This window comes from Asterias rubens, chromosome 8 (genome assembly GCF_902459465.1).
Source record: "Asterias rubens chromosome 8, eAstRub1.3, whole genome shotgun sequence".
Classification (NCBI taxonomy): Eukaryota; Metazoa; Echinodermata; class Asteroidea; order Forcipulatida; family Asteriidae; genus Asterias; species Asterias rubens.
This window is the reverse complement of record NC_047069.1, coordinates 12,708,750-12,836,516: the sequence shown is the minus strand read 5'-3', so window position 1 is coordinate 12,836,516 and position 127,767 is coordinate 12,708,750. Positions and strand designations below refer to the sequence as shown.

The window sequence follows — 127,767 nt, the reverse complement described above, 5'->3', positions numbered from 1 at the left end:
ATTACCAATAGTGTCCACTGCCTTTAAAGACAAACTACCACGCATTTGAAATTCTTAGAATGATACCTTGATAAAAATGTTGAAATTTTCTAATCTGTTGAACGCTAAGCAAATTTTGTGCTTACATTAGCTTTCTGAAGCATATTGTTTAAGCAAAATTGTATTTGATTAACGATCAAGAAGATTTAAGTGCATTATTCCATATCTCATCTTGGCTCATTTTCATGGATCTGTTTTAAGCACAAAAAGTAGCTATGCCCATCCAAGTTCGTTACTATTTTTGTACAAAAAGAAGAAGAAACAGTTTTAGGAATAGGTAATCACCAATAAACTTCATTTACCAGTTGCCTCAAAATTGTTGGTAAACTGATTTACAAATTCAACTAATTTACAAATTCAACTAGTTTCAATTCAATCAACGTTTATTTTCGTATTGTTGACAAATTAAGTACACAGTACGTTTATTGAAGTCAAAGCCAGTCAAAAACTGGTAAAGAATTTTTTGTGTGTGAAAATGAAATGGAAATAATGTAATGGATACGGAGCAAACCAATATGGGGCATTAACAGCTGCCAGAAAGGCTAGTTTTGAAATGTCTGACAAAGACAAGTCCAGCAGAATGTTCTGATGGTCCACTGCAGGCGATGCCTAGGGGAACATTCTATCATGTCTAGAACATTCCTGAATTGTCAGACGCTCTCTGACTGCCATGGAAAACCTCAGAACAATAACTACATTTTTATACGTTTTGGGGTTTGATTTTTTGGTTTGCAGTAATGAGGCATGTCTGGAAAACATTTTATCCTAATACTTAGTACTTTCTTTGAGTTCTGTGAAAAACAAATCACAAACATATTACCCGGGTGACATCCATAAATTGTTGCAGTACCAGCTGCCGATACATAGGCTTCAAACTGCCTCTAGCTACCGGGCAATCTCGGTGGTCTATAGTTGGTATGACACTGCTCTAGAATCGCAAGGTTTCAATCCCACCCTAGTAATATGCCTGTGGATTATATTTTAACAGATTAGGGAAAGTACTGAGTATACAGTGCTAGGCCGGTTTATAGTCGGTCGCGCGATGGAAATGTTGACGTGCGACACAGTTTATAGTTAACGCTAAGGCCAAACACCGTGTCTTTTTTTATCGCTCGACCAATGCGTGACCGACTTTAAACCGGCCTTTACACACAGTGGTTTATGGGTAAATGAATATTCTGTATCCCTGATGCAAATTTAACATCTATTATAACATTGTATTTTTTATACAGTTAATTTCACACTAATTGCCCTTTATGGTGTTTATTTTAAATTGCACTGATACATAAAGCAACCCTTCTACATGTACATATAATTTCCTTCAGAAGAAATAAGATTTCCGATTGCATTCACAAAGGCTTTTTTAAACGTTTAACAATTCAAGTACTGATTATGATTTCGTTTTTCAAATTTGTTACATTCTTCTTAAATATTTTTTTACAATTATGAATTACTTAGTTGTGTGTATTTCCCTTGAGTACTTGTAGTTTTAATGTTAAGTTTTGTAAAGATATGTGAAATATGATTAAATTGACAGGTAATTTTAAATAATGCTTGGTGTTGGGAATTTGGAATGTGATTGGGGTGTGTTCGCCTGAAATTAAGAATCATATTGTTAAGTACAACTGATGGTTTAGCTAAATACATGTAGACATGATACATGTACATGTACTATGTCATCAAGGTGCTAGACTAGGCCCCTGTCTTTATCCGTAAGGATAAAGACAGGTACCTGCTACTCGGATCCAATGATTCCATTGGATAAAATGATACCATTGGATCAATGCAGTGACTAAAAGCTACCGTAGCTGGGTTTGTTTTGATTGGTCTGAGGTCACCTCCGACAACCAATCATAACATAGATATGGAAAGCTGACTTTCGGTCGTCTGGATGTGTTCATGTGTGTGGTATAATGTTTACAGTACATGTACTGTGGATACATGTGGATGTACTTGCATGTTATGTTGGTGTAGAATTTGACTGCAGATCTCAATGTGAAATGAATGTAGGTTAGAGGTGAATGTACACGCCGATTAAGAGGCCGGTCTCTGGCGTTATTCACGAGCCTCGAAGTGTGACGTCAGTAGTTCAGGCTATCAAGGTGCCTGCTTATAGATTAAATAACAGAACAGTCTCCAAGACCCATGGCGGCGCTGTTGCCAATTCTTCTGATGGACACAACCTACCAGTCACCACATGCGCAGCGCACAGGATGGGCCAATGTGTATTTTTTTTTTTCACCTCCAGCCTGCCAAGTGTAGACTACACAAATGACGTCAATAGGATTTGAAACTTTGCATGGTGCAAGTATAAACTAAGAGAGGTTTGTGGTAACACTATGGGGATACACCAAATGTATCTCTTGATAAGTTGTGTTGGTTCTGCAAAGAACCGGTGTTAAACGAATCAACATTTCGGACAGTATATGCTCTGACCGTCTTCTGACAAATGATGTCACATGCTTCGTCTATTGTGGTAAAGGACAGGAAAGCCAACAACAACCAAAAGAGGAATCCAACATGTTAAACTGGAACACTGTTTTTATTTAGAGGGACACAGTTACAAAATAAATGTTTGTCTTAATTTAGATGCATTGCTACTCTAAGCATAATGTGGGATCTTGAACGATGACGAACGGGAGGGGTTGGATCTAAAGTTAATCGCAATAAGAAGAAGAAAATAGTAATAAATAACAGATAATGAACTGTGACATATTTTTAAAATTTGATCAACTAAACAAAATACAACGTTAACAAAAATAAATTAACCCTTTTTTTTTGTCAGACCATTCAATAAATTAGGGCACACAGGGCAATTTACAGGCAACCAGTTCCAGGCAATCTCAAACATTTGAATGTTCATATATTTTTCATGGTAAGATATTGTTAAAGGAAAGGTAAATGTTTGGTAAACAATTTTTGTTTACTTAAAAATTGACTTGGTACCGAGCATTGGAGAGCTTTTGATAGTATAAAACATTGTGGGAAACAACTCCCTCTGAAGAAACGTAGTTTTTGAGAAAGAGGTAATTTCGAACTTAAATATTAAAAGACTTCTAGCTAGAAGTCTTTTATTTCTATCTGAAAGCACACAAATTCGTCCAACAAGGGTGTTTTTTTCTTTCAACATTTTCTCGCAATTTCAATGACCAATTGAGCCCAAATTTTTACAGGCTTGTTATTTTATGCTTATGATGGGATACACCAATTGAGAACACTGGTCTTTGACAATTTCCCAATCGTGTACAGTGCCTTTAAAAAAATAGTGGTCCTGTTGGCAAGCACTGCAATTGGTTGCCTCCAAGTTGCCTACAAAAGTTGCCTCATGTGACAAAGCCCTAAGGTAATATATGCCAGCCAGAAATATGATATAAATAAAAGACTTGCTTATAGACCCGTTGCATATATATTACACGAAAAGCTTAAATAGCGCCCTCGCCGAGGTCAAAGAAAGACCCATCACTGGCTGAGGGTAGCGTGTCGCACAAATACACGCATATTTCTATTGTTTGACAACAATGATGGCCTTTGCAAAGGGTTTACATTTATTAACGAAACGCACAATATGGACAATTCATACAAACATACAACAACGTATCATTTAATAAAACATAAAAACGGTACAGAATATTTTTTGTTTTGGAGTATAAATAGAAAGTTTTGAATAGATGCGTATTCTTTTAACCTTTAGATATTCCCCTCGTATGATCTAATCCGTCATTCAATCCTCCTTTTTTTGGTCATTACTGTTTAACACAATCCTAACGCTTCAAGCTTCAAGCGTCTACAAAAAATGGACAGCAAAAAAAAAAAAAGGACAGCATAACAAAAAAAACACTCAAAATCTATCTGTCAAGGAAGTTGTTTTCTACAAGCCCGTACGTGGGTACACCAGGGGTGGACTTCATAAAGCTGCTTATCTGTAAGCAAATTTGTTTGCCTAGTTGCAGGATAAATTTGCTTAAACAGGACTTGCAGGATCTTCAGTTCAAGCCACAAGGATTTTAAAGGCAATAATTCTACACTCCAAAATGTTTTTGGATTTATTCTAGTTCCTTTGAGAGAGCATAGCCTAATAAAAACAAACGGTTTGACAAATTTTGCATGCAATATTCCATTAGTCTAACAAATACAACTTTATATTAATTTTTTGTTGGAAGCTTCTTTAAAAATGGAGGATTTCTTAAAGGCAGTTGACACTATTGGTAATTACTCAAAATAATTATTAGCATAAAACCTCACTTGGTAACGAGTATTGGGGAGAGGTTGATAGTATAAAACATTGTGAGAAGTGACTTAGTTTTCGAGAAAGAAGTAATTTTCCACGAATTTGATTTCGAGACCTCAAGTTTAGAATTTGAGGTCACGAAATCAACCATCTAAAAGCACACAACTTCACAACTTCGTGTGACAAGGGTGTTTTTTTTCGTTCATAGTTATCTCGCAACTCCGACGACCAATTGAGCTCAAATTTTCACAGGTTTGTTATTGTATGCATATGTTGGTATACATTAAGTGAGAAGACTGGCCTTTGACAATTACCAATAGTGTCCAGTGTCTTTAAACACAAATTCAACAAATGTGAAGCCAACAGGATTAATATTGCAACATCAACACATACCGGAATTTTTTGTTTCAGAATTCTTTCTTATATACATGTATTAGACAGAATATACAAGTAAGAATTATGACTCTTAAACAATCATTGGTTCATTGTCTACGACTATGAATTGCACAATACAAGAAATTGTGATTCAGTAACTAGGTGACAACACTTATTCTCGTTTTGGTGGAATCAGCAGTTAGCTTGATAGGATTCGACCTGTAGTCTAACCACTGGACCACGGTTGCAGTGTGGTCGGGTGCCGTTTATCTTAGCAGTATAATCAGGTTGTAAATTAGGTTTCTGGTCAGGTGTTTGCCCAAACACGCCCCCTGCTCCCAATTTCACCAAACTCTTCCTAACTTAGGATTAATCTTAGGACTTGGGACGACTTCAGTTACGTAACCATGTCAGCTCTCGATTTCACAAAGGGTTAGGACTCGTCTTATCTCGAGTTAGGACGAGTAACTCTTCCTAACTTAGGATTAATCTTAAGGTCTTCATGCTATAGTGCAGGGATGGGACTCGTCCTAAGTCCTAAGTTTAGTCTTAAGTTAGGAAGAGTTTTGTGAAATTGACGGCAGGACACATTGAACTCATCCTAAGTTGCATGTAGGACGAGTTACTCTTCCTAACTCGAGATAGGATTAATCCTAGCATTTTGTGAAATCGGCTGCAGGTCATTCTTAGCATAGGGGGCAGAATATACATGTATCACTACCCTCGGAGGACAACAGTTTGCATTTTGAGTTATGGCTTTGGTTTCTGTTGAGCGAGGTAGAATATCTGGGTTTACACATGACATGAGTGAGGCCTGAGACGTCAAATAGAAAACTGCCTCCTGAGATAATTTGATCTACCAAGGCAGTAAGAATATGATAAATATACCTCAAACTCTATGATTAACAATGGAATCTTTTCATATTTACAGATAATTTGAAAAATATTGATTTTGAATTCAGTACAACAGGTTCAAATACACAACTTTAAAACAGTATATATACACACGCCAATGAGGAATTTGTTCAAAATTTGTATTAACAAGCAACTTCATTCTTTAATATTGACAGTGAACTAAACTAACGTTGCTTTGCGCATGCTGAACAAAAAAAAAAAACATGCGATAATGGTCAACAATTATCTCTACTACAAACTCAGGTTGTTTTGTGTTGTACACAAACAACACAAACGTTGGCTTAATTACGCACATATTTTCAAACTGGAATGCCAAATTTTCCATGAATGTTGGACTACGGTCACCTTGGGTCTGGGTAATTTTTGTAAGACACAAAACAAAAATATACACAGATTTACTATAAACTTACTTGGTTTAAAGACAATGATGGTAGAAAGCTTCCCTCAAAATATTACTAGCTGAGATGCTGTAGTTTTTGAGAAATGACAATTTTCTTCTCAGTGAGACGAAAATTAGTTTAGCATAGTATACGTGTACGTCAGATTTACGCGAATCTCCTGAAAACATTGTTCTGTGATTTTCACGCTTTTCTCAAAAACTTGATGACTACAGCTGAAACTTCTACGTGAAAATATTACAAACATCTTCATTCACAGTGAGTAGGGATTCATGTCATTCCCAAAAAACCTGATCTACAAAAGGTATCACAACCCTTTTAAAAGTTTTTTTCACCGGATTGTTTGTAGTAGTGTTCATTATAATATGTTTATAAATCATAACTAGTACCCTTGTTTATGTGTGGTGTGTTGCCAGTTTAGCTTCAATAAAAGACTCGGCTAGAATTGAAATGTCAGGTCTTTAACTATTTTTACATAATGTTTACAAGAATAAACCCTTCATAATTATTAGCATTGAACTGTTTTTAAGTTTAAAAAACAAACACAATTTTTTTGTTTACACCTAAAGCATTTTCCATATATAATCTTAAAAGAAAATGCTAACCCCAAAACGGAAGAAAGCATTTTGCCTAGATTAAAGGCTAGACGCAGTTGGTAATTACCTAAAATATATACCAGCATAAAAAACTCACTTGGCAACAAGCAACGGAGAGCTGTTGATAGCATAAAACATGTTGGGACGACTCGCTCTGAAGTAAAATAGTTTTTGCGAAAGATGTCATTTCTCATTAAAATACTTGAACATGTCAGGCATCTGAAAGGGTGTTTCTTCTTTCATACTGGGACACACGAAAAGCCTTGAAATTAGTTTTAATCCTTAATCCTACTTACTCTACATACCATTAAAAAAAAAAGATGTTGTTGAACTCAAGGAGATGTTTATCTTTGTAATTCGCCGTCAACTCCTAAATTGATCTGTGCACCTAAAAGAGAGAAAGATACAACAATAGTAGATGAGGTTAGAAACAAGCATCAAGAAAATGTTTGTGAACCATTGTAAGTAAAACTTATAGTAAAACTACTTGACAGTTATTAATAACAATAACAAGGTCGGACCTGTATGTCTGACTCTGCTATACATACATTAAATTACTTTAGTTTTATGCACAATTTGAGTACATTCACTACTGAGAAAGCTACATTAGAATGAAGTTTTTAAAAAGTAAATTAAAGATAGAATCATGCTGAAGCCCCATCATTTGCAATCGCTTTGTTTTTTCCCCGCTAATTTCTGTAATTAACTGTACATTACATAAAAAAAAGAAAAAGGTTTGATTATATGTAAATTGTTATATATATAAATAAATATGAAGAAGGTCCAGTTTGGATCGAAAGCTGAGGCCATCTACCCTACTCATTATATAAATAAATATATAAATGTAAGTCTATAAGTACACAACAAGAATAAATACTTCAGAAATCACAAACAAAATAAAACAATATACACAAAAAATTGCACAAAATGATAAAAGAACAGTTTCAACACAACATAAAAACAGTAAAATCACAACAAAAGGAGTACGGGTAATGCAAAAATGATATCTTCATTCTCTATAGATCCAAATTCAACACCTTATAAAATATAAAAGTGAACATGAAACAAATTACAAGATAAACATTTCCACACAAGGTTTAAATAGTACACCACAACAACACAACAAGCATCATTTAAAAGAGCGGGATTGGATCTCTCCAGGGATGGTAAAACAAAAAAAGGTTGCTACTAATTTATGCAATCTCTTTAAAATTGGAGTTGAGTGATCCAAAATGCCTATGCCTACAGAGTGCTAAATGGCTCTGTTAAAAAAAGTGTTTGTGATTACAGATTGCACCAAGAAAAGAAAGACAAAGAAAATCGACATATATAAAAATAATAACAAATTTTGCATCAGACAATGCAGTCACCAGTGGTTGTATTTGTCTAAACAATTCAGCAACATGCTGTACCTTCATCTGGATCCATATGCAGAGCAACATGATCCCCGCCTCCAGCTGCACCACCCGTAGCCATGGTAGAGTACGATGGGCTGGTCTTAATGCTATCTCTTATACCTTTCTTACCTAAACCAGGCGGGGAAAAATAAAATAAAAATAGCAATAGCAATAAAACTTTGAGATATACATGTAGCAATTTCCCAGTAAATTGAGGGCTGCTCTTTCCCATTCTGAAAATCTCAACGTCAACTGATGAATGGTTTGAAAGATACACTCTGTTTGCCTGTAAAGCTCAAGCTTGTGATTCTAATATACAAAAACGCAGCATCTCACGCCTACTTTTGTTGGAAAAGCTGGAAATAAAGTAAGCGCTGAACTTCTGACTTACATGTACACCACTTGAGAAAATTAATCAATCAAGGCTTTCTAAATAAAAAACCTAACATTACTATCTTATAATGTAAAATTAAAAAAACCAGTTGATCAAATTTAAAACCAATTTATCACAAAATGGTACATCTTAAGACGCTCAATTTTACCGATAACATAGCCTTGCTCAAGGCAGTCGCATTATTCGCTCCGAAAAGACGCCGCTGTAAACCCACCCGTATACCCTGTGCGTGGTGCGTGTAATCACACCGCATGACCCACCCATATACACACTGTCACATCGTACGACTACTGTGCACACAAGTCGTCCGCACTCGTACCACTAACCGCATGCGGAGGCCGTCAGGCCGACAGCCTTGTCGGGTCTGTAACTTACGGGTTTAATGTGTTGTATTGAAAAATTTCCACTTGTGGAAAAAATTGGGGGGGCTCTTGGATATGCTAGTATGCAGCCTATGAATATGTATATCTTTCGTCAGACCTATCAGACAACACACGATGTGAGGCAAATGAATTATTCATTTTGACGTCCAATCACGCACGCCTATCATGCTCGCTGAGCGTCCGTGGTGGTGGTGTGTGATGTAGACATGTCTCGTCTTTCGCGGGCATTATGGTAATGAGCTGACCGTGGGAACTCTTCGCTTATTATAGTAATGAGGTCAGTGGCTTCAACACAGACCCTACAAGGCTGTCGGCCTGACGGCCGCTGCATGCGGATAGTGTACGGGGGCATCATGTCGTGCTATGTTACGCACAGTGAAAACGGGTGGGTTTTTATACAGCGGCGATCTTTTTTCGGAGTGAATAATTCGACTGCCTTGAGCAAGGCTACCGATAACAGGGCTGCAGTGTTGGAGTTTCACTGAATTGGACAGCGCCATCATCATTTACCATATACCAGATACACGATAAATAGCGTGGTCTTACCTGCTCCCTTGTCTTCAGTTTCTGGGCCGCTGCCGATGTCACTCTCAACATCTCCATCTAGAAGACGATCTGAATCTTGGTCCCTGGCTTGGATGGGATACGTCACCCCATCACCATTGCTGTAAAAAAACAACATCAGCAAGAAAACGTCTGATTAAAGTTCTGCTCTACAGGGTAGGTTATCAAGAGTTCATAAAATATTTGAAGGTACTGAAGTTCTTAGAAATGGATGCATGCGTCGTAAAACGAAAAGTTTGATCCTAGATTGCAATTGACCCTCCCATTAAACAATTACAGTTAAGTATCTTGCTCTAGTGCCATGACCTGAACCAGAAACCCACAATCTGACGTTTTGACCAAACCTTAACACGAGTCTGGTAACTAGACCAAGACACATAACATGATACTATTAATTATTAATTATTTAGAAAGAGGCATAAACATTACAAAGCACTGTACAATTAAAAATCAACAAGTTCTTAAAAAATACAGACAACAAGCAGTCAACATATAATGATACATGTATGTAGTCAAAAAGTGTACACTGCTCTCAGGAACAAGGTAATTTACAGGCAACCAGGTCTAGACCATAAAATCTTCAAGAAGAAAAGAAATTCTGGTTTCAATTTTTCTATTATCTAGAAGAGCAGTGATAGAAAACACGTGTTTTTGTGTTACCACCATGTTCCTTTTGCTTGAGGTGTACATTAGTAATTGGTTGCCTCGAAATTGCCTGTAAAAATTGCCTTGTGCACCAAAGAAAAAGGATATATATTTGGTTTGCGGTAACACCATGTGTGTATCTACAATGCTAGGAAGATTTTTTTCTTTAGAGAACTGTCTTGCTTTTTATTCTACTACCACTGAGTAGATATTTGGGATTTTAAGAGACTTCTCAGTTCTAAAAAGAACTGTCCTGCTTTTAAACTCCTACCTGGGCAAAAGGTAGAAAATTGACTGCAACTACTACTTTAGCCTCTAGTGGACCGTTATTAACTTCACTACTGCGGAGTCAACGGTCTCAACGCTTCGACTAGCTTGCTCTAGTCATCGTCAGGAGACTTAAGAAAAAGGACCCAAGAATCATCCCATTCTGCCAATACAATTGTAACCGAAACCTACCTGGTGAATATAGGAAGCAGCCAGTATTTCTTTTGATATCCGAAGACTTCCTTGAAGTTATTACAGAAACTTCCCCGGCTGAACCCTTCCTTGTCCGGGCCGTGACGGAAGACCGGGGGTCGGAATGACTCTAAGGATATCCAGAACATTTCAAGTTACATACTGTACAGCAATCAGGCTTTTTGAAGTATGGTGGAAACTATAACAGTGCACAGTTTGGATTGAGTGCATACATAGAGTTATATATAAGAACTAGAGGGCGCACTGGCCTATATACGCGCCCCGTATGCGCGCAGGCGGCCATTTTCTAAGTTGAACAAACAGGCATTGCTTAGCGTGTGTTTGTGCGGCCATTTTGTAAGTTGACAAAACAACATAGCGTCAGCGTTCAATAAACACAAACTCCAACGTATTTTTCATATTCAACGCGCGTGCAAAATGGCGCGCGTGTCTCCTTGCGATCCCGTCGCGTTTGTGCAAGAAGCATTACCAGTGCGCCCTCTAGTTCTTATATATATTTCTATGGTGCATACAGAAAAATTTACCCAAACCTCCTAGTGTATTACTAGTCCACCATACCTCAAAATGGCTTATTGGCTGCTACAGCTATGGCTACGACTGTTGCTAGGGACGCCCTACACTTAAAGACACTGAACACCTTTGGTAATTGTCGTGGTCAAGTGGTTAGACTGCAGGACTTGCAATCACAAGGTTGTGAGTTTGAATCCCCCAGCTAACCTCTGATTTTCACAATGACTAGAATAAATATTGTCGTCTAGTTACTGAATCACAATTTCTTGATTTGTGCAATTCATAATAACAGACGTTAAACCAATGTTTGTATGAGCAAGATTGGCTGTTGCCAGCTTGGTATTTGTATCCCCTTGTGGGAGTTTCCCGAGTTCCCTTGATGGGAAGATCATCTAAACAAGACCAGTCTCACTTGGTGTATCTAAACAAATTGGTCATTGGAGTTGCGAGATAATAATGGAAGAAAAAACACCCTATGTGCTTGCAGATGCTTGATTTCGGGACCTAAAAAATCAAATTCTGAGGTCTCAAATCTCAAAATTCAACTATTTTAGTGGCACATTACTTCTTTCCCGAAAACTGCATAACTTTAGAGGAAGCCGTTTCTCACAATGTTGTATACTATCAACAGCTCTCCATTGCTTGTTACCAAAAACAAGTTTTTATGCTAGCAATTATTTTGAGTAATTACCAATATCGTCCAGTGCCTTTAACACAAGACAATGTGGTGGTAGTGTGCCTCTTCATGAAAACATTGATTGATTGTTTGTAAATGCCTCTAAAATAATATTGCCAAAGCACCTTGTGAAGCATTACATGGTGCTTTGTAAAATGAGAAGATAAATAAATATCAGAATTCAAACATAGTCCCACACACCTTGCAGGAAATACTGTAGACTAAAAGGGCCTTGAGCGTCACTGAGTGACGGATCTACACGCTATAAATAATAAGCCACTATTATTAACTTCAACCTTGGCCATGTCCCGGGATGACTAATTTTTGGATTGTAAATTGACAGGGTTGATTAAGAGTCCCTGCCTGTAAGAATGTACCAAATTAGGGGAGGGGGGGGGGGGGGTGTTATTCATGGGTTCGCAGATCTTCTTCTAAAAAATTAGAGTGATACACCATCATACCAAACGAATAAATCCAAAATGTTAGTTTGCTGACGCTTTCGGTTTTGGAGTTACCAGTTATCAAAGTTTGGGCCAAAAGACCCTCGAGAAACGAACAGTACATTCCCTGTAAACACAAAAATGTGCGCCAAACAAAATGACAACCAATACAAACAAATTGGTAATCCATTAGAGCTCCGTCATCGGCATGGGTGTTTGAAATTATCGTACCAATTATGTCTTTGAAAACATATTAGGAGAGTAACTCCTGCTACTTCCAGTTTCCCCAACCCGATATAAAATACTGTCGTCCACAGAAATCAAGTAATTCATCTTAAATGTATTACCAATGGGCAGTGCACTTCTAAAGATATGTGTTAGCAAACTAAAGCAACAATGTTTAGTAATTACTTGCTACCACAAAGTAAAACTTGTCAGCTCAGCTCTAAAATTATTGTCAAGGTTGTTTTAATATTTTGATGTAAATGTTATGAGAAGCAAAAAAAAAGAGTGGGAAAAAAAATGAAAAAAAATAACAGTGTTTATGAAGTAGGATTTGAAACTACATGTATGCATGGTGGGAGTATAATCCGGTGAGTTTTTTGGAAAGCACCATGTGTAACTCTCTTTTGAGTTGTGTTGGTTCTGGAAATAGACAGTGGTTTTCAGATAAATGATATTTCAATGGGTTAAACTTAGAGGTTGTACTGTATTGCTGTTACAGCATACAATGTGCAGAATTGTTTTTCTGCGTTTAGAAAATAAGTATGCTCAGTACCTCTACAAATCAGGGCCCAATTTTATAGAGCTGCTACAGCATCAAAATTTGCTAAGCAAATAAAAATTATGCTTACGAGAACAATTTTACCAGCCGAACTACCATGTCACATGTCCAACTTGTGAATGGTATACTGCTTGTATCTACTTAGCAAACACATTTTAAGCAATATTTTCTGCTTAAGCAGCTCTATGAAATTGGTCCCAGGGTTTTAAAAAAACCTTACAAAACAACAACACTTAGAGCTGAGCTGACCCAAAGAGTCACTTTTCAACTAGTTTGGCTTACCGAGCGTGCTTCTATTGGTGAATGTAAGGTACGTGTGCATTCCCTTCAGAATCAGCACACTCAAGCAAAACATAACCGCAGCAAAGAACAGGAAAACGATTTGGAATCGACTCGTCACCTGCTCCCCCAACTCGCCCTGAAGGAGGAGAGAGATAGAGACAGGATGCCGTAAGAAGATGTCAAGGAGGTTTGCAAGATGATCATCAGAGGTAGCTATCGAGTGGGTGGGAGAAGTTGGCATCGTTTGGAGAAGATAGAAGTGGAACGATGTTGTAATGGGAAGGAGCAAGAAACTGATAGAGATGACAGTAGGAGTGAGATAGAGACATAATGTCGTAAGAAGATGTTTAGGAAATATGCGAGATGGTAGAAGATGACCTGGTTTGGAGAAGATGTAAGTTTGACGATGTAGTGGTGGTGGAGGAGTGATAAACTGATAGAGATGACAGTTGGAGAAGAGAGATAGAGACAGGATGCTGTTAGAAGATGGCAAGGAGGTTTACGAGATGATCAGAGGGGGCCATGGAGTGGATGTGACAGAGAACAATTGAAATCGTTTGGATAAGATGGAATTGGGACGATGTATTGATGGGGAGGAGTGAGAAACTGGTAGAGATGACAGTAGGAGTGAGATAGAGACAGGATGCCGTAAGAAGATGTTTAGGAGATATGCAAGACGTACAGAGTTGACTCACGACTGGGCATGACAGGGAAATTGCCATTGTTTGGAAAAGGTGGAAGTTGGAAGATGTTGTAATGGGAAGGAGCGAGAAACTGATAGAGACGACCAAAGAGTTTTGACATAAACATTATTTTGAAAAGATGAAGGTGAGAAACTGAAAGAGCTGACAGTGGAGTAATATGACCGGGATATGGACATCACCTGAAGAAGATTTTGAAGGTGTGAAAATGTAACAAAGAAGGAGGAGTGAAAAACTGACAAAGATGATATATTCAGAGAAGGTGAAGAATGGTTGTAGTTAACTGATGAGTGAGAAGAAAAGAGAAAGTGGGGATGCAGACCAAAACCTAAGCAATATTTCACAAAGAAAGAAGGAGACGGATGTGGTTCTTGGGAATGCCGGAATGGGGTCAGCTGTAAGGGAGAAGGGGTGACAAAGCATTATGTACATGGTAGGGGAAGGGGAGGCTTTTTTGACAGGTATGTAGGATTAATAGGTGGACAAATGATGGGAGACTAGTCAAGGAGAACAACAAAGCAATGGGGGTAATGATTGCAAGTTGGGGGTTAGGCAGAAAGAGTCTGAGGGATGTTAAACTAAGCATACATAAAGAACATCTTATAGATTTTGTGGACAGATTTCAACAGCAAAATGCAGATTTTAAACCAATTAAGCTCATTTGAACCGAACATGTCAAAATAAACATTCTGAAATTCTCAATGCAATTTAAACATTCAAAATTCATATAAAAAACAGAAGAGACCCACTATAGACATAATTGGCACAAATGTTTTCAAGACACCCGAGCGGAGGCGGAGCTTAAGGTTCAAACGCCTCCCTACCTAGGGTGGACCAGTTGTTGGCAACGAGGCGTGTGTGCACTATGCAGAGGACCGTCACACTGAGGCTGAACACCAGGGAAACTATAAACAAGAACATGACGTTGAAGCCACCTACGACCCGGTCCAGGATATTCTGTGTTGGATAAGTTTATACATTTTATACATTTGCATCAGGGATTTATAACGAATGTCATTTTGGTTTTTACCCATATAAAGACAGCAAAACAAGTAAATCGGCTGTTGTAAAAGCACCTGTAATTTTAAACTTGTTACTCGTATTCTGAAAATAAAAATACCAGGAGACGGAAAATTTAATTACGGTGATTTTGACACCTCGTTTGTTATAATCAGTCGAGTATTGTTGTCGCAGTAAGTGCTTACAGGTGAAAAGTGCCAACTTCCATTGTTGCAGTAACTCCTATTGACAAGAACCGCTTTTGAAAATTCCCGCTATTAGCTTCACGCTGAATCAGAGGAGAGACGATCATGTCAATAGGAGTTTACTGCAACAATGGAAATGGGCACTTTTTTTACAAACCAATTTTTACAAACAATGTGTCAAAATCACCGGAAATAAATTGTCCGTCTCCTGGTATTTTCATACGAGTAACAATTTTAAAATTATAGGTGCTTTTACAACAGCTGAGTTACTTTTTTGGCTGTCTTTATATTGATGTGTGTTAGCACTGTATAATGGTAGAGGCCTACTTGCTACTTTCCCAAGTTCTGTGAAAACAAGAATCACAGGCATGTTAATCGGGTGGGGTAATATATAATTGGCTTACTGTGGCACTTTAAAATAAAGGGGGGGGGGGGGTTGGGTCGAAGCCAAACTGTGAATCTCTATCTACATCTACATCTATTAAGCTACTTGTCAAAGCCTGTTCAGCATCTTACCTGCCAGAACTGTATGAAGAACGGTAGAACACTGAGCGACACAAAAAGACAATAGAGTACTGTGTAGAACAAGAAGAGGACAAAGAACTTGTAGTTGCTAAAACAGACGCAGTTGTTGACCCACGGACAGTGGTGATCCATCTTGAGAACACACCTGAACACAAACAATTCAATTGTAGAGTTTTGTTAAATGCAAAGTACAGAAATTGGGAATTATTTATGAAAACACTGATTTAAATCTTTTAAGGTTTAAAATGCTCACTGGCGACAGATTAATCCATGTAGACAAACATGTATGACCAAGGGTGCAAGGGGGGTTGATCAACTGCCCTTCAAATTCTGAGCAAACTAGTGGGGACAATTCGGTAACAGCAAGTCAAAAAAGAAATTGGCCAGAAAAAGCAAACACATATTTTATATACAAATTGGTACTGTATGAACCTGTATCTGTGCAAACTGTTTGGCAAATAACATCTGTCCCCACTCCTTCCCCAACCAAAGACTCCCTGTATGCCCCTTTATGGAGTCCATACCAAAACCAAACCACCCCCAAGAAAGCTTTCCATCTGAAAAACTAACTCTTTCTTTATATTTTCGGGAGCACGATTACCAGACTTGAGGTTTTATTTTGACAAAATTTGGGGGGCCAATCATCCTATGCAAATGAGAAGCCGAATTTGCGAAGGGTGTGGCTACAGCGTGTTCAAGCTGCAGGCATGCAAGGGCAGCTAGCCACATCAAACCATATGGGCTTATAACCAAAGAGCACAGTCAGATATTAAAAGTGTTATGCAGCCACGAACCGAAAGTGTTCCACAACCAAGAAATGAAAGGGATCCCATAACCAAGAAGCAAAAGTGTTCCACAACCAAGAATCGAAAGTGTTCCACAACCAAGAATCGAAAGCGATTTCACAGCCTAACAATTGAAAGTGTTCCAAGCTAAGAATAAAAAAGGTTTTTATTGTTTGTTTTTGTTTTTACAGAAAGTTTAAAGAACATCCATGATATTGACCCTTGATCGCATGTAAATTTGACACAGAATGGTCTAGCTTAATTTGGTTGCAGCAACCAAAATAAGAAAGATTAGAATGAATGCTTTATCAAAGATTAGTATGTGTAAAAAACTCAAATAATAACATGCTTTATCCTCAACTAATGTCATCACTTATTTTTCTCAACAAATAAACATCATTCATTGCACTTTTAACTATACAAATATTGAGAAAATTACTCCACCACGCAGTCAAAAAGATTTGTTACAATTTTTAGGAAAAAACATAATATGCATGGGACCGTTGGGCTGACACTCCTTTAATAACATGAAAGAACCGATTGTGAATTTGATAGTCTCAGTTGGCTGGTTTCGTCTGCATGCATGAGCAGATTTAATTTCAGCATGGGTAACCAAACAAAGATGCATCTGCCGCACTGTGGGGAAGACTTCCTGATAATGGATATCATCATTGGGGTTTATTCGTCTTCTCTTAAAGACACTCAGGGACACGTTTGGTAATTTTCAAAGACCAGTCTTCTCACTTTGTGTATCTCATCATGCATAAAATAACAAACCTGTGAAAATTTGAACTCAATTGGTCGTCAAAGTGGTGGGACAATAATGGAAGAAAAAAAACACCCTTGTCGCACAAGTTGTTTGCTTTCAGATGCTTGATTTTGAGACCTCAGCAGCTAGGTCTCAAATTCAATTCCAATATTTCAGTGAGAAATTACTTCTTTCTCAAAAACTAAGTTACTTTAGAGGGAGCCATTTCTCACAATATTTTATACTATCAACAGCTCTCCATTGCTCAATACCAAGTAAGTTTTTATGCTAACAATTATTTTGAGTAATTACCAACAGTGTCCAGTGCCTTTAACACCAAGGTATCGTTAGCACTCGTAATCATGAAAAAGCATTGGCTACGAATGAATGGATACAATGTGTATGTAGGTTTCTAATGCACTCTGTTGTATTGCAATTAGCATAATAGTGCATATTTATAATGCCTGATGTCAGTCTTAAACGACACTCCTTAAAATCAACTTACTTCTTAAATCTTAATTCAAGCTCAATGGAGCTTGTTAGATTGATTTTATGAGACAAAGCAACCACAATAGATAGACTGCAATACGAGTCATTATTTGATGTATTAAAAAAGGGAAAAGTGCACTCGTCCCTTGTCAATACATCAAAGATGGCGGTCGATGATGCGTAATGCAATCCATCTGTAAAACTCATTGAACAGCGAGACCATGCCAGAATCACTGGGACAAACTCCTTCTAACATGTCTAAAGATTTTAAGTGTACTGGAGGGGTTGGGGAGAGGGAGAGATCTACCTATGAAATTAAGATTGGGTACTTACGTGTTGCACACTGAGCAATGGTGACATCGGTCCGGTTTGATGATTTTACAAATCCCGCAGAATCTCATACCTGAGGGGAAACATAATTTGCAAGAGTGTCAAATAAAACCGCAGAATTAAGAAGTAAGGTGGTGAATATTGCTGCCATTAAGAATTAAGAAGTAAGGTGGTTTAAAGAAGAATTTAAGAATTTATTGTCCGCATCATAAAAGTACAGAAATTAAGTTTCCAATAGAACATTTGTTTAATTAAAAACAATAATTTAATGACATAAGTAACAAAATTCCCATATCTTTTACAACAGACAACATCCCACCCCTTCACTGTAACTGTTCCAAAGGCCAGGGCTCAGTTTCATAGAACTGCTAAGCACACAAATTTGCTTAGCATGAAATTTCTCCCTTGATAAAAACAGGATAACCAACCAAATTTCCCTGTGATTTTCAGGATAAGCAAACAACAGCTGAATACCAGTAACAAGCAATTGGAAACATGGAAATTTAGTTGGTTATCCTGTTTTTATCAAGGAAGAAATGTCATGCTAAGCACATCGTTGTGCTTAGCAGCTCTATAAAATTGGGCCCTGGACTGTGAGTGTGAGCTACACGTAGTCCCCCAGCTCCTTAACTCCCAAATGAACATTTTTACCTCATTTTGGGCCGTTTTCCATAAAAAAAACAAATGCTTGTAAACACTCCCGACCCTATGGTGCCTTTATGGCCGTATAAAAATAAAACATACACCCCAAAACACAAATTGAAAAAAATAAATTGTGATAGGTGTACCCACCTCCTCCGTATGTGCGTGTGAAGACTGGTAGTCGCTTGTCTCTGGCAATCTGTTTCAGAATCTCAATCTTCTCCACACTTCGATCCTCAGCTTCATACTGCTGAAGCTCAGAGCTCGTTAACTGGAACTGGAGAGAGGTTACAGAACATTGGTATTAAATTCTACATATAGATTTAAAGGATTTGGATGCCTTTTCAAAATGTCCATAGATTTACATTAAACTTACAGGGTTTGAAGATAATGATAATGGAAAGCTTCCCTTCAAATTTTACTTACTGAGGTGCTGTAGTTTTTGTGAAATAAGTAAATCAATGTCATAAAAATACTTTTGTAAATGATTAAAATAATTTTTGTCTCATGAGACGATAATTATTTTCATGACATTGTTTTACTCATTTCCCAAAAACTACAGCACCTCAGCACATAATATTTTCAGGGAAGCTTTCTACTATCATTACCTTCAAACTGTGTAAGTTTAGTGTAAATCTGTGGACATTGTGTTTTCTGTCCTACAAAAGTTACATAGACCCTTTAAGAGGAAGACCAGGAAAACGATGGCTGGAAGATATCAAGCACTTCTGTGAAGAGGCTGACATACCGTCTGTGGCAGCAGCAGGACATCTAGCAAGGAACAGAGACCGTTGGAGACTCATAGTTGGGAAGCAATCTCCGGGATCTACCTCGGGAGGACGGCTATGATGATGATGATGATGATGAGATTAAGTTTGCATCGTTGTAAATCATATTTAAATTTTATTTACCCCTTCACAGAAAGTACTGAGTATACAATGCGTACACACAACGGTGACAAGGAAAAAACAAAATTAACTTCACATTTATCAACAATAAATATCAGTGTATGGACATTTTCACATTTCAAAGTTTGTCTTTATTTCTTCCTTCCGTCGTTTCTCCTTGAAAGATGCGAGTTTGAAATTGTCAAATCATTGTATCTCATCTGAAATAGTGCTTTACAGTTGTTGTATGTTGAGCAGCTCCATAGAAGTGAATCCAGATTAGAAAAAAAAAAAAAAAAATCTGATTTTCACTTTCTTACCTCTGAGGGAGCCCGTGCGACTGGTGTCCATACTGCTCTCCAGTATGCCCATAGAAACATAACCAAGAATGCATGGTACAGAACTAAATACAGAACTGTGGACAGAAATCAACAACATTTAATCTATGAATATTTAGTGCATACGATATTAATACACTGTAAGGATACAGCGTGCAGTCAATTTCAACATTCTCTGGGTTCTATTGATAGTAATAATAACAGGCAGTTATTTCAGGTGCCCTTTTACTACTTTATGTATTACCCCTGTTCATTGTACCTTTTTGAGGCCATCTTAATTTGTTTGGAGTATGCAGTGCCCTACACTATTTTATGTACCCCTGCATCGGTACATGAAGCTAACTTGGCGCACAGGCTGCTAATCATTCACACCAACAACCTGCCCTCACTAATACCCATTTACTCCCAGGTGTGAGTAATCATACACATGCAAGTGTACTACACTAAGTGTTTCTGCTGGGATTTGAACCTACACTCTGATGACTCAACCAGAACTCGAGTTCAATGCTCCGGACTGCTTGGCAACGGGAGGCCAATTCTAGGATGTCAATATAACAGGATGTATAAATATAGGATTTGAGGCATTGCGTGGTGAGGTAACGATATATATTTGGTTTGCGGTAACACCATGTGTGTATCTACTTGCCAGGTAGAGTTTGTTCTTAGAGGACTGTCTTGCTTTATTCTACTACCACCGCGGAGTAGATTGCTCGGGTGTTCAGGAGACTTCTCAGTTCTGGAAAGAACTGTCCTGCTTATTAACTATTACCTGGGCGGATGGTATAGAAATAGCCTGGGACTACTACTTTAGCTTATAGGATCGTAATTAACTATACTACCGCGGACTTAGTTCTTGAATTAGTCTCAACGTTTCGACTAGCTTTCTCTAGTCATCGTCAGGAGACTGATGTACATGTATGTAAAGGAGACTGATGTATAAAGATTACAAGACAAACAACCTCAATAAAGATTGCATATTATTTGCAATGGCAAAGTTGATGGCTGAATACTGAAGACAAACTGAAATGTGTATCATGTACTTACGGAACAGTGGTATACTTCTGTCAATCAGGATAACTGTAATGAAAAAATCAACAAAGTTTAAATTATAAAAAAATTGCAGTGATGGCATCAATCATGCCTTACATTTAAGTAACGGCCCAACTCGTCAAAATACAAAATTATATATTTTGTTTCATTATTTTTTATTTAGGCTAAGGACTGGATTTAAAGACACTGGACACTATTGGTAATTGTCAAAGACTAGCCTTCACCGTTAGTGTATCGAAGTTGCGAGATAATATTGAAAGAAAAAACACCATTGTCACACGAAGTCGTGTGCTTTCAGATGCTTGATTTCGAGACCTCAAATTCTAAAAAAATGAGCTCTCAATATTCGTGGAAAAATACTTCTTTCTCAAAAAAATTCTACATTACTTCAGAGGGAACCATTTCTCACAATGTTTTATAGGCCTACTATTAAACTCTCCCCATTACTCATTACCAAGAAAGGTTTTATGCTAATAATTATTTTGAGTAATTACCAATAGTGTTCAATATTTAAACTAATTATAAATTGCTTTATGGAATAAGGCATACAACAACCATAATCAGAGACCAACAGTTTGGGTTTTGAGTTTTTACATGATAATACACTATAAATATAATGTAGTGTAGGATTTGTTAGAGGAAGGATGAAGTTAAACCCTAGGGGTTTTAGTTGTCACCAGTGAATATTTCTACTTATATAAAAGAAGTACATTATTTACTTTAATTTATTTATTTAGCCTACATGTACATTGTGTACAAACAAAATTCCATGTTGTATACTATTACAAGAAAGCCCACTCATTCTGCTAATTCATTTCAGTTTCAATGAAACTTTCAGGTTGGAAGATGCATACAAGTCATCAGTTTATAATCCATGGCTACTGGTAGATTAGCAGTAAGATTGAGGAATGGCTCAAGTTACAATAATCACATTAGTCTTCTCTGAAAGAAAACAAAGCAACCGTTCTTGTGTTGTTGGCAATACACAATTACATGTGTATCAGATTGCAGATTAAACCACTACACGGATGCACAGTGTACAATGTATCTCAAATTGAAGCTGAGCTAATGCATTGTTTCTTCACAAAATATGTTTCAATGCTTAAATATCATGCAAAGTACATAGTAGGCCTATACAGTATATATTTTGTCAGCTGAATCTACATGTAATAGAGACGTTTAAAGGGACTGGTCTGGGTACTCTTTCTAACACAAAACACAATGTCCACAGATTTACATGGAACTTACACAGTTTGAAGATAATGATAGTAGAAAGCTTCCCTGAAAATATTACGTGCTGAGGTGCTGTAGTTTTTGGGTAATGAGTACAACAATGTCATGAAAATAATTTTCGTCTCATGAGACCAAAATTATTTTAAGCATTTACAAACGTATTTTCATTACATTGTTTTACTCATTTCTCAAAAACTACAGCATCTCAGTAAGTAATATTTGAAGGGAAGCTTTCCACTATCATTATCTTTAAACCCTGTAAGTTTAATGTAAATCTATGGACATTTTGAAAAGGTAACCAAATTCTTTATTGGGCATTTTTTTTCGTGTGTTACAAAAGCACCCAAATCCTTTAATACACAGGCTTGGAATATTTTCTTCTTCGAGAGGGCAACTTAATTTTGCAAAGGGCAAAGGAAAATCTTTTTTGAAGTCTGTGGGAAGTCTGATGATTGAAGGGGGCACCAAGGCCACCAAGACCAGGGGCAACTGTGACCAATGTGTCGTTCCAGGCCTGGTAACAAGTAGTGTAAAAAGATGAAGAAAATGTAAAACTTTGTAAGCCAACCCTCAAGCTTAGGAATCTGTTCAATGTCGACAGTAGACGTGATGACACGTTGTTAACGCTGCCTGTTACAAACACACATTCTGCGGTACAGCAGGCCTGATACTTCACGGAGGCAACAAAGGCGATTGCCTCCGTGCCCCAAGGTAATTGCCTTGGTGCCCTTGAAATGCTCCAGTACAAATTTGCAATTTCATCATAGGATGCCCTTTACCAAGAAGAAAATGCCTTGGTGCCCTTGCCCTTTCAAAAACGAAGCATACAGCCCTGGTACAGTGTACTGTATGCAACTGCAACAGTCACAGTCTGATTCATGCAATGGTCATAGGCAGCCTGGGCAATTGCGGCTGACTCACACACATACTGGGATTGAGGGTGTGTGTACCGTCCCCGTAACTGTACCGCAAGTACCGACTTGATTTCAAGACTATCCCCTATGTCGACAGCAGTTAGTTAAATTTAATTTCCATTCAATACGATTTCTCTACTTCGTACACTGTAGTCATGAGCTTACTCCAAGGTGCCTCAAAATGTCTAAATACTACTAGGCACATGTCACATTTTTTAAAATTTATGTTTTTATCTATTATGTGTTTTTGGACCATCGCCAGCCCAAGTCAAGTGTTTTCAGCACTTGGCCAGTAACCCCACCTACCTGAACCTTACAATCAAACAAGTCATGCAATGATTACAGTACATGTATGTTGTTTGCCAAGACACATTCTTTGAATACTTAACTAAATTTAGCTTGTATCCAAAAAGCTTTTCAACCACTGAGAATCACCACCCAAAATAGTGTGTAAAACAAAAGAAAGGACTTAACGGATAATATTTAATTTGGTTTAATCCGGAGTGGAAATAGTTTTTAATGAAAGACAAATCCTGATTTGTATTTCTTTCTTAAAAATTGCAGGATGCCATTGCCAGATGGGGTGTGGGACCACTCCCCAAACCTGGCCTGTTAAGTTTCTTCATTTGGCATTTTGATCTCCAGTTTTAAAAGTTATGATTGAAGCAACACATCATTGACATTGGCAAGTAAAACAAGGCATTCACTTTAAGATCAGACTAATTCTGCCATTTTTTTAAAACTAAAAATCAGTTTTGTTTTCTGCTAATATTAATATTGATATTTTTGGAAACGGTGGAATTAGTAATGAATTTTGACAATGTGGCATTATCTAGCATTTTGTAATACATGGTATACTTAGGCCTATGGCATTTTGACCACAACACAATGTGAGGATAACTTTTCGTATGGCGCCACCACTTTTTCACTCATTTTTACAGAAAGGGATATATCAATCAGGTAAATTAGATACTATATTATTTTATTTCGAATGAAAAAGTGGTGGCGCCATACGGAAACTTTTCCCAATGTGAAAGTGCAACTCATTTTAACAGAACAAGTCTTACTCTAGAGTCTAAGTCACACTCCACACAGTGAAAAGATGGCAGTTGATTAATTAATAATCTATTTTACTTTACTATCTTATGTAACACTAACACTAACAGTACAGCCAGTCTGTCAGTCTAGTGTTATTACACTACTCTGCGTTTGTTTGTTTCTAATCCAGCACGCCCTTAAAACTGTCAAAAGATTTATAATTCATCAATGTACCAGGATACGACCCAGTGTCTCGGTCCATTAGTTAGTGCGAATACAATAGGTTGTGTGCACTGTGTATGTCAATACGTACACACACAGCAAGCACAGCATACATACAACATAAAACTCACGGATCAGTATGGCCGAACTAAAAAAGTAGTTTAGTCATGAAAAATAACGCTAGTTATACTCACAAATACATAATTCGACGACGTATGCATAGTAGGACCAGACGATAACAGCACTTATGAAAAGAACTGGAAACCAACCACAGATTTTTAGGCACATACCCAAGACCCCCATCTTTAGACTTTCAAGCACGGTGTTCTTCCCTTTTTCGCAACTCGTCTTTTGCTTTTTCTCATCATCCGTCGTGTAGTGCGCCCTCTTGTGATTAAAATCCATGTTGGGAATAAGTCAATGGCGCGGTGCATGAGAAGTTGCCGTGCGGAATAACCACAAAAAGGGAGACAAATAACAACATGTCTTTTTCGGGTTTTGGGACACCTTTTGGTGGACAAAGTACCACAGCTTCCAAACCTGCGTTTGGGTTTGGGACTACTGCGACAGCTTCAACAGGTGAGTCTATCATCATTGTCTTTTTGATGACCAGATTTCATGTAGAAATACATGTAGAACAAAATCGAATTGTCTTTACCATACCATGCAATTGCAAGCATGTTTACTCTTCTTCTTGTTCAACTTGTTGGACTTTTTGGCACGTTTGGGGTCTGATCATGATCAGATCATGATACTGGCATATCCGAAGCTACTTCCATGGTTTGATTTGGAATTAGAGTTTGACCCGAGCATTTTGTAATTTATATTATTTATTTATTACTATTTTTAAATATAATGGGTGCGTTCATTTAGCTCCCGTTGGTCAACCCCGGTGCATGGCATTTTTTTTTACCAGGACGAACGTGGGTAATTATCTGCACACACTCATCCTGGGAAAAAAAAACCGCCACACACCGGGGTCGACCCAGGGAAGCTAAACGAACGCACCCAATAATTGATATTATTTATTATTTATTATTATTTTATACTACTACTACTTACTACTTACGGTTTAATGTAATTAAATTAGGCATAGCCTTTGTGACCACATCCATATCTTTTCCTCCTTCCAGTGAGTATCCAGTTTTGACTTGAATCTTGTGACAGTTTTGGCATTCACTATAGCTTGTGGAGGGGAGTTCCATATGGTTATTACTCTTTGGGTGAAGAAAGATTACTTTTATTTGGGGGTGGGGGAGGGGGAAGATGGTTGGTGGGGATTGCCAGGGTTGTCACTTGCGTCTTGTAAGTTGTTGTGTGTCTTTTCTATTTTGGGTGTGTGTGACTGAGCTCAAGTGACTGAAATGAAAGGGACCCGTTGTCAACTCGTTGCGTTGTTATCAGCAACAGTGTCAAAACAAAAATGGGGTCGTCACTTGAACAAAAATGGGAAGGAAAAGATTAATAAATAACCAATTTCCTGGATGACAAGGAAGGTGTCACAATACAAATCACTATGGCGATAGTGACAGCTCATCTTACGTTGAATCTTAGTGCTATATATAGCGTTAAATGCAAGTTATAATCAATCACAACAATCAGCATAAATGTTGTATTTTTCTTTTCAGCCACACCATTTGGTTTTGGAACAACGAGCAAGACAACAGCGGCTGCTCCCTCTCTCTTTGGAGGGTTTGGGACAACAACAGGAACAGCAACGACTGCCAGCACTGGGTTTGGTTTGGGTACCACGGGGGTTGCATCTACAGGTAATGACAGATGTGGCACAAAGAATCTTGTGAAGGCTCAATGTTTCTGAGAGAGCCTAAAACCTCTGTCAATTCAGAGCTTTTGTTCGAACCTACATGTAGCAGTAGTTGGGCTTGTCGTTACCTTAGTGCTGTACATTGATTCTAGTGTGGGTTCGAATCCTGGTCGTGACACTTGTGTCCCAAGAGCAAGACACTTAACTATAATTGCTTCTCTCCAACCCAGGGGTAAATGGGTACCTGTGAGGAGCAAGACACTTAACTATAATTGCTTCTCTCCACCCAGGGGTAAATGGGTACCTGTTAGGGCAGAGATGGTTCTTGTGATTGATTTAGCCGAGTAGGCGTATTAATGTTGCACAGGCTGTATGCTCCCCACCAGGGAGCTGAGATGGTTTAAGGAGTGAATTAAGGCCCAGTGACCAGGGGTAATAATGTGAAGCGCTTTGGGACTCCCTCGGGGTGTGAACAGCGCTATATAAAAACTGGCTATTATTATTATTATTATTGGGAATTGACCCCTTGCCCGCACGTCACACGCAGCGACTGTGCCACGCTCACCATTTTGGTAGTCAATTGGTTTAAGTGTAAATGCCACGGACCCGCAGTCCAGTGTAAAATTTGAGCCCTGCCGTGGGTCACTCGATGTTCTCCATTTGAAATATAGCAACACTTTGACATGTTTGGTGGCAAGCGGAAGCCATGCAATGCATTTGTTATTAAATACTCACTGAGTAATCTGAATTCCTTTCCTTCAACCAGGGTTAGGTGGGTTTGGTACGGGCATTGGTACCGGGCTCTCTACAGGCTTTGGTACAACAACGACACAACTGCAGCAACAACAACAACAACAACAACAACAACAGCTGCAGCAACAACAACAACAGCAAGGTACAATGTTTTCACAGCCTCACTGTAAGGTATTACCACCTGGGCCCAATTTCATAGATCTGCTAAGCACAAAAATTTGCTTAGCATGAAATTTCTTCCTTGATAAAAACAGGTTTAACAACAAAATTTCCATTTGATTTTCAGGATAAGCAAACAAAAGCTGAATACCAGTAACAAGCACTTATGCAACAAATGGAAATTTGGCTGGTAATCCTGTTTTTATCTGGGAAGAAATGTCATGCTTAGCAAATGTTTGTGCTGAGCAGCTCTATGAAATTGGGCCCAGGATGCTTACTGCTCTTACCATCCAACAAGTAGGCTTTGGACAAAAAAAAAATCCCTGGGGTCTTTACCAAAGTTTGACCCTACCTTTAAAGACAGTGGACACTATTGGTAATTGTCAAAGACCAGTCTTCTCACTTAGTGTATCTCAACATATACCTAAAATAACAAACCTGTGAAAATTTGAGATCGATTGGTCGTCGGAGTTGTGAGATAACTACAAACGCAAATAAACACCCTTGATTTCGAGACCTCAAATTCTGAACTTGAGGTCTTGAAATCAAATTCGTGGAAAATTACTTCTTTCTCGAAAACTACGTCACTTCAGAGGGAGCCCAATGTTTTATACTACCAACCTCTCCCCATTGCTCGTTACCAAGTGAGATTTTATGCTGATAATTATTTTGAGTAATTACCAATAGTGTCCACTGCCTTTAAGAATGACTTTATGAGGTGAATTAGTCATAATATAACACCTTTAAAGATTTGAAATTACCAAAATTACCAAACTTGCACTTTGCTGCTGGGTTGAGTTTGATTCAAGAACAGTTTTGTTATTCTTTGACGACCACTCTCAGTCAAAGGAAAATTCAATCTTGGATTTACAAGAACCAGGTACCTATTGTCTTTACTCCGACACAAATCAGTCATACTTGTGATTTCTCAGTTGTTTTTTTCATGATTTCAGGATTTTCTCCAAACCTCCTTGGGCATGACAAATTTCCTGAAAGAAGTTAAGAATCACCAAAGAGAGAAAGAAGTAGTCCACATTGTGTCCAAACCCTTAAGTTTTGTCTTTCTGATGATGCACACAGAGTCTTTGAACCTCCTGAATTGTGACATCGGGGAGGTTCCAGGTTTAGAACGCAGACCCCACGCCATATTTCTGGAATTTTTTACATCCGTCCAATCTCATCCCTGATTAGACTTTCTTGTTATCTTCTTTAAGGCGTAGGAGCAGATTTAATGAGTATATCAAGTGCCCTGCTGATGCCGACCATCTACGGAGACGAGAGGGATGCCATCATCGCCAAATGGAACCAGCTTCAAGCATTCTGGGGTACTGGGAAGGGTTACATCAACCAGAGTAGCTCAGTTCCCTTTACACCTGAGAATCCATTCTGCAGATTCAAGGTATTGTTATTATATATTTATGGTAATAAAATCAAGGATGCTTCATTAAGGCAAAGGATACCTTTGTTTTTTGGTTTTTTTTAAAAATTATAAACCTTTCATTGTTTTAATCCTATACAAATGTAGGCCAACCCAGAACGGACTGGACAACGGCGTTGAAAACGACATGATGATGATGTATACAAAAAACTAACCTGTGAAAATTTCACGGTTTTGGTTATATCGCTAAAAATCTGGGGCGAATATGTCCACACAGGGAATAATCCAGAATAGTAATAGACAATCTAACATGTCTGAGAAGGATTGCGACAGCTCAGATTCAAATTTTGGGTCATAAAAACTATGCATCCTTTTTTGTGAGGGAGAGTGTTTACATTGAACTATTCGGGTCCATTAAACCATAGAGTTCTTGCTCTATGATTAAACTTAATGGATAAGCTGTTCATCTGCCTGGGGCTTTCAGCAGCGCTACTGATTTGTGCATTATCCAATTAAGTCTACTGTTTGGAAAAACAATTACAGGCAGATGAAAGTTGCCAGACAAAAAAATGATGTGTGCTTTCTTAGCCTCTTGACAATGAGTCAGTCCTTCCTGGAATTGGGAGACCTTCACACAACAACAAAAATGACACAGATAGCTCTTGTCTAAACACCTACATGTGTAATAATGCCGTAATGCAATTTACGTTTTGATAACGACAGACAGTGGGGTACAGCGTGAAGCCCACCTCTAAAGATGAGGATGGTTTGGTCATCCTCCACTTTAAGAAGAAGGAGGAGGAAATCCGCAGCTTGCAACAGCAGCTGGTGGACTCGCTGTTCAAAATCCTGGGGAGTAAAGCGACGTTATCCGTGTGCGTGGAAAGCGTCAAACAGCTTCCAGACGGAAAGTAAGTTAAACGAAATTGTTGACAAACTTCTACCTAGTCGTTGCAATACCTGCTGCTATTCTTAGGATTTGAAACTTCCCTTAGCCATCGGGCTTGCTTGGTGGTCTAGTGTTAAGACACCAGCTCCCAATGGAGTGAGATGCCTGTGGATATTTCTCTGGAAAGTACTGAGTATACTGTGCTTTATACACATCAGTGTGCAGGTAAAAATAAATTATATTCTTTGTCCCCTATGCAAAACTAACAGCTTTTAGACAAACTTCTGTGAAAAAAAAAGGAATTTGGATTTTGTAAAATCACAACTGCTTTGTTTCACCAGGACAGAGGTGGTGATCTACATCCAGGAGCGAGCACCCACCGGCCTGACCAGGAAGATTCCAGCCTCGACAGCTTTCAGCTTCTTCAGCCAGGCCAACACCAAGATGCAGCTTGGCAACCTGGGTGTGGTCGACATGGTACCCAAGCTTGCCCTCTCAGAGGCGCAGGTAGACACATACCTGGGCACCCCACCACTAGGTAGGCTAAAAGTTGTATACAGGTTGAGTAGTCTAAATCAAAATGGATCTGTGGCTGTACATGGAAATTGGAATTATGAACTCTCGCTCGGGAATTGCACTTGCGTGCACCTTCTCCAGAGATATGATACAGAGGGAAGGTGTGTGCATACACAGGGCTTGACTTTTAAATTGGATTGCAGGTCCAAGGCCAGTTAGTTTTAAGGACTTACCTTGTTTTTGTTTAATTTGTATTTTCTTTTTGATTTTTACTTCCCTAGGATACGATCCAAGGCTTTGGAGGCAGGCAAAACTTGACAATCCTGACCCAGAAAAGTGAGTGGAAAACCTTGATGTCAACTTTTTCATAATTTCAGGGTTTAGTTTTCTTACACATCCTGTTAAATGTATGAAGTTTTCATCTCAAATATTTAACCAATGTTGTACACTACTTTCAAGTGATATCTCTGGAGCCTTTTTAAGAATTATAAGTTTTGAAGATTTTTTTATTTTATTTTTAATTGTTGGTGGAAATTCAGTTTTCAATTTAAATACTATTTTTAGGAAACAGTGGGGAAGACTTGAACAGTCTATGTTAATGACGCATTCTTCTTTCTTGTTATTATAGACTGGTTCCGGTGCCAATGGTTGGATTCCACACACTAAAGAGCAGACTGGAAAACCAAGAGCAGCAGACCAAACAGCACCAAGCCAGATTAGACGTAAGTCTGAATGTTCATCAACCAGTGAACAATTTTTTGAATATTCATCAATCAGTAACCAAATTCTTTGAATATTCATCAATTAGTGACCCAAAATCCCCTGTGACGTTGTTTATTTCATTGCAGATGATCAGTCAAGATCTGGAGACATTACAACACAAGCAGACGACAGTTCAAGCCAAGATTGCAGAGTACAAGAGACGACACCTGGAACTGTCCCACCGTGTCCTTGGGGTGATGGTGCGGCAGGAGACGCAACGCAAAGCGGGCGTGGCCATCGGGATGGAGGAAGAGCAGCTTCGGACGAGGCTGGAGGGTATACAGGCAGAGGTCAATGCACCGACACAGATGAAGGTTCGTTGAGGGGGCTTTTCGTAATTTCATTATTTAACAGGATAAATGTGCTTAAGAGTTGTTCGTCAGAGATTTCAGTGTGGAGAAACAAGCCAAAACAGGCCAGCCAAATGTTTTTTGTACATTTAAATGGCAAATATATCTTGTTTTATATTGGCAACTTCGTTCCATATAAATAACATTAAAAATGGGTTAAAAATAGCATTGAAAGCAAATGTGCTGATGTATTTTCAGTAAACAACTCGGCATTAAACCCTTTTTTCTCAGGTTCTTTCTCTCACATATTTCGGTGTTTCTACTTTCACAACTTTGAACCAAAGGTGGTATTAGCATGAGGGTTTACCTGTTTTAAAGCATAAATTTATGCTCTTTTCAAATGTATTAAAAATAAAAAAAGTACATGGTTCGACAAACGAGAAAAGTATTGCGTAACAGAAACAGGTTACCAGCCAAAAATACAATAGGTTTACATTGTTGTGACTGGTGTCCCACTTGATGTTTGCTTAGTAAAGAAATTTGTCAAGCTGTATTTTTCTGCTAAACAGCTTTATGAACTTTGACCCAGGAAGCCTGCAACACTGTATTGCCAAAATGCCTCTGGATCTGAAAAAGGGTATTGAAATTTGTTGTCTTCTCTCCCAGGGACGACTGAATGAAATGATGTCACAGATTAGGCTCCACAGTCACCTACCTGGCGGACGTGGGTCTGAGCAGCACACGATAGCCAGTGAAATGCAGCAGGAAATTAGACAGGTCAGTTCACTGACTCATTGAATAAAAGGATACTCCATGTTTTGTTACAGCTTTGTTTGAAGGCAAAGTGGACCTTAATTTTCTGGAAATGTTAAAGTGTTTTAATTCTAAGTGTAGATGTATACAAACTATTAAATTAAATTTTGCGCTTTTTAAATATCGCTGAAAATCTGGAGAGGTCCATGCAGTGAGAGTAACCCCTAATAGGAATACACAATCTGAGAAGTATTACTGCAGTCTGAGATTCAAGTTTACCTTGAAGTGAAAGTTTCCCCAAAATTGCTTTATATACTATCGATAGCTGCTGTAGATTTCTAACCACTCTTAATTTTAAGAGTGATTACCAAACGTATACCTTTAAACTATCGATAGCTGCTGTAGATTTCTAACCACTCTTAATTTTAAGAGTGATTACCAAACGTATACCTTTAAACTATCGATAGCTGCTGTAGGTTTCTAACCACTCTTAATTTTAAGAGTGATTATCAAACCTATACTTTTAAACTCACATTCATAAATACCAGACAGTTTCGCTATTCCTATTGGTGGAGAGAGCGTCACATGGGGGTGTTTAAACGGTTGATAATGACCAGCTGGAGCTCTGTTTATAACCAGTTATACGCACAGTGTCTTACTTTATCACGCCTTTTAACCAAAATGCATTTATGAATGGGAATAAAAGAGTAGTGACTCGTTGTTAAATGGCCGTTTAAAACCTTGCAAGGTTGTTGCCGTGCGATAATCACACGGCAACGACCCTGCCGGTTCTAAACAGCCGTTGAAGAACTCGTCGCTACCCTTCTATTCCCTTATCTACATGTAGTTCAAACAATAAATCACTAATATTAATTTCTGTTTTTGTTGCAGCACCTGAAACACCAGCAAGAAGGTTTGAGTCACCTCATCGCTACCATCAAGAGCGACCTTGTAGATCTTAAACTCATCGATCAAGGTCTACAAGAAACTGCCTTACAACAACGCTGAGGACGGACAAAACACCACCAAAACTTTAACCTATGAGATTGCCGAGTACAGTCTACTCTTGTTGTGACTGGGAGCAAGTTCAAGTGCACACATTTAGTTGACCTGTGATTGACAACTGACCAGCAACGTACATGCGCAGTGACACACTCACAGAGAAATGAGAGGCAATGCCCTTTGTTGCCCCTGGTCAGTGCCTTGGTGCCCCATGAAATGTTCCGTTAATATTTGGTATAATTTACTCAACGAAATGTCCTTTAACCCAACAAGAAAATGCATTGGCGCCTTTCGACCTTCAAAAAACAGAGCATAGAGCCTGCAAGTTTGTTGGTCTTGAAAGGGTGAATCACAAGTACGTGGTGCTTAGTTATATTCCAGCACCCCCTATCTAAAAAATGTGGGGTGTTGCTTCCCCGCACCCTTGCGGGCCTCTGCTCACTTGGCATCTTGATGGATGGTATTTCAGGACAGACAAAACTGTTTGAACATCTCTTGATCAAGGTTAGGTAAAAGGAGCTGCCTTGTGTAGGAGTCCAGATAATGGAACCTCCCAAAAAATGTATCACAGTTCAGGTCTTTGCAACAGATTTTTATGAAATTAATAAAACAGAATTGGTAGTTTGTAAAAAAGTTGTTGTTATGAACTTGTGTCATATCTTTGTGATGTTTCCCTGATTAAATTTGTTATCATCCCCAAAATTATATTCTAATAAATAAGTAGGCAACACGATTTTATATAGACAGAAATGCATCATGAATCAAATGTTTCATTTGATAATCGATATACTTGGTTTATTATAAAAAAATAAATAGAATGTACAATACACAATTATTCATGAATATCAGCCAATTTTCAGTGCATACATAAAATAAACCATGTCGATTTTTCACTTTGTTCTGGACATCATGGTACCGAAAATCAGGTTTAAATCACAATATTTTCAAAGCACAAGCAATAAGTTTATAGAACCTTGCAGAGACCTCAAGACAATGGACACCTTGCGTTAGATGTCACAACCTCAAACAGTGCCCTCACCGAGGTCAAAGTAAAGGCCCGGTCACACAGGCCATGATAACGAGAACGAAAACGTTAAAAATGCACGCCCTCGATTGGTTGAATATAAAGCATGGGCGTATTCTGCGAGGAGCAATTCACCCAGTGTGCAGTGTGACTTTTCCTATCATGGCTGAGAGTTGCGATTGCCAGGGGTCTTCAGAAGTGCAAGGTCTCCGCAGGGAGATTCTAAAGAGAACGATGTTCCAAAGGGAATTTCGGTGAACAAAACGTCTCTACAGGGATGTATATTTATGGATGTGTGTATTAACATACATCATTTGTAACTTCATTGGATCAAGTTCAAATTACAAGAAAGAATACAAACAAAATGGAATACAATTATCAGATAAACTTGCTGTAAACAGTATGAAAAATATTTTTGTTGCCACTGATTAATTTCAGAAAATGTCTCAACCTCTAATCTCTAGTAATAAATATACTGAGCCTCATTCAATCAACCGCTATCTAAGATTACACCCCACTGTTCCGACACCCCACTGTTCCGACACCCCACTGTTCCGACACCCCACTGTTCCGACACCCCACTGTTCCGACACCCCACTGTTCCGACACCCCACTGTTCCGACACCCCACTGTTCAGACACCCCACTGTTCTGACACCCCACTGTTCCGACACCCCACTGTTCCGACACCCCACTGTTCCCGACACCCCACTGTTCCGACACCCCACTGTTCCGACACCCCACTGTTCCGACACCCCACTGTTCAGACACCCCACTGTTCCGACACCCCACTGTTCCGACACCCCTATACTGTCCTAACCCTAACTGTAGCAGATAGAGTAGTTTTGATTTATGTAGTCTGAGATATCTTAACATGATAACGATCCCCATTACAAACTGGAGAAGATATCTGTATTGCAAAAACATCTGAGCCCAATTTCATAGAGCTGCTAAGCACAAAAATTTGCTTATAAAAACAAGATTACCAACCAAATTTTCACAGGATTTTCAGGCTAATCAAATGGCTGAATACCAGTAACAAGCAATATGCAACAAATGGAAATTTTGTTGGTAATCCTGTTTTTATCAAGGAAGAAACTTCATGTTCAGCAAATTTTTGTGCTTAGCAGCGCTATGAAATTGGGCCCTGGATCGAGCTGTTCTGATTCAGATACATAAACTTGCCCAATCCCTCTGAGTCAGCCTCCAGCTTGTCAGCTTGTGACATTGGTGCAAAAGGTCCATAGATACATTTTAAAAAAAATCAACTACTTTTCACTCTAGTAGAAATAAGTACATGTAGTACATGTTTCTGAAAACTAGACAGTTGAATTTGAGAAGTTCTCCAGTGCTGCACCATTCATTACTTGGGATTACAATTAAAACACGAGGGATAACACCCTCTGATGTAAAATAAAGTTAAAAATTAAGCATCAACAAAATGAGACCGATACAGGCTACAACTGAGGCATAATCACTCCCCGTCCCCCAACCAAACAAAATATTGCATAATATTAAATACATTTGCATAAATTATAACAGTCACATTTTTAAGTCAGCGCATAATACCCATGCCTCTTTTCACATTGACTAAAAATATTACAATTTTCTCACATTATGTTGAATTATAATTAGGGCCACTGATTTTCCGTTTCAGAAAAGTGCAAATTCCGTTTGGCAAAAACATGAATTCCGTTTCAGGCACAAAAAATTCCGTTTCATGTTTTTTTAATTAGATAAAAGGTTGTTTAATACCCAGGGACATACTTATAAAAATCAATTTGAGATAAGTTGCACTGTTGACTTCGTAAAATGTTCATTTGAACTGACAAATTTCAAAAAAATACTTTTTTTTATAATTGTGGATTATTTTGTATACTGCTGTTCTAAAAAGGTTGCACTGTGACTGCAGTATCAATGCACATGATGTGATAGACTTGATTCCAAGTCTAAAACTGCAGTTGATTCTCTGCATCAGCCACATTGTAGTCTAATGACAGGAGTGTATCCACAAGAGGGCGCTGTTTCAGCATGATCAAAGACTTGGGAACAAGTCTATGGACGTGACCATTCTCCATCCACAAACAAAATGTCAGCCATTTTGTTTTCGCTTTGGCGACAGAATGTTGACAGTTTACGGTTTTATTTTAGACCTTTCCGAGATGAAAAAACATTGTATGTGTTCTTATAGATCATAGGTAAGCTAGTTTGTGTATTATTGTTGGTAAAAGAGAGGGAGAAAATGCAATTTGGGTGAACAAAAAATGTTTAAAACGTGCCGCGAATAATGCCCTTCGCTTAACCATGTTAACAACGTGTGTACATCATGTGTGTAAACATTGAGGATGGTGTGAAGTAGAACAGAATGATCCACGGTTACGATCTCGTACTTTTTAATGGTCTGATTTCTGATGCCTTTTTAGTTTAACAAAAAGAATCTTAATAAAGAATGCAATTTCAATAGTTTTGGCGTCAAGAAAAAAAAAAAAAAAAAAAAAAAAAAAAATCAAATTTTCTGAAATCCCGTTTTCCGTTTCAAAGGGCGGATTCCGCGAATTCCGTCCGTTTTCCGCGATCGCGGAAAATCAGTGGCCCTATATAATACAGTCCAAAGTTCCAAAACGTTTCATAAATTTAGAGACTTTTGAATTTCAAGATTACCCGCTATACTGAATTAGTGCTGTTTATTTTAAACACTAGTTTCTTCACTGCATTTACATGAACAGACCCAACAAAAAAGACACTCGGATCTGTTTACAATCCCTTCTCCCCCGCCCTGGCCCTGTAACATGTGCCTGCTTAAAACAAAGAAAATATGCCTCACAATATGCTAATAAACTTGAAAACCAGTCACAACAATGAGCATGACAGGGTGTTTTTTTTGTCTGGTAACCTATATCTGGTAAGCAGATTTGTTTTCTATGAAATATGGCCTTTAAGAGAAGGTCCAATTCCTTGCTTATAGAATGCAAGCGCCGTATTTCGTAAGTTGCGTAATAGGAGACTTTCCAACGCTAGGTGGCAGCAGACATACCGGGTAAGTTTCCATTGTTTACATAATTCCGAACATGCGCATAATTCTGAGAACAATGGATTTACCCGGTAAGTCTGCTGCCCTCTATCGTCCCAGAAAGTCTCCCATTGCAGGATGCCTAGTAAAATAGAGTACACACACGCACAAGCAAAAGTTTCCTTACTATCATGTGACATGAGCTTGACGCAAGCAATCTCTGTTCGTTCTCAGATTCTTTGCTTACGGTGAGCAGAGCCAAGCAATTGGGCCCTGTCAGCTGGCAAGCACGTTTAGAAAAAAAATGTGGTAAATGAAGTGTCAAACTTAGATAAATTTTAATGAAGATTTGACCGAGTAATCGTGCATTCACAATATTATTTGCATTGTTGCATAACTCATTTGCTAACAAGAAACACCAGATAGTTGGTTTGCATGCAGTAGTTATAAATAAAAATGGAAATTCTACTGAGGAAAGAGTCTGCTTACATGTTTTAGAAAATTTGCCACAGCCTCTTATTCAGCAAGAGGGTGAATAATTCAAAGAAGCTTTAAGAGGAGAAGAGCACAGAGATTTAATGCTACTTTTTACTTTTTTTAGCAATGATGTAAAAAATGCCTTTAGGAAAAATATGGAAGTCTACTTATCAAGGTAAAATACCTAGCAAGATGGCAAATTAAAATACATGTAAGCTTCAAATAAGGTTCTGCTGCTACTTTTTACTTTTCTTTTTAGCAATGATGCAAAAAAATTCCTTTAGTAAAAATGTGGAAGTCTACTTATTAAAGTAAAATACCTAGCAAGATGGCGAATTCAAACAAGCTTCTGCTGCTACTGTTTCTTTTCTTTATAGCAATGATGTAAAAAAAAAAGCCTTTAGGAAAACTGTGGAAATGACAATATTGTGTAACAGCTGCATTAAAAGTGCAAGCATTAAACAGCTGCATTTTGTCTCTAGTACTATTTACGTGTGCTTTGCAAACTTCTGGAAGACTGATGTAGCATCTAACTATCAAATTTGATTTGACTAGTTACTCTTGCATCCATGGTGCTATGGTTTTAAATCTTCCTACTATCTGACCATTCATGGTGTATGCATTAATATATCATATGGTGAATGTGACAGTACACAGTCAACCCTCCTACTGTCTGACCATTAAATTATCACCCACTATGGTTTTGAATGATAGATAAATTATCACCCACTATGGTTTTGAATGATAGATAAACTATTCCAGTCTGCAATATTATTTTCTGTGGTGAAAGTGTTTACACAGTACACAGTCAACCCTCCTACTGTATGGCCATTCAATATCATCCACTATGGTTTTGAATGATCTACAGGTGACGGGTCTACAAAATTTCATTTGGTGAATACATCTACACTGTACAGTCACCCTCCTACTGTCTGACCATTCAATATTATCCACTGTGGTTTTGAACGATAAACAAACTACACCAGACCAGCCGACAAATGATATCATGTGTCGAATGTATCTACACGGTACACACATTACACAGTTGGTGCGATGCCACCACAAACAACAAATGCAGTTAAATGGTCTGTGGACTCGCTGGAAAATGCTACCAACAGGAGGGTTAACATGAATTTCTGCCTTTCAACTTATTTTTTATAATTAAATTACAGAACTTTAATTTGCCGACCAATTTTCAAGGTTATATTTTTACTTCATAAAAAATTCTATGCGCTAGAATTAAAAAAAACTGTAGCCTAAGTAGAACAGCGTTCATAAATGATATCTTTTTGTCCTACCAACGGAAGAAAATACGGAATTTGGAATGTGACAATATTATTTGGAAACAAAGGTCAAGCTCTCTGGTTTTGTGTCAGTGTGGGTTCGAATCCTGGTCACGACACTTGTTGTTTCGTCCTTCAGATGGGACGCAAAGCTCTTGGTTCAGTGTGTTGTGTTATGCATGTTAAAAGAACCAAGCACACTTACATATTGTCAAGAGTCTTCAACGAATAATTAACAACAGACTTTTTAGTCCGAACTATTTTTTTTACCACACATTAGAAATGTTTTGGTAAGCACAAATGTTTTACCTGTAAGCTCATAAGAGTGCTAGGAGCGTTTGCTAAATGACGTTATTTTAGCGAGTACGAACAAACCATAATCTACACACCACCTTGTATTCCAATGGCATTGTGATTACGGCATTGACTTCATAGTACGAAGGATATCACTTGTTCTTAAATGCATTGATGTCACAAATTTGAAATCAATGTGGGAAGAGCTCTCACTAAATACAAAAATTAATCCAACATTACACAGAGCCAACTTCACTAGTGTACTAGAAACGGCCATACTGGTTTAACAGCATAGCGTGCATTAAACTTATTTAATTCAGATTTTTGTGGGAAGCGCTTTAACATCCAATGCTTGTCGTGCATAGGTAGGTAGCTATGAGTTTCTACACTTAAGTTGCAACAATAACAGATTTTAAAAAGGAGGGGAAATATCATTTTCAATTTTGTGACACACTCAATTTCCATTAGGTAGAGTCCTCATGTGAGTGGAAAAAAGTTTCAGGTCTCTAACCCTAATGTCAAAATGGTGTAAACCGCCATTGTATTTGATACAATTTTACAACTTTAGTGAGGTGACCTGTCAATGATCATGATTGGTAATAGAGGTGCAGAAAGCAGACCAAGTGCATGGCGAATACAAGCATCATCAGAGATGAAGAAGACTACTCATAGCTGGTCCACGGGCTGGTCCCAAAGAAACTGCTCCATGCTGGTCCCAGGGAACTGGTCCCTGAGTCCTGATTCCTCTGAGAGCTGGTCCCATGGAACTGGTCCCACAGAATTGGTCTAACGGAACTGGTCCCAAAGAAACTGGTCCCTGAGAGCTGGTCACAGGGAACTGGTCCTAGAAAGCTGGTCCCAGAGAGCTGGTCCCAAAGAGCTTGCACCAGAGAGCTAGTCCCTGAGAACTGGTCCCCGAGAGAGCTGGTCTCACTGAACTGGTCCCAGAGCTGGTCCTACAGAGCTAGTCTTAAAGATCTGGTACTAGAGATCTGGTCCCTGAGATCTGGTAACAGTAAATTAATCCTGGAGAGCTGGTCCCCCAGATCTGGTCCTACAGAGCTAGTCCAAGAACCATTTTAGAAGAAAAGTGACCAATACCCAGGATATACGCAGAGTGACCAGTATACAAGCTGTAGAGTATTCAAACACCATCTGCATGATACGCACCACATCATTATGATATGCGGTGGCAGAAACTAATATTGACGACTCCTGTGGGCTTGCGTAGTTGAGGGGGAAGCAAGCTTAGGTCATAGTCCTGCCCCAAAGGACAGTTTAAAGGCAAGTTCTATAACATTTTGAGTTGCACTGTCGTGGTAGCAGACGTAACATTCTCTCGGATGTGGATCCTCAAAAAGTCTCCTGGTAGAAGAGAACAAACAATTTCTTTTTTTAAGTAAAAAATTTGGTATTATTTATAGAACTAAGTAGGATAAGCCACAAGAAATACTGACTAAAGACTGACTTAAGTACATTTTAATAAATTTTGGGTTGAACAAAGAAAAAAACTGGAGGGAAGTTTGAACCTCAGCCCTCCAGATTAGCTTCCAACTTAGCCCACTATCCCTGATGTTTGCAGTCTCACTATAATTTACACACCTAACAATGTATCCTTAAAGGACCAACTTGAATAAATTTGTCAAGTATTAGTTTACCAGACAAGAGTTCTAGAGGCCACATTCAGTAATTTCACGTTGTTTCTTCTTCATAAAGCTTCACAAATGAATTGCTTTGTGACGGCTGTCCGCTCAACTCACCCGACAACCCAGTAGTTGATGCTGGGTGGTGCTTTCTTCTGCTCTGGCCAGTTTTCTGGTTGACATTTGAACATCACTCCATACTCTCTTACAAAGCCTAGAGAGTGATCGGACTGAACGGATCCACTTGGCTCATCGGACCTCATCTAAGGAGGGATGATCAAGAGTTTTAAATTAGAAGTCTGAATTATGATTCTGGTTTATTCTAATTGAAAACCAACTCCAAAATGTAGCTGATATAACCACGTTCACACTTCACAAAAGATACATTTTTTTACATACTGATACCAGTTAAAAAGAGTAGATTAATATAGTAATAATAAAGTGCACATATAGTATCATATACAGCACAATTGTGATCCTCAAGGCAATGGGTAGAAAATTAATCAACAGCAAATTAATCAACTTTTTTATTTATATAACTAAATATAAGCCTATTAAAATGACCATTATATTATTCAAATGTACTTGTATTATATTGTTGAAAACTCATTTGTTTAAAGCTTCTTTTTTGTAATTTGCCTATTTGTATCTTGTATCTTTCTCTCATTGTTTATTTTATTGTTTCTTTTATGCGCTTAGAGGCTTTTGCATTAGGCGCTTTACAAATGTCTTATTATTATTATTATTATTATTATTATTATTATTATTATTATTCAGTTTTCAAGTACTTTAAAATTACAACTATTGGTTAAAATGAGTGGAATCAGGAACGCATCATTTAATAATATTGACAAAGATTAAGATTTTGAAACAACAATATTAAAGAGAAATTCATAAACGGATACTGTAGAAATCTGTTTTAAGCTACAATTGTAATACCAATAGAACTACATCTGCGTAAAAAAAAACACAAGTATTCACATTTGAAATATATTTAACTCAATTCAATTCATTAAGGTTTGTTAATTCAACCAACAAAAATACAAGACAGTAGTTGAAAAGACTATAAAATTTACATGTTGAAAGGCACTGGACAGTGGACACTATTGGTAATTACTCAACTTAATTGCTAGTGTAAAAACTGACATTGTCTTTGACAATTACCAATCAGTGCCTTTAACATAATACAAAAAATGCCAACAGTTTGTAAAACTAAAAAAGATCAAACCTGTAAAGCCATAACATCTGAAAAAGGGAGATCAAAACACAATGGAACTTAATACAAAAACATCGTTCAAAATAGACGCTGACGATAAAGACGAAAATTAGGATAGCAATGAATGGAACTGAATGAACCTCACAGCTAATAACAATAGCAAGGCTAACAACAGTAAAAGGGTAAAACAATACAAATGCACAGTACCACACTTTGAAAAAAAAGAAAAAGAAATGTACTGCATAAAAAGACATCACATAAAGACGTTTATCCCGTGAGTTGTGTAATGCACGTCACAGACCCCAGTGCACTAATATCGAAAAGATAAGGGGGTTAGCCCCGGTGTTCCTGGTTTGATTGGCAGCATACTGCGCCACAGCACCTTGTAGACCATTACATGATGCTATGTTAAAGGAGTAGGTAGCATAATTTGATCCTAGTCCAACATACCTTGCAGAAAAATACTTTATGTTAAAGCACCTTGAGCGTCACAGAGTGACGGATATGAGCGCTGTATAAGCAGCCACTATTATGATAATTTTAACCCCTTTCTAATGTTATTTACCAGGAAGGAAGTTGCCAATATAAACTAAGAAATATTCTGTCGTTTAAATATTTTGTCATTCAAATATTTTCTGAAAATTTCAATCGTTGGCCTGTTTTTTTGCTCATTTCTATATAATCATATTTCTGACAATTGACCCGTTCAGCTTGATCGCATCAGAGAGGTCCTAAATAAGGAGATGTTAAATCCACGTACCTTCAATTGAGTACTGCGACACATGACATGTCTGATGGTGATGCAACACCGGTTGAAGTTCTGAATGAGCCGATTATGTGTGTTCCCGTTAATGAGGGTAAGGTCACCGTGTGTAGGGCATGCTATGACCCCGCTGGCTCCATCAAGGTGTATGTAGTGGAACAGGGTGTTATCACAGCCTGCTGTGAGTCTGGTGAGGTAAACAAAGACAAGAGTGATTATGGTTCAAGTGACATGACCTGGGTCCAATTTCATAGAGCTGCTAAGCACAAAAATTTGCTTAGCATGAAATTCCTTGATAAAAACAAGACTACCAACCAAATCTCAATTTGTTCCATTTTGCTTGTCACTGGTTATCAGCTGTTGTGAGGAAAATACGTTTTACATGCTAAAATAATATTTGTTTCACTGAGACAACAATTATTTTTGTGACTTGTTTAAATCATTTGATAAAAAATACAGCACATCAGCAAGTAGTATTTTAAGGGAAGCTGTCTACTATCATTATCTTCAAACTGTGCAAGTTTAATGTAAATCTGTGGACATTGTGTTTTGTGTCTTACAAAAAGTACCCAGACTCTTAACGCGCTAATAGCTAGGCACAAAACATTGCTGTGACATGTAAGATATCCAAACAACCATAGATTTAAATATAAGAACAAGAGGGCGCACTAGTGATGCTGCATGCACAAACGCGACGGGACCGCAAGGTGTCATGTGCGCCATTTTGTAAGATGAATATTGTACGCGCGTTGAATATGAAGCACCTGCCAGTGTGTGTGTAGGTACACGCTATGTAATGTTGTTTTTCAACTGGTCGCACATCCCGCGTACCTAGGCTAGTACGCCCTCTATTTCTTATAATATTATAACTCTATGCAAACAACTTACTTGGTTGCAGTAAAGTAGTCATTACACTCTACTTCTTCTATACCCCTCTGCATCATGCCCATGTTGTAGGGGTCCGGAATCAGACGCTTCTTCCTTGAAACCTGAAAACAACGGTAGAATAATTGGTAATGAGCAATGGAGAACTGTTGATTGAGAGTATAACACATTGTGAGAAACGACTCCCTCTGAAGTAACATAGTTTATGAGAAAGAGGTAGTTTCTCACTATAATATTAAAAGACTTCAGCTGAAGCCTTTTATTTTTATTTGAAAGCACAAATTTTAAACAACAAGGGTGTTTTTTTCATTCATCATTTTCTTGCAACTTCAAAGACCAATTAAGCCTTAAATTTCACAGGCTTATTATTTTATGCATATGTTTGGACACACCAAATGAGAGAACTGGTCTTTGACAATTACCAAACGTGTCCAGTGCCTTTAACCACAAGAACTTAAATTCAATGCTTTCAAACCACTTGGCCATATTACCATATTATTTCAGTGTCTTTTGGGTTTTTTGGTTTGTTCTCATGGATGTGATGTAAGCCTTCCCACCTTATAAAGTTCCATGCTACCAGTAGATCCGGCAGACACGTCAGATCCTTTCCTCTCTCCGTTCTTCCGTCGTGACGAGACCGGGGAACTCTGCGTACTGTTTGCTCGTGAGTTGTACGGGCTTGAGGGCTCGCTCTCGTTGTCAGAGTCTAGTCGGGAGATGGTGTGGCGTCTCGGTCGGGGACTCGGTGTGGACAGCTGATTGGAACCGGGTGAGCTGGACCTCTTGGATGAACCATCTGCTTTCAAATGTTTCCTCCCTGGAAAGATTTGTTATAAATACAGGCATGATTATTGGGATTTGGAAAAAAAGTTAATATTTTTTACAAAGTAAAGGGCTGATTAGAAGGTTTGAATGCTACATACGAAGTATGAACTTGAGAACACAAGAGATCCACATAATATAAGGACTTGAAACACGATGTGGACTTAGGGCTGGTCCCACTGCAGCGATAACGAGAACGATAATGATAACGACACTAAGAAAATGCATTTCATTGGTTGAATGAGCGTGTGCGTATTCTGCGTGGAGCAATTCAACCATTAGAATGCGCTCTCTTTGCGTCGTGATCGTTATCGTTTCCGTTATCGCTGCAGTGTGACTCGGCCTTTACACATGTCCACACAGTGTCTTTTTATAAAGTGTTGAAGAATAGGATTTTCCTTAAGTGTACAAAACAAAGGAATGTCCACAGAGTGAGTGCATTATAAAGCTCTGTGTACACTTGGTGTTCTATAGGCTTTGACCACAACATTTAAGATTTTATTTGATCTTACCTCTTGCTGGTGATTGGCTGTGAAGCTTGGACAGCATTGGAGATGCTTGGATGGGTAGAGGCGGGGTGCCAGACTCAGCAGTACTTTTACGGGTCGGGAAAAACCAGTCTGCACAGGACAGGGCTGGAATGGGCGGAGCTGACAACCTGGAGGAAAAAAAAAAAATCTATTTAAAAACCCCCCCATAAAATATGAATGAATTCACAGAACAATTATGCCAAACCTAGGAACTTCACAAGTCTAAATTAATGTTATACAATTCATTACAAACGCAAGCGAAACAATCATGTTTTGATTTGAGAATAGAATCCAAAGTACCTGTTAACAAAAAAACATTGAAGAAAAAAATAGTACTGATAACAAATAATTAAAGTGTGAAAAAAAATCCACAAAATAATTATGCCAACCCTAGGAACTTCACAAGTCTAAATAAATGTATCCAATTCATTACAAAAACAAGCAAAACAATCATGATATGATTTTTGAGAAATGTTAGACAATGAGTAATAAACACAAACACACATCACATAATCATATTATTATAACAGATGCCTCTGAAGAAGGTCCGGTTTGGATCGAAAGCTAAGGCCATCTACCCTATTTATTATATTATTATTATACCAAACAAAATGTCAATGTCTGGTATTTCCAAAATCAAGTAATAAACCACTAAGGAAACTGACTAGGTAGGTTTGAAATCATTTTGGGTTGAACAAAGACAAATATACTTGAGCAGAATTTGAACCTGCTAATTGAGCATTTTTTTCAAATGTTAGCAATCTCCCTATTTTGTATATCTTTGTTCAGTGGTGTCAGTTAGAAGCAATTCAACCTGTTAATGTTATTTACATAGCCAGGGATCACACCCAAGTTTATGATACAACATGGGAATTGGCAGCAAAGCAATCACATTATTTTAAAGTTAAACAAATATGTGTAACATTTTGTCAAAAGAGCATATTATAAACAAATGAAAAAACACAAAAGTTTGTTATTCCAGAATTAGAATTGTAAACATTATTGAACAATTGACAAATGTAAACTTTACATCAATTACCATCATTTGTCACTTATTATTTTTTATTTTAGTTCTCTACACAAGTTCAATCAATTACACACAACAGAGATATAAAACAGATGCGGAGAAGGCTAGACTGTGGAGGAAAATGTCAATTTTCTTACAACCTAAAAGTTCAGTCTGTCGACAAAAATATTTACTGAAGGTACAGAAATGCAAATATACACAGGGAAAAAAAGGATTACAAATTACAAAGATATGAACAAACCAAAACTTGACCTTTCACTTTCATTTCAGTTGCAGCATTTTCTTATAGAGAGACCACAAGACACAAGAAGTTTTTTGGACTAACCTTTCTTCACACGCCAGTGGTACATTGAGCGACTCCAGATGTAAGAGTGTCGCCCTCGCCTGGTCAATATAGAACGGGTCAGGGGATGGGTTCCCTTCACATCTGATAAAAGACAACGAGAGACGGTTTATTACAATAAATTCCAGATCTCCTTTTTAGGAATTTTGTTTTAGCTAAAAAAGTCTGACACCCCCCCCCAGATAAGTTCACTCAGTGCGACAAGCAGAGCAACAAGAAAAACGCAAGAAAAAACATGGATATCCCTACAAACGCAAAATTGGTTTCATGCAACAGGAATGCTAGTCATAATTAACACTTTAGTGACTGGTTATTTCTGCATCACCATTCCAAAAAGCCCATTTATTGCTAACATTGTTCATTTATTTAATCAAAATTTTTCAGTAAAAATGAAAAAAACACAAACATGAAACAAGCCACTTTTGGCCGCCGTGATCTCTAAATAAGTGTCACATTCACTTGATCCTCAACATTAAACAACAAGTCTTTAGAATAAATGTGGAAGGATACTTACTGTGATGCACATCCGGCTGCTTCCATCAACAGACACAGTAGACTGTTCCTCTGTCAAAGAAAGTGACACAAACCTTATAAATAAGCAACAGCAGAGAGTGAATGTTCGCCCTTTCCTTACAACAGGCGACTTTAGTCGACTGCGCTTAGTCATACCCCCTTGTCTTTACCACTGGTGACTTTAGTTGACCAAGCTCACAAGTTACAGACACGAATCTCTCAAGCCCAACTTCTTCAAGATGTCAAAATATTTAATAGACAATATAGAGTATTTACCCTATGTGGTGTTTGGTCCTTGGAAAAAAGTTTGAGTTTTCATCAAGTTTTCACCTACATGTACACATGGCTTAGGCTCTAACAGACATGTCGGGCCTTATTAAAAAACAAATGCTGAGAAAAAAAAGTAGAAAAACAAGACTTAAGTAGAACGAATATCGTGCCTGATATACCAGCCTGCCCCTAAGAAAATGTCACCGCCACATTGTTTATAATTGTGCCCTACCTGGCCAAGAATAAGCAGGAACCATCTGCCTTCAGGTTCTTGGTACCCCGGCACGGCTGGTTCCGTCTTCTCAGTCCGTCTCGTTGGGAAGACCTCCTTCCAGATGACTAGTTGACCCACCTGCTGCTGGGAGCATAGCACCATCAGGCTGTAGTTACGACAGTAGACACTGATATCGCGTAGGTCATCCTTGGGCAAGTGACTGGCTGTTACATAACCCTACAGAATAGAGGATAGGATTGTTACATACATGTAGCCCTACAAAAAACCGACAATCTATCAATTATTGCTACACCGATCTCCAGTTTTTAAAGAGCTGAATAAGTTTAAGAAACCATGGAAAAAAATCTTTGTGGAGATCAGAACCAGGGTTGAGATAGATTAGAACAGTTCTTCTCCGAACCCACCATCAATCCAAAAGGAGAAGAAAAAAAAAGAGCTAAATATAAAATGAGTAAGCACTAAACACGAAACTGCGACTCTATGACCTGGTATATATTAACATCACGGTAATAGACTGTGCAAGTCTTGTGCGTATTTGAACATGTTAACTTTGGTCCCACACACATTGCTTTAACCCATGAAAGAAATAAACTTGCGCATTTTTTTAGCTAACCCTAATGTTTGAATCTGTGCGAGACTTGCACAGTATATTACATCATTGTTCAGTACTTTACAAACAAATCATTATATAGGATTTGAGGCATTGCATGGTGAGGTATCAATATATATTTGGTTTGCGGTAACACCATGTGTGTATCTACTTGCCAGGTAGAGTTGTTCTTAGGGAACTGTCTTGCTATATTCTACTGCCGTGGAGTAGATAATCGGAGGGTCGGGAGACTTCTCAGTTCTGAAAAGAACTGTCCTGTTTTTTAACTATTACCAGGGCGGATGGTATAGAAATTAGACTGGACTACTACTTTAGCTTATAGGATCGTAATTAACTGTACTGCCGCGGAGTCAGTTCTGAAATTGGTCTCAACGTTTCGACTAGCTTGCTCTAGTCATCGTCAGTCTCCTGACAAATCATTACTGTTAAAATCAGTTTTGTTCATACCTTATAGAAAAGGCAGGAACCAAGTAAAACGTAGGGTCTCCTGTCATCGTAGTGATCGTCAGACTACAGCATAACACAAAAGAAGAAAATCAACAGTGCAAAGGAACATATACTTGTGATTTATTTCTAGACAACATTATAAGACCACCATGTTAGTTTGATATAAAACAAGGAGGGTAGTGTAGTGGTAACACTTAAATTGCCTTTGGTAATTGTCACTTGGTTTATTCCAGCATAAAATGCTTTAAGTAACAACTCTGTAAATATGGACTCACTTGGTCATTTAAGTTGCAAGAGAGTAGTGAAAGAAAAAAACACCCTTGTTTTACAAGTTTGACAATGATTTCATTTCATTTCATTTCATTTATTAATTTCACAGGCAAAAATTCAAGCACAGACATTAAGAACAGAGGAAAACAAAAACAAGAACATACAATACAATAACAAAAAAAGCAGCACCCCTGAAGGATTTTTAAAAAGTATACTAAATTACTATCGAGTTAATCTCCTGATGCCACAATTTACGAAGAGACAAAAAGGGACATTACAGATGGACATTATTAAACATGGCATACAGTATAAAAATATAGAACTATACAAGCAGTTAAAACTATAAAAGCACTAATGGGCATTAAAAACACAAAATCGTTAAAAGAGAGATTCTAGTTAATTATAATGATAAAGAGATGGACTTACCATGTCAGCAAAGTCAACAGCTTCCAAGTCACTTAGACTACTATCAATATTCAGCTGAAACAAACAAATTTAAATTCACATTTTTATAGCTTTACTAATTTGCATCAGGGATAACGAAAAATATTTCTGCTTCTCTGACTTGTGTTCTCAGTATTTTCTTGAGTCCTCCAGCAAAGAAATTTCACCAACATACTACTTGGTTGTGATTCAAAACAAAATTTACCGAGTGCCTGACGCTGATCCAACCTGAGGAGCCTCACAACACGAATGTTGCAAAAACATTTTAATCAAATAAAATTAAAATTAATTTTGAACTTCGATAAGAGAATAACCATATTATTATCATTGCACGTTTCAGAAGAACTAACAAAAGTGGTAGCAGAAGTGGGATAGCACTTAAAGGCCTCTCACACACCCATACCTTGATCTCCTCAGGTAGATCCAGCCACCTGGCTCCAGGGAGACCCTCTAGGAAGATGTTACTATTGGTCTTTTGACTCTGCTGAGTCTCTGCCAGGAGAAGACGCTGGAAGAGCAACCTGAACAGGTGGTTGAGCCTCAGATGGTTAGAGTCTTGGAACGCACTGTGTTGGGGTTACAAATCAATGAGGAACTTTTAGAAGCCAGATGCCAAACCCTTTAATTCAAAATGGCTTTGGCAAATTGGGAATTTGGGATGCTAGATTGCTTCAGGCATGGGTGACTGCATATTGCACCGCAGCACCTTGTAAACCATTGAATGTGCTACGTAAAAGGAGTAGGTCTCATACATCAATGTAGCACCACATACCTTGCAGGTAAATACTGAATGTTGAAGCGCCTTGAGCGTCACTGAGTGACGAACATGAGCGCAATATGAGAAGCCACTATTACTATCATTATTATACCAGGGCCCAATTCCAAAGAGCTGCTCAAGCAGTAAATATTGCTTGACAGTTTTCTGCACAGCAATAATAAGCAGAGTATCAGTCACAGATGGTGCATGTGGAGAGGTATTTTGGCTGGTTAGCTTTCTATTCTGGTAAGCACAATTTTGTAAGCTACATTTTGCCAAAACAGCTTTATGAAAGTGGGTCATGCTATTTTCTCACTGTTAGACTCACCTGTCGAGAGATTTAAATAGGAAACACATTAAGCGAACGACATCCTTCAGGATACAATCCAGAAGGAACAATGGTACCCTGTTAGCTGGAACTGCCATCACCAGTACCTCTGTGCCTACTTTCTGATATCCGATGTGAACCAGTTCACCCTGAATGACGAGCGACGTGCTGTGAGGAGATAAAGCTGAATTATTAGATTTTGAGTAAGCAGTGTCCACCTGATGGAGACATTCTGCAGAGGAGGTAGAATGTGGCATTCAAATGGCCACACATTCTGCAGAAAATGCAAAGTGTGGCATTCCAATAGAGACACTCTGCAGAGGAGACAGACTGCGACATTCAAATGGCCACACAATCTGCAAAGGGTGCAGAAAGTGGCATTCCACAGAATGATGCAGAATAGGGTAGCCCAATGAGAAATATTCTGCGGAGGATGAAGAATGTGGCAACCCAACAGGGAAATTATGCAGACGATACAAAATGTTGCACTCTCTTAGGAACATTCTGACGAGGATGCAGAATTAATAAAATAAGTGCGGACTAGTCAAAGGCAGCATTTCTTGTGAATCGCTATGACATCTTGTTCGTTTGAATTTACTTGGTTTTTAAAAATATATCACAACAACTTTCTCTCACATTTCCGTGCCTGTTTTTTGAGGGGAAATTTGAGACTGGACGGTTCTCACCTCTTGATGGCACTATTGGTAATATTCTGCAGCATATCGCTCAGCGTGATAAAGAGACCTCTGATGTCAGTGAGTTTCCTGGAGGCTCTGGTCATTGGGAACTCATACAGAATATCCTGGAAGGGAAGCAATGAGGGTAGAACCATTTAGCAAAATATTTTTTTTTCTGGTCCAGTGTAAAACAATTCTGAGCAAAACCTGTGGTCTTGCAACTGCTTGGGTAGTATTGAACTGACAGATAGTAGGAGAGTAACAAATAAAATAAAGGGCCGTCAGGTCAGCTTAGTGGTTTCCCTCCATGCCTTTCACCTCTGTGGACCCCAGTTCGAGCCCGAACCGGAGCGAGCCCGAACCGGAGCCTTGCAATGTGTTTTTCAGTCCCTACCTGACTGCGAGGGTTTCCCCTATAGGGGTTTTCCTCCCGCATCTAAAACTGATTAGAATGCTTTGTCGACTGTTTAATTCAGAATCAGAATAGTTCCTGATTGACTACATCTCTGTCTTTCTACCTACCTTGTCTTCGTCATCCCCTTCTTTACCCAGTGTGAGGTAGGTGATGATGTGACAGACATCTCGTAAAGGGTCCTCCATCTCTGTAAGTCTCTCCCCACTGATTAGCTTCACCAAGGTGCCGTTGGCGGCTGGGCGATGAGGAGGCATGATGTACTTCTCCCAGGAGCCTAGACTCGCTCTCTGCAGCTGCAGTTTGAACTATGCCAATAAGAAAGAAAATTAAATTTAGGACATTATTTTACAAGTCTTACATCAAGCTCATTGATGCTTGTATGGGAAAGTTTTTGATTTTCAAGTAAGAGATAATGACATCAATTCAATACAATAAAATTGATGGTATGGCTTGGCCGAGCAGTCATGCGCACTGGACTCAAGTTCTGTTCATAGAGTTATGGTGATGCTTCTTGCACAAACGCGACGGGACCGCAAGGAGACACGCGCGCCATTCTGTACCCACGTTGAATATAAAGTACATGTTGGAATTTGTGTCTATTGAACGTTGACACAATGCTGTTTTGTCAACTTAGAAAATGGCCGCCTGCGCGCATGCCGGGTCGGGTATACAGGCCAGTGCGCCCTCAGTGCCATAGTGTTTCTGGCAGTGGCTGCTGAATGTGCCGCAGCACCTTGTTGACACCATAACAAGGTGCTACAAATGGGTCCCATATTTAATAACTTCAAATACCTGTCTGGAAAAAAATATATTAATAAGCGCTTTGAGATGCCCTAGATAAGGTTACTGTTATTATTGTTATTAATATTATCTCACTAAGGGTCTTGGCAGAGAAGTTCAATAAAACTTACCAGTGAAACACTTTCCATGGATGCCAGGACAGAGTTCACTGTTTCTGCAAATACAGGGATGCCATTGATGCTGACTATGATGTCACCTACATGTACCAGAAACATAACAATGATAATTCATCAGAATACATGTTGTAGGCTGCCTATTTGTGACAGACTTAATAAACTTCAAGAAAGAACATTACAATGCCCCCAAGGGCACAGCACTACAAAATTATTGAACAAGAAGACAACATGGCTTCTTCATCTACTTTACAAGTTAATTGTATTATATTTTGTTCATTTAGGTTTATCACACATAATAATAGCACAGTTAGTGCCAAAACCAGGATGTTTCTTAAATACTTATTTAAAATGCAGAAACTCTTGCAGTTCTATACAGCGGTCAGCTGGACTTCCCAAGCCTTTGGCATACAGACGTAAGCCCAGTTCATACTTTCTGCGAATGCGAATGTGATACGAATGTTGACGTCACAAATTCTCAACGAAACTTGCACTTCAGAGTGCTCAACTCTCTTGCGAATATCGCAGCGAAAGAAGGGTTGTGACGTCAAATTCACATCAAATTTGCATCGCATTCGCATTCACAGGAAGTATGAACCGGGCTTAACTAAAAACTATAAATCTCTTTAAAAGCTGCTAATCCCCAATATCTGTTTTTTGGCACTGTCCGTTTTGCAAACTGAGTTACAACGTTGCAAATGTACATGCCTTGAATGAACTAACATGTGGCACCAACAGCGATTGCCGTGGTGGCACATGTGCCTTTGCTGCGATGCCCTTTGTAAGGTTACGATACAAATCAGAATTTTGCTCATAGAAGAGCTCCTTATCGGAGGGAACGAAATTCAAGAATTTAGCCCAGGTGAACTGGGTCAATACCTACCTAGTTCAACTTCTCCAGATTTTATGGCAACTCCAGATGGAACCAAGCCCCTAATACAAACACCTGTCTGCTTGGTTGAGGTTTTCCCATTATGATGCAGCTCACTGCCACCGTTCGACGACCCATTTTGTGACGACCCATTCTGCACAGTAGTTCTCTTGTCTGGCGCATAAACAACGCCGAGCCATGATTCTAGCTTATTAGTTTGAAAGGTTTGTTTTGACTCAACCTTGAGGGTAACCTGTCTTAATTGTTCAGGTAGACTACGCAGCACGGATGTCCTCCGTGTTGGTTTCTTGCTGCCACTCACACGCTGTTTGAGGTGACTCGTGTCTGCACTGTTGTTTACGTTCATGAGATCAGAGCTCTTCTTGCGACGCATAATTTTCTGCAGGGCGGCAAGGTTCTTCTTCTTCTTGACAGCAGCTTGGGATGATGATTTGTCGTTCTTGGCTTGCTGGAGCGCAGCCTGTGACGTGGAGAAATTGTCTAACTGATGAGGGTCGTGTCCTGGCTCCAGGTAGAACAGCTCACCTGAAGGTCCCACAGAGCTGGCCCAAACTGGCTCTAAGCCACTGCAACAAGAAAACAAAACAATGAAAATATTTCATACAAATTGACATATTCTTGTAATTAATGTTCATTGTATATGTAGTGCTCTAAGAACTTTCATGACATAGTTCCCTTTAAAAAACAACACATCAAATTACCTGCACTAATTCAACTGATTTTGAGTTTACAATCAGCCCTGGGATTTTGGTCCCTGCATTGACAAAATAGTATACAACAAATATTTGATTCACCTGAGTGCATCATCACAGTGTCGAGGTGTGATCTGAACTAATAATAAATCCTTGTGAAATGGAAAAGCCAGATTTTATACAAAGTGATTTGCGACAATGCACAAACAAAATGAATTCAGTATTTGTTTTATATTGATAACTTGCACACAAATCCTTGTCATTTGGAATTTTTTTCACAATAAACACTAAATTTGTTAAGGAAACTTGTCCACCCCACACTCTGAAAATTATTAAAAGCTAGATGACGCCATGTAGACACAGGCTATATTTAAATAAATGTCACTTAACAGCAACTCTTTTTTGTTGATCAACAATGATTGGGAAACATGTTTTAGAAAACATATCAAATTGTCAGGGAAAACAATAACATGGATGATGGTTAAAAGTTAAAAGATGTATGTTTGCCAAGCAATAGCATATAGGGCGCATACGGTATAGTGCGACCCTCAAAGTCAAAAATTCAAAAAGATACAGAGCCTGCCCAGTACTTCGTCTAACTATTTTTTTCCAAACCACCACTTTTGGAAGTATTAACAGATTATTAATACTATAATTAGAGTTAAGAAGTTCGCTGTGTCGTGCGGTTAACAGCACCGAACTCAAGCTCGCCCAGTCTAGTGTTTCTGACATCACCAGTGCGGAGTGTGGGTTGAGACCCAGCCTCAACACTTGTTCAAAGTTAACCCGTACATCCAGTGTGTTGTTAGAAAACCAATCATCAAAAAACAATGATGCAAAAAAGACCCAACCCAACCCAACCCAAGTACCCACACACTTGTTCTAGAAGAACATGGCGAAGGGGTTCACCCAGGGTTTGTTTGGCAGTGCGTTTATCTTCAATCATGAACCTTCCGATCCTCCATGCTTCTATCATTCATGATTTGATTTTGTTTGATAATTTGATAATGAAGGCCCTGCACTCAATTCTACCTCTATATACAGACCATGATCATGACTCAATCAAACGAAACTCAACACGTCAAATTTAAAAAGAAATGAGAAGAAGTCCAGAACTTCAGTCTAAAAAACATCGTCAGTTTGGAATTTATCAACTATTTTTTATCACAACAATAGGTTTCAAACAAATCATTCTTACTCGCTGCCACTACCGCTGTACGAACACGAATCTGATTCCCATCTCCTGTCAGAAGAGGCCACCGGGGCCTTGGCTTGTTGTTGGTGGTAGTGACTTGACCCGTCAGTACGCAGTGCTTCACGTCTGACGTTACTTCGCGGTTGTTCGGAAAGATCCTCGTCCTCGATGACAATTCGCGGAGTTGTACGTTTACCAGCAACAAAATCAGGCTCAGAATTACTCTTAGGAACTCTTCCACTTCCACGATGAGTTGCCATTTTGAAAACTTTGCGTTAAATGTGATATTTCCTTGACTGTTTATAAATGCTACGTAACAAAACTTTCCATTTTGTGTACCCTACCCGCCGCCATGTTGTTTACATCCGGGCGCTTTCGTAAATTGGGTCGGGTTTGACATTCTAACGTGTAGTTTGTGTAAAGAAATTGCATGTTTTCGAGCGATGTCTTTAGAAAAACTACGTACTACTAAACAAGTAAAATTGATATTTATTCACTTTAATTGGAGACAGTCAGCTTCGTAGCAAACAAAAGATACAGAAACACGATTTAAAATAAAAATCAATGTTTACCTCAAGTGCACGATATTTGTATTTTTGTTAGCTAAAACTTTATGTCAAAAGCCTCCACAGAGGGCGCTGTTCACTTGCAATACTTTTTGACACATGTTGTCTGGTCGGAAAGAAGAAGTGGTGATGCGAGAAAAACAGTTTGGATCTCAGGACCAAAATACTTCCTATGAAGCGAGGTAAGAGCTTGGCTAATTTCAATTTATACAATTTTGTAAATAGTTTATTATTATAGTCGTCTGTCTTTGTATTTTCGTTTTCCAAGCAGAGTGTTTCTTGTTTCTTTAGTCAATTAGAAAAAGTTTACTAGCTCAGCCTCAGCCGAGCTAGATTTTTTTCTTCCCTCAAGCACGTGTTTGCAATGTCGTCTGCCAACTCTGCCACCAGCTTGACTAGTACAATTTTTAACAAACCGAACACAATGTTGTTGTTTTCTGCGCAAATTCTTAACAAAATTATATTGCACAGATGCTACAAATGGATAAGTGCAATTTTAAAATGCACATTAATTTTGTTACAAGATAATCTTTTCATTAAATACTCGATTCGACAGATGTATGGTGGTAAATATAGAATCTCTTCCTGTTGTTGTATACACGTGTGTGTTTGCAAGTGTCGTCTGCCAAAAAAGACTGCCACCAGCCCGACCAGTGCCATTCAACAAACCGAACACATTTTGTTTGTTTTCTGAGCAAATTCTTCGAACAATTATATTGCATAGGTGCTATACTGGATAAGTCAAATTTTCAAATGCACATTTCGATAAACAAGGTATTTTCTTGTCATACTCTACAAACGTATGGTGGAAGTTTGGAACTGATGTGTTAAAACAATTCTTATGAAGGAGGCCCTCTGTTGACGTTTTTTCTTTATGCACATTGGGCTGAAGTTTCGTTGGTAGTTCTTGTAATGAAATCTGAAATGTGTAACAATAACTGTACATTTAATAGGCTATAAAGCAATCTCGTTAGTAAGTTGAATAAAGTTACTACACAATTTCAACAAACGAACATAATAATTATTATGTTTTTTTTTAAACATAACCCCTGGGCCCACCCACATTCAAAAATCAAATCATTTTTTAAGAAATCAAATCATTTTTTAAAAATATATGTCACTGTTCCGTAAAAAAAATAATGATAGGAATAAATTTATTACAATAAACACAAACATATAATATTACATATGGACTGGAAATGCCATCATTGGACAATAGGCCCACCTGTCAGAACTAGAAAAACAATCACAGCACCCCTAAGCATAGAAGAGCACTATAATAGTGGACTTTTGGTTTTATATTGTCCATTTTGTTAAATCTTTTAGTTACTACCTAAACATACCAACAATGTTGCTCTTTGTTTTTATTTACATTACAATATACACCCACTTTCAATTATGACCTCCTCCTCCGAAATCCACATAATGGTAATTTTGTTTTTCAAGCTGTTTGCAAGATTATCAAAAGTAAACTAGGACTTGACAGTAAAGAGGACAGGGCAGTTTTCATTTTTTTAAAGGGCACTTCCATTGGAAAAACTAGTCTATGGGAACCTTTTAAAAGGGGTGTAGCAGTGGCAGTGGCAGGGCAGGAGGTTTGTCAACAATACGGCGAGGGCGATCCTGTGTACACAAATTAATTTTCTTCTGGTAGCGCCCTCTTTTGACTCAATCTTCTCAGATCATGTTCTCATGGGGATAGAATCTCAGCGGTAAACATACCAACAATGTTGCTCTTTGTTTTTATTGGCATTACAATATACACTCACTTTCAATATGACCTGCTCCTACGAAATCCACACAATGGTAATATTTTGATTTTCAAGCTGTCGGCAAGATTATCATGAGTAAACTAGGACTTTACAGTAAAGAGGGCAGGGCAGTTTTCATTTTTTCTAAATGGCACTTCCATTGGAAAAACTAGTCTATGGGAAACTTTTAAAAGGGGTTTGGCAGTGGCAGGGCAGGAGGTTTGTCAACAATACGGCGAGGGCAATCCTGTGTACATAAATTAATTTTCTTCTGTTAGCGCCCTCTTTTGACTCAATCTTCTCAGATCATGTTCTCATGGGGATAGAATCTTAGCGGTAGAATTTCATAGCACAGGGGCACCGAGGCTGAGACAATGGCCTTCCCTCTGTGTAATTCAAGGCCTCCGTGTTTGAAAGCTATTGGTAATTGCTCAAAATAATTATTAGCATAAAACCTTACTTGGTAACGAGTAACGGGGAGAGGTTGATGGTATAAAACATTGTGAGAAACGGCTCCCTCTGAAATGGCATAGTTTTTGAGAAAGAAGTAATTTTCCACGAGTCTGATTTCGAGACCTCAGATTTAGAATTGTAGTCTCGAAATCAACCATCTAAACGCACACAACTTCGTGTGACAAGGGCGTTTTTTTCTTTCATTATTATCTCGCAACTTCGATGACCGATTGAGCTCAAATTTTCACAGGTTTGTTATTTTATGCATAGGTTGAGATACACCAACTGTGAAGACTAGTCTTTGACAATTACCAATAGTGTCCACTGCCTTTAACTTTACCGCAAATGTAGTGTTCTAAAAATCATTGCAATGTAAACAAAATATTATATGAAAAAATATAGTAACAGCGACAACTTCATTTCATGTAGGCAAAAGGCATATTTTGTCATTGTGATGGAAAATAAAGAGTATCGGAACTGAGTAAATGTCCCATATTTAGAAATAAATGTAAAAAGAGTAAGCTGTTGAACGAACCTGGGCTCCTGAAAAAGTACGTAGGCCTATGGCTCACAGTTCAACTCATAATGCCCACCTCAACCTGCATGTTTTGCCAGCCGTGCAAATAATTTACAGCATTATTTACTGCCTTGATTATGTACTGGCATGGGGTATACTACTTTACAGAACTGGAAAGTGCTGCTCTCTAAACTCACTTTGTAGTGTGTATGGACTTGATCTACTTTTATTTGATCTTGTACACATTTGCCGCTCTGAATAACATCGCCCCAGGGGAAATATTGCATAGAATACACATCAGATGAAAAGCAACTGTGTTTTTCACACAGCACAAAAGGGTTTTGAAATAATTGTTCATGCACAGGGGAGAAGGGGAAAATGAAGTTTGAGGCCTTTTGTTCAAACTCTTTTTTTCATTAAATGTATGGCTCGTATCTTTCATAAAACCGGTCAAAGGTAATGGGGGCACTGCAACCTATTGTTCCGTGATAGCATTCCCCGACGACGATAGTCTGTGAAAAAAAACGTGTCTATCCATCTTAAATTTCACTTTGCTTCACTAACTCTCCTACTACCGGGTATTTTGCTTTCAGTATTTGAAATGCTGAAAGTGGCAGTATAGGGATTTTAAACCCGATCATTGATCCAAAAAGGATTTAGGCTTTATTTATCATTGTAAATGGATGTCATAGGCTTCTACATAGTTTCACAAGTTCAGATGTAAAACCCAAATTCCACCATCAGCTGTAACTTGTGAAAAACAAATCCTACAAACCAAAAATTTCACGTAAAGGGAGTGCACTTAAAAAAAGCTTGATTTCGAGACCTCAAATTCTAAACTTGAGGTCTCGAAATCAAATTTGTGGAAAATTACTTCTTTTTTGAAAACTATGTCACTTCAGAGGGAGCCGTTTCTCACAATGTTTTATACTATCAACCTCTACCATTACTCATTACCAAGTCAGGTTTTATGCTCATAACTATTTTGAGTAATTACCAATAGTGTCCATTGCCTTTAATCAGACGCAGAATCAAAGTTAAAATACTTTATTTGAACCATTCTGTGTCAACCTGACCCATGTGGGTCAGTCACACTATGACCCAGAATACGGTTCAGTTCTGACCGGAGTTCTACAGTGTGTATTTTGGCTATTAACGGGCAGGCACTTTTCACGAAGTGCCGGTGTTGCATGCAATTATGTTCTCTATGCAATACTATCCGGAAGACATTATTGCATATGCAATAATGTCTGCCGGACGGTTTTGCATGTGCAATCGTGTCCGATCAGACGCTATTGCATAATGCAATTGAGTTCGCCCCGACACATTTGCATATATGCAGTTGTGTCCGCCCCGTGCAAAACCGTCCTTGCAGTAAATTAAACGAGTGGTCGACGGAAAATGTTCGCCATTGTGTTTCTAGCTAAGTGCATGTCATGAATGACAACTGGACATGTTCGGCCGTTGGGTATTCGCTGCAAGCATATTAATACGTGAATATTCATGCTGCATATTATACGTAGGTTCAGTTCATGCACGCTCGCTTATGCGCGCACATGTACAGTCATGTACATGTCCACCGGACGGTTTTTGCATAGCCCCGGGCACGATTGCATATGCAAAAGTGTCCGGAGCAGACACTTTTGCATGAAGCTTTTGCATGAAGTGTCCGGAGCGGACACTTTTGCATGGCGGTGTATGTTTTATACAGTTCTAAAACATAAATCTCCCAATTCTTATTTTTGTTTCTTTTTCAAACTATAAATCTGAATCTGCTAACATTACTTGTATCTATCATGCCCAAAGCAAATTAATTTGCATTAAAACCTGTTGTGATTTTTGTAGAATAACAACTTTTAATGTGGGAGGAGAAGGTGAATTTTCCCGTCCAATTCCGTTCATGCAAGTAGATGTTTTCATTGCACTTGCTTTTCCATTCCCAACTTGAATTCCTTCCACCCGAACAATTTTCGAAAGACCATTCATGTCAGTCATGTTTGCTTCACTGCTCTGACGGTTTTTCCCATTCAATAATCATTGTACGAATGAATAAAGAACCAATCAAGTTTTACGACTTAAAAACTTGAAAGCGATTGGCACAATACTATATAGCTCGCATTATGGGACCGGAAACCAGTCTAACTTAACACCTGAATCCAACCCGTGAAATACGACTTAGTCAGTTGACCCCGTTGGGAGAGGGAGCAATAATATCGAGTTTTTATGACATCCCCGCTGGGATTCACAGTTATGTTTTATGGCGTCCAAATTTACATTCACCAACAAAAGAAGTTTTTTTCTCCGGGAGCCATCCCCCAAACCGCGACCCCCACCGAAAACTATACGACCGCGGGACCTCTCGCAGCTTTGAGCCCGTCGCTCTTATTGATGCGAAGGGTGAACTCTTCGTAGGTCGGGCTAGGAAGGGGGGCAAAAAGGTAATTACTGAAGATTGTAAGGTGATATTTCTTGTAAGGAAGATTGTCAAAACAGTCGAGATGCACACGCAGGGGTGAGATGGCACACGCAACACAAATTCCACAAGTTTGGGCGACCGTACGTCGCTCACCCCATAAAGCAAGGACCAAACTTGCTCTATGTTCACCCGAAGCGCTGCAGCGGTATTTTTTTGTTGTTGCTCCAAACTGAAAACTTATTTTAATGATGTGAAGAGATCTGCAAACCTGATCAAAATTAACAATGCAATTATGTTGGTTTTTATCTCCACAACAAGAACGAACTTTTCAGGATTTTCATTTTACACCATCATTTCCTTGTTGTATTTTTCTGTGATGCATAAACCGGTGGCTCATAAAATAAAACAAAATAAGGCCAGTTGGATTGTAATTTTGCATTTTTGGTCACTTAACATGGAAATCTTTATCCCCAAGTTAAATTTTACCACAAAATAAGGCTTCTTTTACTTGTTTCGCTATATACAGTAAAAATCCATCCAATGCTGTCCTCGTTCAACTCAACTTTCCTAATCGAGGTCGTCCGGACACTGACCCAACATCCCATCTTTGCAGACTCTCCACAAACATGCAACAATGAATCCTCTTAATGAACAATTCTAAAAGTAAATTGTTTTGAGATCAAAATACAATCACAGAATGGATTTTGACCGTCGGCACATTTCCTTTCCCAACCCAGCTGTTGATGCTCTCAGAATTAAGTGGCCCGGTTGAATTACGTTGATTTTCGACAACATCTCCTTGCCAGAGGGATTTTAGAAGTTTGTTTTGTGTTCCCTCCCTCTTCAGGAAAAGATGTGCGAAAACACATTGAAATTTGTAAAACTTTTCGATTAAACACAAGCCACGAGACATAAACAACATTTCACGTGAACATTCTTTAAATTTTCAAAAGTGTACACAGAAAACACCACACCGTGTTTTTTGTTGTGTGTGTGTGGGGGGGGGGGGGGGGGGGTTAAAAGCTTGTCGATGGACAAGGCACAAGTTACGGCCACGACTATTATTTATTTCAAAGTTAATCTCAGTTAGAGTAAACTAGTTCTAAAAAAATTCAGTGCCCCTGTGAAATTGTTATCAAAATGATTGCTTATGCTATGAATAGAATAATTATAACACTATATTAGAAAACGGAATATCTTTGTCAGTTTTTGTGTTATATATACACACATACCCACACACACCCGGACCCACGGCCACATTTCACTTGCAGCAATCGATATAAACAACAGGGATCTCTGGTGTCTTTCAGTATTTTATACAGGGACTCTGGTGTCTTTCAGTATTTTAGACGGGAATACTTCTCGTAAGGATTGGTAGTGGGATGAAATTTATAAAAAGTTTTTAGTGCATTCCCCATTCCTATATTATTCTTAAACATTAGCTATTCTTTGTTAACTGATGTGTTGGCATCTAAGAAAACACCTCTGCCCCCTGCTGTTTCAAAATTGACCTTTTACTTTTTTTCAAATTGAACGTGCTTTTAATTTGTTCGTATGCTCTGAAAACATGTGCTTGCGGCTGCATATTCTTTTCGTTTTCCAACGAGAGCTGGAATGTATAGTCATTTCAAGAGCTTGGTCGCTCTGACCTTGGATAAATCAAATCAAGATTTACAAGGGACCCGTTATTTGATTTAGGCCTCTTTTATTATTTACAATCATTTACAACTGCGAGAATAAGCAAAGAAATGAGCCCTCCCGGCGGCCAGAATAGAGTCATAAAACTAACATCGAGTTAAAATCCTTTCCCTGTATTTAGCGAATCAAACCCCTTACATGATAAATCGTAAAATGCAACCCCAGGAGGGTGGCAGACTAAAACCAGACAAACAGGAAAATAAGCAAATGCCGGAGGACAAACAAGTCCTGTATCATCGGGCAATTATATTTTCTCAATTGATTTGTTTGGACTCGATCGTTTATAAATCCATTGTTACCTCTGTTTACAATGAGTTGTAAAACTGCTAAGCCTTTTTGCATAATTGTTATGATCCATATAGTTGGTTCTTGTGAATGTGATTGTATGAAAAGATACAACACTAAGGATCTATGCTGTAATTAGATAAACAAACAAATAAAGTCAATCAATTTATGACTACAAGTATTACTTTTAGTTCAATTTCATTTATCAAATACACAAGGATGTAACAGATTATTTGGTTTCTCTAAAATGAGTCGCTTCTGTGCAAACAAACAATACTAAGAAAGAAACACCCCATTCCATCTCTCAACAATTTTCGTGATGGCAGCCCATTGTGTCTGAAAGATTGTGGGTGGAGGGAGGGGTGGGGGTACTTTTGGAGGGGAACGATATTTCTATGGGGGGATAAAGAATTAAGTACACTGTTCTGGTTCTTATCATTAATATGATTACAAAGGATCTGATTGATATGAAGTGCGGCAATATATATTTGTTTATCATTGACGAAAGACTTTGCCAGAAACAAAATCAGAAAGCCATTAAAGTCAATATTTTGTACCGTATAATATAGTGACACACGGCAGGCGTCGATGTGATTTTGAGTTATACCGGCAAGTGTTTTTTGTTTCGGCCGTAAATCATATGAGCGCCTTATATGGGCCATTTGTTATGGAATGATATTTTATGGTAGAATTTTGAAAATGGGCAAATCACTTAAACCACAATTCGGTATGGCTTAAGTGTGATATGGACTTCGTTGTTTTGAAAGAAGTTCACAGGTGGTTTACATTGTTATTGGAGTGGTGGGAAACACAATTTTGTACAAGTTCTATAAAAAATAGCTGTGTTGTTTTTGTACAGTACATTTTAAAGTCAACATATTTTGATCTTGCTGTGACAGATGGTTTTAATTTCTGTGAATTTGGTAAAGCCCTGTGCTCACGCTCACACATCGTGTGTATTGCTACATACACAACTAGATGCCTTCGAAAACAGAACTGGGAAACCATAGTGTAAAAAAACCCATGAAGATTTAGAAGACTTTAGGCAAACAAATTTAACAAAACAAGATGAAAAAAGGAAACAAGTAAAATTCTTACTTTCCAATGTTTGGGATATCCCAAATATGGCAGAAAAAGAGTGTCTTGCCTTTATCTGGATTTTCTTAAAAAATCATTGCGATTTGTTAAGCTATCAGCTAATTGTAGGCTAATTACTCATTGACAAAATAATATTAAGATATCAGATGCTCAACAAAGAAAGAAATACTTTATTTTGCATCTTAAACTTTAAGAACACTTTAAGTCTTGTTCCTCGATTCGACTTTGAAGTCACGGGTCTCATGAAACCATCTCCAGCAGGTGATATCCCTCACAAAATGTGCAATTTGTCAGGAGCTATTGATACCAGTGGGGTTTCTGATTGGTTTAAATGATTAGATTTGGATCCGAATTTAGTGGTCACCACAGAGCCTCCATTGCCATGTGTTCTAGCAGACCCCATAACCCTCACGTCTGGTCTTGTTCCAGATCTTCTATCGTGATGGGACCACATAGGATATTGCAAATTGATGATATTGTGTGTATAGGTTTAAAGGCAGTGGACATTATTGGTAATTACTCAAAATAATTATCAGCATAAAACCTTACTTGGTAACGAGTAATGGGGAGAGGTTGATAGTATAAAACATTATGAGAAACGGCTCCCTCTGAAGTGACGTAGTTTTCGAGAAAGAAGTAATTTTTCACGAATTTGTTTTCGGGACCTTTAAGTTAAGAATTTGAGGTCTCGAAATCAAGCATCTGAAAGCACACGACTTCGTGTAACAAGGTTTTTTTTTTTTCTTTTTCATTCATATCTCGCAACTTCGACGACCAATTGAGCTCACATTTTCACAGGTTTGTTATTTTATGCATATGTTCAGATACACCAAGTGAGAAGACTGGTCTTCGACAATTACCAATAGTGTCCACTGTCTTTAAGTGCCTGAAGTCCCCCCCACACAAAATTGCCCAAATAGGCATAACATAATTGGAAGGTATCACATTATTCTTCGGGTTGTGAGAGATTTTTCAAGTGTGAAAAGGGAATTCTAACGTATATATGCAAATGTGCACAAATTAAGCATTCATATGAAGACGATCAGAGCTTCAGAACCACCCCTATACTAGACAAAGACAGAAATATTCACATGGTGTGACCGCAAACATCTCTAGTTATAGTTCCACCATGCAAAGTTTCAAATTCCTTCCTATAAATTGATCATGTCAGGCTAGAAAGTGTTGATTCTAAAAATGGAAGTTCAATACATTATAATACAGAACTTATTTATCTTCAAATCTTCTGTATGCACTATTTGGCCACCAAGCAAGCCTGTCACAGATTACACAGCGATTATACAAACATTCTCCATTACAAAACCTGTTTGCCTTTGGATATTTTGTCCTGTAAAGGGCTCTTCATACGACCAGACACTTCAACAGATTTTTATTGCCATTGCTATAATAATGCTCCACAAAACCAACAATAAATCGACCTAATTGCATTCGTGGAAAAAGTTGAATTTCCTGAGGGTTTTACGGGGTTATGGTGGGGCTAGCTTTTTATGGACACCCTAGGGACATAAACACCCAGGTCGACAATTTACTAACTCTTCGATTATAATTAGGCTATTGTGTTTACTACAAATAATAGAAAGCCTACACTATATAGGTTTGGGCAGGAAAAAAGAAAACAAATTATGGAGATTATATGTGAGTATGCGGTGATATAGGCCCTAGTATGAGACTTGCATTTAACAGTTTATATGAGAAATAAAGTTGGGCTTCAGTTTGCAATTGTGGAGGATCGTAGCGGAGCGCAAAGCTTTTTTTAAGAATTGAACAATTTAGGAGTTGTATAGATTAATGGTCCGCATTAGGAACTCTGTGCCGTTCAGAGAGCTGAAAGCTTGAGCTATATCTGTTTCGGCTGACACTTTCAGATTACGAATTCTTTCAAAATGTTTTTCTTTTATATAGATGGATAGAATTAGATAGGATGATGTTAGATTAGTACTTCGTTGTCCCTAAAATCAAACGGACTTCACGATGAGGTAACTTGGGCAATACAAACGATAAAATTGATTTTGTAAAGTATAAATAAATTGCAAATTAAGATTAATGATACATTTCAGATTTTTTAATTTTGATATTTTCTATATATTTGACTTGTGAAAAAGTAACCATGATTTATCAGAAAGTGCAAAGGTGCTGTTCATTAAAGGTCCATTGGAATATGTATTTATATCGGGGTTACCAAATCTGGACTCCCGCTCAGCCAGGACTCTCACTCCTGAACGATAGGTACACACGTCCATGAACATAAAGGAAATTTATAGCCTAACTTGATGTCGATATACAGGTCTTAGGTCTGGAAAAAAAACAGCTGCAATTTTATACACTTTAAAACAAATTATTGATAATTTGATAAGGAAAAACAAATTCCTGTTAAATTCTCTCCATCACTATTACTATTAGATTTAGGCAAACATTACAGCGCAATTAAATTGGTTAAATAAATTGGCCCGTAGCTTTTATAATCTTTTAGACAACAATACCATATAAAAGGAAATCTGTAATTGCATTGTTGAACGATATACAGCTGCTTGGTTTGTATAGCTCTCTGGTTGAACTGGTGCAACTCCATTAGGCATAAGAAATAACCTCCTAAAGAAATGACATTATTTATTAAAAATTTGTAAATTGATTACTTTCCACATGTGCGCGGGATGCAGCTGGCGGGGGATGGGGACTCTTCGGTTAAAGGAACACGTTGCCTTGGATCGGTCGAGTTGGTCTTTGAAAAGCGTTTGTAACCGTTTGTTATAAAATTCATATGGGTAGAAAGATGTTGTAAAAGTAGAATACAATGATCCACAAAAACATGCATCTAAATTGCACGGTTTTCCTTTTACCTTGTCGACTAACACGGTCGGCCATTTATGGGAGTCAAATTGTTGACTCCCATAAAATTTACTGGCCGACCGTGTTAGTTCGCACAGTAAAAGGAAAACCACGCAATTTTGAGGCAAATTTGTGTGGGTCATTGTATTCTACTTTTAAAACATCTTTCCAACCATATGCATTTTATAAAAACGGTTACAAACGCTTTTTATAGACCAACTCGTCCGATCCAAGGCAACGTGTTCCTTTAAGGGGACAAAGTATCAAATTTCCAATTCCATACCAGGTCTCGTTTGCTTTCTCTGTCCATTTGCCCCCTCCTTGTTTTGCCCGAATCTCCCCCACTGTTTGCCTGAATATGGATGTTCATTCCCTCTAAAACAGGTCCTTTAAAACAAGCTCCTGCCAGATTTGAAGATATCCTTTAAGGGTGATCGAGCGTAAGTGGCAAGAAGTGATCCTTCAAAATGAAACGTCTAATAAACTGATTCTGAAACTCTGAAAGCTCCGGCGTCGGGGTCCTTGGGAGAAACCATGGCGGTATTTTCATCGTGTAATTCGAAACACAGTGGAATATTTAACGTGGTATCAATAATGGGCGAGGTCTCAAGATTGCAGTTGATGAGTCGTAATGAAAATGCCCTTCTCTTTCCAGGTTCGTTTGGATTATGTCCCCGAGCAACGGGTAGTAATGTTTGCAATAACGGTCGAGGTAGAAAACTTAAAGGTACGATTACCACTTTCATTTCCATTGAGTATCATTGACTTTAACTATAAGATATGCACCAGCTGTTTCAAACGTTATTTATATATTGTCCTGTTAAAATCCAGGGAAGTTGAAACGTCATCAGCGGTGTACCCATTCCAAAAATGTAAATAAATAAGAGCTGACATAAAATGAATAGAATAATAATGAAGCGAACACTTAAAAAACCTCAAGTATTCAAATGTTAGTATGCGGTATCCTTTGAAATTCCCTCAATAGAGAAAATAATAGGGGATTATTTTGAAACTTCCATCACGCAGCTGAATGCTGAAAATTTAAACCATATAGCGACCAAGTTCACGAAAGAGCATGCAAGTACCAGTTTGCAAATAAATATATAAGGCATACAATGTGAAGAGAGAGGTATGTTCACATTATATTTAGCACTAGACCAGTGAAGAGATAATTTTTTTGAAAGTGTGCAAAGCACAGTGCCTTGTCGTGTCCACACGCGAACCAGTTCAGAGAAAATCAACGCACCGAACCCTTTAATGTCACGTCATTTCAGCCACGAGAACATTACGAAATTGCATGAAGAAAAAAAGAAGAGTGAAAACATTTAGAGGACTCAATACATCCAGACAAAAGCCATTGCTCAGAGGTGTTAACCTTCCAATTAAACCCGTTCGATTTAAAATTGAGCAATAAAAGTCTCACACGCCCACAGGCAGTATTGATTTATTCGGCTGGATATTCGACTGGTCAAAAACCCAGCACACAATCTGAAAGCTAGAAATGGCCAATGAGGTATTAGGCCCTTAAGATTCACTGCGGTAAGGCCCTTAAGATCCGTGGGTTCGGGCAAGGACTGTCTCAAGTGTGTTAGGGTGAAATATTATGAGTGCTGACTTTTGACATTTATAAGCGAAATCCACTGGTATTATTGGGAAGGACCCCCAAGGACCGACAGACGCCATAATGCCCAGAAAATGATTGTGCAGATATTAGGCCTATGTTTATTTTGCGTGACTTTTCCCCCAATCCTCGGTTTTTGAAATTTTCGGTATCAGTTTTTTTTCAATTGCAAAAACTCTCCAACTTCAAATAAAGAGGCTAACCAGATGGCTTTATGTATGATTGTTCAGTAGATGTTTGGGCAAGAGTGAGAGTTACTGCTGACCAAAAAGTCTGAAAATAAGATAAAGGGCCTATTTTTAAATGATGGTATTGCCACCTTTTGGTACCCCGGGTTTTAGATTGACAGGAACACTACAGTGTCTTCAGCATACACTAGAGAATTAGATTAAAGGCAGTGGACACTATTGGTAATTACTCAAAATAATTATTAGCATAAAACCTTTCTTGGTGACGATTAATGGGGAGAGGTTGATGGTATAAAACATTGTGAGAAACGGCTCCCTCTGAAGTGCCATAGTTTTCGAGAAAGAAGTAATTTTCCATGAATTTGATTTCGAGACCTCAGATTTAGAACTTGAGGTCTCTAAATCAACCATCTAAACGCACACAACTTTGTGATGTGACAAGGGTGTTTTTTTTCTTTCATTATAATCTCGCAAGCAAGTTCGATGACTGATTGAGCTCAAATTTTCCCAGGTTTGTTATTTTATGCATATGTTGAGATGCACCAACTATGAAGGCTAGTCTTTGACAATTTCCAATAGTGTCCACTGCCTTTAAGGGACAAGATTTCTTCGTATTGACAAAAACAAAGAAGTATTTTCTATACCAGGATAACTTAAGAAGTCTGAATTCAGATACAAGTCTGAAATTTCTTATCCTTGTTTGGGTCATAATAATATCCAGTTGATCAGAGCAAACAAAATCTTTAAAATAAAACTGAACGAAATTTTAATCGAAGCAATTGGGTTCTGTTCGGCCTTTTTGAAAAGTCAGCAACAAAATTACAGTTAGCAGCAAAATGCGAAACTGGAGATGCTTCTCATCGCTGACATTATCAGCAGGCTGTCAGTCAGAAGGACATATAGACCAGACACTTTATTTGAACCATGCTATAATGTAAATATACAGTAAACCCGGACACATTTTTTTGAGATCAGAAGTCGTAAGATGGAGCGTAAATATTTGGGAGATCGGGGGAAGGGGGTTCTAAACACATGCTTTATGTTTACATGCTTCTCATAAGATTTAAACATTTTAGTTGCATGATGATTCGATTTAACCGGTAAAACACCGGAATAAAAGCGACATAAACAAGATTATGCCGTACCTTTCTCCAAGTGTTTAATATATATGGAAACTAAACTTTGATGATGTACATGTGTGTACACAGTAAATTGGCGATGGTGTAGAGCCATAGGTTAGGAGGACATTTAATAGTCGGGCTCCCTCTTACAAATTGTGAATTAACGGTCTGTGTCATTGTGTATTCAGGGAATCTTACAAGTACAACAGCAGTCTGTATAAAGGTATATTACAATTACATCGATCGTCAACAATTATAAATATATTCACCACTTGGTGTTGTACTTCAGAATGAGCAAACGCTTCAAGATTCATTAATAATTGTCCAAAGTGCCTGCCCGTTTACGTATTAGTTGAGTTTCCAGTTTAAATGGCAAAAGTACATCTCCATCGTTGCAGTTGAACCAAACAGGTGGTGCTATTAATACAAAAAACACAATGTCCGTTAATTAAATTTATATCCCCGTTGCATGCAAAGGGCAGGCTGGATTAATTGAGGCACAGCTGTGTTTGGTTCTAATTTTAAATAAAGAAAAGACACTTGTCTTCTTACATCACACTTCATCCTCTCATCGATTACTTTAATTGATCCTGAAAGAGCTGCGCAATTCCATTGTGCTGAACCTGTGGTAGTTTATACTATTGTTATTGACATATCTTGCAAGCTGATGATAGGTGGTAAACATAGGCCCAGTTTGTATTTTGAGTTAATCGTATGTTGTAGCAACAGAGGCAATCTTTAAAGGATGATATTAGCACAAACACAATCATACCAATAGTAGTGTGCGATGTAGTTTTCATCTAACATATTATTATACTCTACCTATCTTTCTTCATTTTTGTAATAAGTAAATTAACAACAAAATTTAACTCTCCCCAGTGATTGCTTTTGGAATAGCAGTAGCCGCTATGGTGGAAATAAGGCTCTGGCCCGCCAAGGTTCTTAAGTTATGTTATAGGTCGTGATAAAAGACAAACAGGAACATAATTACATGATTATTGTGAACCACGTTTACGACATACTAAAATGCCTACAGATCGTTCTCATGCTGCTTGACCAAATGTGATAGATACCTTGCATACAGCATGACAGTGGCAGTTCTATTTTGAAATTTCACGAGAGGAACCAGACTGCCCTTTCCTGCCAGCCTCGGTTTGGTAATTGGACAAATAAGAGAAAAGCAAGAAGGTCATTGGTGAATTTGTTGTGACTTTCCCAAGTTTGAATTTGTATTTTCAATTGTCCCGGGATACTTGCACGTCCGTGACCGATTTCCACTTGATCTAGAAAACTCAGTGAACTCTTTCAATTGTCAGCTAATTTGTTTATTTTTCTGAGTTCCACCTTTGGCTTTGCGTGTTGAGTGTACCGTACCACACACAGGATTGTTGTCGACTCCACGACTTGGGAGAAAAAGAGATAAATAAATGCCTTTTTCAGAGTTTGATGGGCAGGTAGTTTTCGTATTATGGCAGAAGGTCGATCATACAAGCATGCACCAAATCGAAAAATGGCACATGATTTTTAGGTGTCAGAATTTGTAACATAAACGCCCCTTTCTAAGTTACATTCAATTATTAGTTACGATCATAATGGCCTAAGGGTTCTAGTTGTTTTGCTCAGACTTATGGTTATGTAATTATCATCGGATTTACACACCTTATTAAATATAATTGATCTTCGTTAAGGATAACTTGACGAAATATGGAGGGGACGTAATGTGGTCGTGATTGTGTTGAAAGAATTAAATAATATTTTAAGTTTTAGGCAATAGGCTTTCCTTCAACAGGACAAAATTTAACTTACACTACGAAATTAGAAAACATAAAGAGCGCTTTCTTGGAAATTGGAAAACATGTTTTTAAAAGAGCTTTGTTATTGTCTTGGTATTATTGAGACTTACCAATGAGCAAGAATGCATCCAATTGAATCGAAATCATCTACATCGGTGTGACCGGATCTCCAAGCGGTGGCAGCGCCTGAAGGAGGAACGAACCGACGGGACACACCGTACATGACTCGCTGAAGCTTGCCGCAGGATACGGGTACCACACGGCGGGCATCGTCACTCGTACGGAGGAAGCTCGTTCATGACTATAATCGTGGGTTTTACGCAGGAAAGTTTATTTTCGAATCTTGGATAATTCAAACCTCGTACCATCAAGCAGTTCTATCATCTCGTCTCTGATGTTGTCCCGGTTATGGTCGAGTTGGTCTTGGTGATAGCAGCTTCCCAGAAAAAAAATCACACCAGATGACCTGATTTTAAGGGTGAATCTTAATTCCTTCGTACATAGAAGTCTCTATTGGCATTTCTGATAACAGGTTTGAACTAAAAATACGGCAAAGACACGCGTCCGTAATCAATCACAGATATCAGCTGCGGTGAAATTCTGGACGAGCTGCAGTAACACTCGAAGTGGCCGAATAAGGCATCACGTAATATTACATCCCGTGTGCATATTATCTGGAGGATTATGAGTGGAAATAATATTTATGGATAGCAGTGACGTCAGATGCAGGTGGGTCTATAGCATACACACACCCAGGTATGCATTCACGAGCTGGCAGCGTTCTCTGTCATGACGAATCCTCTTGCATGCAATATCTGACAGTTTGATTGGAGAGCAACGCACGTGTGTGCACTGAATAGTCAATCTGGGACGCTTGAACTTCGAGTATGGTTGTACACAGGCTGGTTCAACACCGTGCAGTGTTCAGATTCCGAACTCGGCGTATGATAGCATTGAACTTTAATGTACTGTGGCCTGGAACTACCAAGGTCAACTCGGAACCTTGACCATTCACACTGATTGAGTTTGAATATTCCGCGTTGGTGTAGAGATTGGAGATGATGCCATAGGCTCCAACGGTATTGACAGTTAACTTGATGATACTTGCAAATCTTCTTGATAAATGTATGATGATCGCAAGGTGTGTTTTATAACATCACACAGAAGCTGTCCCGTGTCGCAAGGTAAATACTGTTAAAGAAACTGTCGTGCGTGACTGATTTAAAGGCATTCAGTGGGCCTTTCAGTCTGTCGCAGGGAAAACTTACAAAAGAGCTTCTTTTATTGTGAATTTCCAAAGGTCGATGAACAGTGGAGACCGGTAGTCTGAGCGGGGAGCCGGGCGGTCGTGTTTCCACACACAGCCACGGCGGCTGGAAAGTCACAAATTCTCATGTGGCAAAGCTTAACAAAAACCAAAAAACGCTCAACATGAACTTTCAACGATTCGTTACTTGGCTTTAACAGTGACCGTAAGTTATTCAGTAATAATATCCGGGAAAGTGTCTCGTTTATTACGCGTATCTATCTTGATCCAATTACCACAATCCAGTTGACCTGCTGACAAAAGCCGATGGTAATGGTGTTTATACAATGTCCAGCGCTGCTCCTTACGAATAATTGTCCAAAGAATGTTCTCATGAAGGCTTAAAGGCATTTGCCCGTTGTCACAACTGTAATTTTGTAGACCAGTTGATGAGCAAGTATCACATACCCTTGCTACAATATGCTATCCATGAACGTCAATTGGCCACTGTCAATGAGTGACGAAGTTTGGGTGATGTCGTGTGGAAAACGGGAGGCACCGCACATATCTTGTAACGGCAACGTCACAGTTGTATTGTCTTCAACACTTAGTAGTTCTTCAAGTTCTGTTTATGATTAGCACTTTTGCGTCCGATCTGCATTCTAACAACAATCAAGCACACTGGGCTTAACGTCCCAACCATGGAGCAAGTTCCATCTGCCGAGTTATCAACGTATTAAACGTAAACACAAAGTACTGTACTTGCCCTGTGACATCACTGCCATCCTACTATTGTGTGCATTCATCTTAAATTCCCAATTAAAACATGATTAAGGTAATTGGTACATCATTTAGATAACCGTCAAGTGATGTGGTTGTAGATATTGAAGCTGTCAGTCATTTTCATATCAGGCAAATACATTGAGTGATAAAAGTCTACAATCCGAAGGGCACATAACGCTTGATCACTTTTCAATTTTGTTTGGTTTGGAGTTCACGTGTGAAGTATCATAAAGCACAACAACACGTTACTTTCGACATACCTTCTATGATAACACTTTAATAACGAACACACCTTAACGATCAGGCACATCGATGGATAAACACATGATTGAATACCGTACAAATATACAGAAAAAACATAATTATTGCCAACCATGAGTGAGAGCATTGCTCTATGGTGAGAGAACAGAAAACCGGGTCTCTTGTGGGGACCGGGTGTATGACGTAGGGCCTGTACCAACCCTTTGATCTCAAAGCCCGAAGGGAACTGAAAGTGCCGCCTTTCAATAGGCAAATCAATGGTTGACTCTTTTTCTGTTATCATCAACTCATCTGGAAAAATGAAGTATGTTTTTTATGTAGCCGTACCTATTTGCTTACCCTACCAGCCCCCAGCGGAACATGTGCTAAGCCGTTTGTACCGACTCGTCCTTTTGACAGGCTATTCAGGGTCTCTATAAAGCCGATTACATGCCGCTAAGTATAAGCAAAAGGCGAAAGATGTCACACTTAATCCTCTACGTACACTCGCCTCTGCTGATAAAGGGGGATTAAGGGATGAGGAGGGAAGAGAAAAAACATGTTTTCCCTTGAGAAGGATCATCCCCACGTTTGGAGATGACAGTTCACCCGGTGATCGTCACGCTTTACCCCATGCTTGAAGTGTTGCGATCGATGAAAACAAAGAGATCGGAGGGGGTTGGTAAATTATTGAGTGGTTTTACGTACGGTACTTGGATATCAAGGAGGATGACAACCCATGGTAAGACAGTGTTGTCTCTGAGGGTACGAGCCCTCCTCCCTAAATGCTCAATTCCTTCTATTGATTTTTTCTCTCTCGAACTTCCAGGAATCATAAGGACGAGTTGGTCCTTTTATGTCAAGGTGTATGAAATAAATGTACACTGTATTGAGTGACTTTTCATAGCTTTTGATATGAATCATTTTGCATTGATAACAAGTGGATGACAATGTTGTCTCTGATGGGGGTACGAATCTTCCTCCTTAAATGCTCAAATTATTCCTATTGATTTTTGTCTCGAACTTCAGTGGCTCATAAGGACGAGTTGGTCCTAGCAAAGTGTTGCGTTTGAAATACATTTTACATCGCGTGCCTTTTCATAGCTATGAACTAGGAAGTATTTTGACTTGCATGTCAACGAGATGACATCCGACACACAGATTTGGCTCTGGGGTTACGAGCCCTTCTCCATAATTGATGCTCAAGTCTTTCTATTCATATTTTTCCCCTCAAATTTATGGGGCAAATAAGGACGAGTTGATCATATCAAGGTGCTGCTGGTGTTTAAAATACATTTTCCACTATGAACTACGAAGCATTTTGACTTAGGTACATGTATCGACCAGATGTCATCCGGTGTCCCAGGGTCGTCAGTGATTCTGTCCCCAATATGGAAAATTTACGTTGGCTGAAGGAGGATGGTCCAAAAGAGGGCGCAATCAGAAATAGTTTGTACCACATACATGAAGAATTGTATGTCTTTGGTTTGTACACGTTCGTCATATGTAATATGGGGGTGGGGGGGGGGCAGTATCTTTGGGGAGGGGGGGGGGGGGGGCTACTACACAGAATCTCCTGCCACACCGGTAATTAACGGTATTTCCTCTGGGGAATTCCTCGAGGGTATATGATTTCTTTTTTGAACAGGTGATGGATTTGTCCTCAGGGGCCAATTTCTTACAATTATTTTGTGTAGAGGATGATGTCAACAATAGTAATGAGGGTTATAGTTTTATTGTTTCGATTAGAATTATTGACTATTATCGCATTTGACAAATGCTATTACAGCTTTCCGGAAGTGTATACGTAAACCCATGTCATAAATGTCAACCCATTTTGCCCTGTGATAAAGCCTTATAAGTTGGATCTTGTTCACATGAATGACCGCATACAACTTTTTGGCACAAAACAGGTCACTCAAAACCTTTCACCCTTGAGCAGGCTTCACTAAAACGACACTCGGACAGTTTTTAAGTTTACCGTTATTGAACGGAGATATTATTTATCGACAAACACATGAATTATGCATTAGAATAAAAATCTGAAAGTAACTAAAAAATAAACATTTCAAGAACATAATCAGTCAAATACAAGTCTAGCATGAACATCATGACGTCACGATCTCGTGAATTACGCTACACTTGATGACAACTCCTAAAGTCAGTGTCTATACTTGAATTACGCCAGAAAGTGGCCTCCTGCCTGCGCCAATCCTCATCCATAATCACCTTCCACCTTCATTAATTTCACATGGGGATAACGCAGTCAAATCCTACATACATAACATTATTAGGTGCAAGGTACACAGTGCACACAGCAAACAGACGACCGAAATATTTGTGTTTTGATTTGTCCGAGGTGATGTTTGTCAGTTGCACCTATCACCTCCAGAATCAAAACACAGACATGGGTAATGAAATCATTGTATACAATGAAATCACTGGTTCTGAAAAGCAAGCACAGTGTCTTAGGGGACCAGTCTATTCCAAGTCAGAACAAAATAGTACCAACTCAGACAGTAGAGGGCGCTGTCCACTCTCCTGTCATAATTGTGGGTAAGCAAGCCATTGGAAAAAGTCACCGAGTCAAGAAAGAACATTCTTCCCATTATCATTAGCCTTTAGGAGATGATGTTTATTTGTGAAATCTTGATGGGTTGTAAAGGCACTGGACACTATTGGTATTTACTCAAAATATTTGTTACCATACAAACTTACTTGGTAACGAGCGAGCAATGGAGAGCTGTTGGTAGTAAAACACATCATAGAGTAACTGCCCTTACTCGATTACATTGTGAGAATCGGCTCCCTCTGAAGTAGCCTAGCTTTTTGAGGAAGAGGTAATTTATCACTCAATTAATACAAGACTTCAGCTGAAGCCTTTTATTATATACATCTGAAAGCACATGGGATGTTTTTCCTTTCATAATTCTCTTGCTAGTTCGATGACCAGTTGAGCCCAAATTTTCACAGGTTTGTTATTTTATGCATAATCTGTTTGGATACAACAAGTGTCAAGTGCCTTGAATGTTAATGAGAAGTCATTGCATTTACCTCGTTAACTTGATTTCCGTGTAAATGCTCTCCCGTCTTGGGCGACGTGTGTATCTGTGGTAAGACGAGTATTCATCGCTCGAGACACTCTCAGTGGTCGAGTTGGACTTTTGTCTGAGGTAGTTGCACACTAACTGCCTCTTCACGTAAGACGTTCTCCTGATACGATAACAAACAGAGAGGTTATGGTTTAATTGGTATCGGTCAAACAAACACTGGCAGAATATTAGTAACTAGTTGTACATTTGAATTGGTAGTTTGGCCGGTAACCATACTCTGATAAGCAATACCATCATCTGTGCTTAGCTATTTTTGTGCTGAAGCAGCTCTGCAATTGGACCCTATATTCTTAGCTTCCTTTTCTTCTGTGGACACAGGCTCGAGTTCACCCTCTAAAGGATCCTCGAATGTGGATTGGATTTCACAGAAATCCTTTTTTTGTATGGAGATTGGAGTGCTAGATTTTTGTCAACTTTTGATAAAACTTTCAGTTGTTGTAAAGCTCTTGAATTTATCTCATTTTATAAAATTTTCCATTTTACATCTCGTCTGCTAGGAAATGCTAGGATGTACAATTACGCGTTTTTTGTCTGCCGTTGGGGTTGTTTGCTTGATTACGGCGTTTTGTTGTCTTTTTCTTGTTTTGTTTTCACACCTTTTCATTTTGTGACCAAAGATGGATCGGGATGGTGAAAACGACCGTACGTGACAAACACCATGTCTACATGGTGATAACCCCGACATCATACAGTCTATAATAAATCCATTCTTGCTGTCAGGTGTGGATTGCAAGAATTCTTTAACCGTCCAACGACAATGGATGATTAATGTTTAGGATGACGGTTCATAATTTCTATAAACGCTCCTTCCTCGACTATATCTGGGGCAGGGTGGAAAGGTAATACATCAGAATCGAATGCCTGGCGGTTAGCGAACTTAAAAACTGCCGGGTATTTTTGAAGCAATAGGTTTTGGAAAGGATTAAAACCAAGCAGCGAGTGCCGCGGTCCGCAAATGCTGACATTACTATTTCCATTGTCTTAACCACATCGTATCCAGACTTAAAAGCTTAAAACCATGGTGACATTAATGTATCACAATACATATTAAAACAACATTTTAAAAACAAACCGTGATATTTACATACAAAACAAAGCTCGTGATTTTAAAGGCCTTTAATATTATTGGTAATTACCCAATATAGTAATTTTTTATAGTAAAAACTGACTCAGTAACAAACATTGTGAGAAACGGCTCCCTCTGAAGAGCTTGCTTTTGAGAAAGAGGTAATTTCCCACCCAAACAAAGACACTTCAGGCCTGAAGCCTTTAATTGAAAACACACCGAGTTTTGCAACAAGTGTGTTTTTCTTTCAATATTATCTCGCAACTTCGACTACCAATTGAGCTCAAGTTTTCACATGTTTGTTATTTTATGCATATGTTAGGATACACCATGTGAGGATACTGGTCTGTGGTAATTACTCATTGTTTACAGTGCCTTTAATGGGAGGGAGGGAGTGGGTAAATCACCACAGCCAAACTTCAAGATATGCAACTCCTCTCCTCTGCGTTTGATCAAAGCTCATTGGAACCCCTGAACAACAATATTGAGCTGTATGAACGTCGCCAAAGGGCATAAGTTCTGAAAGTACTTGTCCCCGGTAAGTTTGCAGGGTAAAATAGTATTTGCCTTTCGGGTGTATTTATTGGTATGTCGTGGTCTTTGTTGCAATGAAATAAACCCCATTTTTTCAACACAGACTGTGATAAATGAGGGGGAAGAGTTACCTTTTTTCCTATTATTGGATTGTCATTTGGAAAACGCATACGTGCAACCCAGACGGCTTTTGATAAATAGATTATATACTTTTTTGAATAAGCATGTTTGAAAAACATTTTTTTTTACAATGGCAACTTAGGGCCTCATTCGAATATTAACTGTGAACTTGTACATCAGCTGATCGCAATCAATATGTGTCATATGTATTACGTGTCATTTTTGGTTGAAGAATGGAAAGCAAAGGTGTTTAACCTGTATTGTATTTAGAGCGAATTCCACGATAGTACAGAGGGCACAAACATAGTCACGTAAGAACTTTTCAAAGAGTGAAGAACTACATTTTTCGCGGGGCACATCGGGGTGCCCCATTTATTTAGGGGGTCATTCGAACCGATGAAAACATATCCGTTTGAGTTTTCTTTAAAAAGCAATCTTTTTTCAGCGTTCTCGCATGACATTTACTTTTTTCTTCTTCAAGAAACTGTACTATGTAAGTATCTGTGACGTAGAGGTAAACGTCAACATATTAATGTCTGTGTAATGTATGATTAGCAAGATAGGTTCACAACATTTATATTTCTACATCGATAAAAATGCTTATTTTGTTTCAGGTAATTTTTATCTCATAGCCCATAAATTTTGTCAATTTGTTGTAAAAAAGGCCAAAATGAACTTCCCATCGTGGATAATAAAGTGAATTGAAATTGAAATAAATATTTTTAATGACCACCACAATCAAGTGAGTGGGATCATCCGTAAATAAATGACCAGTTCACGCATTTCCACGAATATCGCTGACTTGTTGTGACCACGTTGGACCCTACCTAAAGTAGGCTAGGTGTCAACCAAAGAGTAGTAAACCACTAAAAAAACCAGTTCCGAACAGTCGACTCCGAGGTAGTAATTATTACTAATATAATGCATTACAATTTCTCCTTGGGTTACCGCAAGCCAATACACTGATACATCATTATACAATGAAAATTATGGCACCGCTAGTTTTGATGTACACTGTTTGACGAATATTACCTTCGCATGAAACAAATCCGCATTTAAATTCCTCAAAGGAACAGTATATACCTTTGGTTGTTGGAACCATTCGATAGTTGTTAGTCCTGTATAAATTTAGATGTATCACAATATTAGCCGAATCGCGTTTTTTGCTATGATATCGCTTAAAATCCGGAGCGATTTGTCCACGCATGCAGGAGGAACAACCCCCTAATTGTAAAAGGACTACACGATCTAAAAAGCATTTCTCAGATTCAAATTTTGGGGCGTAAAAACTGTTATATTTTTTACAAAACTACCCTTTACTTCGACGTGAATCGTTTCTCAAAATGCCTTAGACCGATATCGAAAGCTGCTGTAGGCTTATAACTAAAGGCTACCAAAAGTTTTTATTGTTATTAATTTTAAAGACAGTTTACACTATTGGTAATTGTCAAAGACCAGTCTTCTCACTTGGTGTATCTCAACGGATGCATAAAATAACAAACCTGTGAAAATTTTAGCTCGATCGGTCGTCGGAGTTGCGAGATAACTATGAAAGAAAAAAAACACCCTTGTCACACGAAGTTGTGTGCTTTCTGATGCTTGATTTCGAGACCTCAAGTTCTATACTTGAGATCTCGAAATCAAATTCGTGGAAAATTACTCCTTTCTCCAAAACTACGTCACTTCAGAAGGGAGCTGCTTGTCACAATGTTTTACACTATCAACCTATCCCCATTACTTATTACCAAGTATGGTTTTATGCCCAAAATTATTTTGAGTAAATACCAATAGTGTCCACTGCCTTTAAGAGTGATTATAAATTTTCCCAAAGTTGCACGTTAGTGCACGAGAGAAATATCGACTCTCAAAACAGTTTTATATAGTCGGACATGACACAAACACTTTCATAGAAAAGTAAGCGATTATTTGAAAAGAAGATGTTTAAAGGCACTTGACACTATTGGTAATTACTCAAAATAAATTTTAGCGTTAAACCTTACTTGGTAACGAGTAACGGAGAGCTGTTGATAGTATAACACATTGTGAGAAACAGCTCCCTGTTAAGTAGCATTTTATTTTTATTTTATTGAAAGAAGTGATTTCTCACTTAAACATTTGAATTTGATTTAGAGACCTCGGAATTCGATTTTGAGGTCTCGAAATCAAGCAGCTGAAAGCACACATGTTGTGCAACAAGGGCGTTTTTTCTTCCATTGTTCTCTCGCAACTTCGGCGACCAATTGAGCTCAAATTTTCACAGGTTTGTTATTTTGTGATAATGTTGAGATGAGAAGACTGGTCTTTGACCATTACCAAAGGTGTCCAGTGCCTGTAACACCTATAGATGTATGTACACTGTTAAAAGAGCTGGGCAAAATATCGCTGGGTAAACGCCATTTGTGATTTGTTGGTAAATTTTTGTTCAACTATTGAGTAAACTTAAGGGTTGGTTAAGATAAAAAAGTTACCAACGTTGAGTATAGTTTAAACAACAATTGTTGGATAAACATTGTCCAATTAATTGGTATTGTTTATTAGATTTATCCAACCACGAATTGCTGGGTAGAAATTGGAGAAACACTCCCGGCAGATGGGCATTGTGGCGTGAAAGGGTGTGACGTTAACCATTTTGTTGTGAACTTTGTTATCGTGCGCACACGCGCTCATTACCAAGTCATGAAAGTTATAATGCGACGTCGATGATGGCTGACCACCAAGTGTTGAGATTACTGGAGGAGTGTGGCGTTAGCTCCCTAACGGACGTTTTCTGAGGTGAGAATTGATAAATGTATCTCTAAAGTTTAAAAGTACATGTTCTTATTATGATTTAGATCAAGAACGTGTGGGCCTGTCTGAAAACTCGGCTTGAGCTGTGAATGCATGGCCTACCGCACGTTATCGCAGTTTCAGGGACATCATCGACACACAACACACACACGACGCCACACGCAGAGCCATGCCTAGCCCTTGTGTAGTAGTAGTAGTAGCCTATATAACGTCCAATAGTGTCCTTAGTTAACCCCCTTATCATTAACTTTGATTGATAATATCCCTTGATATAAAACATGTAGATGAACTTGGGTGAACATGTAATGTATAGCAATTAAAACAGCATGGGTTTGGTAGGCCTCTTCTTCCCAAGGAATGGGAAAACTTTGTTAATTATCTCCAAAGACTTGGTATTTTCTCCTTAGATAATGGGTAATCGGTTCTGTTCTTCCAAAACGTTGAGTACATGCTATTATCTTGCCCAACTGTTTGCTTACTGATCTAAAAAAGTTGGGTTACATGTTCCTGATCTCCCCAAGGGTTGGGTACATGTGCACCGCCAACTATATTCTCCTTAAATAGTGGGCGCATGTGCTCCTATACCAAGCAGTGGGGGTACGTGACACTGTTTTACCTGGGACCGGGGTATGTCCCTATTTTTCCCTGATGCTGACAATTTGGACCACTTCTTGATAAAAAGGGAACTCAAAAATCAAAGCAAAAAAAAAAGGACCCTTAAATTTACCAAAATGACACTAGTTTTAAGAGTATTGGAAGCAGTGCATAGTTACACACAGCTACTTTTAAGATAGGATAGCTATGCCCATGCGTAACAGCTTTGCAATTAAATTTATTTTTGTTTACAACTCATACAGATAATGAGATCGACATGCAGGCAATGAAGGTGCTGACCGAGGCAGATAATTTGCAACTTATTCCCAAAATCATCCATCGACACTCAACGGGTAAGTGATGAATTTCTCTGAAAACAAGCAGCCTTGCTTTGGTCTTCTATTTGTCACTGTTATCTGAATTTGTTTTATTTAAATGACTCCAGTATGTTTTGAAAACCCAATTTCATGAATCATTTGTTTTCAGAAATAATTGCAATTCTTACAAACCCAACACAAAATAATAGTAACACACATGTCTCTAGTAAATTACTGTTACTCTTCTCAGTATACGGATCTGTCCTGGTGTTCGTGCGTGGTTGTCTTCAGATTGTGCCGTCACCTTGTAAACCCTAACAAGGCGCTTTAAACAGCTCTCATAACTCAAAAAAATAACTCTGTATATCCTCTTGTTAAATAAAATAATAATGATCACTTTACTTGACATTTGAATGTTATATTAGGCGCTGAGTATATTAAGAACTGAGTATTAGGATATTAACAAGTTTTATTTATTATTCTTGTTATGCCACAGGATATCATAATGCCACACTACCTGAAGGATAGACACAAAGCTTCATCCCCAGCCCTTTGTGCTATCATTAGGCAGCGCTGATCTGGAGTCAAGAAATGCTTTTCCACAACCATCAGTCATGAAAGCAGTAGATGACATTGTGTACTACAAGGCACACTATGTGCTGGACTGCAAATACCAAGTTCAGTGCCAGGGGTATGGACTTTTTTTGAAACGTGTGTGTTCACCCAGCAAGGTGTGCAATCGAGAGAAACCACCACACTGAGAGGTGTAATGGCTTATCTTGCACATTAAAACGTGCTGTAAGTCACTGCAGTAATGCTGCACCCATCTAAAAGTATAAAAGGCTACCTAACAAGTTATAATTATTGTAGTCGGTGTGTGAGAGAATCACATTACAAAACTTTGTTTTGAAAAAACATGTTGTTGTTGATCCTTAGGCAGTCTTATTATAGTTGGTGTGTAATAGTAGCAGATTCTTAACTTTGGTATGAAACAATGTTATGAGTAAATATATTACATTTTGAAAGTGTACATCCCAGTAACGTCCGACCTGTCTGACTTGTTATGCAAGTGTCATCAAATTGAAGTACTTTGCTTTACACAATAACTCTCATTGTTTTACAAGTCACTGCAGCAATGTCTGCTGAACCCATTTACAAGTATATAAGGCTACCTAACAAGTTGATCATTAGGCAGTCATATTGTAGTCGGAGAGTAAAAGAAGCAGATTCAAAAAAATTGTTTTAGTTTGAAACAAACAGGCTTTTTCCGTTGATTTTTTTCTGGGGGATGGGGTGTTTAAGTCAGCAGCTTTAACGGTTTTATGAGTAATATAGCCTATGTTTGTATTTATTTGTGCAAAAACGTTGTTTCATTGCTTGTTTGATGTTCACAAATAAAAAAGGAAAAGCAAAGAAGTACTTTCTGAAGTCTTTCATTAATGTTTGTGCTAATTACTCAACTGTTGGATGAATAATTTGGTTCAATCTAGTCTCAACAACTGAGCTTTAGTAATGGATTTGTGCCCAACAATTTACAAAAACGAACGGAAATTTACCAACAAGTGGTCATTATCTGGATACACGGTTGCCCATCTATTGCATAGACATATTCCAACTACTAAGCAGTTATTCTAAAAGGTTGACCAATATATGAGGAAACATGGTTATACAACGTTTGTGTAACTGTTACTACCCAAGTATTGGGAGACTTATTATTACCAACCCTTGGACATATAAAACAAACCAAAGGTTGGGCAGAAGTAAATTCCCAACTTGTGTGTAGGTCGTTTGCTCAATCATTAAGCAATGACATTGACCAACGACCGTTGGGCTATAATTGCCCAATAGATGTTGAAGCTGACTATTGTACCAACGTTGGGCAATAAGTTGGGCAATTTTTTGCCCAAAGTTCTAACAGTGTACACCCTAACCACTTCCGGGTCACATTTAGCCCGGATTCACAATGGGTCCGGTCTCAATTCTAGGTCAATATACAACCCTGCCAAAATGGCTGAAACTGAAGCAGGATTGTAACTAAAATATATTAAAGAACCCAAATGCTGGGACTATCTGCGTGGTGTTTCATCAGACCTCGAAAATGATTGCAATGACAAAGTGTACTTTATGTAAAGGTTGTTCAAAGTATGTCAAGCTTTTAGAATGTTGTGTAAACATCTGCCATAAGGTATCAATGTCTTTTGAAATGCACCTGGAAATGTTGGGTAAAAGCATGTCGACAACTGCATAGAAATTCATTCTTTCTATGGTTAAAATGTTGCTACACCCAAACTACACCCAAGTGCTTTACAATGCCATAAATCTAATGGTCCATGACGACTGTCATCAATGTCGGACACATGCGTTTTTCAAGTTTTTATAGGTTGAACATTTCTACAGGATCAATAAATCATTCGATTTCAATCATCACTGTCAATTTTTTCGATAGTATACTGGAGGAAAAATCCATCAGGACAAATAAACAAAGTTTACGATAACATACTTTTACTGGACCTTTTAACCAGTAGACTACAAAACGAACGCAATGATGAATCACAAAATAATGTCAAAATAGTCTTACAAAAGCAAAATGGCGTGCGGAAAAGAAGGATGGCCATTCTCTTATATAGTACTAATGAATTACCTTTATGCTTTTAATTTAGTTAGAAATTTACCAGTATTGCATTGACTTTATGACTTAATCTAAATAATGAATATGCTCGCTTGTTCAATTATTGCGTTGTGATGGTCATATTTAATAAAAATATATTATCAAAAGTCTAGTTTAAAGGTGGAAAAGGGTTATGCCGTCAAAATGTCTGAATATAATTTGATTTATGCAGCATTTTGGGCCCTGCACTTCTCAATGTCATTTCCGAATGAAGGCTTTATACGCATTATTAATTTTTGGATGAAAAGAATGACCTTCAGTGTTGACAGATTGATCTGTTATCCTGGGTCATCATCGGGCCTTTGAAGTAGGCGAGGCGGTAAAGGTGGAAATTTAGTTGAAAGTTTGTATTGACGATGGGTTCTCAAAAGGGAAACAAGTCGCTAGAAACTTGGTTTACAAGCTACAAACTTGTATATACCGTGGAACTTGTTTTTAAAACTTTCCACAGATGATGCAACTGCTTAAAGTTGATGCAACTGCAAAACAAATTAGACAGTGCAACGATATATTCAATTAGGAGCGGTAAGTTTGTGAATGGTTGCTCAAACAGGTTGTACAATATAACATCTTCTTAAATAATGTACCTTCGGTTTGCGGTAACTGCATACTCAACAGTACGGCGTGGATTATTTGTTTAAGAACGTTCTGTCAGGGGAGGTAGGCAATCGGCTGGGACCCCTACTTTTGCTAATGATGAGGGGAGACGACATTTCTCTTTGTTAGTCCATTGCCGCAGAGTGAGTTATTATTGGTCTCAATGCTTCGATCAGTCTGCTCCAGTCGTAGTTAGCGCCCACGACATGGCCATATTGTAGGCTAATGGGAATATTGAGACCAATTAAGAACTCACTCCGCGGCAGAGAATACAATAACGTGAAGTTCCTTCCACCCACTAAGCAAAATTAGTAGTCCCAGCCGATGTCATACTTCCCCCAGGTAGTACTTAATAAGCAGGAAAGTTCTTTTCAGAACTCTTAGTAGTGAATAAAAGAAAAACATGATCTTCTTAGCAAATTAGATACACGCGTGGTGTTACCGCAAACTATCAAAAACCATAACTTATACTACTATTAAATGTCCATGCAACTTTGTTTGGTGTTTTTAACTTGTTTGACAGATGAATCTCGAAACTGACATGGGAAAACACTCGAAGCTTTGCGATAACTACAAATAAAGGTTTGCAGTAACACCATTTGTGAATATCTCCTTTCGAGTAGTTGGTTCTGAAAAGAACTGGTGGGTATACGACTCAACGTTCGATCAATATGCTCTGACCGTTTTCGAGATAGGTACCTGCCGCTTTGAGATAGTGTATACGTTACCTCTAAGCTGTTCATCATTAATAGGACCATGGAGGTAGAACTTATAGACTCTGCCTTCAGGCATCTTCAGGTATCCTGAGCTGCTCGAGCAAAATTGTTGGACAACTTCTTGTAAAGAAAAAAACTTACCTGTAAAGTTCATTCCGCTCAAGATTCCCTTCATTACTCTCCTCGGAACACATACTCAGATGCCTCATTCTGGTGGAGTTTGTTACTTGAGTGGAATATTAAACCATATAGAGCAAGACCTGTCACAATCCTTGCTAAAAAGTTACCTCAACCACATGTAGCAGCCTTCGCCTTGGGACGCTTGACCGAGCTCTACGTGTATTGACCGCTCTGCTCACCGGCCCGTGGGCTGATTTTCCCCCTTTTGTCATGATGCGCGATGATGCGTAGTTTGGTGCCGTCAACAAATCAAAACAACTCCCTTGTCTGAACCGCTCCAATGGAGTGGTGTCCTTTGTGTATGTGTTTGTATACAGGTTTGTATTGTATAAACAAACTGTGATAATCAGTGTGGGCTAAATGATTGAGTGAGCTGGGAGAAACTCCTCTCGACATTTCTTTTTACCTGATGTTGACGGTGGATGATGTGATCGAATCTGACATGCGGAGACGTAATAATAATAATCCATCCCTGTTGGAATTCAAGATTGTTTTCAGCAGCCTCTACCGGATGGTCCCTACCTTGTGATCAACCTGACTTTGTACTTCCCCCTTTTTATGCATGTGAATTCAACCCATAAGTCGGTGATGTCAATACGAATTGACAATCGATAATAGACAAGTCCGTACCATCAACTACTGATCTCGGTTCCCACGACTAATAAAAAAACACAACTTTATTTTCCTTTTTCAAATAATATTTCAAATGTTTGACCTTGGTGGTTGTGCTACAAAAATCATGTAAACGAATCAACGGTATATAATGTGACAGTGCAGTGAAAAGTAACTTCACACAACTTTTGCAAAAGCACACGCAATCTGTGTAAAAAAAAAGTTTGCTGCTTGTTAAAACCTGCTAATTTATCAGTGATACTTATTTTTAACCTCCAGACACCCCAACAATACAAAAAGCATCAGTCACAAAACATAACAACAAAACCCCCAAACCAAACAAATAAAGAGGCAAACACACAACACCCTCACCAAACAATCAGCCAAACAAACACCCAACACCTAAAACAGACAGAAACAAACGAACAAATAAACAATCAGTCCGTTTCCCTAGATAAAGATAATTTCACCTTGTACATGCTTTAGTATTTTGTGGCAGGCATAATATCTATACTACATTGGTCGTATGGGAAGTTTTACATTTTGTTTAAAAAAAAGAACGAAGATATTTAAAAGTAAGTCTTTAGAAGTGCCACTTTTCATGCCAAAAGTTGACAATTAGTCGTATACAGTCAGGTTTCACAAAAATAATGTAGGAAGATTGTTTGCTTTCATCATTTGTGCTATGTACATTTTGCGCCTGCATGAAGCCCGGGCTCTGTGTTTTAGGGGTAAAAACAGGTGATCATGGGTTATCTTGTCTAAGTTAGAACTCTCATAAAAAAAAAGAATTCTGTGATGTTGTCTGTCAACAGGTTGCGTTCGGATAGTTTCGCCCTCTGTCGCCCGGTGCAAGCCTCGGAGCATCTCATCAAGACTCGGAAACTCCGGAAGTGAAATATGAAACAGGTTAGTCCTTGCAAATCACCTGAACGCAGTTCAGTTTGGTTGTACACACCGTGCGTTAGGTGGAATTTTGCACCTGTTGAAATCCATTTTGACCGAAGGCTGGTGCATCAGAAGTACGATTATTGTTCGTGGACGTGTTCTGTTGTATTACTATAACATAACAAACATATTGTTTGGAATGAGTACCGTATATTAATTGAGTGGATATGATAAATAATATGAGTAGGCAGTTTATTCTGGTCCCCAGCATAAATGTGGCTATTGTGTTGACCAGGGAGATCAGAATACTGGAGAATACTGTGTGTGGGACTTTAGATGGTAGCATAATACGCACATTTCGCAGTATTTTATTTAGCCCGTCACCAAACATACACAAGCCCCTACTTCTACTCACTGGAAATATTGGTGAATTAGATACCCATTTTATCCAGCAGTATGACAACCATCATCAAGACATCCCCGTATTGAGCAAGCTCATAAACAAACATAACAATGGATACAATTTCAAACTTGCACCGTAGATTGTGTTGAAACAAAGTCTAAACTTGTTTTGCAGACATCGCTTGAATCATTGTATCCTTCTGTGGGATTGTGATGCTTAGGCAAATTTCTTCTGAACTCCTCCCGCGAGCCGGTTGGTGCTGCTATAACATCAAAGCGCCCTCTTTGTTTGATTCGCGAGCGGGCAAGAAGCAAACCCGACGGCTGTTTTTATTTCAAGTCTAATAGACGCAGGTTCTATCAGCCTTGGTTGTGTAATAATTTCGACAAAACCTGCTCGTCATAAAGAACCATGTCAAATCCGTTATCGTTGTTTTTTTGTTGCCCTGTAAAATGTATTGGTACACTGTTTAAATTTCCCCGCAGAGGCAAAGAGGTAACATTTAAATAGGCCCTATTAAAAAAGAAATCATTGCCTTTCATTTTAAGATTGGAGTGTCAGACGATGCAGATTGCAATAATATACTCTTCATCACAAAATAAGACTCGGTACTGCCACGTTTTTGGTTTCTCAGCTGTGTTCTTCTTTCTTTCTATTTTTGGCAAACTGCAGTTGAATGCCCCTGCTGACGGTAACCCAACCCCGTGGGATTCATTTCGTATATTTGTAATATCCAATTTAAAGTCGTATAATATTAGTCCGCCGTGCTCAAACCCAGACCTTGTCAACCAACTTGTGTGTTTACTATACAACACTTTACAATCACTCGGAACCAGACCTCTCTAATTCGGTGCCTATATAGGTCTGCGTCACGAAAGCGCGCCACCTGGCGATATTAGTATTTTGTAAAACGTTGCGCAAACCCTTTTAGTTGAAAAAATACAATTATAGTATTAGTACGTTAGTATTTCAAGAAAAAACGTTTAGTGAAAAATACCGCTTCATAGGACCTTTAATATTAAAGGCACCCGATAGTTCTGTTGAGTTGACCTTAATCTACAATCTGGATTTGATCCATAGTCGTTTGTTCAAATCAATATCTAGGCCTACTTGATAAAGGCAATGGGTGCAATTTTCTCTATGCCCAAGGTCATTGCATTGGTGCCACTAAATTTTTGAACAAGAATACCCCAAAAGAAGTCTTACAAACGTTACAACGTAAACTATAGCTCCTTTCACACGAGATCAGTTTATCAAGGGTCCCTTGCTTAAATGAAGCAAGGCTGTAAAATTGTGAAATGATGTTATTCCGTGTGAAAAGAACACAGTTTTTCTGTAGTTTTCAGGTCCTTGTAAATTGTTTTCCAATGGGGTCATCATTGACCACAACCGAGTGCATTATTTGACGCAAAAATTAACAGTAGTAATTAACTTGTTATCGTGTTGTTCTTCATTTCGGGCCTTTCTCTTGATCTCAGAAATTAGTTTTGTTTTAAGGCCTACATAAATCAAATAAAATATGGATGTTTTTCTCAATTTAATAATTTGCAGACCTTCCATTAAAAGGGATATCACATTTAATAAGTAGACAATGTTTGCTGCGTTGAGTCACATGAAAAAACCCAGCCTATATTGGCTTCCGCCATCCTTGGGCGAAATGTCATGTGTCATGCAAGATTTGACATCAAATCAACATCGGGTTTTGCAATAACTGAGTATATATATATATGCACTGTCGTTAGGGGAAAGAAATAACATAGACAAAACGGGATTTTGAAAACTGATATTAATGGTGATTTGCTCGGTAGGTCGTCGCACACGGCAATGTAATTATTGCTGTGGCGCCCTGGAAATGCTTTAAACTTCATCATTCTCTAGTCAAAAATTGTGAAATGATATTAGTCCGTGTGAAAAGAACACAGTTTTAATGATTGGTTTGAGCTGCATTCGCTGTCTTAAAGGCACTTTAAGTCATGTTTAATCTTTGTGTCCTCATGATGCTGTCTTTTCTGATTGTGAGTACTGAATTAAATTGGACGAAGCGGGGGTACCCCTCTTAAAATGGGGTGTTAATTGGCACACATTTTGTTGGATAACATGTACCCAAGAGATAACCAATGATAACACTGATGTTGTTGTTTTAGCAGAAATAAGTGTTTTTTATATTTTGTTTCTATCTATATGTGGCAACACCCATGGTGTAATTTGGACACCCCAGTGTTTGCAGTGCAAGGGGGTTTGATTAGCATAAAACTGGTGTATAGGTTTATGTGCTTTACATAACATGGATTCCATATGTATTTATATAGTCAATACTTTGCAGTCCGTCCCCGTGTTCAAACCATAACATAAATGCCATGTCTTCCTAATATCTCTTCCTGATTGTTGGCAAAATCACCCTGACTGCAAGATGCGAATGTTGACGGAGTCTGCATTTGATTTCGTACTTATATATCCTAAGAACGTTCGCAACTACAAGTCGTTTGTAGTAGGCTACTTGAATCCTCAAGTGGTATAACTCAATACCCGTACTTGTTCTCGAGTGTAACTTATGCAGACGGTAATGACCTCTCGTATATAAAAAAGGAAACTATGCTTATAAACATCATAAAAATAACAAAGTGTGGTTAATGGCATGATTGTAAAGCCTGATGGGCCAAATTTCATAAAGCTGGTTAAACAGGAAAAACCCTCATTTTGTGTTATGGACCTTCGAAGCGAACTTTTGCCAGATTCGTATGTTCACTTCCAGAATTGAAAACAAAAATTCTAGCCTAAAACAAGTGTGTACACGTGCCACAAGTTTTCTGAAAAGGGAACTTTCAAATATTTGTATAAAAACAATACTGTGATCGTCTTACTAACATTTCCACAGCTTGGTTGCAAGTTGTGAAGAAACAAAGGGGTTATTCAATGCGGTCTATACAGGCTTGAAATCTATTTAAAATATTATAAGAAACCATTGATACGCCACTACTTTATTGCGACGAAGTCATTAATAAATCTACAGGCGACGCGCCGACTGTAGATTTATTAAATTCGCGACGTCTTGCGAATAAATTTCAATGGAAAGAGTCAGGTTGCGTCTGAGTCTGCCATCAAAAGGCATTCAAAATGAGAGTTAATGTAAACTGTATCTCCTTTTCATCTTAAAACCAATTAGTTGTGTACACATTTCCCGGGTTAGTCTTACCAAAAAGCGAACTTATTTCAGGTTTAGAGATGAGAGTGAAGGAAAGGAAATGTTAGGCGAGATTAACAATCCACCTGTATTTTCTAATAGAAACACCTAGAGCGCAGACGTGCGTAAAAAAAAAAATCAAATTTGCGGATCCTGTACTTCAAATTCCAAGCAGATTATACGTTTCCATGTGATGCATATACCCATGGAAAGGTTTGCTCAACTGTGAACAAAAATGCTAACCAACCATCCGAAAGAGTAAATTATTGCATTTGGCAACAGCTTCACAATGCCGTCTACTATATGATCTTATTAATATTGCATAGAGCGTCAACGATGTTGATTTTGTCTCTGTCGCAAACAGTCTTATGGTTTTTGAAGGGACCATCGTAATCACGTCCCCAAGCCGCGTAGACCGAGATAACGGTACAATACCGTAGTGGAAACCGTTGGCAACAAAATTGATAAGTTTCACCTATTAAACATTCTTATTTTCAAATTCATGTATAGTTTATTATAGTTAAATTTTGTTTATTACCTTCATTAAACAAACATCAGAATACATTGTGGTGCAACATGCTAGTACACTAATTAGGGACCCTAGATCACAATCATATTAAAATGAAAACGAATATACAGAGACAGCAGCAAACATGGAAAACCAACAGTAGAGACATGGAACTATCGGTACCACAGAGACAGAAAAAAAAAATACTTTTAAAATATACAAACAACAAATGTAAATTTTACAGACAATTTGAAATACAATAACTCCTTGAGATATATTTTTGGCTTAAATCATACCAGAATCACAGGACGTCTTTACATGATTGCAGTCGAAGTAAAGAAGTGTTCAAAATACCAGACAACAAGTAAACTGTCCGTTGTTTTCACAGCGATACCACCATATTTATGATGACATTCGTGTTGTACAGTGCCGTGTTTATTGAAAGCTAGAGGATGTGAATGAACTCATCCTTCCCAAACCATCGATGGATCTTCCCTTTAAATACTCGTGGTTTATTTTCACTCATAAAGTGTCTTATTTCCCGATGGTCTGGCAATTGCCCACTCTAGTGTATCTTATCCTGAGGCTTACCTGGAACTAAACATATACAAATTTTATACAAATATCAATATTTCTCCATCGATGCAGAAGTTGTTTGCGAAAGGCTGGAACGCTCAAAACTTAACAAAGTTAAAAACTGATTTATCATACAAAACTCTTTTTTTAATCGAAAAATAAGCTCACAAATTACAATCGTTATTATAAACAGGACTTGATTATATGTCGATCTTGATTTGTTAATATAATTATTTACATAACACTATCAATCTATAACCTACGTTTTTTTCAAAGTATCGATTTTATCCCATCAACAGAATGAATCTCTTTTTTTCACGAGTGGATAATTGATTTGATTTGATTTGATTTGATTTCTTGTTTTATTCCAAAAGGAACATATACCCCATTACCAAGGAGAAGGGCAACACAAATATCTTATTATGAACATGCAGCCTTAACATCATTCACAGTAATATAGAAAGGTTATCCGACTTTGCTGAATATGGATTAATTTGTACGTTTAGATTAGGAGAGTGTTGTGTATCACAGTTGTTCGGCACGATAAGTGCACGGCTTGTCCACAGAGAAAGGACATACTCCATGGTTTGTCTCGTGTGACATTCCTTCTCTCCTGTATCGACCTCCATCCTCCCACTAAGTGACAATCTCCATCCCACCTTACTAACCTAACCTTGTCAGTAATTGAATCTTCTTCTGTCACCCTGTAATGCAGAGGTGTGAATGTGTGACTTATGAAGCAATAGGAATCGCGCACTGTGGGCAAATAGCCCTTTTGTATCACATTGTCTGGCATGGCCACTCGATGCAACCACTCGTATCATTTACACCGGTTAGAGAGGTTAATCATGATCAAGTGACCGACTCGACCCCCAGATCCACGGCACCCATGTCTCTCTCTATCTCCGTTCGTTTACCCCCAGCAGGGGAGTGATCTATAGTCTTGGTTCAATACATCACTATCTCATACTCGTAACGTAAACGTGATAAACACGACAGAGGGCGCACTTTTCCTCTTGATTTCAGAATGGAGCAAAGAATTGACTTGCGCAAAGCTAGCAGGCGATACGGCGCGCTGGCCATTGGTCGCGAGAATATACTTACTCAGCGGGCAGTACGAGTATGGCGCGCTGCCCATCCCATGCATAGTAACGAGGCTGGGAAATAATCAAAGCGAAAGTCTTGGAATCAAGACTAGGAGTGATCATGATTTCACATCCATGCAGTGTCTCTCGAAGTGAAACGTGAAGGTGTCAATTTGGCATGCAGGCCGTGGTTAAATTATAGGCAAGACGGTATGGCGTGATGCCTTGTATGGCCGCTGCACGTTCCAATCATCACCCCTCAACATTGGAACCGATTGCACGGGCGGAGTGCTTTTGTCATGAGTAAAGCTTCGCCGTAGCTATAAAACAAGTGAATTTTAAAATCAGGTGTACCCTACAGATCATTATGATCCACTTCAATGTCAATATTGTTCTTGTTAAATTTCATTTTTTTTGGTAAAATTAATAGGGGTTTATGGCCTTAGCTTTCGATCCAAACTGGACCTTCGCCAGAGGCAGAAAACTAAGTATCAACACACACACAAGCATTCTTAGAGCAAAAACAGGGAGCAAATGATAAAGGAAAACTAAAAATCTTGTTGAGTGATAGTCTTATTAGCTTTCGATCCAAAACCAGACCTTCGTCATAGGCATAATTAACAAGTACAAACATCAACATTCCTATTTAAACAATACGAGGAGCAAAGGCTAATAGTTGGAAGATGTTCAACAAAAAAGAAAAAGAAAAACAAGTGGGGAGTGGTAAAAGATAAAATTGTTATGGTTTAAAAAGATCATGGATAGTTTTGCTACAAATTTGGCTACAATTGCAGTCACATGGTAGTTTTTGGCCAATAGGGCAATCTTAAGCATTGTTAAAATGCTACTTCGGATGTGGCTATCATGGTATTGGCTGCACCTGCAACGTCCAGCCGTTGTCACTGTAAAAGCCATGTAATGAGTTCGAACACGGTCCTTGTTTCACGTCAGACCCTGCATATAAATGTATATGTTTTGTTTTGCAAATACGCCATCAAACAAATCAACAAAGCAATATAAAAACTTCAACTGTTCATTGTCGGTTTATATTTTTCCTTCTAGCGAGTTTCTCTTGTGTTTGATAGTTATTTCACGAGGTCTGAAGCATGCACAGAAGTAACCGTTCGCAAAATGAATTCTTCGACCAACAACAATTAAACAAAGTAAACCGTGAAACAAAACAATGTACTGAGTAACGACAACTTTCTCAATGCAGTTTCTTTACATTGATTGACGGAAAATTACCAGCATTATCAACATTGGAACGTGCACATTGTGTTCCCCTCGTAATAACGATACCATGAAATGAGCTGTAATTTAAGCTTTGTCTTTTTGCACATGCTTTATCTGTGATTAAGTTAAGATGTCAGTGCAAATGTTACTTCAAATGAAATGTATTTGCAGACAACCCTAAGATAAACTATATGGAGACACGTTTTGAATGCTGTCGTATTGACAGGAGGCGTGCACGCACGAGCTGGCAACCTTTCTCAGAGATATGAATTACTTGATGATGTTTGCAGTAAAACATCTCCATGTTATTCGTTCATTTAGCAACACAAATTTGGAGGTAAAACGTTTTGTAAAACGAGCGAGACACTTAGATTGATGACACAAATCCGGAAATTATATATAATTGCAAGATTTCAAAGAGTATACGTTTCAGATGCTTGATTTCGAGACCTCTCAGGTCTCGAAATCAAATTCGCGGAAAATTACTTCTTTCTCGAAAACTACATCATTCTCTTCAGAGGGAGCCGTTTCTCACAATGTTTTAAACTATCAACCACTCCCCATTACTCGTTACCAAGAAAGGTTTTATGCTAATAACTATTTTGAGTAATTACCAATAGTGGCCACTGCCTTTAAAATTAATGGCAATCAAAACTATTGGTTATTGTATATGTTATCACACTTAAAATGATTGGTAATCAAACTTATTTGCTAGAAGCCAACATAATTTTTCTCTAGTATAAAGCATTTTGAGAAACGTTTGACTTCGAAATAATGTGGCTATTGTAAAAATTTACCAGTATTATGCCCCCAAGTTTGAATCTGAGAAGCGTTACGGCGTTACCCTTCTCAGATTGTGAGTTCCTATAGTATTATACACATTATTTACTGGCAACGAGGTAACTAGTATACGTCTATTCCCACGAGGGACTTTGAGTGACCAGAAGAGCGACCTATTTCCCGAGGCCAAAGGCCGAGGGAAATAGGCCCCTCTTCTGGTCACTGGCAGGCCCGAGGGGGAATAGACGTACACTAGTTACCGAATTATGCCAGTCAATATGTGTTTTATAACACTCGGTCTTAAAATGTCAAATAAGAACAGAAAAACGAATTTTGTAGTTTGTTCACGGTTCAAGTCAAGAGAGGGCGCTGTTACCGCGGGCACTATAGACCTTATCGCAAATACCAATGCGCAAGCGCAGACTGTTGAATGAGGTGCATTGTGGGATATATATGGATCAAATTTGGGTACCAGCTAGACCACAATGCACCTAATTCCAAGCTTTACGCGCGCGCCCCGGTATTTGCGAAAAGGTCTATTTGCAAAGACTAGTGCCCGCTCTGGTACTATTCCCGCAAAATACGCGCGCGCGATCACTAGCCTTTATTAGTTCATCCCACGTGACCGTGTTTCAGCCAACCAGAATACAGAACAAGCAAGAGGTGTGTTAAAGTAGAGATTATTCTTCCTGCATTCGCGCCGGTTTTTCGGCGACATCTAAAAAAAACGCGACCACCTTTTAAAATGAATTGGCTTGTCCTGGGACATATCGTTAAGGGTTTCACCTGTTTTTGATACAAACTTAACGAGTAATTAACTAAATGTGTTTTGGTCTGCTGGTTGGCAGTGCAAGTTGGCCATCGGGCTGTCAGATGGTTTCTGGACGCTTTTGGTAATTACTCAAAATAACTGTTAGCACAACAACTTACTTGATAACGAGCATTGAGCATGCAATGGAGAGCTGCTGATAGTCTAACGTAGTTTTTGAGAAATAGGTCTCACTTAAATTGGTTGAGACTTCAGGCCTGAAAAGTTTTATTGGCATCTGAAAGCACAATATTATGTGCAACAAGGGTGTTTTAGTGCCATTATCCTCTTGCAACTTAAATGACAAATTGAGCCCAAATGTTCACTGATTTGTTATTTCATCCATATGTTGGGATACACGAAGTGAGAATGCCAGTCTTTGACAATTACCAAAGGTGTCCAGTGCCTCTATGCTCTCGTTTTTTTTTTCTCCACTCGTTGAAGATGTGTGACCAAAGTGTTCCCAAATGTTTCAATACGCGCAAGACTCGCATGGTCTATACTGCAACCCTTCTTACATTATGAAACAAATGGACATCACACCCTTTGCCATTAGTGCCTGATGTACTTAGGATAATGTAGTTATGCAAATAATAGCCATTACATCAATTATTATTATGACGTTAAAGACCTCATAATTATAGTTCGTTTAGCTAATTTATTGCCATCAATTGCAAACCGCTTTAAAGGTGAGGTAGGCATGTTTTTTGGACGAGTAAACTTGTACTAATCATTTTTGTTTTCAAATGATTTATTGCTATCAATGCAAAGCGCATTAAAGGTCTATGCACAATTGGTTTTAGGATGAGTAAACGTATATAAATCCCCTTGTTTCCAAATTAGCACGCTACAGATAAATAACCAACCTTTGATATCATGTTTTTTTATGAACCCCACCCTTTTTGTTTTATTGTTTTGACCAGGGGTTGTTGTGCGCGGTCAGCGTTGTGCTAAGCAGCGGTGAATTATGTGTTCTTTCGAATGCCAATTTCGTGGTTTTAATATTATTTCATATGAATATTTATTGAGGATAAGTTCGCCAATTTAGAACCACTGAACATCTAGAGTGAAACAGTTCCAAGCCGAACAATGACAAATCGATATACTTTACCTTTAAAGGATTTTGGTACTTTTTCAAAATGTTCATAGATTTACATTAAACTTACAGGGTTTGAAGATAATGATAGTGGAAAGCTTCCCTTCAAATATTACTTACTGAGGTGCTGTAGTTTTTGATAAATTAGAAAAAAAACAATTTCATGAAAATACGTTTGTAAATGATTAAAATAATTTTCGTCTCATGAGACGAAAATAATTTTCATGACATTGTTTTACTGTGTTAGTTTGTGTAAATCCGTGATCTTCGCGATTTTTGTTTCTCACCAATTCTGCAACATTCATTTTTGTAAATATGTGAATGTTTGTGTTTTGTGTCGTACAAAAAGTACCCTTTAAACGTTTGAGGATTGTCAAACGGTGGGAGAAATGGTCCGTGCAACTCTCGAAACTGACAAAGTGTCAAACCCGTAGGTTATGATAATATATAAAGGAGAACCTCATTTCCCCTTAGAGCAATTACGGTAACGAATCATAATCACTCACTGTGGAAAATTTTAAATGGACGAGTAAATTAGACCTGTGATAATTGTGTGAATGATTAAACTGTTTCCCGACAAAAACAAATACTCTGGAATGTTTGTGCGTCATTTGACGACACCGGTTTGTTTGTTAAAGGGTCGAATAGTTAATGGTAACATACACAAAAAAATGGCCGAATTTTATTGTCACAGTCAGAAGAGTTGTTGAAGTTTGAGTTGTATGTTACTTTTTGTATTTTTTTGTTTATTATTTCTAAAATAAAACCTTGGAAACTTAATTGACAAAATATGACTAAAAATCTCTGAAGGAAATTTTCGTTTTTTTTTGTCTTTTTGTTTTTTTTTACATTTGGGAGGCTCCTCCCCCTCCCCCCATGGATATCCCACCTAAACATGAACTAATGTCTAATTTCCATTGTTTTTTTTTGTAAAAAATAATAATGATAATAATGATAATAATAGCATCGTCAAATTGTACGAGAGAGCGACTCATCTTTACACGGCTGAAAAAAACCCATACTCAGTCTATCATTTTTTACTCTATGTGTTCACCAGAAATAGTTTAATTTTTTGTGTGTTGATGTTTATTGTTTCTAAAATGATACATTGGAAACTGAATTGACACAATCTGATCTTGTTTCTCTTTACATTTAGAAGGCCCCTTCCCTATGGATATCCCCCTTAAGCATGTTCACATCTGTAGCTTCCGATACTTATAGCCAACCTAATTCATAAACTTCACAAGGCAAATTGGAATGACATTTGTTTTTACACTTCAGCTTAAAATGATGTCAAATTTCCATTGCTTTTGTCCAAAAAATAAATAGCATCGTCACAATTGTAGGGGTGAGCAACCCATCTTATAACCAGCTGGGAAAAAAAACCATATTCAGTCTAAAAACAATCCTCTTTATGTTTACACCCGAAACTACCCTCCCCTTTATATTTAAAACAGGTTTCCATCAAGGAAGAATGATGCCTTAAAAAGAAATGATACAGTCGTGGGATTTGTCTGCACACTCCCTTCAGGCATTGTAGCTATACAAACACAATTGATGGAGTGTTTCATTTGAATTTGACAGGGACACACACAGACATTGATTGTTAGGTTGAGATGGTGGGCATGAGACTGTAATCATCATACTATTGCCGTACTGAATACATGGCTTACTATGTTTAGAAAGGTTTATGCTAATATTGAAAAGAGGGTGTGTATATGTGTTTTGTCTCTGGTTTAAACAAGAAGGATTGTTTTTAGTTCGCTTCTACATTATTTTTTTCACTAGAAGTGTTCATATTTGGTTTTGATCAACTTGCAAGATCGTAAATCATACAGAAGTTAAGGTCACTATATTATTATAGTTCTCTTGTACTGAAACCAATGGATCTTCAAAAGCGAATACCACACTGTTACCGTGGTCCAAGTTTCATAGATTTTATAAGAAAATATTGCTTACATATTTTTATGGGTAAAAACCAAAACTAATATTCTTTGTCCCCGATGCAAAGTTAACATCCCTGATAAAAAAAAAATCAGCTATAAAGCACTGCAGGGTACCATTCACAGATTGTATGTTACATGGTATTTTGGTTGGTAACCATATTCTGGTAGGCATGATTTTGTTGTGCCCAGCTACTTTTTTTCACGTAAGCAACTCTGACAAATTACGGTGTTTAAAATGGTTGCAAAGGTGGTGGCTGGATATCGTTAATGTTGGCTTTCTGTGTAAATGCTTATTATGAGAATTTGCTTCGCGTTATATATCTCATGACTTATTTGTGTAATAGTTCAACATAAGATATGAGCAATTATGCGTGAAGTTATACGAATCTAGAAAATCACACCATACTCGATGGTCTGATGTACTGTGTGGTTAGACAGCGTCTGTAGAATGGCGGGGGTCGTGGGTTCGCACTCCAGACGAATAGAATGCCTTTGGATTGACTTCCCCGAGGGGCTCAGTAAACCAACGACATTACACAGTTCGGTATCGGGTAAAAAAACAACAATATACTGATTATACTCACTACTCAAAAAGAGATATTCTCATAGTGTTAAATATACTTCCACCATGCAAGGTTTCAAATCCTAGAGTCTTTTGAACAGTTTGAGAAAAGAAACACGGGACTAATATATGATCGATGTAGGTCTCAAACACCCATTGATACTTGTACGCTGAAGTGCTGGATCTTGGCTGAGGGTAAATTTAACCTCTCTCAAGTTTAATTGTGCTTTTATTGGACACTTGAAATTTGTATTCGCAGTTTGTATTTTGCATTACGTAGAAACAGCAATATGTTGCCGTATTATTTTGCTACGGTTTCTTTGTTACAATTACCATAACGTATTTTCCATAAAGCGCTTTGTGGCTTTGTATAAGCTACCCAAATCCGTTGTTATATTGATATTCTTCTAACATGTCATAATTAATATTACGGAAACAAATAGCTGATGGCACAATAGTCAAAAATTAACTTTTTACCCTTAAATGAAAAGGATTATTTTTTTTCTCGTCTGTTTTCAGCCATTAATCTGCGTGCTTTTTAATATACGTATCACTGGCCCTTGTATTTTCACAAACATAATAAATAAACACCATTGCAACATCATTCATTTAAAAAAGAAAACATAAATCCGTAAAGCTCTCTGACGTACACGGGGACGCTAAATATAACCTCCTTAAGAAGTCAACAACCGGAAACTCTTATCCATCTATAAGGCCCAGAAGAATGGATCGAAGAAAATTGCCTGGCTTTGGAAAATGTAAATCTTTGTTTAAGGACAATGGCTGAACACTTATAAGAAAAAAAAAAAAAAAGGAGATGCGTACAGACCTCGTAACTAATGTACCTTGAAAGTTTGAAAAAAAAATTCATTGCAGCATTGGTGAGCAATTAAACTAGCTATTGCATCGTCACACAGTGTCAAACGTTCCACTCTCTCAAACCATGGAGGAAGAAACAGACAGTGGGGCCTACTAAATTCACAGATGCAGCTCGCCGTGCCCCTCCCATTTTGACCCCTTTGAAGCGCCCCGAGTAGAATACACTTTTATCAAAGAGGTGCCCTTGATGATAAAGTACATTGCCCTAAAAAGATCAGGCCTACACTGAATTTGTCTTTATAAATTTGACAGTGCAAGCAAAGTCAAGGTTAATTGGATTTGTGTATAATTTGCAATTACTCCTGATTGAAGCTTACCGTTCTATAACCTGGACACCGTTCAAAGCATGGTAATAAAATATGGTAATTTTATCAAGGGTTGCTTGTTCAATTATCATTGTAACATCATAAAAATTTTCACCATTGCGATCAATGAATATATTTACAATTCCCCAGACTGCTTAGGGCTGTACCTTTTTGTAGATCAACATTTCTTTGCTGCATTTCTTTGAGGAAAGCGAACAGCCATGTAAAAATATCTGTTACCTCAGATAACTTCTATTTCCGTTAAAAGTGTGGTCAGCAATTATATTCGTTTTGTAACGGAACTAATTGTGAATTCTAAGTACGTTTTTGTGAGCACCAGTGTGACACACTTTGTGAACATCATCAACGATTTCTCGAAAATGTATTTAACATTTTGTTTGCCCCACCCCCTTTTTTTGGGGGAGGGGGAGTGCAAGACTTCTGAGTGGAGTGTGCCTTCCCTCTCGGTTTCGTTACTGCTGTTTCCCCACTGCATGAGCCACAGTCCTATCTTCTATGGATTGAGGGAGACTGCGTCCGGATGTCCGCTGCTGGGTCAGCAGACCCTTCAGATTCTGCAGCCGGCTCTCTCTATATATCACATCCACTTTACTTCACACACACTCTAATGAACATGGACTCTGACTGCTGACCAAAGGCCAATGTAGGGGGTGGATTTGCAAAGCTTTTTCCTTTAGATCTCAGTATAAATGCGCATGATACAAGCAAGTGAAGTTCATGGTTTGTTTTGATTACCTTATAGACCCCTTTCATCAATCCAAAATATATAGATTTAAACACACGCTTTAAGAAAATACAGAACTACAATTAACTGTTCTCGAAACTATGTGAACAACCAGACCCTTGTCAACATTAAAAGATGGATTAACACAAACGCTTTTAAGAATAATTCAAATGTGAAATACTATAGGCCAACCACAGACCATACGGCAAGAATGAAAACAGATATAAAAAAAAACAGACAAAGGAACCAAAAATCTTCATACGAAATGATCTAAAAATCCTTCCAAAACTAACTATTCCTTATAATATAATGCATTCACGCTGAGGCATATTTACATTAAGATCATCCCAAAATTCAACCGAAAATGAAACATAACAACCGAACACATTTGTCCTAAAATAAACACTCTGTGACAGTTTAAAATAGTGAAGGGTTGGGACTGGCGCAGCATCATAAAACCCCGCAGTTTCAATACATTTATAATTCAGACCCTTCTCAATAATGAATTGACGGATTATATTTCAGCCATGAGCTACATGTATATTGTCTCGCAACTCGGTCTAGGCCTTCAGCAGCCATTTTCTCCTTCTCTCAAACAGAGGCTTGAATGAGTGTTCTATTTAGTTTGTAATTTTGTTGTACAACGTTATCACGGTGCGTCCATGGGCCATTTTCGAAAATACTGCTTTGGGCATTTGGCTATGACTAAGACTAGGACAGTAATTTTGTGAAAGATGCTTTCAATTACTGGTTTTAAAACCTGAGCAAAAGCCCATACAGGGGTTTCGGAAAGACCTATTTGTTGTTTTTTCTTTTCAAATACACGTTACTAAAATGAGATTTTTTCGTTACAAAAATATTCTGAAGCCTTTTAGAATCAGCATTCATTGTAGTTGTGGTTACAGGGAACACAGATTGAATAGTGCACGCCTGAGAATTTCGTTTGGGAAACAGAGACAAACCCAACCTTAACCTGTATATCTATACATTCTGAGTAAGACACAATGCCTTCACTTATATCTCAAAAATGTTCTGTTTTCAAGTGTTGTTCATGACTAAAACACCTTGTATGTTGTAAGTAGAATATAATGATCCACACAAGTATCAGTCGAAGTTGCGGGTTTTCCTCTTACCTCGTCGACAAACACGGCCGGCCATTTATGGGAGTCAAATTTTTGACTCCCATAAATGGCCGACCGTTTTAGTTCGCAATGTGACAGGAAAACCACGCAATTTCGAGGCAAATATTTGTGGATCATTGTATTCCAACCATATGCATTTTATAACAAATGGTTACAAAACGCTTTTTATAGACCAACTCGTCCGATCCAATGCAACGTGCTCCTTTAAAAACAACACGTGATTCTGAAGTTTCTTTCGAGGTAATGTTTTTTGTTTTATTTGTACCGCAAATTGAACTCGGAGCTATCTCACATTTGGGTCCATTTCAGTAAAAAGCTTCGTCATAAAAACCAAACTAAATTAGTTTGTAAAAGTTCTTTTCTAAAAATCAGAAATTGTGGCGGCAATAATTTATTTGTAGGATTTTGAAATAAACAAATATATACTAAACGTATAACGCAACCTCCGTAATTTAAATCAGTTTCATTAAAATTTTGTTTTGTTTGTAATAAAGAATAATACTGGGTCCCCTGATATACTTTTCTCTTGGGGAAAAACAGCCTCTCTCAAGTGGGATTTATTTCTCATGTTTCTTTATGCATTGGTTGTATGTGTTCCACCCCCCCCCCGATTTACTTTGATTACTTTGTGGGTCTCCATCGAGCGATACTTACGACGTCCCATCGCATTAACGTTTCATACGCCGCATCATTCATTTTCTTTCCCTATACTGCCATTCGAAAGGTTAAGTGCTTCGTGCGTTTCTGAAGAGAGCATGTTTTTTTAAACTACCACACGAGATTGGAGACACAATATGTGGGGCTCACATTCACTAGTAAAAAAGAAATCACATTCAGGTTATTTTTTCTTTGACAGAGAAGGATTTATTTCGCACAGTATCTTCTGTATATTATATTTTGATGTGAATAGGGAAAGGAATAATGTTATTACAATTATTATTTTTTTTATTTTATTATCAATATCATTTATTCGACATCAAAAGCAAAATTCAACAAAATACAAGGCAAAATTAAGAACTATAAAACCAAAACAAAACTCCAGACCAATCCCCCAAAAACAGACTTAACAATAAAATCCGGAATACCGATAACGCACGAGGTCAGCTAATGTTTACAAAAATGGTATCCTTTTATTTACAGAGTGTCTCTGTTTAGGATTCCGGAAAGTGATGGTCTTTTTTTAATGTGATTTCTTTATAGTATTTCCAAATATAGCCTCAAAACAAAGAAATCAGGAGTTAAGATTAAAAGCTAGTAGTTGTTGTTGTTGTTGTTGTTGATGTTGTTGTGTTGTTGTTGTTGTTGTCGTTGCCGTTGGTACTATCTTATATTAGGATCAGTACACCGGTAAAATGTCCAAACAATATTTTACGGAGTATTTTAATACTTTTGAGGATTATCACCAAAGTGCAAAGCACAAAAAGTAGCTAAGCACAACAAAATTATGCTAACCATAATATGGTTCCCACCAAGCTATAACAAGTTCAATTTGTGACGGGTATCCTGCTCATTAATGCAAAAAATTTATTAGCAATATTTTCTGCTTCAGAAATTTGGCCCTGATGTTGTCTATTCATTTGTTTATAATTCCATTGGAAATAAATTGAGGCCGGCTGGCGTACTATTTTTTCCATTTTCTGACAGCCAAAATATTCTTGTCATTGAATAATCAGTGTCGAAACATGTGTCATGCAATGTTTGCTTAAAAACGCGGGCACCCTTTAGTATAAATTTTCAACAGGTTTTAACGCCCTATAAATAAAGAGCATAATGATAATATTATTGTCTTTTGAAATTCGAAAAATCAGAATTAATCCACTCCCATCAAATCATTACTGTTATTTTATTACACGTTCTTGAAATCCATCTGTCTGGAATGAAATAAATATATACTATACCCTTTAGTTTCAGAATGAAGTACTTCATAAAAATATAAAAAGCAACACTTTTATTGGTACCGTCACTTTTTAAATATATCTGTTTGGAAAACATATACCCTCAGAAAAAACATTGGTTAATTTTCATAGCCTTATTCAAGGTATGATGGACACTACAGGAGTGCACTGTTTGGTTTGGGTGTCTACAGACAAACTCACCAAAACCAAATAGTGTCATTGTATTTTGCTCACAATACCTTAAAACTGCTTAACATCATGTAAATTTGAAATCTATATACTGTCTAATTGAATGATAACTGTATTTAGACAAACCACCTCTATATTGCAGTATTATGTCCACCATATCTAAAAATGGCTTAAATATTATATTAGTTTGAAATCTATATACTGATTGATTGAATGTTAACTGTGCATAGAAATCTCCTCTATATTTTCTTAAAGCCTTATGTCCACAATATCTCAAAATGGCTTATTATGTTAGTTTGAAATCTATATAATGTTTGATTGAGTGACAACTGTGGACAAACCACCTTTAAAAATAGGCCTAACTTAAATAACACAATTAGTACAATACGTTAAACGATTCACTTGACCGATTTATTCTCCAAAGAGAAAGAAATTCTCTAGTGATGGTTAATACTGCGAGGCAGTGGAATTCAAAAGGAAGCCTAATTCTGCCCCAAAATAATATGGAAGTTGTGTACATTCACTCATACTATGTTAATTTGAAATATATTAGCTGTTTGATTGTGGATAGAGCAAAAGTAGGCCATAATTTGATAACACATTTAGTACACTACGTGAAAACGAATTACGAGACCGAACTATTCTCCACATAGAAATACATTTTCTAGTGATGGTTTATCGCGATGCATTGGAATTCAAAGGGAAGCAAATTTCCGCTCCAAAATAATATGTCAATACTAATTATAATAATGGGCCGTGGGTCCACGTAATGACGCATGACAGTGGAATACTCATTATCATTTACGGCTCCACAGCACACCAAATGCAAGGTGGTTCATCACTTCCATGTTGTGTGTATAATAAAGGCAACCGTCAAGTGTTTACAGACAGGCGCTCTGGCAAAGTTGCTTCTTTGATAATTATTTTCCTGGTTGTGGGTGACCCTCAGCCATCAGCGCATATCATAAGGAAATACCCAGCCACGGCTAGATAGGAGTGTCACTGATTAATATGCCAGTTGGCCAACCGGCGTCTTTGTTGGATTTCCCATGCAGTGTTATTTTGATGAAGCTAGGGAGTCTCATGCGCGTTGGATATGACCGTTACTAGTCCACCCAAATGACGACCGTATGTAAGCATTGCAGTGCACAGCGCATGCTGCAAACAGTTCCACACACATTGAGTGGTTAGCATTGACGTTGGACTAGGGACTCGGGCAATGGTTTATATCGCGTTGTAAGCTACTTGATCTCGGTGGCGGTACCATTACTACTACAAGAATATTGCATCGTGCCGTAGCAACATGTCGTCCGATGCTGAGTTTCCCACCGTGGTGGAGTTGAATGTTGGCGGGCAGCTGTATACAACAGCCCTGTCCACCCTAACCCAGCAGAGCGACTCCCTGTTAACCCACATGTTCACGGGTCGGGCTCGTGGTGGGCCACTGCAGAGAGATTCACGGGGTCGGTACTTCATAGACCGGGACGGCACACTATTTCGTTACATACTAGACTACCTGCGCAATCAGAAACTGGTGCTACCAGAGAACTTCCCGGAGCGCGGGAGACTGCAGCAGGAGGCTGAATATTACCGGCTTTCACGTCTCGCCAACGCGTTATCAGACGCAGCCCAGGCCGACAGCACGGCCGATAATGTGGGCACCAACTCAGTCAGCGTGGAGGGACGCTCGGACTCCCCCGGGTTCCTGACCATAGGGTACCGCGGGACGTTCGCCTTTGGACGAGATGGACTAGCTGATGTGAAATTCCGGAAGATCCAGAGAATTCTGGTGTGCGGCCGCGTGGCACTCGCCAGGGAAGTGTTCGGTGACTCTTTGAACGAGACCCGAGACCCGGACCGCGGCATGAGTTCACGCTACAGCGCCCGGTTCTATCTTAAACACGTGTATCTGGAACAGGCTTTTGATCTGCTGGCCACCCACGGCTTCAAGTTCATCAGTTGTTGTGCTTCAGGTACGAGCTCCGGTCCGCCCGAGAGCGACGAGAGTAAGTGGAACCATTATAACGAGTTCGTGTTCCAGCGTCTATAGATTGTGGTATATGATACCCCTGTATTATACTACTTAATACCATTCCAAACAATTATGCACAGATGATAATAAGTGTTCTCCTCTGGGAAACCGTTTTAGGACACCGTGATTTTCCCTCCTGCACCTGTACTCGTGATCGGACTCACCTGTGTTTTTATTGATCGTGTTAGACACTCGGCTCGCTTCGAGAAGCGGCAACAATGATGTGGAAGACATTTCTGGAATATTGCCACCGAATGGAAAAAAAGAGAATATCGACATTTCATCAGTGGGAACCGGCTGGCAGTGCCTGTGGGGTTTAAAAGAAAGAGATTGATGGGGGTAACTTTAAATCCTCCTCCTCTTCCTTAGCGACTCTGCCTGACAGGGTTTTTAATAGAACTATTGTCAGGTAAGCACGCACCTTCACGGCCATGTTCGTGCTCCATCTCTACACAGGAGACCTTTTACCGGACGTTGTTTCACGCGGGAATAGAGCCGAGGTGAAAACATGAAATTGAGAAGCGTTGCACGATGCATTTTTGATATTGGCTGCTCCCTGGGTCGATGATGAGGTTTTTTGAGGGCGCCACCATGTCGCTTTTAACCTGGGCCCAATTTTGAAGAGCTGCTTAAGCACAACAAAATGCAAAGCCACAAAATTATACTTTCCAGAGTAAGAGACCATCCAAAATAGCATGTCACATGTACAATCTGTGACTGGTATCCTGCTCATAAATGCTTAGCACACAATATTGATGAGCAGTATATTATGCTTCAGCGGCTCTCTAAGAAGTTGGGCCCAGGTCTGCGTGGTCGAGTTATCAGCATCCAACCGTGCCCGTGGCCGACGACCGATTGCAGACTGGCTTTTAATACTTAAAAGAAGTTGCTCACCATGTTCGTCAAGCTCTTCACATGGCACAGCCGGCTTCAACATAGGCCAGCACTTTCACACGATAACCTTTAGCAATGTATAGCAAAGTGTAGTTCCCCCATTATTATCCCATCACGGGGCTGCATTTAAAAGCCAGCTAACTATTCTATATCTCACCTTGTAGTACCAGTGAGTAAAGTGTGGTTCTCAGAATCCACCAAATGAGGGGCGTTAACCATTGCATAAGAGTCAGTTTCACCTTTATATAATTATACCCGGCACAACATGGCGCCCAGAATGTAGCCAAGGGTCAAGCATCAGTCAGTTCACCACTCTGGTTGTATGGCACAGTCTAACGTTGCACAAGGAAATAGCCTTCATTGATGGAAATCATAATCAAACCGAGTAAATTCTATAATGTAAAAACGTGTGATAAAATAATATTGTGAAGTATACTTTCAGTTTTGATTATAATAGAATCGCTATCATAACTATAATGTATTGTGCAGTTATGGCAATTCCAACTGAAATTGATGGATGGACAACACGAGATGTGATCAAAGGCGCAATGTGAATGTTGTGTAGTTTTACTCTGTAGTGTCTACTGCGTGCGGGTATAGAGTGTGTAGATATTGTCAACGCCTACTGATCTTCACTTCCATTTAACCCTTATCTGAGTTGTGCCCTACTTCCGCTCACTGTGGAATGAGCTACCTGTTTTTATTTGTTGGGGACTTTTATCAGTCAAAAGCGACTCTGAGGATGGGCAACCGGCAAAATTGTTGTTGTCAGTTGTGACAGCCCAAGTGTAAAATATATGTGCAAAGTGATACCGCCACGCAACGTGCATAGATTTCTGGTTTGTTTTCAATAACATGTTTATTATTGTGGTTTTACACTTGATATGTTGTTATTGTATATACAACATTTCATATGAAACTACAGTGATTCGTTTCTGATGCAAGCTCGCGTAGCTGAATGGAACCATAGAGAAACCGTGGAGAACTTTCCTCACATGATAATATAATACAAATGAATAAAGAAAACAATTTCCAACTTCTAGGAAATCACTGACTGTCACATTGCTGTCTTTAATTTAACTGACACCTCTTAAATTGCACCGAATATTGCTTGTGACTTATAAGCATGTGGAAGAAGAAATACCACACAACAAAAAATCAGTAGCTTGACCAGTCCTGTGTCCGACACCCTGACACTCACACACACACGCACACTCCATGAGTGATTAGCCCGAACTCGTGAATCTTGCACACTCGCATTACATGGCGTTCCACCTTGGCCATTACTGCCACACCTGGCCGGTTGAGAATGTCGTTCGGTACATGCAGCCGATTTCACGAATTCACGAGCAACCCGTCCTAACTTAGGATGGGTTCAATTCGTGCTTCGTATTTGGATACGGACCTGAACCCGTCCTAAGTTCTAAGATGAATCCTAAGTTATGAAGAGTTTGGTGAAATCGACGGCTGATGATCTTCTCACTGTCCTCGTGAGTCGAGTTTGACTGTTAGGTCGCTGTTAGTAGAAATGTTCTTCATAATGGTGAACTGTTTTTCAGTTTACTCTATGTGTTAAATTTTACTCTTAAAGACGATCAACTTTTCATACCTACTTGATGGACTTGTATTCTGAACAAATTAATGAGCGTTAAAAAAAGTGAGTAATGGTTTATTACTTCAGGGTGGGCATTTAAAATGAGTTAATTCTTATAGAGAAAAGTATTGATGCTTACCAGAGACTAATGTGTATTGGTTATGCATGTTGCTCTCATAAAATAACCGTACCCTGCAGACTTAAGGTTTGTTAACTTCAGTGTATTATACAGGAATGGAAGAGCAGGTTAAAAGTCAGGCAGTGTTCATGTTTCATGTGATCAACAAATGAAATAACAAACAAAAATTGGGCTTAATCCATTGTGTGATTCAGGAGAAAAGTAGTGAACCAACAACAAATTCTAAGAGTAAACACATTGTCATTAATTAGGTGTTCGGCCATCATTTTGGATGCTCTCAGATACAGTTGCCTTGAATGTGACAAATTTCAGAATTAATTTCACAGAAAATTGGTTTTTGTACGACCTTCACACTCTGAACAAATTAATTATTGATATTGTCTTATCCTTTGAAAAGGTCATTGATTATGTTGGTCATATCATGAGTTCGAGAGACTGTTAACAATAACTTGATCGAATTGCAGCGTTTCTGTACGTAATGCATCTTTGGTTCGAAATGCTTTACCACAGCCTATTTTTATGAAAGGATGTATGCTTGCCGTTGTTTTCCCTTAAAACCGGAACAAGGAAATGGTTCAGCTGTTTATATATTGCTTTGAAAAACAGTTAGGCAATGGAGACATTCGCCTTTTCCCGTAAACACTATAACAGTATTGATACTGAACTTAAATTTTGACACTGAATTTAAATTTAAATTTAAAGGCAGTGGACACTATTGGCAATTACTCAAAAACAATTATAAGCATAAAACCTTCAAGGTAACGAGTATTGGGGGAAGTTGATAGTATAAAACATTGTGAGAAACGGCTCCCTCTGAAGTAACGTAGTTTTCGAGAAAAAAGTAATTTTCCATGAATTTGATTTCGAGACCTCAGATTTAGAATTTGAGGTCTCGAAACCAAGCATCTGACAGCACACAACTTCGTGTGACAAGGGTGTTTTTTCTTTCACTATTATCTCGCAACTTCGATGTCCAATTGAGCTCAAATTTTCACAGGTTTGTTATTTTTATGCATATGTTGGGATACACCAAGTCAGAAGTCTGGTCTTTAAACAACTACCAATAGTGTCCAGTGTATTTAATTATAACGACGTGCGTTTGCCGTTTGTTTTCCATACAAACCGGGAATGAGGAAGATGGTTTAGCTATGTTTTGATTTGGTTAAGCTGTTAATAGATTGCTTTGTGAGCAGTCTGACTCGATACATCAAAGCAATGGAGGCAATAGCAAAGCAATGGAGGCAATAGCAAAGCAGTGGAGGCAATAGCAAAGCAATGGAGGCAATAGCAAAGCAATGGAGGCAATAGCAAAGCAATGGAGGCAATAGCCTGTTCATCTAAACAATTAATTGTGCCCCAATGACCTCTTGTATGTTGAATTCTCGCAAAAGAACCACATCTACCTGGAAAGTAAACACAATGTGTCACTGCAAACCAACATTGATACCTCACCATGCAATGCCTCAAACCCCTTTATGTTGAATGTTATTCGAAGTGTCTCACTGATTGCTGTGAAAAATCTTCCTGATTGCGAGATAGAAATGTTGGTAGCTCTGCATGGTAGAAACAATATAAGGCCTGTAAAACACCTTGTCCTCCAAAAGAACAGTTTTGATGGCACTACAAAACGAACAGTATCACTTGTTATAGTTTACCAAAGATGCACGTTTCCAAAATCACCATATGGCTTTGTAATACTCCCATAGATGCGTGTAGAATCAAACAAAGATACCAATACCATTAATTGCATCGCTCAAATTTAAAAATAAAGGTACATCACTACACAAAATGTATAAGTATTACAGCACGTGAAATATACAGCAGGAAAGCTCATTATGGCCTCTTCCTTTCATTAAACAAAGTAATTAGTTTGGTGGTGCACCCGAGAGACGTAATTCGTACTAACAATGCTAATTAGAAATTTATTGGGAAATAATTGTGGACATTAACTATGTATAAGCGTGCGGTTTACAATGCGTTTGAACCATGTAATTGCATTAATTTCCAAATACTTTTTCACTGGTAGGATCATGATACTTATGGAAATGTACCCTGAAAAAAATATTGTGCAGTTTTATCACAAACAAAAAAGTACTTGTTACATAGGGGGAAATTGAAGAAAGCTTGGTGCGAAAAGGTGTTGCCTGAACTGTCCCGTGTGTTGGGAATCCAACAAATTATGTAGGGAAAATTGAATCTCAAATTTTCGCCTGCAGGTGACCTTCAGAACTGGCCGTATTACCCATTTGACTGATTCAATACGGCCACTTTTAATAAAAACCAACCCTAAAAAAAAAAAAACACGACGCAAAATATGAACTTGCCAATATGAACACTACTGTATTTTGCATGCCGGTGAAGAACCTGAAATGCAAAAGTCCACTATTTTGTGTTGTTAAATAAGATGACACGATCGACTCACGGGTGTTTACAAGAAGTTCTCATGGACTGTTTTCACTGTGGGAAACTGTACATGGACTATTGAAAATATTCATAATAAAAAAAAATTATATTGTATTGACAGATCAACATGGCAAGTTGTTTTTGCTACAATTGCAGGTTGTGTACACAATTGGTCTACAAAATGCACAATTGCTATCGATTAATATTATGTGATGTGGAAAAGGAATTTACAATTTTTATAGTTTTGAGGATACTGCATGTGTTAAACATTTCCGGTATGCGGGCATCTTGGCTTGTTTGGATAAGAAAAACAAACTGTTTGATGGGTTTGACTAGAAAAATGGGTCATCGTCAATAACCGGCCATGATCAAAATTCTTGCATGAATTTCGAAAGCAGCGGCGTCACTGTGATTAATAACCCTCACGGTAAAATCAGCCAGGGCAATATTTTAAGATAACTTGGAGGTAACTATTAAATGCCTTGAATGTAAAAGGAACACTTGCATCCTTGCCACACAGGACACGTTTTTCCCCCAGCCATATCAGTGGATGCAACCAACTGCAGTGTCTTAATACCCAAGAAACACTTTGGCAGCACAAGATGCATTTTTCTGTCAGTAAATCACTATCCCCAAAAACAGAATTAAGACAACTGAAACGTGAATGACTAATTTTCTTAACAGAGAATGTTTAGAACTGGTCGCCTGTTATTGGCTCTGTTGTGAGATTGTATTTAACTTTCCCTAGGAAAACTAATGAAACAACTGAAAACTATCTGATGAGTTGCCTGTCAATTGCCTCGTGTAACATGGGCTTTTAAAGAGAATTGGTGTTTTGAAATGGGACCTGTAAATTTGAAATAATTGTAACAATTGGTAAAGATCCTTGCCAAACTGCCTAAAACTGTCCAAAAAAGTAGCTAAGCATTAATACATTTTGCTTACTAGCGCAAGGTTACCAGCCAAAACTACCACACTACTTGTGTGTACCATTTGTGAATGTACAGTCCTCCTTATTTGGCGTCGCAGAAAATTGCTTAGCACTATTTGTGTATGCTTATGCAGCAAAACACTATTTGTGTATGCTTCCGCAGCTTTATGAATTAGAGCGCTCTGCCAAATTTCATAGCGCCGAAGTAAGAAATATTGCGCACAAAGTTTCTGCTAAGCAACATGGAGCAGGATACCAGTCACATTGTTCATGTGACATGATAATTTGGCTGGAAACTTGATTCTGGTAAGTATCAATAGTTTGTGCATTTAGCAACGTTTTGTGCTTAAGCAACTGTGATGAAATTGGGCCCCGGTAAATGCTAACCAGCAGTGACCGTAATGTTTTAGAACCTTCTGCTGAAGGTTTATTATGTATCGATCATTCAATAAATCGATCCCATTTTATTTCCACTCAATCAATTACATACCCTGTAATCAATAATGCCAACAGGTGGTTGTCTCTAACCCCCTTGTCAATTAGGGTCCACCATGGCGGATGTCTAGGAAAAGAAACCACAATTAAAGGTTACTGAGTTAAAAACACATGTTTCATAAGGACACTCTAAACAAAAGTGCTTAGATTTTTAACAGAACATTTTTAAGCATAAACCCTTTATATAGCCTAAAACATGTTTACATTGTTGTGTGTGTTTGAATGCTACAAACCATGTGAGCAGGTGTCAAAATGATAACCATGTTTATGATAACATGTTTAAAAAGTGGGTACCACATTTGTGTTTAAAATCTAAACACATTGTAGTTACATAACTAAATGTAAGGTTACACGCGAATTATGTAATATTCAAACGCACCAAATAGAGATAGTTTCGTAATCTTAAAGTTCAGTGAAAATTGAATATGACAGTCTCCCAAGAAATAATTCATGCTCGTCCAATATTAAAATATTGACTGAGTTACTTTATCTGGGTTTGAACAAAACGAGCAAATTAGTAACAAATTAACGCCAGAGAGAAACAAAACAAAGTTTCATACTAAATGGAACAATGAGATGGTCTAACCATGGTATAAAGTAGTAGAGGCTTGAATGATGTACATGAACACAAATTGTAAATTTTGCTTAATATAAAAGTCGCTGTGAACAATTATAATTATTAAAGTAGATCTGGAAGAATGTATGCTAATGAGTGGTAATGTTTCCGTTCTTACCTTTAATGGATGGGACTTGTATTTTCAGCTGATCAGCTGATTTCCTCTTTTTCTTTTTCAAAACAATTCATAGAAAACTGGAAATCAATGTACACATGTTAAGTGTGATCGGCCAATTCCTCTTTGCAATTAGAAAGTTGCATGTCTGCATTGTTTATAAATATCCCCGTGCTGTTTTGTACGGAAGCGTATTGCCGCCAAATGAATGTAAACGATGTGCGCTCGATGGTGTATATATTTATTTCTATGTGGCGCTAAGACTCTCTCGTAGTTTTGCCGAAAAGTGACATAATTAAGAACAAGAACTGGCATTTGCAAGAAGCTATCTTGATAGAATATAAACACAATACTCAAAAGCCAATGATTTGTTACATGGTCACTGGTGAGAAAAAAGCAATTTGTTATGGCCACTTCGGTTTGATTTGTTTTTAAATAATATCATGGAAATCAATGATATTTGTCATTCATTCAATCGGGGGAAGGTTGATGATGGAAAAATATCACTTGAATATACCCTTGATCTATACTTCGTCAACTCCCTTTAACAAGTTCTGTTCAGAGAATCAGCACAGGCAGGCCACATCCGTGAAACATTTTCTTAGTTATATTTACGCTGACACATCCACCCTGGACACTTTAAAAATTGCACCTCGAAACGATTTTGTAATAAGTTTAACACCACTGGTGTATATTGAGATTTTCAACCGTGTTAATGTAAAGTGTCTTGACTCGATTAACTCCCGGGTACCATCAGAGGTGTGTTCAAACTCGAGAAGTATACACCTTAGGTATTTTTCAAATTGAGAAACAGGATCATGGAAAAAAGGAAATAAAACGGAACCTGCTAGCATGCTGCCTGCAGCTTTATTATTCCCTCCATTTTGTCCCTGAAGTGAAACCTGATATATGACGTCATTAGGCTGTATCCAGCTACACATGATTTCCTCGACTGTAGGACAAGCCTGTGCCTTTCATTCTCGGCGCGAAGGTGGGGAAAATGTCATATTATAAAAGGGAATGCTTTTTAAAAGGCCAAGGCTTTATGACGAACCCTCCGCACCATAGATTATGCATCATTAAGACGGTCTGCGGGAAGCGCCATTATGAATATGTGGCTCAGTAATTTTTGTACAGCACTTAACTTTTGAACTCGGCAACTCGGCCTTGAAAGGATCATTTATTTTGCAAATAGTCTTTCATGTTTTAGCGAGCCGACAAAATGCTTCTTTTGTGCTCTAAAATTAGGATATATTTTTCATTGGGGAGGAGGGGGGGGGGTATATCGTTTGCAGCCGTAAACGGATGTTTTATCGACCCATATTGTTAACACAAAGAGCTCGCGGTATTCATGTTATCAACCCATTTATTGGGAGGAAATTTTTTCGGTAGCCCTACAAATTGCCACTGTCCTAGTGCTTTTCAATAGAGAAATGTTTTCTTCTTCAAAATCGATTCCAAAAAGGGAATGCTTAAAAAAAAATCAGGAAATGTTTTGAGAATGGCAATTCTATACTAAAAAAAAAAATTGCCACTGGGAGCGCCAGATAGCGTTGGCCGATCCAATTTGAAGATGATCGAAGAAGCCCTTTTACTTAAGCACACATTGCCAAGCACTCACGGTCATCTTCCAATACTCTATCAATTGGACTGACTGGGTTTTTCCCTCTGTGGCCATTTCCCCGTTCTTTTTCGTGTCTCAAGCCAAAGGGCCCCCGTGCCCGGTTTATTAATAAATTCACCGCCCGAGGACATATTGCTTCTCCGCTTAGTCTTCCTCTTCCCCTAGTGTGCGATACACCTGCACTGATTAGGCTCCCTGTAATAACAAGAAAACCTCCCTATCCGTGTCTTCACCAATGCTCGCATCATGGCCGGCGGGGGGATTGGGTTGGAAAGGGGGGGGGGGGTTGGTCTGCGACTGTGAGAAATGCCAATGCAGAGAATGTGCGTTTATTTACAAGCAATCTGCATTAGGTTTATACTTTATAAGTCTCCACCCGGCCGCAGAATTACCCCCCCCCCCCGCCATTTTTTCATGACTAAGATTTGAGTGCATGAGAGTTACACTGATGGTGATTAAGGCTATTATTGCCATTCAGTTTGCACAACTCTCTAATGTATATGTATTAATATGTTTAACATATTAGATGGCAATTTGCATCGGAGATATAGAATATTAATTTTTTTGTTTTACCCACATACCCCGATGTGTGTTAGCACCGTATACTCAATTTACCTGCCCGAGCTTTGTGAAATAAAACACCCCCAAAACACACACACACAAGCAGGCATGTTTCTATGTGGGAATATGTTTAAATAGTATACATAAATGTATATATTTTTTACAACCATTGATAACCTATATTTTCTGCAGGATAACCTCGGTAGTTCCTGTTTCGTATTACCTTTTCTCTCCATTCCTGGCATGACGTTTCTGTACACAAGAAGCGTGTTTAATATTTTCATGGAATTATACGGATCACATCGATAATGGGTAGCGTACTTAACACTAACAACAGGCAATGACCTTCGGGATATGGTAATTCAAGTTGTCTTTATTTATACAGGTTTTTAACTGTTAATTAATCAGTCAGTGGTACAATTATGTTGACGGTTTACCTGAAACACTTCGGGTCACAAAATATTAAGCATTATATAACTATAGCGTGCCAAAACTGCACTGAAAACAAGGTTTACTTGCACTTGGTTTAGCATTTTAGGATCCTGGTCGATGAGGCTTGCTTCTTGTTGGGAATAAAGTTAAAGCACTCACCGGATGCACAATTCTCCACTTTGTACAATAATGATGAAATGTACGAACAGAGCAATCTAAGTAGTTATACAATAAACATTTCCGTTTCTGCCTGAATGTGGTAAATGCAGGCTTATAAAACTTTTAATACATTGCTATGACGTCACACGGCTTTTGTCTTGCCCATGGTCGCCATTTCGAGAGTCAAATTACATACAAAATTATGGTGCGAGTCTAGTTGCCGAGTACAGTAAAAATCATGCAAATCTCACTCCCGGGAAAATGCCTGGCAGAAACAAGACGTATTGTTGACGACACCTAAATTGGAGGCCGTGAATATATTGTTATTGAGGAGGAGGAGTCAACACACAATCTTGACGTTTTGTTTTAAGAGCACTTACACAAAAGACAGAATGAACCACAACCAAAAACCATAACATGATAATGTTTTTACCAAATCAAATAACTTCAACCACTGGATTCTCTGAATCAAAACTGAAAGCCGATGAGCGTCAAAATGATCGACCCAATCATTAATTGAATACATTGTTTGAGTTTTACAAGCCTTGGATTATCCGAGAGAAAAAAAATATACCCTCGCATAAACAAAAATAGCAGCTTTAACTTTATTTATTTATAAATGAGCTCCCATTTTGAAATGCACTTACAACTATAAAAACAAAATCTGGAATCAATCAGCTTTTTGCTTGAGTAAAATATATTTTAAAAGAGGCAACAACATGTCGTGAATGAGCTCAGGCATTACGATTACTAACCAGACATTCTTTATTAGCTAAAACAAGATCCAATTGTACCAATATGGTATACCAAAATTGTACCTATGGAATCAGTTGCCATCACACATTCGGGATAGTGCCACCGTGGACACTTTTATAGACAAATTGAATTTTAGATGTGTTCCTTTGTTTCCCTTTGTTCCCTCTTCCCTCTGTTGCTTTGTTTCTGTGTTCTTCTTTTCATGCGCTTTGACCACCTTATAAGGTGGATAAAAATATTATGCAAAATATAAGTTGTCCTTATTATTATTAATATCGATCCCAGATAACGTTGGGACCGGGAAGGCATGCATTTTGCTCAACCTTGTTCAGCCAGGCTCCTTTTAGACAAGGCCAGGCTTGCATCCCACATCCAACTGTCCTACCAGGTGGCAACGTGCCCAAGGTGGCAACGTGCCCCTGGTGTCAGTTGATTCGGGGTAGCCCTTCCCTTGAAGTGGCTTCCGGCCTTGTGTGGCTAGGTGATCTCTCATAACAAATAAATCACCCAAACAAAACAATAATAGCTTCTGGGTTTACTCATAACAAAATACCGGTAATCCAGAACCATAAACTGCTGTAGAAAAGGCGAACAATTTATCAAGATGGAGAATCATTTCCCGTTTTGTGAAATAGGTAATTTTCACGCTTAATTTATTGGACAGTGTCACATTTCTTCAATTAGTGTTCTCTTGCCACTGACAGAACACAGCAATTTCAATGCAATCGTCAATAGTGATATGTTGATTTATAATGGTAAATCTACAAAAACTCAAAATGGTAACAACCCTCTGATGAAATTAGTCGCACGGCATGCACGAAGGCTTTAACGGACAGCCATCAAGCTAATGCGCATTGTCAGGCAATCACCCCCCTAACCAGCACTTCACTTCCCGCGTTTTATTATGCGCCATTAATTATGTATTTCCCATTTCCAGCGTCTGTAGTAGTGTGTGAGTCGAGAACTCCTAGCAATTATACCGCCACAAGGGAAGGTATATACCCCGAGAGCCATCTCGTATGTTTAACATTTTCACCGATGTCAAGATCGCAATGGCGGTGTCCTGTAAATCCTGCTATGCGTGTAAAACACAACTTGCTGCTGGTTGGGATGGTCCAATCAATGCCCGTATGAACATGCAGACATTCATGTGGCCATGGTGCTCTCGCAAACATTACTAAATACCTGAGATAATATAATATGTATAGATGCAATAAACAGAGATTGCTTTGGTGTTCTAAAAATCACCATAGCTGTGCGTATAATCACAACTTTCTGCGTGGCCGATTTGTCCGATCAAACCTGCATACATTCATGCAACCAAACTAAATAAAACAAATTGATGTTTTGCCCTTTTAATTTGTATAACAAATATCATGGATTTTAGATTACGGTACTCATCTGTGAAGACAGAACACTTTCTGCCAAAATTCAAAACTTGGTTGATTTGCTCATATCAAAGACGAGAAGAACGGTATTAAAAATAGCACAGAATCGTTATAATAAACTTTGACTACAAAGCTTCACATCAACACTGCACAACCTGAAAGTCACACAAAGTCCCTGCCCTGATGTGTAGAAATTTGTTTAGCCGCTCAGCAGCAGTCAAATCGACTGGCCACAACCCTTGTTAGAGCCAAATTGACTGGAAACAGCATGTAGCACCAATCTAGTGTCAGCTTCTTAATACTTTTCTTCACCTACAATGCTATTTCTTAATGATGCTAGATATCGGTCTACGTTGCCAACAGCAAGTTGATTATGTCAACACTGTAATAAATTACGGTAAAGAAAGTATTTCAACTCAAGAAAATTGCATCGGTACATAACAATGACTGATTAAAGACATATTCTCCACCGGCATATAGCCGATAGTGGTTAGCATAATTAATTGAACAACCCTTAGCCTATCGGACCTTTGTAACAGGGTTAGGAGTAATTGAATAACGATGTTGTCTTCTTGGACTATGACATTGCATTGGCCTATATATGCCCCAACCCTTACGACTAAACTTACACCACGCACTGATTTGGGTATACGTTAGGGCTTCATTGATTAAAGTTGCTAAACACATACCCCAGCATCTAGATGTAGCCCGCGACCTAAAATGTTGCCCGGGCCTAAATTTAGCCCAATGCCTTGGTGTAGCCCGGGCTGTATGGAGCTTTGAGGCAAAGTCTACATTAAGCGAGTCAATCATAGCGCCGATTTCCATAATGTTTAAAGGCACGTTGTCGAAGATACTATTACATATAAATCACTTAGAAAATGCATTTGAGTCAGTGCTACGTTTGGGTTAAAGAACGGGATTGAGATTTAGGCCCGGGCTATGTCGGTTTCGGGTATGAAAGTATTGGTGTTAATACTAGAAGCCAAGGCCTTGCAAGGGGTCTTTATGTAGTGGGTTTGAATCATCTGGATTTAGCACAAGGCTCGCTGCGTTCAATACATTTAGGAAAGTCAGTGCTACGTTTGGGTGGAAGGGCGGGGTACAATTTAGGCCCATGTAGGCTGCATGTAGGTTTTGGGCCACAAAGTGCTACCAAATACCCGGGTCAGTATGTGTGGTTGAAAGTATTGGTGTGCTTTGAGAGCCAATGGGTCTTCATGCAATGGGTTTAATTGTGGATTTGGCACAAGGCTCTATGGCGCCACGTCAGTATAGGTATATCGCAGTGCCTTGGGGCCCGTGAATCAAATGTTGATTTTGGAATACCATGGAGCAACGATGCTTCGTGTGAATACGTTTAGGTTACCAAAGGCTTGTATAGGGTTTATTACATGTATGTGGCCATTGGCGTTAACTGGATGAACATAAAGGCGAAACTAATATAATTGGCCTATGGCTATTCATTGCATAAAGTCGAAGGCTCATACGAGATAACATGGATCGAGTGTGTTCCTATTACTGACGTGTCTCTTTATACTAGAGGTGCAAGGACTGTGTGTGATGTAGAATATGATGAGGCATATGTTATATGGGTTTGAGGCAGGCACGGATTTCAAATCGGCACATGTCTGAAAGCTTATACACCCCAAGAACAGAAAATGCCCGTGTGCGCACACACACATACAAACAAAGCTAATAGCGTCTCTGTTGACTGTGGGGCCGGCAACCTTTTATCGCAAATGTTCGCAAACCTCAATTTGCTCTCTTCAATACACGAAACGTAATATTGTTAAACTGCAACACATGCGTACATTGAAAAACTACTACAACATATGTTTACAACCTCAGAACATGTGTTCATTGGCTGACCTCAGTACATACATATACATTTTTGGCAAACCTCAACACATGTAAACGTTTGCAAATCTCAAATATACATAGGCAAACTTCAATATCGGAAAACCTCAATAATAACAAAATTAAAAATAGTGTGCACAAATCGGCTAATAAAAGAATTTTGAGCGAAAACTTTCTATACGTCAATTAAAGATACTGAATGAACTTTCCATACGACCCCTTCCGACCAGCAGACCGGCTAATGTGTAGTAATTCGAACTAAAATATCACCACCCCCTCAGCTTATTATTAATAACGGGATCTAAAAATGTAAATTGGATAATTCGTGCCCCTGCATAAATATTCCTGTAATTTTGTTTAACGGCCATGAAAGTGAACCTTGTCTTTGAATGATTTGGCTTTACGAGGTCCCTACATGCACAGCTCCCTTTCCTAATTAAAATGAGCAGGGAATGGTGATCATAAGGTGCTGACACGCATGCACAGCCATGTCGCCGGTAATAAAAGACTGCGATGGTATTAAAAAAAAAAAATAATCGATTATGATGTATGTTAATACTCTGTGGAATGGTGATCATATTTACCAATTGTCGCCATGTTTGTTGTTGGGTTTTCTTGAAGTTTTCTTTTTGCAGATTTACTTAATGAAAGAGCCGAGATGAACATGTTTGCTCGTATTGTGTCGAAGGAGTCGCCGGTATTTTTTTGGCAGAGTCAATTTTGTAGTACATTGTAAAAAAAAAATGCTGGAAATTGCTGTTTAAAACAGTAAAATAGAAAAAGTAAAAAGGGAACAAGAAAAAGAATGAAAAGAGAGAAACGAGAATGGTCTTAAATATCCGAATTATTGGGAAAGTTATAACTATCACTGATTGAATTTTCACTACATTATGTTGTGATTTTTGTTTCATACCGTCAGATCCCTCTTTCCACATGATCTTTTAGAACAAGTACTCGACACAGTGGGGGACTTTGGAGTGCTAGGTGGCAGCAGACTTGTGGGGTAAATTTCCATTGTTTACGTACTTCTGAGCCTGCGCACATTACCGAGAACAATGGATTTTACCTGGTAAGTCTGCTGCCACCAAGCGTCCTGAAATTCTCCTATTCTTAATGTCATCTTCTGCCTTTTGTATGTTAGGTTGACTGTGAATCCTTCGAATTGAGGTTCAGTACCCCCCCCCCTCCCCCCGCAGTCGATGTGGAGTCCACACAACGTATTATTCCATGTATTTAAAAAGACATTTATAAAAGTACCTCTTCTGAAATGACATGTGTACGGTGGCATTTTGGTTCAAATGCAAGACATTTTAATCGATCAGCGGCCGACAGTCCATCCTTGCATATGCAACGTAAACATCCCCATTGATCAGCTTTCTCCCAAAGCCATGCGGGATGAGATTGTTCAGACTTTAAGCTGAATTCAGACTTTTTATGTCGGCCTGGTGAAGAAAATCAGACAATTTTTTTTCCCCACAAATAAAGAAATCCTGCTCATTGGTCTACTTATCCAGTGTTTTTGGATACTGTTCCTAAAAGCTCCTTGGAATCTGTAACCCCAGGGGTTACCAAACGGTAGAAAAGCCATCATTTCAACATTCCTTTGAGTTTGTATCCAAGTTTCAGACTTTTTCGTTCTCTCACCCCTTCAAAACTTTATGTCAGTGAACTGAGCATACGCGGATTGTACGGATATTGTTTCAGAATATCACCGTTGATGAAACATCGTCACAATCCCTCAAGCCGGACCCTGCGTCTGGGTATAGCATACCGTGTGCCAATATTAAGCTTCTTATAGAAGTACAATAAAAAATAAAAAGAACACTAATGCTATTATCTTCACTCATGCGATAGAGTCATGTTTCGTGCTATGGGAATGAACATTAGCTTAATCAAGAAAGTCTGATGGTTCGTCGAGATGGATACGCAAGACTGAAATCCGCCACTAGAGACACATGAGTCGTGATACTACTCGTAATGTGAAATGTGGCTTGCATTTACTAATGTTATGACCAACATTGATACCTGTGGGAGATCTTCCCGTAGACTATTATGCACAAACCAAACTCTTTCCACATGAAATGTTGGAATAAGTGATCGATAAAATGTTAAATGCAATAGAAACACTGGTTTGATGTATCCCTTGTGTTTAAAATCCCTCCTTTATTGGCTTTCGTTTCACAACAAAATAACTAAATAAAAACCAAAGGACAGAGTGTTGATTGTTTAGTCTACCCAAAAGTTCATGATCATTAAAAGTGAAATGGGAACAATGAGGTGTTTGATTGGCCTTTACATCAAGTGGAATATCTGTTGATCAAACATAAACAACAACAACATCAACAGCAACAACGACAACAATAACAACAACAGCAACAACAACCCAAATCAAATCGTCCAGTACATTCTGACACCATCTTTATATTAATTTCAACGCATGTGAATGTCCAACATCCAATATATATCTAAAAAAGTTAGCATTCACTGTACAAACATATATGAATGTTCAACATCCTACATATAGTTAAAGGCAGTGGACACTATTGGTAATTACTCGAAATAATTATCATCATAAAACCTTTCTTGATTATGAGTAATGGGGAGAGGTTGATTATATAAAACATGTGAGAAACAGCTTCCTCTGAAGTAACGTAGTTTTCGAGAAAGAAGGTAATTTTCCACGAATTTGTTTTCGAGACCTCAAGTTTAGAACTTGAGGTCTCGAAATCAAGCATCAGAAAACACACAATTTCGTGTGACAAGGTGTTTTTTTCTTTCATTATTATCTCGCAATTTCAACGACCGATTGAGCTCAAATTTTCACAGGTTTGTTATGTATCATATGTTGAGATACACCAACTGTGAAGACTAGTCTTTGACAATTACCAATAGTGTCCACTCTCTCTCTAAAGGGTAAACATTCACTGTAAAAACCTATGTGAATAAATGTTCAAAATCAAACTATAACTTCACTGACATTGAGACATTCCGCTATTCTTTTCGATGCTATGAGTACATTAAATTATTTAAGTTTCCCCTCTTCACTCAATGAGTCGAGTCATCGTTGCATGGAGAATCCCAAGCCTCTACCTCAATTTATGTTACATTTCCCTGGACGCTACAACCCATTAAAGATCATTCTTAATCACATTCAAACCCATCATTTTGCTTCCATATAATTGTTATCACACCATTGCACTTATTATAGGAGCTCGTTTTTTCGGCATGGGAATATTATGTTATACAAACGGGCACCGTAGCATTATTATGGAGAGCAGACCGTGAGACCTTCATTTGGTGCCCTGGGAACGTCACCATATGGGGGTCATCGATTGCCTCAAAACACCGTTTGGAACTAAGGAAAATATTTATATATGACGGCTTACATTATAAGGATTATTCATAATAAAAACATAACAGTGTTTCACCAAGAAGAAAAAAAAACGCGATTAAAAAAACATATGGCTAGTTGCATGAATTATTGTTACTCCCGGTTAGTTACTGTTGTTGTCTTTGGTTTTGTTGCAATTATTGGTTTGTGTTATTCACTCATCAAACAATCAACTCATCTGGCACTGCTGTGTATTATGCCGTCAACGTATGGTTGCATTTCAATCCCCCTGTAATAAAATTACTCAATAATGGTAATTCAGTTATTATTCCTTTTTGCTTTTTTGAGGAGGTGTGGCCTTGTGACAAAAACAAAAACACGCCTGGGAGAAGTGTACAGAAAATTCAATTTGGAATAGCAAATCAAATAACAAAAAGCGCACATTGGAAATAAAAATGTATGTTAACTTTTATCACAGTGTATTTTAAGGGGGTATGTCTGGTTTAACTTAGTTTGGCATAGAATTTTCAGAAAATTTTCAAAAAAAGGAAAGCGCAAACTGGAAATAAATATGTATGTTAACTTTTATCACAGTATATTTTAAGGGGGTATGTCTAGTTTAATTTAGTTTGGCATAGAATTTTCAGAAAATTTAGTTTATGTCTGGTTAAATTTCGTTTTGGTAATTTAATTTTGCTGGTTGATAGCAGCAAATTTTCGCTGAACAGGAAACATCGGCTCACTGGCTCAAATTCCAAAACCGCATTATTTGTTGTTCTTAGTTTCACCAGGCTGAGTATTTTTTTGCACGTTGGTCTACTGTATTTCTTGAGTCTACAGTGCATTATTTAATACGACTGCCGTATCTGACATTAAGTAAACAACTCGTGATAGCGAAGAAAATACACCAGTTAAGTAGTACCCATACAGGCCTGGAATTACACGAAGTTCATGGCATCTGTTGACCTTGGTCTTTGCCTGTATGCCCTTTCAAAGGTGTCCCCGTAGACGTTAAGATCTTCGTATAGAAAAATTGTTTTTGCAAAAAAAGAAAATGGCCTTATTCCCTATCATGAAATTACAGGCCTGGAAATGTTTCAATAACGTCATGGCTATATGATTTTGAAGTTGCGCACACAGTTTTATAGATAATAATATGCGATGTTTGAGGTCGCGATTGGTTTTAAAGAAAGGAATGGCTCCTACAATACAAAAAAAATAGCAAAAAAAAAAATGCGAAAGAGAACTAAATGTAACAGAAGAGTACAGCAATTATCTAAAATTAATTATTATTATTAATGATAAATGATTCCATAGCCAAATAAAAGCCTCCCCAAATACACCTGTTACGAATTCCCTGTTCTTTATTGATTGAAACACATGTGGGAATCGTGTATGCCCTTGGTGGCACGTGCTCAAAGTCCATTGTCGTCCAATGTCCAACTGATGCATCGATTATCAATGATGAAAAGTATGTTGTCATTTTTTGACGTTGGTGGTTGTCAGATTGGGCGGGGATTGATCCTTGAAGAAAGCCCTCCGCTCAAACCCGCAGTACAGCAGGGCATAGGTCGCCGGTTCATAAACCAAGTTGCCAATGTAAGTTGTTCACGATATGTACGTAGAATGGGAGACGAGGTCGTATGGAGCACTTTGGATATACCGATCTTTTACAACCTCGGACATCAAACAACGCATCTCGATAAATAAGGAAGTGTTCAAAAGACATGAAATGCGGTGTTTTCAGTAAGGCTGTATTTTCGAGTAATGATTAATCTGGTTGTAATGTGTAATGTGTGAATAATCTGGAATGCGTAAACTATGTACATCATAACGGCTTGATTTACGAAGGAGTGAAAGGTCCGGCACATTATTGACCATTATCTCTACAACCGCCCTCCTCCGAAACCAGTGGTACACTTGACAATATTGACCCACTCCAAGTTCGCACAGCCCCTTATAGCAAATAGTTTTTGCTTAACAACATGTTAAAGGCAGTGGACACTATTGGTAATTACTCAAAATAATTATTAGCATAAAACCTTACTTGCTATACGAGTAATGGGGAGCTGTTGATAGTGTAAAACATTATGAAAAACGGTGTCCTCTGAAGTGACACAGTTTTCGAGAAAACAAGTAATTTTCCACGAATTTGATTTCGAGACCTCCGAATTAGATTTTGAGGTCTTGAAATCAAGCATCTGAATGACAAGGGTGCTTTTTCTTTCACTATTGTCTTGCAACTTCGATGACCAACTGAGCTCTGATTTGCACAGGTTTGTTTTTGTGTGCATATTTTGAGATACACCAAGTGAGAAGACTAGTCTTTGACAATTACCAATAGTGCAGTGCCTTTTAATAACCCCATACATTATGTACTCACCTTAATTTTTTAAAGTTTGCATGCAGCGTGATGATTGCCTGAAATGCGATGGGCAAAATTACAAGTACGAGATGAACTATTATACTGTCTGATGTCAAATATCAATCCATGATGCAATATTGTTATACATCTATTTCGTGATAGTTTTTTGCCGATATCCCGTTTCTGTTTCGGGAATTCGTCATTGACGCTTGATACAAGCACTTAAGATTAATTGAAGCTCTATAGGCACTCGTCAAAACACATATTTTAGTGACAAAAGCTTTATTTTGGCAAAATACCACTTCCAGGTGACTTTAAGATGGTACTACGAACTACTACAACAAAACGAATCGAGAATTTGAGCAAACTTGACGACCGGTCTGTGCAAGTTCGAATGACTACACATGCCCATTTCGAAACCACGGCTTCGGATTTGGCGCAGGCTAGCTTGGCCCCGCGGTTGTTTTGACATTTGCGCATGCTTCAGCGCTCAGGGCTTCAGACGACAGGACGGAGGCTAAAGCTCAATTCAAAGTCGAAGCCGTGGTTTTGAAAAGGGCCATAGTTTCACCCAGGAGTGTAACAGTCTGGAACAACAACCCATGGATTATACGCTGGGTATAAACTTACCCCTAACAAGCAGGTACGGTTTCCAAATAATCATAAACGGCAATAGCGAGCATTTTGTGCGAGACTGGCCATCGATCGACGCCTGTTTTTGACAGCAGTTTAGTTTAAAAGGAACTTGTTTTATGGAACTGTAATGGCATTTATGGCATAACTATCATCCATTGAGCTGCAATGTATGTACTATTTTGGGAGATTTTTGTTTATTTATACAGACACAATTACCAGCTATAAATGGCGAGCGGCATACATTGTTTGGACTGACATGGCGTTCATAGCTCCTAGCATAACACCTTACTTGTTAAAGCAACATTGCTCTAACGGTACTTTAGGCCTTCGTATATAATAATGTTCAATGAAGTTAACTTCAATTCACCAAAGGCTATAAGTAAGTATTGTTTGAACAATGTCAAATACTGCCATTACAGTATTTTCATTGACCGCCATCTTTGATAAAAGTCTATATCATTGGCTCAGAGTTGTGCGTAGGTCGTACATGGACGTGTGCAATTTCCCATTGCTTTACATCAAAGATGGCGGTAAGTGACGTCATGTGCAATCCATCTATTGTCGCTGGCCAAGACCAAGCGCTGTTACTATATCGTGCAAAATATGAAATGTTGTCATCACATGGCTATCTGTAAAAAAAAACACATACATAAACATTATCACCATTCTCTTTTGAAGATGTTCAATTTCATGTTCACCATAAAGGAACTAAATTGTTCATAAATTTGTTGCTGTAAGTGTATTCGAAATTTACAATATTGAAAAAGTAACATGGTGAGTGACGGACCCTTACACACTGCTTTGTGTCACTTCGGAAGAATTGGCACAGCTGGCCG

At 38.3% G+C, this 127,767-nt stretch overlaps 4 protein-coding genes and 1 long non-coding RNA gene across 7 annotated transcripts; 3 read left to right on the top strand and 2 right to left on the bottom strand.

Annotated features, from left to right (window-relative positions):
- Window positions 1-6,217: 6,217 nt before the first annotated feature.
- Window positions 6,218-24,664, bottom strand: LOC117293377 (palmitoyltransferase ZDHHC15B-like). Of its 2 annotated transcripts, none has more exons than XM_033775677.1 (11): window positions 24,408-24,664; window positions 20,801-20,833; window positions 19,739-19,833; window positions 18,682-18,808; window positions 17,893-17,962; window positions 15,529-15,682; window positions 14,632-14,764; window positions 10,394-10,523; window positions 9,272-9,390; window positions 7,964-8,077; window positions 6,218-6,939 (listed from the first exon to the last, which is right to left on the bottom strand). In XM_033775677.1, the coding sequence occupies exons 1-11, from the start codon at window positions 24,616-24,618 to the stop codon at window positions 6,896-6,898; spliced, it is 1,230 nt and encodes a 409-aa protein (XP_033631568.1). In that variant the 5' UTR covers window positions 24,619-24,664; the 3' UTR covers window positions 6,218-6,895. The 2 variants fall into 2 exon arrangements, with proteins under 2 accessions (XP_033631568.1, XP_033631567.1); XM_033775676.1 differs by lacking the exon at window positions 14,632-14,764 and adding an exon at window positions 13,107-13,242 and having other exon boundaries at window positions 24,408-24,659.
- On the top strand, window positions 24,616-34,506 carry LOC117293376 (nuclear pore complex protein Nup54-like). Its single transcript, XM_033775675.1, has 11 exons — window positions 24,616-24,792; window positions 25,842-25,982; window positions 26,745-26,873; window positions 28,105-28,289; window positions 28,992-29,179; window positions 29,499-29,695; window positions 29,955-30,009; window positions 30,302-30,395; window positions 30,522-30,749; window positions 31,392-31,502; window positions 32,370-34,506. The coding sequence occupies exons 1-11, from the start codon at window positions 24,696-24,698 to the stop codon at window positions 32,484-32,486; spliced, it is 1,542 nt and encodes a 513-aa protein (XP_033631566.1). The 5' UTR covers window positions 24,616-24,695; the 3' UTR covers window positions 32,487-34,506.
- Window positions 34,507-37,782: 3,276 nt separating this feature from the next.
- Window positions 37,783-71,972, bottom strand: LOC117293661 (protein inturned-like). 2 transcript variants are annotated; one of them, XM_033776054.1, is made up of 18 exons: window positions 70,917-71,972; window positions 52,560-53,134; window positions 51,674-51,759; window positions 50,870-51,067; window positions 50,357-50,472; window positions 49,671-49,838; window positions 48,989-49,151; window positions 48,568-48,621; window positions 47,872-47,934; window positions 46,812-47,030; window positions 46,311-46,360; window positions 45,779-45,880; window positions 44,409-44,554; window positions 43,632-43,891; window positions 43,078-43,178; window positions 42,187-42,376; window positions 40,328-40,473; window positions 37,783-39,932 (listed from the first exon to the last, which is right to left on the bottom strand). In XM_033776054.1, the coding sequence occupies exons 1-18, from the start codon at window positions 71,027-71,029 to the stop codon at window positions 39,821-39,823; spliced, it is 2,862 nt and encodes a 953-aa protein (XP_033631945.1). In that variant the 5' UTR covers window positions 71,030-71,972; the 3' UTR covers window positions 37,783-39,820. The 2 variants fall into 2 exon arrangements, with proteins under 2 accessions (XP_033631945.1, XP_033631943.1); XM_033776052.1 differs by lacking the exon at window positions 70,917-71,972 and adding an exon at window positions 54,459-54,812.
- An 8,306-nt stretch (window positions 71,973-80,278) lies between these two features.
- LOC117293904 lies at window positions 80,279-82,228 on the top strand. Its single transcript, XR_004519489.1, has 3 exons — window positions 80,279-80,680; window positions 81,553-81,642; window positions 82,103-82,228. It is a non-coding gene; the product is annotated as an uncharacterized LOC117293904 (long non-coding RNA).
- A 23,213-nt stretch (window positions 82,229-105,441) lies between these two features.
- Window positions 105,442-108,927, top strand: LOC117293712 (BTB/POZ domain-containing protein KCTD8-like). Its single transcript, XM_033776128.1, has one exon. It carries the CDS (start codon window positions 105,904-105,906, stop codon window positions 106,648-106,650), a length of 747 nt encoding a protein of 248 aa, XP_033632019.1. The 5' UTR covers window positions 105,442-105,903; the 3' UTR covers window positions 106,651-108,927.
- The last annotated feature ends 18,840 nt before the right edge of the window (window positions 108,928-127,767 follow it).

Excerpts from the sequence above, each read along its gene's own strand:
- LOC117293377 (XM_033775676.1), bottom strand. The coding sequence starts at position 24,618 with ATGGATTTTAATCACAAGAGGGCGCACTACACGACGGATGATGAGAAA. Across the intron at positions 15,683-17,892 it reads CATTGCTCAGTGTGCAACAC|GTGTGTTCTCAAGATGGATC; the intron begins GTAAGTACCCAA and ends GTTTGTGTTCAG. Across the intron at positions 6,940-7,963 it reads GCATATGGATCCAGATGAAG|GTGCACAGATCAATTTAGGA; the intron begins GTACAGCATGTT and ends TCTCTCTTTTAG.
- LOC117293376 (XM_033775675.1), top strand. The coding sequence starts at position 24,696 with ATGTCTTTTTCGGGTTTTGGGACACCTTTTGGTGGACAAAGTACCACA. Across the intron at positions 30,010-30,301 it reads GACAATCCTGACCCAGAAAA|ACTGGTTCCGGTGCCAATGG; the intron begins GTGAGTGGAAAA and ends TTGTTATTATAG. Across the intron at positions 30,750-31,391 it reads ATGCACCGACACAGATGAAG|GGACGACTGAATGAAATGAT; the intron begins GTTCGTTGAGGG and ends CTTCTCTCCCAG.
- LOC117293661 (XM_033776052.1), bottom strand. The coding sequence starts at position 54,715 with ATGGCAACTCATCGTGGAAGTGGAAGAGTTCCTAAGAGTAATTCTGAG. Across the intron at positions 49,839-50,356 it reads ACCAATAGTGCCATCAAGAG|CACGTCGCTCGTCATTCAGG; the intron begins GTGAGAACCGTC and ends ATCTCCTCACAG. Across the intron at positions 48,622-48,988 it reads ATCTACCTGAGGAGATCAAG|CTGAATATTGATAGTAGTCT; the intron begins GTATGGGTGTGT and ends TGTTTGTTTCAG.
- LOC117293712 (XM_033776128.1), top strand. The coding sequence starts at position 105,904 with ATGTCGTCCGATGCTGAGTTTCCCACCGTGGTGGAGTTGAATGTTGGC.